Source organism: Myxine glutinosa, chromosome 4 (genome assembly GCF_964187855.1).
Source record: "Myxine glutinosa chromosome 4, kmMyxGlut1.1, whole genome shotgun sequence".
Lineage (NCBI taxonomy): Eukaryota > Metazoa > Chordata > Myxini > Myxiniformes > Myxinidae > Myxine > Myxine glutinosa.
In genome coordinates this window covers 29376991-29521169 of record NC_136264.1, presented here as the reverse complement: position 1 = coordinate 29521169, position 144179 = coordinate 29376991, and positions in this window count along the sequence as shown.

The window sequence follows — 144179 nt, the reverse complement described above, 5'->3', positions numbered from 1 at the left end:
GTTGAAAAACCACTTTTCGCACTTGTGTTAGTGTTGAAAAACCAATTTTCGCACTTTTGTTAGTGTTGAAAAACCACTTTTCGCACTTGTGTTGGTGCAGGAAACCACTTTTGCACTTGCATTAGTGTGGAAAAAACACTTTTCGCACTTGTGTTAGTGTTGAAAAACCACTTTTCGCACTTGTGTTAGTGTTGAAAAACCACTTTTCGCACTTGTGTTGGTGCAGGAAACCACTTTTGTACTTGTATTAGTGGGGAAAAAACACTTCTTGCACTTGTGATAGTGTTGAAAAACCACTTTTCGCACTTGTGTTAGTGTTGAAAAACCAATTTTCGCACTTGTGTTAGTGTTGAAAAACCACTTTTCGCACTTGTGTTGGTGCAGGAAACCACTTTTGCACTTGCATTAGTGTGGAAAAAACACTTTTTGCACTTGTGATAGTGTTGAAAAACCACTTTTCGCACTTGTGTTAGTGTTGAAAAACCACTTTTCGCACTTGTGTTAGTGTTGAAAAACCACTTTTCGCACTTGTGTTAGTGTTGAAAAACCACTTTTCGCACTTGTGTTGGTGCAGGAAACCACCTTGCACTTGTATTAGTGTGGAAAAAACACTTTTTGCACTTGTGATAGTGTTGAAAAACCACTTTTCGCACTTGTGTTAGTGTTGAAAAACCACTTTTCGCACTGGTGTTATTGTTGAAAAACCACTTTTCGCTCTTGTGTTGGTGCAGGAAACCACTTTTGCACTTGTATTAGTGTGGAAAAAACACTTTTCGCACTTGTGTTAGTGTTGAAAAACCACTTTTCGCACTTGTGTTAGTGTTGAAAAACCACTTTTCGCACTTGTGTTAGTGTTGAAAAACCAATTTTCGCACTTGTGTTAGTGTTGAAAAACCACTTTTCGCACTTGTGTTGGTGCAGGAAACCACTTTTGCACTTGTATTAGTGTGGAAAAAACACTTTTCGCACTTGTGTTAGTGTTGAAAAAACACTTTTTGCACTTGTGATAGTGTTGAAAAACCACTTTTCGCACTTGTGTTAGTGTTGAAAAACCAATTTTCGCACTTGTGTTAGTGTTGAAAAACCACTTTTCGCACTTGTGTTGGTGCAGGAAACCACTTTTGCACTTGTATTAGTGTGGAAAAAACACTTTTTGCTCTTGTGATAGTATTGAAAAACCACTTTTCGCACTTGTGTTAGTGTTGAAAAACCACTTTTCGCACTTGTGTTAGTGTTGAAAAACCACTTTTCGCACTTGTGTTAGTGTTGAAAAACCACTTTTTGCACTTGTGTTGGTGCAGGAAACCACTTTGCACTTGTATTAGTGTGGAAAAAACACTTTTTGCACTTGTGATAGTGTTGAAAAACCACTTTTCGCACTTGTGTTAGTGTTGAAAAACCACTTTTCGCACTTGTGTTAGTGTTGAAAAACCACTTTTCGCACTTGTGTTAGTGTTGAAAAACCACTTTTCGCACTTGTGTTAGTGTTGAAAAACCACTTTTCGCACTTGTGTTGGTGCAGGAAACCACTTTGCACTTGTATTAGTGTGGAAAAAACACTTTTTGCACTTGTGATAGTGTTGAAAAACCACTTTTCGCACTTGTGTTAGTGTTGAAAAACCACTTTTCGCTCTTGTGTTAGTGTTGAAAAACCACTTTTCGCTCTTGTGTTAGTGTTGAAAAACCACTTTTCGCACTTGTGTTAGTGTTGAAAAACCACTTTTCGCACTTGTGTTAGTGTTGAAAAACCACTTTTCGCACTTGTGTTAGTGTTGAAAAACCACTTTTCGCACTTGTGTTGGTGCAGGAAACCACTTTTGCACTTGCATTAGTGTGGAAAAACCACTTTTCGCACTTGTGTTAGTGTTGAAAAACCACTTTTCGCACTTGTGTTAGTGTTGAAAAACCACTTTTCACACTTGTGTTGGTGCAGGAAACCACTTTTGTACTTGTATTAGTGGGGAAAAAACACTTTTTGCACTTGTGATAGTGTTGAAAAACCACTTTTCGCACTTGTGTTAGTGTTGAAAAACCACTTTTCGCACTTGTGTTAGTGTTGAAAAACCACTTTTCGCACTTGTGTTAGTGTTGAAAAACCACTTTTCGCACTTGTGTTGGTGCAGGAAACCACTTTGCACTTGTATTAGTGTGGAAAAAACACTTTTTGCACTTGTGATAGTGTTGAAAAACCACTTTTCGCACTTGTGTTAGTGTTGAAAAACCACTTTTCGCACTGGTGTTATTGTTGAAAAACCACTTTTCACACTTGTGTTGGTGCAGGAAACCACTTTTGCACTTGTATTAGTGTGGAAAAACCACTTTTCGCACTTGTGTTAGTGTTGAAAAACCACTTTTCGCACTTGTGTTGGTGCAGGAAACCACTTTTGCACTTGCATTAGTGTGGAAAAACCACTTTTCGCACTTGTGTTAGTGTTGAAAAACCACTTTTCGCACTTGTGTTAGTGTTGAAAAACCACTTTTCACACTTGTGTTGGTGCAGGAAACCACTTTTGTACTTGTATTAGTGGGGAAAAAACACTTTTTGCACTTGTGATAGTGTTGAAAAACCACTTTTCGCACTTGTGATAGTGTTGAAAAACCACTTTTCGCACTTGTGTTAGTGTTGAAAAACCACTTTTCGCACTTGTGTTAGTGTTGAAAAACCACTTTTCGCACTTGTGTTAGTGTTGAAAAACCACTTTTCGCACTTGTGTTGGTGCAGGAAACCACTTTGCACTTGTATTAGTGTGGAAAAAACACTTTTTGCACTTGTGATAGTGTTGAAAAACCACTTTTCGCACTTGTGTTAGTGTTGAAAAACCACTTTTCGCACTGGTGTTATTGTTGAAAAACCACTTTTCGCACTTGTGTTGGTGCAGGAAACCACTTTTGCACTTGTATTAGTGTGGAAAAACCACTTTTCGCACTTGTGTTAGTGTTGAAAAACCACTTTTCGCACTTGTGTTGGTGCAGGAAACCACTTTTGCACTTGTATTAGTGTGGAAAAACCACTTTTCGCACTAGTGTTATTTTTGAAAAACCACTTTTCGCACTTGTGTTGGTGCAGGCATCCACTTTTGCACTTGTATTAGTGTGGAAAAAACACTTTTTGCACTTGTGATAGTGTTGAAAAACCACTTTTCGCACTTGTGTTGGTGCAGGAAACCACTTTTGCACTTGTATTAATGTGGAAAAAACACTTTTTGCACTTGCGATAGTGTTGAAAAACCACTTTTCGCACTTGTGTTAGTGTTGAAAAACCACTTTTTGCACTTGTGTTAGTGTTGAAAAACCAATTTTCGCACTTGTGTTGGTGCAGGAAACCACTTTTGCACTTGTATTAGTGTGGAAAAAACACTTTTTGCACTTGTGATAGTGTTGAAAAACCACTTTTCGCACTTGTGTTAGTGTTGAAAAACCACTTTTCACACTTGTGTTAGTGTTGAAAAACCACTTTTCGCACTTGTGTTAGTGTTGAAAAACTACTTTTCGCACTTGTGTTAGTGTTGAAAAACCACTTTTCGTACTTGTGTTGGTGCAGGAAACCACTTTGCACTTGTATTAGTGTGGAAAACCACTTTTCGCACTTGTGTTAGTGTTGAAAAACCACTTTTCGCACTTGTGTTAGTGTCGAAAAACCACTTTTCGCGCTTGTGTTGGTGCAGGAAACCACTTTTGCACTTGTATTAATGTGGAAAAAACACTTTTTGCACTTGTGATAGTGTTGAAAAACCACTTTTCGCACTTGTGTTAGTGTTGAAAAACCACTTTTCGCACTAGTGTTATTGTTGAAAAACCACTTTCCGCACTTGTGTTGGTGCAGGAAACCACTTTTGCACTTGTATTAGTGTGGAAAAAACACTTTTTGCACTTGTGATAGTGTTGAAAAACCACTTTTCGCACTTGTGTTAGTGTTGAAAAACCACTTTTCGCACTTGTGTTAGTGTTGAAAAACCACTTTTCGCTCTTGTGTTGGTGCAGGAAACCACTTTTGCACTTGTACTAGTGTGGAAAAAATACTTTTTGCACTTGTGATAGTGTTGAAAAACCACTTTTCGCACTTGTGTTAGTGTTGAAAAACCACTTTTCGCACTTGTGTTGGTGTTGAAAAACCACTTTTCGCACTTGTGTTAGTGTTGAAAAACCACTTTTCGCACTTGTGTTGGTGCAGGAAACCACTTTTGCACTAGTATTAGTGTTGAAAAACCACTTTTCGCACTTGTGTTAGTGTTGAAAAACCACTTTTTGCACTTGTGTTGGTGCAGGAAACCACTTTTGCACTTGTATTAGTGTGGAAAAAACACTTTTTGCACTTGTGATAGTGTTGAAAAACCACTTTTCGCACTTGTGTTAGTGTTGAAAAACCACTTTTCGCACTTGTTTTGGTGCAGGAAACCACTTTTGCACTTGTATTAGTGTGGAAAAAACACTTTTTGCACTTGTTATAGTGTTGAAAAACCACTTTTCGCACTTGTGTTAGTGTTGAAAAACCAATTTTCGCACTTTTGTTAGTGTTGAAAAACCACTTTTCGCACTTGTGTTGGTGCAGGAAACCACTTTTGCACTTGCATTAGTGTGGAAAAAACACTTTTCGCACTTGTGTTAGTGTTGAAAAACCACTTTTCGCACTTGTGTTAGTGTTGAAAAACCACTTTTCGCACTTGTGTTGGTGCAGGAAACCACTTTTGTACTTGTATTAGTGGGGAAAAAACACTTCTTGCACTTGTGATAGTGTTGAAAAACCACTTTTCGCACTTGTGTTAGTGTTGAAAAACCAATTTTCGCACTTGTGTTAGTGTTGAAAAACCACTTTTCGCACTTGTGTTGGTGCAGGAAACCACTTTTGCACTTGCATTAGTGTGGAAAAAACACTTTTTGCACTTGTGATAGCGTTGAAAAACCACTTTTCGCACTTGTGTTAGTGTTGAAAAACCACTTTTCGCACTTGTGTTAGTGTTGAAAAACCACTTTTCGCACTTGTGTTAGTGTTGAAAAACCACTTTTCGCACTTGTGTTGGTGCAGGAAACCACCTTGCACTTGTATTAGTGTGGAAAAAACACTTTTTGCACTTGTGATAGTGTTGAAAAACCACTTTTCGCACTTGTGTTAGTGTTGAAAAACCACTTTTCGCACTGGTGTTATTGTTGAAAAACCACTTTTCGCTCTTGTGTTGGTGCAGGAAACCACTTTTGCACTTGTATTAGTGTGGAAAAAACACTTTTCGCACTTGTGTTAGTGTTGAAAAACCACTTTTCGCACTTGTGTTAGTGTTGAAAAACCACTTTTCGCACTTGTGTTGGTGCAGGAAACCACTTTTGCACTTGTATTAGTGTGGAAAAACCACTTTTCGCACTTGTGTTAGTGTTGAAAAACCACTTTTCGCACTTGTGTTGGTGCAGGAAACCACTTTTGCACTTGTATTAGTGTGGAAAAACCACTTTTCGCACTAGTGTTATTTTTGAAAAACCACTTTTCGCACTTGTGTTGGTGCAGGAAACCACTTTTGCACTTGTATTAATGTGGAAAAAACACTTTTTGCACTTGCGATAGTGTTGAAAAACCACTTTTCGCACTTGTGTTAGTGTTGAAAAACCACTTTTTGCACTTGTGTTAGTGTTGAAAAACCACTTTTCGCACTTGTGTTGGTGCAGGAAACCACTTTTGCACATGTATTAGTGTGGAAAAAACACTTTTTGCACTTGTGATAGTGTTGAAAAACCACTTTTCGCACTTGTGTTAGTGTTGAAAAAGCACTTTTCGCACTTGTGTTAGTGTTGAAAAACCACTTTTCGCACTTGTGTTAGTGTTGAAAAACCACTTTTCGCACTTGTGTTAGTGTTGAAAAACCACTTTTCGTACTTGTGTTGGTGCAGGAAACCACTTTGCACTTGTATTAGTGTGGAAAACCACTTTTCACACTTGTGTTAGTGTTGAAAAACCACTTTTCGCACTTGTGTTAGTGTTGAAAAACCACTTTTCACGCTTGTGTTGGTGCAGGAAACCACTTTTGCACTTGTATTAATGTGGAAAAAACACTTTTTGCACTTGTGATAGTGTTGAAAAACCACTTTTCGCACTTGTGTTAGTGTTGAAAAACCACTTTTCGCACTAGTGTTATTGTTGAAAAACCACTTTCCGCACTTGTGTTGGTGCAGGAAACCACTTTTGCACTTGTATTAGTGTGGAAAAAACACTTTTTGCACTTGTGATAGTGTTGAAAAACCACTTTTCGCACTTGTGTTAGTGTTGAAAAACCACTTTTCGCACTTGTGTTAGTGTTGAAAAACCACTTTTCGCTCTTGTGTTGGTGCAGGAAACCACTTTTGCACTTGTACTAGTGTGGAAAAAATACTTTTTGCACTTGTGATAGTGTTGAAAAACAACTTTTCGCACTTGTGTTAGTGTTGAAAAACCACTTTTCGCACTTGTGTTAGTGTTGAAAAACCACTTTTCGCACTTGTGTTAGTGTTGAAAAACCACTTTTCGCACTTGTGTTGGTGCAGGAAACCACTTTTGCACTAGTATTAGTGTTGAAAAACCACTTTTCGCACTTGTGTTAGTGTTGAAAAACCACTTTTTGCACTTGTGTTGGTGCAGGAAACCACTTTTGCACTTGTATTAGTGTGGAAAAAACACTTTTTGCACTTGTGATAGTGTTGAAAAACCACTTTTCGCACTTGTGTTAGTGTTGAAAAACCACTTTTCGCACTTGTTTTGGTGCAGGAAACCACTTTTGCACTTGTATTAGTGTGGAAAAAACACTTTTTGCACTTGTTATAGTGTTGAAAAACCACTTTTCGCACTTGTGTTAGTGTTGAAAAACCAATTTTCGCACTTTTGTTAGTGTTGAAAAACCACTTTTCGCACTTGTGTTGGTGTCGGAAACCACTTTTGCACTTGTATTAGTGTGCAAAAAACACTTTTTGCACTTGTGATAGTGTTGAAAAACCACTTTTCGCACTTGTGTTAGTGTTGAAAAACCACTTTTTGCACTTGTGTTAGTGTTGAAAAACCACTTTTCGCACTTGTGTTGGTGCAGGAAACCACTTTTGCACTTGTATTAGTGTGGAAAAAACACTTTTTACACTTGAGATAGTGTTGAAAAACCACTTTTAGCACTTGTGTTAGTGTGGAAAAACCACTTTTCGCACTTGTGTTAGTGTTGAAAAACCACTTTTCGCACTTGTGTTGGTGCAGGAAACCACTTTTGCACTTGTATTAGTGTGGAAAAAACACTTTTTGAACTTGTGATAGTGTTGAAAAACCACTTTTCACACTTGTGTTAGTGTTGAAAAACCACTTTTCGCACTTGTGTTAGTGTTGAAAAACCACTTTTCGCACTTGTGTTGGTGCAACAAACCACTTTTGCACTTGTATTAGTGTGGAAAAAACACTTTTTGCACTTGTGATAGTGTTGAAAAACCACTTTTCGCACTTGTGTTAGTGTTGAAAGACCACTTTTCGCACTTGTGGTAGTGTTGAAAAACCACTTTTCACACTTGTGTTGGTGCAGGAAACCACTTTTGCACTTGTATTAGTGTGGAAAAAACACTTTTTGCACTTGTGATAGTGTTGAAAAACCACTTTTCACACTTGTGTTAGTGTTGAAAAACCACTTTTCGCACTTGTGTTAGTGTTGAAAAACCACTTTTCGCACTTGTGTTGGTGCAGGAAACCACTTTTGCACTTGTATTAGTGTGGATAAAACACTTTTTGCACTTGTGATAGTGTTGAAAAACCACTTTTCGCACTTGTGTTAGTGTTGAAAAACCACTTTTCGCACTTGTGTTAGTGTTGAAAAACCACTTTTCGCACTTGTGTTAGTGTTGAAAAACCACTTTTCGTACTTGTGTTGGTTCAGGAAACCACTTTGCACTTGTATTAGTGTGGAAAACCACTTTTCGCACTTGTGTTAGTGTTGAAAAACCACTTTTCGCACTTGTGTTAGTGTTGAAAAACCACTTTTCGCGCTTGTGTTGGTGCAGGAAACCACTTTTCGCACTTGTGTTAGTGTGGAAAAAACACTTTTTGCACTTGTGATAGTGTTGAAAAACCACTTTTCGCACTTGTGTTAGTGTTGAAAAACCACTTTTCGCACTAGTGTTATTGTTGAAAAACCACTTTCCGCACTTGTGTTGGTGCAGGAAACCACTTTTGCACTTGTATTAGTGTGAAAAAAACACTTTTTGCACTTGTGATAGTGTTGAAAAACCACTTTTCGCACTTGTGTTAGTGTTGAAAAACCACAGTAGTGTAATAATGTTGCTTCTGGGACACCTCCGTTTAACATGGGAAATCCCTATCTAATGTCATTTACCCCCTTGTCTTTTTCAAAAATCATAAACACCTCTATTTCTCCCACCCTCATCTTTATGAACCTTTTGTCTGTAGTACCTATCCTTAATGTTGTTCATTAGACCACTCAAACACTACAAATATTTGTTTTCTCTTATAGACCTATCATCCTTCTTCTACATATCATCTGGCAGATTAATCTTTGACCCACTCAAACATTGACCCATTCACTTCCATATTAATTCTTTCCCTCCCTCATTGCCCCTAAAGACCTCTATTTCTCTCACCCTGTTCTTTACGAACCTTCTAACCTTTTGACATGTTATCCTTATTCATTAGACCACTTAAACACCTGTGATCCTTCTGACCTTATGAACCTTTTAACCTTTTACTCTTAATATCATCTGGTGAATATAACCCACTCAAACAACGACCCTACAAATATTTGTTTATGTGTGGGAAATAATTTAATTCTCCTACAACTCTCCTCACCGTCTAATACATTAACAAAAAATATGTTTGAGTTTGGTTCTTTATTAAGATATTTTAACTGAGCTAAGATAAAATGGTAAACCTCCCTCAATGTTCTTATTTGAGCGCCTCCAGTGCCACACACTTTTTGGTAGGCTCTGCCCACCTTTTGTTAAGCTCCGTCCACTTTTTGGAAAAAACCCGCCCACTTTTTGGTAAGCCACGCCCACCTTTTACTAAGCCCCGCCCACTTTTTGTTAAGCCACGCCCACTTTTTGCTATGTCCCGCCCCCTTTTGCTAAGCTCCGCCCACTTTTGCTAAGTCCCACCCACTTTATAAACTCTTCAGCATTGTATCATTTCCAGGTAAAACATTACATCATTTTCAGGGAATTTCCATCACATCATTTCCAGTTAAGACACGCCCAGGGAATTTCCACAGGAAATGACACACACCCAGCCCTTCTTATAAAAGGCACCGACCACACAGGCTTTTTCAAACACGCTTTCTGCTTCACTTGAGAATGGACTCCTATGCCGAAATGGAATGGGATAACTTTGCTATTCCTTGGAGTCCTACTACCTGTGTAGAACTCAACCTTCAGATTGATGAACTGGACTCGAACCTCTTATCAATGGAGGTAAGTTTGTTTATTTATTTATTTATTTATTTAATTTTTTTTTTTTTTTTTTTTTTTTAGATGAGACTCATGTAAGAGTTAACAAAGTTTATTTTAATATTCATAGAGCTTGATTTATACAAATAAAAATATTGTATTAAATTAATACATTGTTATTTTCTTTCACAGGAAATTGTATCTGAGATACGAAATGAAAATTCTGCTTTTAACACAACTTGGGATGAAGTTATTTTTTTGTTTGAAGACATTTTGAACAACCAAGACCCCCAGAACGAGTTCTACCTTGATGACCCAGCCAAAGAGTTATACCTTGGAGATCCACAAAATCCTGAAAAAGAGTTTTACCATGATGATACTTGTTGTGAGTTATCAAAACAAAACCCACTGAACAAGTTCTACCTTGATGAGCCAGAATACAAGTCATACATTGGAGACCCACAAATTTCTGAAAATTGGGAAAGGGGAGTTCTCCCTGATGGTCCGCAGTTATACTATGTGAGACACATCATAGAAACCCTAAAAAATTGTGAAATGGGAATTCTCCCTGATGGTCCGCAGTTATACTATGTGAGACACATCATAGAAACCCTAAAAAATTGGGCAAGGAGAGTTCTCCCTGATGGTCCGCAGTTATACTATGTGAGACACATCATAGAAACCCTAAAAAATTGGGAAACGGGAATTCTCCCTGATGGTCCGCAGTTATACTATGTGAGACACATCATAGAAACCCTAAAAAATTGGGCAAGGAGAGTTCTCCCTGATGGTCCGCAGTTATACTATGTGAGACACATCATAGAAACCCTAAAAAATTGGGAAAGGGAAGTTTTCCCTGATGGTCCGCAGTTATACTATGTGAGACTTATCACGGAAACCCCAAATATTTCTGAAAATTGTGGTTCTACCTTGGGGACTTGGAAAGATGGTTATATTTTTGGAGACTCGGAATGGGGGTTTTGTTTTGATGACTCGGAATGTGATACCTATCTTGGAGGCTCAACAGGAATGTGGTTATACCTTGGGAACTTGGAAAGTTGGTTTTGTTTTGGAGACTCTACCTGTGGGGTCCATCTTGGAGACTCTTTGGATTCTAAAGCAATGAACAATGTTCTTTGTTTAATGACGCTTGATTTAAGCAATATCAAGAAAGTTCGAGGAAGAAAATGCTGGAAAATTCTTTCTTCCCATTTCTACTTCTTCAAACTTGAAAGCCTTGAAAGACAGAATTGGAAGAAGAGGAAAAAAAATAAAAATGAAATACATATTTTTAAAAAAGAAGAAAAAAAAGATTATGTTAGGGTTTGGGTGGGATTTTGAATGTGAGGGTTAGGGATGGGGTTGGGTTAGGGATGGGGTTGGGTTAGGGTTGGGATTTTGAATGTGAGGGTTAGGGTTGGGGTTGGGTTAGGGATGGGGTTGGGTTCGGGTTGGGATTTTGAATGTGAGGGTTGGGGTTGGGTTAGGGATGGGATTGGGTTAGGGTTGGGATTTTGAATGTGAGGGTTAGGGATGGGTTGGGGTTGGGTTAGGGATGGGGTTGGGTTAGGGTTGGGATTTTGAATGTGAGGGTTAGGGATGGGGTTGGGTTAGGGATGGGGTTGGGTTAGGGATGGGGTTGGGTTAGGGATGGGGTTGGGTTAGGGATTGGGTTGGGTTAGGGATGGGGTTGGGTTAGGAATGGGTTGGGTTAGGGATGGGGTTGGGTTAGGGATGGGTTTGGGTTAGGGATGGGTTTGGGTTAGGGATGGGTTTGGGTTAGGGATGGGGTTGGGTTAGGGTTTGTATATTATTATGACTCACTCACACATACACAAAAGTTAAGCCCCAACTGGAAAGTTGAGGGATTCTGTGTTTGGGGTTCACAGATTTAAAAACGTATCCCCATTATACACACACAAAAGTTAAGCCCCAACTGAAAAGTTGTGGGATTCTGTGTTTGGGGTTCACAGATTTAAAAACGTATCCCCATTATACACACACAAAAGTTAAGCCCCAACTAAAAAGTTGTGGGATTCTGTGTTTGGGGTTCACAGATTTAAAAACGTATCCCCATTATACACACACAAAAGTTAAGCCCCAACTAAAAAGTTGTGGGATTCTGTGTTTGGGGTTTACAGATTTAAAAACGTATCCCCATTATACACACACAAAAGTTAAGCCCCAACTGAAAAGTTGTGGGATTCTGTGTTTGGGGTTCACAGATTTAAAAATGTATCCCCATTATGCACACACAAAAGTTAAGCCCCAACTAAAAAGTTGTGTGATTCTGTGTTTGGGGTTCACAGATTTAAAAACGTATCCCCATTACATTTTATTTATTTATTTATTATTTTCAAGGGTATTATCTGCTTACTTGTGTTTTTTGTAATTCTTGCGAGTAAAATGAACCCAAGATTTCTTCTCCATTTAAATCATATAATTTGTAGGTCCAAGGGACTGTATCCATTACATCAATGATTTTAAATAATTCACGAGTCCATTTTTGTGTATAACCTTTCTCAAAATGACTTTTCCATTTGTATATTCTTACAATATCACCAACTTTAAACTTGGGCTTTCTCAAATTAATCTCCTTTTCATATTCTAATTTTGTAAATGTTTCTGATGGTTTTGATTTTGTTGATGAATGAACTGTATTATTGTAATTATCTACAATATCCTGAATTAAATACACCCATTTTTGAGAACCGAGTTGTGTGAATTTTTTATATAATTTCTCTTTTAAAGTACGATTAAAACGCTCAATAACAACTGCCTTTCCTTCATTAAAGGTGCTGTATAATTTAATACCCTTCCCCTTAAGAAATTTCATGAATATTTTGTTATAGAACTCTGTTCCCTCATCAGTCCATAACTTCTTTGGTTTCCTTTTATCCCGATCAAATATTAGCTTAAAGGCTAACATTAAAGTATCACCCCTTTTATTTTTTAAAGGGACAACCCAGGCAAATCTACTCCTCAAATCAATAACGGTTAAAGCATACCTGTATCCCCTGTCATTATTCAATTCAATTAAATCAGCGGACCATATGTGGTCGGTGTATTTAGAATAAACCTTCCTTCTTTTAAACTTTGTGATTATAGGTTTGTGTAATTCTTCAGCCAAAAGCTCCTCAGTCTTGATGACATCATTAGAGCCTAATAGTTTTTTGAGGAATAACCAAGACCAAGTTTCAATTTAGCATTTATCAAATTTCTCACAATAAACCTATCAACTTTCTCTCTCAACGTTGGATTTTGTATCAAAGACAAATTATACAACATTTCGCTGTCGGCTTTATGTTTTTCAGTCAACGTAGTGGTTTTCCCATAAGCAATATCATGCTTCATACACACTTCGTCAACCCTATTTGTAGGTTTAGACCAAGGTTTAGGATTGTCAGCCTCATCTAATCTTTTATCCAAGTTTGTTCCTGGACCACAGAAAGAATACCCTGGAAGGTGTAATTCCCCTGGAATTCCAGTTGTTGTAAATTTACTTCCTGACAGAAACTTTTGTATGTCTCCTCCTCTTTTAGGAGAGATGAATTGGCACTTTTTAGAGCCACATACTTGACATATTCCTTTTTGATAAACTCTATTATTTTTAGCTTTAACATAAGAGATATTTTTAGATTTAGTTTTCTTTTTACATTTGAGACAATAACTCATATTTATTTATCAGAAAAATTCCGACAGAGTATCAAAACCTTTTTGGTTTTCAACATATACATTTCAATCTTTATTTTTAAAACATAAAGAATCCTAAGGAATGCCTTCACTCTCTCCTCCATTTATTTACAAATAAAAACTAACTAAAGTCAATGACACCAACATCATCAATCACATAATCTTTTCCTTCTTCTTCTTCTTCTTCTTCACCACTTTCTCGTTTAAATCTCCTCCCTGAAATTGAAGACATTGACGTTGTTATTTTTGAAACCATTATCTTCATAAGAGTTGTTAATTCTTTAATTTCCTCTTCGGTGCATTGAGATTGATTTATTTGCTGTAATACACTCAATCTTTTACGAATCTCACTGATTTCCATCTTTTTATATTTTTCCTCCCTCTCTCTTTGCTCCCTTTCCTCCCTCTCCTCCTTCTCCTTTTTCTCCCTCTCCTCCTTCTTCTTTTTCTCTCTTTCCTCCTTCTCCCTTTTCTCTCCTTCCTCCTTCTCCTTTTTCTCCCTCTCCTCCTCCTTTTTCTCCCTCTCCTCCTTCTCCTCCCTCTCCCTTTCCTCCTTCTCCTTTTTCTCTCTTTCCTCCTTCTCTTCTTCAACTCCTTCCTCATCCCTTGCTACCCTTGAGTTTGAACCCCAAAGAATATTATACATATACTCATCTGGATTTTGAGATATTCTTGTATCTATAATTATTTTTCTCATAATAGGATACCAATAAGATTTGTTGACGATTTCTAAAAGAGTTTTATATTTCATAACTTTGAGAAGTTCATTTTTATTTAATATTTTAAACAAGTCTCTATTTGTGGGTTTAACAATATCAGTATAAGGCCAGTTTTTAATGACAAAATTCCCATGTATATGCTCCAAATCATAAGGTATGTAATACCGAGCACCCTTTTCTTGTAGGTATCCTTGAATACAAAAATTATAATTCTCTTGTAGTCTTCTTCCTGCCATTTATGTATCAGAAATATATGTGAGATTAATATTATGACAGGTAATACCACCCCATCTTCCCACTACCAAATCGGTTTGTATTCCTCGGCTTTCTATCCTTATCTCATTACCTTCCTTCTTTGTCATGCGAACCATCGCTATACTATCATATATTTTTCTTTTCTTAAAATCACGTATTTGTTGTTTACTAATTGTACTTCCACATAAATCCTTATCCTCACCACGTGGATAATATTCTTCTTTACGAGACTGATTTAAATCATGTAGGTCTTCTATGTTTATTGAAAAAGACCAATTATACCCTAAATCAGGCATATCATACCCCCATTTATTAATTCGCATATTAACTAAATGTCCTTCTTTATAAAATTCAATTGTAAGCAGGTAGTTAAATTCAATGAGGAAAGGTGTATGGTCAGTATAACCAGGTGTTGTGGTTGTAAATTTTACTTGTTTCACAAAACGTGCTGTTTTCTTTAAAAATATATATTGTGATAAATCACTTAATCTAATTAAGTCATTCGCATCTGTAGGGTTTGGATAATTGATTAATTTATAAGTATTCTTCATATTAATATTTTTACTTACACTATATTTTTGTCGTTCAGCCTGTGCCTTTGTATAATAATTTGATAAATCAATATCCTGAGAGGATTTTCCAAAGATAGAACCATCTTTTCCAACATAAGTCATTTATATTAGATTAAAAATGATATCATAAAAATTTTCATTATTGTTGAGTTGAAATAATACATATAAACATAATTGACCACAACATTTAGAATTAATTTCTTGAACTTGAAATGTTTGATAAACACCATTCTGTAAGAATTGTATTACTTCAACAGGTGGTGGCATACCATAACTATCAAAATAATATTTATCCTGACTATTATGAATACAAACCCAATGAGAACCATTCTGTGTGTCTAAATTCATAATAATATTCTTTGTATTCTTATTTATATGTATTAATTCATCTCTCATACAAATAACCACATTATCAATTTTTAGTGTTTTACAATACTTAGCTAGTTCTATATTTGACGTTGTATTCTTTCCAAATTGTTTAAACCATTTATCCATTTATTTATGAGAAAGATACAATCCATTACCCCGTTTAGTTAGTTTAACACCCGCTTGAGCGATAGAGGAAAGCATATCTCCAACCAACAATCTAGCTTTATCAGGTAGACTTTCAAGTTTTTGAGCAAAATCTACAATTACACCACTTCCACTAATTTGTTTCTCCAACTCCTTGTTATGTCTTTCCAATTCTTTTTGAGCTTTTAGTTGTGCCTTCCTTTCGTTAGCAGTTTTTACCGCTGCTGAAATACCACCAGTCAATGCTCCCGCCGCACTTAAACCAGCAAATAAAGGAATTAGAAACGGGAGAAATCCTCCTCTTGACTCGTCTATTGAATATTTCTTTAACATAGGTTTCGTCATTTTAATTTTAAGTGATCCAACATCATTTAGTGTTTTTACTTGTGTGTGTGTGAGTAAAACATCAATTCTTACAGCTCCTTTTCTTTGAATTGTATTAACATTAATAATACAAGGCTTTTGATTTTGAATACAAGATGTTAATTTATTAAGATTGATTTGATTAACATATACCCCAACCATTTATTTATGAGAAAAAACCTATGTGATATTAATCATAACACCATTATCTGTATTAATCTGTAATTCTGTTTCCTCCAAAAGCAAACAATATGCATTAACCTCTTCACTCTCCCCTCTTTCAATGTATAGAGAAGTATCCACTCGATTAGACTTTATAGTTTCCTTTTGAGAACTCAGGTCAATTGCGTAGATTGTATAAAGTTTTTGAAACGCAACCATATCCAAAATAGGATCATTATTACCATTACTTTCACACACCTTTTGGTAGGACTTGTAGGCTTCCGCATAATCATTTTTTTCCCAATCAATTTCCAATCTATCTCGCGGATAAAATGTGCCATCAAGAGAAACCCGAAGTTGTTTCACCTTAGCATTATCACTCAGCGCATTATTCTTATTAGTACCGTCCTCTCCATCTGGTTTTTTAAAAATGAGCCAGAGGTATCGTGGCTTTCCTTGAAGAACACCCAAATTCCAAGTGTAGGTAGTGTGTTCCAGTTTAACGTGTTGACATCTTCTTTTAAGGTATGATACATTTAGCGGTTTCTTTGAGTTAAGTCTTCTATTTAACATCTCTTCCGTTTTAAGATTAGGAGTATATTCACTGATATACCAACACAAATCATTAATAACAAATTTATTGTTGTCTCCAAAAGCATTTTCATCCCCAAAAAGCAACCTATTTACATTATCATTCCTTTGTAGTTGAAATCTAATTTTAAGACCATACAAAACTTTATCATAATCGCAAAATCCAAATATACCTTTAAGAGGTACTGCTACGGTAAAACTATTCACTGCTTTTGTTTCATCATTATACATTGACTTCCTTTGACTATAACCAGGGTCTGCGTTTGTACCCGTTGACATATCAGGAATAAAACCTTCAACAGCTCCCTTACCCATTCTATCACTAAACGAATATAGTGTAAATTTCATCATTTCAGATGTAGCAGAGACATAATCAACCGCTTCAACCTCTTGTGTTCCAATATACAGGCGGACACTGTCAAACATTTTCCAGAAGAAATCATTTACGAGTGTAGCATTAGTATTATTCGCAGCCTTAGTGAATTTAAATTTACACAGCAAGAAACTATCAGCTATATTCAAGTAAGTTTGTTGATTATTTATTTCAAAACTTTTTGTTCCGTTTGAATTCCAGTCTGTTCCTGTTATAGCATTTACCTTAAAATAGTCTTCCTTTTTAGTGGAGTTTGAAATGATAATCGTATCATCCAAATCATAGATACTATCAATCGCTTCCATACTTGTATTTATATAGCATTAAAATTGTTGAAACCCTGACCCAAGTATTTTAATGATTTTTTGTCGTTCTTGTGAAGATAGTTGAGTTTTACCTTTTTTTATTTCTTTGATTGCTTGTAATTTATGAGACTCCTTTTGAGCATCTTTTATACTCTTTATAGCACCCGCAACGGAGCCCACGGCAGAAGCAGTTGAATCAATTAGGTCTTTATGTTTAAGGATGGTTGAACCAATACCCATTAGAGTATCAATTATCCCATCTCCTTTATTTCGAAATTGATGACCTACACCTCGTTGTCTCTTAGGTTTATAGTATCCTCTACCCACATACCTTGTATAGTCTGGTGAAAGGAACATGCCCTCCCCTGTAATTATTTTATATTTTCCCAACTCGTGTTTTCTCACAATAACCATTATTTATTTATTGAAAAACTTCACGTAGGTGAATTCTGATGGATATAATTTCATCATTAAAGGATATCATACGATTATCTTGGTCGGTTATCCTAAAACTTACTCTGTATATGGTTTTTCCTGACACAGGTAAATAGACAAGATTTTTTGGTTCCATATTAAATTTATAACCAATCGGGGTTGAGTATGCACTGAATGAAAATATTGTATTTGTTCTTATTCCATCGTTATAAGCACCATCAATCAAATCACAATGAATTAATACTGAATTTATACCGGAGGATATTTGGATAACATTATCACTGTAAAACGTCCCGTTATTTTCAATCTTTTTTGAAGAGAAACCCAATAGCTCTCTAAACGAATTTTCAATCGTGAAATCAACTTTATAATTATTTTTAAGTTTAATAGTTGATTTTGAAGTGTGATTTTGAATATCTATTACAATATTTTTTGGTTCATCACCTTTTTCTTTCATAAGGCGAGAGACTTCTGAAGATATTTGAGAAATCTCGTAAGCTCCAGGTGAAACGGTTATAGTTTTATATCCACTTCCTGGATTATAACTAAACTTGTTGTTTTTCTCTGTGATATTAAAAAGGGTATTGTAAGTTTCCATTGACAACAAAGATGCCTCATATGAGGTAAGGGGGTCAAGTTGTAGTGGGTAAGGGAATGAAGCTGTGTAATCGCTCGTTGTGAAATTAAAACTAAGAATTGTGCTTCTCATCTTATTTAATATCTAATAAAATATCTTTGTATTGACATTTATTAATTATTTTCATGTTCATCAACTGATCTAAAATGGCTGAGGATTCATTAAAACAATTGTTGTTTCCAGCCTTCTTACTACCTAACAACAATAATAGCCTATTAACTAATTGTGATGGGTCATTTGGAAGAAAACTAACACCCGAACCAAGCTTACTTAAAGCATCAATAATATGTTTCTCCTTCTCATTCTTCTTACTTTTACCAGCAACAGAAACTCCATAATCAAGTGCATTTAGCAACTCAATATATACCCTATCTTCCTCTCTTTCCATATCAAGTGGTTCCTCAAAATATTTTGAACCGCTGAATCCGGGGTTTGTTAGAAGAAACATTAATCTTGGAGTTAATTTAACATTTGGTTGAGTAGAACTCAAGAACATCAATTCATCATTAAATATCAATACCTTTTCTTCCACAAGATGAAACACTGCTGGTTCTTCTGTTGGAATGAGACCTGCTCTGGTTTTTGAACCCGCCGAATATTCATTGTTTTGAAGAGCTTCCACAACATAATTAGGGGGTTGATTTACCTCCTCAAGTTTCCGAAATAATCCCTCGTCATCATATTCTAATTCACCTAGTTCTTGTTTTGTTATCTGACTAAAATCTTTGAGCATTTGAAGTTTTTTCGGAGTAAATTCTACCGTGGGAACTGTAGGTGAGTGTTGAGTTTTCAAAAGTGGTTTAAAGAATTTCTCTTGTTTTCTTTCAAAGGCTTCTTCACCAGTTAGTTTCTGTCTCCGTTTCTTCTTTATCTCTTCCTGTTGTTTAACAACTTTTGAAACTAATTGTTGATGTTCCTTAAACTTTCTTTCTCTTTCTTCGGTATTCATTTTCTGTATTTATTTATTGAAAAATATCATTTAGTATCTCATCTTGTTTCACAACAATATATTTATATTTTCCAATCGTGTGTTTCATATAATTTTCAAATTCTTTTTTACTACATAACGTAGAGCAATTATCTCTCCAAAAATTATTTACATCTATTGAATTTAACTTAAATAAAATAAAAGTATTGGCATTGTTTCTTATTGAGCGTCGAGGGAGTTGAAAATATGATTGACTAAGATATATACAATTACAAGAAGAATGTCTCCCTCTTGTATAGTAGCTATCCATTACTGTTTGGTTTCTCTCATTAACACAATCATCAAAGATGACGAGGTTCTTTTTTGATTTATCTAAATCTTGAGGTGAAGGTATATCATCCGTATTATCACTGAGAATACAAGTTATGGGTTTCGATTTTGATTTCTGTGTATCACAAAATAATTGTATTATATCTTCAATATTATAATCATTCAGTTTGTTTTGAAGTTTAAATAAACCGATAATGTCTTCCTTTTTAAGACCTGCATTAAAACCCTGTGAGAGTAGTTGATACTCGGGTTGAAAACTTGACTTTGTAAAAATTATTAAATTATCATAATCTAAAAAATTAGGACCAAGGAGCATCTTTAAAAGTAAACAGGTTTTCCCACATCCGCTTGAACCAACTATTAGACATCTCAATGAATTTGGAATGTTTTTATGGTTATTAAATTTTATCTTATTTTCCCAAACGGGTAAAAAATCATTCATTTATATATTTGGAAAACAAGTCATCCAACTTTTTTTGAGCTATTTTAGAAACTCTATATTTTATCCTGAGTTCGGGTTTAATTTCAAAATAATTCATTATTTTATTTATGTAGTATCTTGTATTAACATTTCCATTAAAATTATTTTGAATAATAAATATCATTAAACCCTTATACATTTCCTCAATACAAAGAGTCTCTTTCCTTGTAAGAAATGGTGTATTATCACCATAATGCTTAACATTCATCTCTCTTATTAATCTTGTAAAGTAATTCATTTTTGGTTCTAATTTAAAAGAGTTATATGTTTTTTTATATTTCTTATTATCATTAATTAGAATATAATCACAGAATAAACATTGTTTATATGAATCCTCATCATTAAGCCCCACTCTATCACAAGCCGGACAATTCTCTAATTTATCATATGGAGAGTCTGGAAATTCTAAATATCCTTCAGAACTTATCATATTTATGTGGTAAATTTTTACTTAAACTAAACGCAAGTTTATTCATTAATAAATACAATGTTTCAAAGCACAAAAGACAAATTTCAATCAATCTCTACTTCGGTGGAAGATATAGAAAAATATGTCAAAGATGTTAAATTGAACAAAGATAAATATGGAAATTTTTGGGTAAAACCAGTTATGGAAAATAACATGAGCCCCTCTATTTCATTTAAAGGAAGAGCTCTAACTATACCTGGAAAGACATCCATTAAAGTAAATCTAACAAAAGTTTCTCCTCTACTCCTGGCAATTTATTCAAAGCTTGAAAAAGTGATTGACCACGATACTTTGAAAAAGAATGATAAGACCATTAATAATTCTAGAGGAGACATTTGTATTTTCTTTAATAATCCAAAGGGTGTAGATCTAAGTAAAATGAATGATGTTAATATTTCTGGTGAAATGTCATTTCGTTCTATGATAGTTAGAGATTATTTAAAGATAACTTTTGATATAAAAATTGTAGAGATTGAATCTGTTAATGAAAGAAAGTATATAGATATTGATGGGAATATTTTTCTTGCTAATTAAATATGAGTCAATACAGCAGTGAAGATTTTACTATTTCATTGAACTCGGACGATAGTGATGATAGTATTTCATTGAACTTGGACGATGGTGATGATAGTATTTCATTGAACACAGATGATAGTTATGATACTAATAGTTTGTGCTCAAATGATAGTTATGAGAGTAGCTTTATTGATGACTCTGAGTATGATTCTGAGTATTCATGTGATAGTTATGACTTAGATGATTCTGAGTGAAAAAGTGTTTTAGTTTAAGCACAGCGATATATATAAAACGGAGCTGTAAAGCTCAAAAGTGTTTTATTTTAAGCACAGTGATATATATAAAACACCACGTTTTCTCACGCTATAAATATGGTTTATTGTGATACTTGCGAGAAGGAAGTAAAATATTATAAACAACATATTCTCACCGCAAAACATACATACAACATTTTAAACAAACTTTCCCCTCTTCCACCTGAAACAAAACACTGTTCTACATGTAATAAAAATATCCTCAAGAAAGGCTTCAAAATACATCTTAAAACAAATCTACATTTATCAAATTTTATCACAACTAAAAACTCTGATGGAGCATTCAAAGGACATATTAAAATAAGAGTCTTTAACTTCAAACCTCCTGAACCAGAGTCTATAGTTGATGCTGTAGAAATAGTTAAACCTGCTGTTCAAACGTTGATTGAAAAAACACTAAAGGAAATGAAACCACTTAAATTTTATATGGGAGTAAAATTAGAAATGACAAAGGATGAAGGAGTTATAGATGCACCATACATGAGAACTGAGCCACACTTTATATCTTCATATCAAGATTTTAAAACATCAGGAGTCTATGATGAACTTATTAAACAAGAGCAAGATGTGGATAATTCAATCGTAGGAAGTGGATTCAATATAGGAAAAATTATTTACATAGACATTCATATTCTTAAATCAGATCCTCTAAAAGCTTCTTCTTACATTGATTTACCCAGTGTTATCAAAAATAGAAAAGCAGTTATCAATATCAAAAATAAAGACAATAAATGTTTTCTCTGGTCTATTTTAGCACACTTACATCCTCCACATTTTCATGATGAAAGAGTATCTCATTATAAAAAATATGAGAATACATTAAATACGAAAGATCTAAAGTTTCCGATGACTTTAAATGATATTCCTAAATTTGAAAAGATGAATAATTTATCAGTTAATGTTTATGGTCCAACAGAAACAAACAACATTCAGGTTTTAAAGCTTTCTGACAATTGTAAACAAACTCATATTAATCTTCTATATTTTAATTCAGACGAAAATTCACATTATACATACATCAAAGATATTGCTAAATTAATAAAACCACAAGTCTGTAAGAGAACAAATAAAATATATATTTGTTTGCGTTGTCTTAACTTCTTCAATTCACAAGAAAGATTAGATAAACATTCAAATTATTGTGGCGAACATAAATCAACGGTAATCAATATGCCTAAAGAAGGCTCAAAGATCACATTCAAAGATGAAAATAAAAAGATCAAACATCCATTTGTTATATATGCTGATTTTGAAAGTATTTTAGAAAAAATTGATACTGCTTCTCAAGATCCAAAAGAATCATACACAAATAAATATCAAAAACATACTCCTTGTGGTTTTTGTTATTATATCAAATCATCCGTTGGTGATAAATATAACAAGTTAGAGATGTATAGAGGCTCAAATACCCCAGAGGAGTTTGTGAAACGACTAGAAAAAGACTGTGTTCGATTAACCAAGATAATGAGAGAAACCAATAAACCAATGTCCTTAACAAGTAAAGAAAAAAGGGAATTTATAAAAAACAATGTCTGTCATATTTGTGAGGAGAAAATTGGTAAAGGTCTAAAGGTTAGAGACCATTGTCATCTCACTGGTAAATATAGAGGTCCGGCTCATCAAAGTTGTAATATTAATTATCAACTCCCCTCTTTCATTCCTGTCTTTCTTCATAACAACGCTCATTATGATACACATCTATTTATCAAGGAACTCTCAAAGACTTCTGGAAGTATCTCAGCAATTCCAAACACGGATCAGAAATACATTTCATTCACAAAAACAATTCACACATCTCCTATTACTCATATCAGATTTCTTGATACATTTAAATTCATGGCAAGTCCATTGGTTAACTTGGTTCAAAATCTAAAAGAGTTTCCATGTCTTTCAGAGTATTTTTTAGATAAAGATTTTCTAACACAAAAGGGAATTTACCCCTATGACTATATGGACTCATTTGAGAGATTCAATGAAACACAACTTCCTTCAAAAGAAAATTTCTATAACAAATTAAATAATAGTCATATATCTGATAAAGATTATGTACACGCACAAAATGTTTGGGAAAAATATAACATCAAGAATCTTGGCGAGTATCACGATTTGTATCTCAAAACTGATGTGCTTTTATTGGCCGATGTATTTGAAGCCTTTAGATCTGTTTGTCGCACTGGATATGGATTGGATCCTGCTCACTACTACACAGCACCTGGATTGGCCTGGAGTGCGATGTTGAAAATGACAAAACAAGATTTGGATTTGATAATCGATGTTGATATGCTTTTGATGATTGAAAAGGCAAAAAGAGGTGGAATTTCACAAGTCTGCTCGAGTAGATACGCAAAAGCAAATAACAAATATCTTCCAAATTATGATCCAACGAAAGAGAGTTCTTACTTGATGTACTATGACGCGAACAACCTGTATGGCTGGGCAATGTCTCAGGCTCTTCCTTATGGAAAACTTAGATGGGTAAAGGAAAAAGACTACAAAAACGTTCTACAAGATGTATGTATCTCTACACAAAAAGAATTGGATGAAGAAAAAGTTGGTTATTATTTTGAAATTGATTTAAAATATCCAGAGGAACTCCATAACCTACACAAAGATCTCCCATTTGCTTGTGAGAAAGAAAGTCCAAAGAAAGAATGGTTGAGTGATTATCAACGATCGTTTGATATAGGTGAATCAACAGAAAAATTACTTACTACATTATATAACAAGAAAAATTATGTTCTACACCAAAGAAATTTGCGACAATATTTATCAAAAGGTCTAAGAGTAGAGAAGATCCATAGGGTTCTAAAGTTCAATCAAAGTCATTGGTTAAAGGGGTACATTGATTTTAATACACAAAGAAGAACAGAGTCAAAAACAGATTTTGAGAAAGACTTTTATAAATTAATGAATAATGCGGTCTTTGGTAAGACTATGGAGAATGTGAGGAAAAGACAAAATATCAGACTATCAACATCTTGGGAACAAGCATCAAAATTAATTAATAGACCGAGTTTTACTCGAGCTGAGGTCTTTACTGAGAACTTTTGTGCGATCCATTTGATTAAAGAGAGTATTGAAATGAACAAACCTATTTATATTGGAACAACAATTCTTGATTTATCAAAGTCATTAATGTATGATTACTTTTATAATAACTTGAGGAAGAAATATCAAAATGATGTTAATCTACTTTATATGGATACAGATAGTTTTATTTTGAAAATTAATACCAACGATGTTTATTCAGACATGAAAAGAGACATTAATATCTATGACACGAGTAATTACAGTCCAGAGAGTGAGTTGTTCTCTTCTAAAAATAAAAAGGTGATTGGAAAGTTCAAGGATGAATTAGGAGGAAATGTTATGAGTGAATTTGTGGGATTGAGGTCAAAGGCTTATGCTTATAAATACATTGTGAATAACGTTGAAAAGACTGATAAGAAGTTAAAAGGTGTAAAGAAAAATGTTATTAAAGAAACAATAAACTTTAAGGATTATTATAACTGTTTAACAACAAAGAAAGAAGAGTTTAGAAAGATTAATGGAATAAGAAGTTATAAACATCAATTATATTCAGAAGAGATAAATAAGAAAGCATTGGGGGCTTTTGATGATAAGAGGTTTATTTTAGAAAATGGAATTGATAGTCTCCCTTATGGTTATATAAGTATATAAGTGATAAGATTTATATAAGTGATAAGATATATATAAGTGATAAGATATACATAAGTGATAAGATATATATAAGTGATAAGATATATATAAGTGATAAGTTAAAAAGGGGGGGGGGGGGGGGGGGGTTGGGGATTTTAACGGGCTACCGCCGCCTTTTTTACTATTATATAAATGATAGAACCAAGTATCAACCAGACTAAAGAGTGGAGGTGTAATCAACCTTGGTATATAAATGGAAAACATAATGAATGTGAAAAATATCAAATAGGTATAATTGAAAAGGCAACTGGTAAAAAAGTTCACAAAACAAATAAGAGAATTAATTTAAATACCGGTGAATTGGGTAAAAAAGATGGAAATATTTTTGAGTGGACGGAAAACTTTGATGGTTGTCAGGAAAATATATACTTTAATTTAAAAATGGTATGTGGCACTGGAGGCGCTCAAATAAGAACATTGAGGGAGGTTTACCATTTTATCTTAGCTCAGTTAAAATATCTTAATAAAGAACCAAACTCAAACATATTTTTTGTTAATGTATTAGACGGTGAGGAGAGTTGTAGGAGAATTAAATTATTTCCCACACATAAACAAATATTTGTAGGGTCGTTGTTTGAGTGGGTTATATTCACCAGATGATATTAAGAGTAAAAGGTTAAAAGGTTCATAAGGTCAGAAGGATCACAGGTGTTTAAGTGGTCTAATGAATAAGGATAACATGTCAAAAGGTTAGAAGGTTCGTAAAGAACAGGGTGAGAGAAATAGAGGTCTTTAGGGGCAATGAGGGAGGGAAAGAATTAATATGGAAGTGAATGGGTCAATGTTTGAGTGGGTCAAAGATTAATCTGCCAGATGATATGTAGAAGAAGGATGATAGGTCTATAAGAGAAAACAAATATTTGTAGTGTTTGAGTGGTCTAATGAACAACATTAAGGATAGGTACTACAGACAAAAGGTTCATAAAGATGAGGGTGGGAGAAATAGAGGTGTTTATGATTTTTGAAAAAGACAAGGGGGTAAATGACATTAGATAGGGATTTCCCATGTTAAACGGAGGTGTCCCAGAAGCAACATTATTACACTACTAACCACTTTTCGCACTTGTGTTAGTGTTGAAAAACCACTTTTCGCTCTTGTGTTGGTGCAGGAAACCACTTTTGCACTTGTACTAGTGTGGAAAAAATACTTTTTGCACTTGTGATAGTGTTGAAAAACCACTTTTCGCACTTGTGTTAGTGTTGAAAAACCACTTTTCGCACTTGTGATGGTGCAGGAAACCACTTTTGCACTTGTATTAGTGTGGAAAAACCACTTTTCGCACTTATGTTAGTGTTGAAAAACCACTTTTCGCACTTGTGTTAGTGTTGAAAAACCACTTTTCGCACTTGTGTTGGTGCAGGAAACCACTTTTGCACTTGTATTAGTGTGGAAAAAACACTTTTTGCACTTGTGATAGTGTTGAAAAACCACTTTTCGCACTTGTGTTAGTGTTGAAAAACCAATTTTCGCACTTGTGTTAGTGTTGAAAAACCACTTTTCGCACTTGTGTTGGTGCAGGAAACCACTTTTGCACTTGTATTAGTGTGGAAAAAACACTTTTTGCTCTTGTGATAGTATTGAAAAACCACTTTTCGCACTTGTGTTAGTGTTGAAAAACCACTTTTCGCACTTGTGTTAGTGTTGAAAAACCACTTTTCGCACTTGTGTTAGTGTTGAAAAACCACTTTTTGTACTTGTGTTGGTGCAGGAAACCACTTTGCACTTGTATTAGTGTGGAAAAAATACTTTTTGCACTTGTGATAGTGTTGAAAAACCACTTTTCGCGCTTGTGTTAGTGTTGAAAAACCACTTTTCGCACTTGTGTTAGTGTTGAAAAACCACTTTTCGCACTTGTGTTAGTGTTGAAAAACCACTTTTTGCACTTGTGTTAGTGTTGAAAAACCACTTTTCGCACTTGTGTTGGTGCAGGAAACCACTTTGCACTTGTATTAGTGTGGAAAAAACACTTTTTGCACTTGTGATAGTGTTGAAAAACCACTTTTCGCACTTGTGTTAGTGTTGAAAAACCACTTTTCGCTCTTGTGTTAGTGTTGAAAAACCACTTTTTGCACTTGTGTTAGTGTTGAAAAACCACTTTTCGCACTTGTGTTAGTGTTGAAAAACCACTTTTTGCACTTGTGTTAGTGTTGAAAAACCGCTTTTCGCACTTGTGTTGGTGCAGGAAACCACTTTTGCACTTGCATTAGTGTGGAAAAACCACTTTTCGCACTTGTGTTAGTGTTGAAAAACCACTTTTCGCACTTGTGTTAGTGTTGAAAAACCACTTTTCGCACTTGTGTTGGTGCAGGAAACCACTTTTGTACTTGTATTAGTGTGGAAAAAACACTTTTTGCACTTGTGATAGTGTTGAAAAACCACTTTTCGCACTTGTGTTAGTGTTGAAAAACCAATTTTCGCACTTGTGTTAGTGTTGAAAAACCACTTTTCGCACTTGTGTTGGTGCAGGAAACCACTTTTGCACTTGCATTAGTGTGGAAAAAACACTTTTTGCACTTGTGATAGTGTTGAAAAACCACTTTTCGCACTTGTGTTAGTGTTGAAAAACCACTTTTCGCACTTGTGTTAGTGTTGAAAAACCACTTTTCGCACTTGTGTTAGTGTTGAAAAACCACTTTTCGCACTTGTGTTATTGTTGAAAAACCACTTTTCGCACTTGTGTTAGTGTTGAAAAACCACTTTTCGCACTGGTGTTATTGTTGAAAAACCACTTTTCGCTCTTGTGTTGGTGCAGGAAACCACTTTTGCACTTGTATTAGTGTGGAAAAAACACTTTTCACACTTGTGTTAGTGTTGAAAAACCACTTTTCGCACTTGTGTTAGTGTTGAAAAACCACTTTTCGCACTTGTGTTGGTGCAGGAAACCACTTTTGCACTTGTATTAGTGTGGAAAAACCACTTTTCGCACTTGTGTTAGTGTTGAAAAACCTCTTTTCGCACTTGTGTTGGTGCAGGAAACCACTTTTGCACTTGTATTAGTGTGGAAAAACCACTTTTCGCACTAGTGTTATTTTTGAAAAACCACTTTTCGCACTTGTGTTGGTGCAGGCATCCACATTTGCACTTGTATTAGTGTGGAAAAAACACTTTTTGCACTTGTGATAGTGTTGAAAAACCACTTTTCGCACTTGTGTTGGTGCAGGAAACCACTTTTGCACTTGTATTAATGTGGAAAAAACACTTTTTGCACTTGCGATAGTGTTGAAAAACCACTTTTCGCACTTGTGTTAGTGTTGAAAAACCACTTTTTGCACTTGTGTTAGTGTTGAAAAACCACTTTTCGCACTTGTGTTGGTGCAGGAAACCACTTTTGCACTTGTATTAGTGTGGAAAAAACACTTTTCACACTTGTGTTAGTGTTGAAAAACCACTTTTCGCACTTGTGTTAGTGTTGAAAAACCACTTTTCACACTTGTGTTGGTGCAGGAATCCACTTTTTCACTTGTATTAGTGTGGAAAAACACTTTTTGCACTTGTGATAGTGTTGAAAAACCACTTTTCGCACTTGTGTTAGTGTTGAAAAACCACTTTTCGCACTTGTGTTGGTGCAGGAAACCACTTTTGCACTTGTATTAGTGTGGAAAAAACACTTTATGCACTTGTGATATTGTTGAAAAACCACTTTTCGCACTTGTGTTAGTGTTGAAAAACCACTTTTCGCACTTGTGTTGGTGCAGGAAACCACTTTTGCACTTGTATTAGTGTGGAAAAAACACTTTTTGCACTTGTGATATTGTTGAAAAACCACTTTTCGCACTTGTGTTAGTGTTGAAAAACCACTTTTCCCACTTGTGTTGGTGCAGGAAACCACTTTTGCACTTGTATTAGGGTGGAAAAAACACTTTTTGCACTTGTGATAGTGTTGAAAAACCACTTTTCGCACTTGTGTTAGTGTTGAAAAATCACTTTTCGCACTTGTGTTGGTGCAGGAAACCACTTTTGCACTTGTATTAGTGTGGAAAAACCTCTTTTTGCACTTGTGTTAGTGTTGAAAAACCACTTTTCGCACTTGTGTTAGTGTTGAAAAACCACTTTTCACACTTGTGTTGGTGCAGGAAACCACTTTTGCACTTGTATTAGTGTGGAAAAAACACTTTTTGCACCTGTGATAGTGTTGAAAAACCACTTTTCGCACTTGTGTTAGTGTTGAAAAACCACTTTTCGCACTAGTGTTATTGTTGAAAAACCACTTTTCGCACTTGTGTTGGTGCAGGAAACCACTTTTGCACTTGTATTAGTGTGGAAAAACACTTTTTGCACTTGTGATAGTGTTGAAAAACCACTTTTCGCACTTGTGTTAGTGTTGAAAAACCACTTTTCGCACTTGTGTTAGTGTTGAAAAACCACTTTTCGCTCTTGTGTTGGTGCAGGAAACCACTTTTGCACTTGTATTAGTGTGAAAAAAATACTTTTTGCACTTGTGATAGTGTTGAAAAACCACTTTTCGCACTTGTGTTAGTGTTGAAAAACCACTTTTCGCACTTGTGATGGTGCAGGAAACCACTTTTGCACTTGTATTAGTGTGGAAAAAACACTTTTCACACTTGTGTTAGTGTTGAAAAACCACTTTTTGCACTTGTGTTAGTGTTGAAAAACCACTTTTCGCACCTGTGTTGGTGCAGGAAACCACTTTTGCACTTGTATTAGTGTGGAAAACCACTTTTTGCACTTGTGTTAGTGTTGAAAAACCACTTTTCGCACTTGTGTTGGTGCAGGAAACCACTTTTGCACTTGTATTAGTGTGGAAAAAACACTTTTTGCACTTGTGATAGTGTTGAAAAACCACTTTTCGCACTTGTGTTAGTGTTGAAAAACCACTTTTCGCACTTGTGTTAGTGTTGAAAAACCACTTTTCGCACTTGTGATGGTGCAGGAAACCACTTTTGCACTTGTATTAGTGTGGAAAAAACACTTTTCACACTTGTGTTAGTGTTGAAAAACCACTTTTCGCACTTGTGTTAGTGTTGAAAAAACACTTTTCGGACTTGTGTTGGTGCAGGAAACCACTTTTGCACTTGTATTAGTGTGGAAAAAACACTTTTTGCACTTGTGATAGTGTTGAAAAACCACTTTTCGCACTTGTGTTAGTGTTGAAAAACCACTTTTCGCACTTGTGTTAGTGTTGAAAAACCACTTTTCGCACTTGTGTTAGTGTTGAAAAACCACTTTTCGCACTTGTGTTAGTGTTGAAAAACCACTTTTCGCACTTGTGTTAGTGTTGAAAAACCACTTTTCGCACTTGTGTTGGTGCAGGAAACCACTTTTGCACTTGTATTAATGTGGAAAAAACACTTTTTGCACTTGTGATAGTGTTGAAAAACCACTTTTCGCACTTGTATTAGTGTGGAAAAACCACTTTTCGCACTTGTGTTAGTGTTGAAAAACCACTTTTCGCACTTGTGTTGGTGCAGGAAACCACTTTTGCACTTGTATTAGTGTGGAAAAACCACTTTTCGCACTAGTGTTATTTTTGAAAAACCACTTTTCGCACTTGTGTTGGTGCAGGCATCCACTTTTGCACTTGTATTAGTGTGGAAAAAACACTTTTTGCACTTGTGATAGTGTTGAAAAACCACTTTTCGCACTTGTGTTGGTGCAGGAAACCACTTTTGCACTTGTATTAATGTGGAAAAAACACTTTTTGCACTTGCGATAGTGTTGAAAAACCACTTTTCGCACTTGTGTTAGTGTTGAAAAACCACTTTTTGCACTTGTGTTAGTGTTGAAAAACCACTTTTCGCACTTGTGTTGGTGCAGGAAACCACTTTTGCACTTGTATTAGTGTGGAAAAAACACTTTTCACACTTGTGTTAGTGTTGAAAAACCACTTTTCGCACTTGTGTTAGTGTTGAAAAACCACTTTTCACACTTGTGTTGGTGCAGGAATCCACTTTTGCATTTGTATTAGTGTGGAAAAAACACTTTTTGCACTTGTGATAGTGTTGAAAAACCACTTTTCGCACTTGTGTTAGTGTTGAAAAACCACTTTTCGCACTTGTGTTGGTGCAGGAAACCACTTTTGCACTTGTATTAGTGTGGAAAAAACACTTTTTGCACTTGTGATATTGTTGAAAAACCACTTTTCGCACTTGTGTTAGTGTTGAAAAACCACTTTTCCCACTTGTGTTGGTGCAGGAAACCACTTTTGCACTTGTATTAGGGTGGAAAAAACACTTTTTGCACTTGTGATAGTGTTGAAAAACCACTTTTCGCACTTGTGTTAGTGTTGAAAAATCACTTTTCGCACTTGTGTTGGTGCAGGAAACCACTTTTGCACTTGTATTAGTGTGGAAAAACCTCTTTTCGCACTTGTGTTAGTGTTGAAAAACCACTTTTCGCACTTGTGTTAGTGTTGAAAAACCACTTCTCACACTTGTGTTGGTGCAGGAAACCACTTTTGCACTTGTATTAGTGTGGAAAAAACACTTTTTGCACCTGTGATAGTGTTGAAAAACCACTTTTCGCACTTGTGTTAGTGTTGAAAAACCACTTTTCGCACTAGTGTTATTGTTGAAAAACCACTTTTCGCACTTGTGTTGGTGCAGGAAACCACTTTTGCACTTGTATTAGTGTGGAAAAAACACTTTTTGCACTTGTGATAGTGTTGAAAAACCACTTTTCGCACTTGTGTTAGTGTTGAAAAACCACTTTTCGCACTTGTGTTAGTGTTGAAAAACCACTTTTCGCCCTTGTGTTGGTGCAGGAAACCACTTTTGCACTTGTATTAGTGTGGAAAAAATACTTTTTGCACTTGTGATAGTGTTGAAAAACCACTTTTCGCACTTGTGTTAGTGTTGAAAAACCACTTTTCGCACTTGTGATGGTGCAGGAAACCACTTTTGCACTTGTATTAGTGTGGAAAAAACACTTTTCACACTTGTGTTAGTGTTGAAAAACCACTTTTTGCACTTGTGTTAGTGTTGAAAAACCACTTTTCGCACTTGTGTTGGTGCAGGAAACCACTTTTGCACTTGTATTAGTGTGGAAAACCACTTTTTGCACTTGTGTTAGTGTTGAAAAACCACTTTTCACACTTGTGTTGGTGCAGGAAACCACTTTTGCACTTGTATTAGTGTGGAAAAAACACTTTTTGCACTTGTGATAGTGTTGAAAAACCACTTTTCGCACTTGTGTTAGTGTTGAAAAACCACTTTTCGCACTTGTGTTAGTGTTGAAAAACCACTTTTCGCACTTGTGATGGTGCAGGAAACCACTTTTGCACTTGTATTAGTGTGGAAAAAACACTTTTCACACTTGTGTTAGTGTTGAAAAACCACTTTTCGCACTTGTGTTAGTGTTGAAAAACCACTTTTCGCACTTGTGTTGGTGCAGGAAACCACTTTTGCACTTGTATTAGTGTGGAAAAACCACTTTTCACACTTGTGTTAGTGTTGAAAAACCACTTTTCGCACTTGTGTTAGTGTTGAAAAAACACTTTTCGGACTTGTGTTGGTGCAGGAAACCACTTTTGCACTTGTATTAGTGTGGAAAAAACACTTTTTGCACTTGTGATAGTGTTGGAAAACCACTTTTCGCACTTGTGTTAGTGTTGAAAAACCACTTTTCGCACTTGTGTTAGTGTTGAAAAACCACTTTTCGCACTTGTGTTGGTGCAGGAAACCACTTTTGCACTTGTATTAGTGTGGAAAAAACACTTTTCACACTTGTGTTAGTGTTGAAAGACCACTTTTCGCACTTGTGTTAGTGTTGAAAAACCACTTTTCGCACTTGTGTTAGTGTTGAAAAACCACTTTTCGCACTTGTGTTGGTGCAGGAAGCCACTTTTGCACTTGTATTAGTGTGGAAAAAACACTTTTTGCACTTGTAATAGTGTTGAAAAACCACTTTTCGCACTTGTGTTAGTGTTGAAAAACCACTTTTCGCACTTGTGTTGGTGCAGGAAACCACTTTTGCACTTGTATTAGTGTGGAAAAAACACTTTTTGCACTTGTGATATTGTTGAAAAACCACTTTTCGCACTTGTGTTACTGTTGAAAAACCACTTTTCCCACTTGTGTTGGTGCAGGAAACCACTTTTGCACTTGTATTAGGGTGGAAAAAACACTTTTTGCACTTGTGATATTGTTGAAAAACCACTTTTCGCACTTGTGTTAGTGTTGAAAAATCACTTTTCGCACTTGTGTTAGTGTTGAAAAACCACTTTTCGCTCTTGTGTTGGTGCAGGAAACCACTTTTGCACTTGTATTAGTGTGGAAAAAATACTTTTTGCACTTGTGATAGTGTTGAAAAACCACTTTTCGGACTTGTGTTAGTGTTGAAAAACCACTTTTCGCACTAGTGTTATTGTTGAAAAACCACTTTTCGCACTTGTGTTGGTGCAGGAAACCACTTTTGCACTTGTATTAGTGTGGAAAAAACACTTTTTGCACTTGTGATAGTGTTGAAAAACCACTTTTCGCACTTGTGTTAGTGTTGAAAAACCACTTTTCGCACTTGTGTTAGTGTTGAAAAACCACTTTTCGCTCTTGTGTTGGTGCAGGAAACCACTTTTGCACTTGTATTAGTGTGGAAAAAATACTTTTTGCACTTGTGATAGTGTTGAAAAACCACTTTTCGCACTTGTGTTAGTGTTGAAAAACCACTTTTCGCACTTGTGATGGTGCAGGAAACCACTTTTGCACTTGTATTAGTGTGGAAAAAACACTTTTCACACTTGTGTTAGTGTTGAAAAACCACTTTTTGCACTTGTGTTAGTGTTGAAAAACCACTTTTCGCACCTGTGTTGGTGCAGGAAACCACTTTTGCACTTGTATTAGTGTGGAAAACCACTTTTTGCACTTGTGTTAGTGTTGAAAAACCACTTTTCGCACTTGTGTTGGTGCAGGAAACCACTTTTGCACTTGTATTAGTGTGGAAAAAACACTTTTTGCACTTGTGATAGTGTTGAAAAACCACTTTTCGCACTTGTGTTAGTGTTGAAAAACCACTTTTCGCACTTGTGTTAGTGTTGAAAAACCACTTTTCGCACTTGTGATGGTGCAGGAAACCACTTTTGCACTTGTATTAGTGTGGAAAAAACACTTTTCACACTTGTGTTAGTGTTGAAAAACCACTTTTCGCACTTGTGTTAGTGTTGAAAAAACACTTTTCGGACTTGTGTTGGTGCAGGAAACCACTTTTGCACTTGTATTAGTGTGGAAAAAACACTTTTTGCACTTGTGATAGTGTTGAAAAACCACTTTTCGCACTTGTGTTAGTGTTGAAAAACCACTTTTCGCACTTGTGTTAGTGTTGAAAAACCACTTTTCGCACTTGTGTTAGTGTTGAAAAACCACTTTTCGCACTTGTGTTAGTGTTGAAAAACCACTTTTCGCACTTGTGTCAGTGTTGAAAAAACACTTTTCGCACTTGTGTTGGTGCAGGAAACCACTTTTGCACTTGTATTAATGTGGAAAAAACACTTTTTGCACTTGTGATAGTGTTGAAAAACCACTTTTCGCACTTGTATTAGTGTGGAAAAACCACTTTTCGCACTTGTGTTAGTGTTGAAAAACCACTTTTCGCACTTGTGTTGGTGCAGGAAACCACTTTTGCACTTGTATTAGTGTGGAAAAACCACTTTTCGCACTAGTGTTATTTTTGAAAAACCACTTTTCGCACTTGTGTTGGTGCAGGCATCCACTTTTGCACTTGTATTAGTGTGGAAAAAACACTTTTTGCACTTGTGATAGTGTTGAAAAACCACTTTTCGCACTTGTGTTGGTGCAGGAAACCACTTTTGCACTTGTATTAATGTGGAAAAAACACTTTTTGCACTTGCGATAGTGTTGAAAAACCACTTTTCGCACTTGTGTTAGTGTTGAAAAACCACTTTTTGCACTTGTGTTAGTGTTGAAAAACCACTTTTCGCACTTGTGTTGGTGCAGGAAACCACTTTTGCACTTGTATTAGTGTGGAAAAAACACTTTTCACACTTGTGTTAGTGTTGAAAAACCACTTTTCGCACTTGTGTTAGTGTTGAAAAACCACTTTTCACACTTGTGTTGGTGCAGGAATCCACTTTTGCACTTGTATTAGTGTGGAAAAAACACTTTTTGCACTTGTGATAGTGTTGAAAAACCACTTTTCGCACTTGTGTTAGTGTTGAAAAACCACTTTTCGCACTTGTGTTGGTGCAGGAAACCACTTTTGCACTTGTATTAGTGTGGAAAAAACACTTTTTGCACTTGTGATATTGTTGAAAAACCACTTTTCGCACTTGTGTTAGTGTTGAAAAACCACTTTTCCCACTTGTGTTGGTGCAGGAAACCACTTTTGCACTTGTATTAGGGTGGAAAAAACACTTTTTGCACTTGTGATAGTGTTGAAAAACCACTTTTCGCACTTGTGTTAGTGTTGAAAAATCACTTTTCGCACTTGTGTTGGTGCAGGAAACCACTTTTGCACTTGTATTAGTGTGGAAAAACCTCTTTTCGCACTTGTGTTAGTGTTGAAAAACCACTTTTCGCACTTGTGTTAGTGTTGAAAAACCACTTCTCACACTTGTGTTGGTGCAGGAAACCACTTTTGCACTTGTATTAGTGTGGAAAAAACACTTTTTGCACCTGTGATAGTGTTGAAAAACCACTTTTCGCACTTGTGTTAGTGTTGAAAAACCACTTTTCGCACTAGTGTTATTGTTGAAAAACCACTTTTCGCACTTGTGTTGGTGCAGGAAACCACTTTTGCACTTGTATTAGTGTGGAAAAAACACTTTTTGCACTTGTGATAGTGTTGAAAAACCACTTTTCGCACTTGTGTTAGTGTTGAAAAACCACTTTTTGCACTTGTGTTAGTGTTGAAAAACCACTTTTCGCCCTTGTGTTGGTGCAGGAAACCACTTTTGCACTTGTATTAGTGTGGAAAAAATACTTTTTGCACTTGTGATAGTGTTGAAAAACCACTTTTCGCACTTGTGTTAGTGTTGAAAAACCACTTTTCGCACTTGTGATGGTGCAGGAAACCACTTTTGCACTTGTATTAGTGTGGAAAAAACACTTTTCACACTTGTGTTAGTGTTGAAAAACCACTTTTTGCACTTGTGTTAGTGTTGAAAAACCACTTTTCGCACTTGTGTTGGTGCAGGAAACCACTTTTGCACTTGTATTAGTGTGGAAAACCACTTTTTGCACTTGTGTTAGTGTTGAAAAACCACTTTTCACACTTGTGTTGGTGCAGGAAACCACTTTTGCACTTGTATTAGTGTGGAAAAAACACTTTTTGCACTTGTGATAGTGTTGAAAAACCACTTTTCGCACTTGTGTTAGTGTTGAAAAACCACTTTTCGCACTTGTGTTAGTGTTGAAAAACCACTTTTCGCACTTGTGATGGTGCAGGAAACCACTTTTGCACTTGTATTAGTGTGGAAAAAACACTTTTCACACTTGTGTTAGTGTTGAAAAACCACTTTTCGCACTTGTGTTAGTGTTGAAAAACCACTTTTCGCACTTGTGTTGGTGCAGGAAACCACTTTTGCACTTGTATTAGTGTGGAAAAACCACTTTTCACACTTGTGTTAGTGTTGAAAAACCACTTTTCGCACTTGTGTTAGTGTTGAAAAAACACTTTTCGGACTTGTGTTGGTGCAGGAAACCACTTTTGCACTTGTATTAGTGTGGAAAAAACACTTTTTGCACTTGTGATAGTGTTGAAAAACCACTTTTCGCACTTGTGTTAGTGTTGAAAAACCACTTTTCGCACTTGTGTTAGTGTTGAAAAACTACTTTTCGCACTTGTGTTGGTGCAGGAAACCACTTTTGCACTTGTATTAGTGTGGAAAAAACACTTTTCACACTTGTGTTAGTGTTGAAAGACCACTTTTCGCACTTGTGTTAGTGTTGAAAAACCACTTTTCGCACTTGTGTTAGTGTTGAAAAACCACTTTTCGCACTTGTGTTGGTGCAGGAAGCCACTTTTGCACTTGTATTAGTGTGGAAAAAACACTTTTTGCACTTGTAATAGTGTTGAAAAACCACTTTTCGCACTTGTGTTAGTGTTGAAAAACCACTTTTCGCACTTGTGTTGGTGCAGGAAACCACTTTTGCACTTGTATTAGTGTGGAAAAAACACTTTTTGCACTTGTGATATTGTTGAAAAACCACTTTTCGCACTTGTGTTACTGTTGAAAAACCACTTTTCCCACTTGTGTTGGTGCAGGAAACCACTTTTGCACTTGTATTAGGGTGGAAAAAACACTTTTTGCACTTGTGATATTGTTGAAAAACCACTTTTCGCACTTGTGTTAGTGTTGAAAAATCACTTTTCGCACTTGTGTTAGTGTTGAAAAACCACTTTTCACACTTGTGTTGGTGCAGGAAACCACTTTTGCACTTGTATTAGTGTGGAAAAAATACTTTTTGCACTTGTGATAGTGTTGAAAAACCACTTTTCGGACTTGTGTTAGTGTTGAAAAACCACTTTTCGCACTAGTGTTATTGTTGAAAAACCACTTTTCGCACTTGTGTTGGTGCAGGAAACCACTTTTGCACTTGTATTAGTGTGGAAAAAACACTTTTTGCACTTGTGATAGTGTTGAAAAACCACTTTTCGCACTTGTGTTAGTGTTGAAAAACCACTTTTCGCACTTGTGTTAGTGTTGAAAAACCACTTTTCGCTCTTGTGTTGGTGCAGGAAACCACTTTTGCACTTGTATTAGTGTGGAAAAAATACTTTTTGCACTTGTGATAGTGTTGAAAAACCACTTTTCGCACTTGTGTTAGTGTTGAAAAACCACTTTTCGCACTTGTGATGGTGCAGGAAACCACTTTTGCACTTGTATTAGTGTGGAAAAAACACTTTTCACACTTGTGTTAGTGTTGAAAAACCACTTTTTGCACTTGTGTTAGTGTTGAAAAACCACTTCTCGCACCTGTGTTGGTGCAGGAAACCACTTTTGCACTTGTATTAGTGTGGAAAACCACTTTTTGCACTTGTGTTAGTGTTGAAAAACCACTTTTCGCACTTGTGTTGGTGCAGGAAACCACTTTTGCACTTGTATTAGTGTGGAAAAAACACTTTTTGCACTTGTGATAGTGTTGAAAAACCACTTTTCGCACTTGTGTTAGTGTTGAAAAACCACTTTTCGCACTTGTGTTAGTGTTGAAAAAACACTTTTCGGACTTGTGTTGGTGCAGGAAACCACTTTTGCACTTGTATTAGTGTGGAAAAACACTTTTTGCACTTGTGATAGTGTTGAAAAACCACTTTTCGCACTTGTGTTAGTGTTGAAAAACCACTTTTCGCACTTGTGTTAGTGTTGAAAAACCACTTTTCGCACTTGTGTTAGTGTTGAAAAACCACTTTTCGCACTTGTGTTAGTGTTGAAAAACCACTTTTCACACTTGTGTTAGTGTTGAAAAACCACTTTTCGCACTTGTGTTGGTGCAGGAAACCACTTTTGCACTTGTATTAATGTGGAAAAAACACTTTTTGCACTTGTGATAGTGTTGAAAAACCACTTTTCGCACTTGTATTAGTGTGGAAAAACCACTTTTCGCACTTGTGTTAGTGTTGAAAAACCACTTTTCGCACTTGTGTTGGTGCAGGAAACCACTTTTGCACTTGTATTAGTGTGGAAAACCACTTTTCGCACTAGTGTTATTTTTGAAAAACCACTTTTCGCACTTGTGTTGGTGTTGAAAAACCACTTTTCGCACTTGTGTTGGTGCAGGAAACCACTTTTGCACTTGTATTAGTGTGGAAAAACCACTTTTTGCACTTGTGATAGTGTTGAAAAACCACTTTTCGCACTTGTGTTAGTGTTGAAAAACCACTTTTCGCACTTGTGTTGGTGCAGGAAACCACTTTTGCACTTGTATTAGTGTGGAAAAAACACTTTTTGCACTTGTGATATTGTTGAAAAACCACTTTTCGCACTTGTGTTACTGTTGAAAAACCACTTTTCCCACTTGTGTTGGTGCAGGAAACCACTTTTGCACTTGAATTAGGGTGGAAAAAACACTTTTTGCACTTGTGATATTGTTGAAAAACCACTTTTCGCACTTGTGTTAGTGTTGAAAAACCACTTTTCGCACTTGTGTTAGTGTTGAAAAACCACTTTTCGCACTTGTGTTAGTGTTGAAAAACCACTTTTCAGACTTGTGTTAGTGTTGAAAAACCACTTTTCGCACTAGTGTTATTGTTGAAAAACCACTTTTCGCACTTGTGTTGGTGCAGGAAACCACTTTTGCACTTGTATTAGTGTGGAAAAAACACTTTTTGCACTTGTGATAGTGTTGAAAAACCACTTTTCGCACTTGTGTTAGTGTTGAAAAACCACTTTTCGCACTTGTGTTAGTGTTGAAAAACCACTTTTCGCTCTTGTGTTGGTGCAGGAAACCACTTTTGCACTTGTATTAGTGTGGAAAAAATACTTTTTGCACTTGTGATAGTGTTGAAAAACCACTTTTCGCACTTGTGTTAGTGTGGAAAAAACGCTTTTCACACTTGTGTTAGTGTTGAAAAACCACTTTTTGCACTTGTGTTAGTGTTGAAAAACCACTTTTCGCACCTGTGTTGGTGCAGGAAACCACTTTTGCACTTGTATTAGTGTGGAAAACCACTTTTTGCACTTGTGTTAGTGTTGAAAAACCACTTTTCGCACTTGTGTTAGTGCAGGAAACCACTTTTGCACTTGTATTAGTGTGGAAAAAACACTTTTTGCACTTGTGATAGTGTTGAAAAACCACTTTTCGCACTTGTGTTAGTGTTGAAAAACCACTTTTCGCACTTGTGTTAGTGTTGAAAAACCACTTTTCGCTCTTGTGTTGGTGCAGGAAACCACTTTTGCACTTGTATTAGTGTGGAAAAAATACTTTTTGCACTTGTGATAGTGTTGAAAAACCACTTTTCGCACTTGTATTAGTGTGGAAAAAACGCTTTTCACACTTGTGTTAGTGTTGAAAAACCACTTTTTGCACTTGTGTTAGTGTTGAAAAACCACTTTTCGCACCTGTGTTGGTGCAGGAAACCACTTTTGCACTTGTATTAGTGTGGAAAACCACTTTTTGCACTTGTGTTAGTGTTGAAAAACCACTTTTCGCACTTGTGTTAGTGCAGGAAACCACTTTTGCACTTGTATTAGTGTGGAAAAAACACTTTTTGCACTTGTGATAGTGTTGAAAAACCACTTTTCGCACTTGTGTTAGTGTTGAAAAACCACTTTTCGCACTTGTGTTAGTGTTGAAAAAACACTTTTCGGACTTGTGTTGGTGCAGGAAACCACTTTTGCACTTGTATTAGTGTGGAAAAACACTTTTTGCACTTGTGATAGTGTTGAAAAACCACTTTTCGCACTTGTGTTAGTGTTGAAAAACCACTTTTCGCACTTGTGTTAGTGTTGAAAAACCACTTTTCGCACTTGTGTTAGTGTTGAAAAACCACTTTTCGCACTTGTGTTAGTGTTGAAAAACCACTTTTCGCACTTGTGTTAGTGTTGAAAAACCACTTTTCGCACTTGTGTTGGTGCAGGAAACCACTTTTGCACTTGTATTAATGTGGAAAAAACACTTTTTGCACTTGTGATAGTGTTGAAAAACCACTTTTCGCACTTGTATTAGTGTGGAAAAACCACTTTTCGCACTTGTGTTAGTGTTGAAAAACCACTTTTCGCACTTGTGTTGGTGCAGGAAACCACTTTTGCACTTGTATTAGTGTGGAAAAACCACTTTTCGCACTAGTGTTATTTTTGAAAAACCACTTTTCGCACTTGTGTTGGTGCAGGCATCCACTTTTGCACTTGTATTAGTGTGGAAAAAACACTTTTTGCACTTGTGATAGTGTTGAAAAACCACTTTTCGCACTTGTGTTGGTGCAGGAAACCACTTTTGCACTTGTATTAATGTGGAAAAAACACTTTTTGCACTTGCGATAGTGTTGAAAAACCACTTTTCGCACTTGTGTTAGTGTTGAAAAACCACTTTTTGCACTTGTGTTAGTGTTGAAAAACCACTTTTCGCACTTGTGTTGGTGCAGGAAACCACTTTTGCACTTGTATTATTGTGGAAAAAACACTTTTCACACTTGTGTTAGTGTTGAAAAACCACTTTTCGCACTTGTGTTAGTGTTGAAAAACCACTTTTCACACTTGTGTTGGTGCAGGAATCCACTTTTGCACTTGTATTAGTGTGGAAAAAACACTTTTTGCACTTGTGATAGTGTTGAAAAACCACTTTTCGCACTTGTGTTAGTGTTGAAAAACCACTTTTCGCACTTGTGTTGGTGCAGGAAACCACTTTTGCACTTGTATTAGTGTGGAAAAAACACTTTTTGCACTTGTGATATTGTTGAAAAACCACTTTTCGCACTTGTGTTAGTGTTGAAAAACCACTTTTCCCACTTGTGTTGGTGCAGGAAACCACTTTTGCACTTGTATTAGGGTGGAAAAAACACTTTTTGCACTTGTGATAGTGTTGAAAAACCACTTTTCGCACTTGTGTTAGTGTTGAAAAATCACTTTTCGCACTTGTGTTGGTGCAGGAAACCACTTTTGCACTTGTATTAGTGTGGAAAAACCTCTTTTCGCACTTGTGTTAGTGTTGAAAAACCACTTTTCGCACTTGTGTTAGTGTTGAAAAACCACTTTTCACACTTGTGTTGGTGCAGGAAACCACTTTTGCACTTGTATTAGTGTGGAAAAAACACTTTTTGCACCTGTGATAGTGTTGAAAAACCACTTTTCGCACTTGTGTTAGTGTTGAAAAACCACTTTTCGCACTAGTGTTATTGTTGAAAAACCACTTTTCGCACTTGTGTTGGTGCAGGAAACCACTTTTGCACTTGTATTAGTGTGGAAAAAACACTTTTTGCACTTGTGATAGTGTTGAAAAACCACTTTTCGCACTTGTGTTAGTGTTGAAAAACCACTTTTCGCACTTGTGTTAGTGTTGAAAAACCACTTTTCGCTCTTGTGTTGGTGCAGGAAACCACTTTTGCACTTGTATTAGTGTGGAAAAAATACTTTTTGCACTTGTGATAGTGTTGAAAAACCACTTTTCGCACTTGTGTTGGTGTTGAAAAACCACTTTTTGCACTTGTGATGGTCCAGGAAACCACTTTTGCACTTGTATTAGTGTGGAAAAAACACTTTTCACACTTGTGTTAGTGTTGAAAAACCACTTTTTGCACTTGTGTTAGTGTTGAAAAACCACTTTTCGCACTTGTGTTGGTGCAGGAAACCACTTTTGCACTTGTATTAGTGTGGAAAACCACTTTTTGCACTTGTGTTAGTGTTGAAAAACCACTTTTCGCACTTGTGTTGGTGCAGGAAACCACTTTTGCACTTGTATTAGTGTGGAAAAAACACTTTTTGCACTTGTGATAGTGTTGAAAAACCACTTTTCGCACTTGTGTTAGTGTTGAAAAACCACTTTTCGCACTTGTGTTAGTGTTGAAAAACCACTTTTCGCACTTGTGATGGTGCAGGAAACCACTTTTGCACTTGTATTAGTGTGGAAAAAACACTTTTCACACTTGTGTTAGTGTTGAAAAACCACTTTTCGCACTTGTGTTAGTGTTGAAAAACCACTTTTCGCACTTGTGTTGGTGCAGGAAACCACTTTTGCACTTGTATTAGTGTGGAAAAACCACTTTTCACACTTGTGTTAGTGTTGAAAAACCACTTTTCGCACTTGTGTTAGTGTTGAAAAAACACTTTTCGGACTTGTGTTGGTGCAGGAAACCACTTTTGCACTTGTATTAGTGTGGAAAAAACACTTTTTGCACTTGTGATAGTGTTGAAAAACCACTTTTCGCACTTGTGTTAGTGTTGAAAAACCACTTTTCGCACTTGTGTTAGTGTTGAAAAACCACTTTTCGCACTTGTGTTAGTGTTGAAAAACCACTTTTCGCACTTGTGTTAGTGTTGAAAAACCACTTTTCGCACTTGTGTTGGTGCAGGAAACCACTTTTGCACTTGTATTAGTGTGGAAAAAACACTTTTCACACTTGTGTTAGTGTTGAAAGACCACTTTTCGCACTTGTGTTAGTGTTGAAAAACCACTTTTCGCACTTGTGTTAGTGTTGAAAAACCACTTTTCGCACTTGTGTTGGTGCAGGAAGCCACTTTTGCACTTGTATTAGTGTGGAAAAAACACTTTTTGCACTTGTAATAGTGTTGAAAAACCACTTTTCGCACTTGTGTTAGTGTTGAAAAACCACTTTTCGCACTTGTGTTGGTGCAGGAAACCACTTTTGCACTTGTATTAGTGTGGAAAAAACACTTTTTGCACTTGTGATAGTGTTGAAAAACCACTTTTCGCACTTGTGTTAGTGTTGAAAAACCACTTTTCGCACTTGTGTTGGTGCAGGAAACCACTTTTGCACTTGTATTAGTGTGGAAAAAACACTTTTTGCACTTGTGATATTGTTGAAAAACCACTTTTCGCACGTGTGTTACTGTTGAAAAACCACTTTTCCCACTTGTGTTGGTGCAGGAAACCACTTTTGCACTTGTATTAGGGTGGAAAAAACACTTTTTGCACTTGTGATATTGTTGAAAAACCACTTTTCGCACTTGTGTTAGTGTTGAAAAATCACTTTTCGCACTTGTGTTGGTGCAGGAAACCACTTTTGCACTTGTATTAGTGTGGAAAAACCACTTTTCGCACTTGTGTTAGTGTTGAAAAACCACTTTTCGCACTTGTGTTAGTGTTGAAAAACCACTTTTCGCACTTGTGTTGGTGCAGGAAACCACTTTTGCACTTGTATTAGTGTGGAAAAAACACTTTTTGCACTTGTGATAGTGTTGAAAAACCACTTTTCGCACTTGTGTTAGTGTTGAAAAATCACTTTTCGCACTTGTGTTGGTGCAGGAAACCACTTTTGCACTTGTATTAGTGTGGAAAAACCACATTTCGCACTTGTGTTAGTGTTGAAAAACCACTTTTCGCACTTGTGTTAGTGTTGAAAAACCACTTTTCACACTTGTGTTGGTGCAGGAAACCACTTTTGCACTTGTATTAGTGTGGAAAAAACACTTTTTGCACTTGTGATAGTGTTGAAAAACCACTTTTCGCGCTTGTGTTAGTGTTGAAAAACCACTTTTCGCACTTGTGATGGTGCAGGAAACCACTTTTGCACTTGTATTAGTGTGGAAAAAACACTTTTCGCACTTGTGTTAGTGTTGAAAAACCACTTTTCGCACTTGTGTTAGTGTTGAAAAACCACTTTTCGCACTTGTGTTGGTGCAGCAAACCACTTTTGCACTTGTATTAGTGTGGAAAAAATAGTTTTTGCACTTGTGATAGTGTTGAAAAACCACTTTTCGCACTTGTGTTAGTGTTGAAAAACCACTTTTCGCACTTGTGATGGTGCAGAAAACCACTTTTGCACTTGTATTAGTGTGGAAAAAACACTTTTCACACTTGTGTTAGTGTTGAAAAACCACTTTTCGCACTTGTGTTAGTGTTGAAAAACCACTTTTCGCACTTGTGTTGGTGCAGGAAACCACTTTTGCACTTGTATTAGTGTGGAAAAACCACTTTTTGCACTTGTGTTAGTGTTGAAAAACCACTTTTCGCACTTGTGTTGGTGCAGGAAACCACTTTTGCACTTGTATTAGTGTGGAAAAAACACTTTTTGCACTTGTGATAGTGTTGAAAAACCACTTTTCGCACTTGTGTTAGTGTTGAAAAACCACTTTTCGCACTTGTGTTAGTGTTGAAAAACCACTTTTCGCACTTGTGTTAGTGTTGAAAAACCACTTTTCGCACTTGTGTTAGTGTTGAAAAACCACTTTTCGCACTTGTGTTGGTGCAGGAAACCACTTTTGCACTTGTATTAATGTGGAAAATACACTTTTTGCACTTGTGATAGTGTTGAAAAACCACTTTTCGCACTTGTGTTAGTGTTGAAAAACCACTTTTTGCACTTGTGTTAGTGTTGAAAAACCACTTTTCACACTTGTGTTGGTGCAGGAAACCACTTTTGCACTTGTATTAGTGTGGAAAAACCACTTTTCGCACTTGTGTTAGTGTTGAAAAACCACTTTTCGCACTTGTGTTAGTGTTGAAAAACCACTTTTCGCACTTGTGTTAGTTTTGAAAAATCACTTTTCGCACTTGTGTTAGTGTTGAAAAACCCCTTTTCACACTTGTGTTGGTGCAGGAAACCACTTTTGCACTTGTATTAGTGTGGAAAAACACTTTTTGCACTTGTGATAGTGTTGAAAAACCACTTTTCGCACTTGTGTTAGTGTTGAAAAACCACTTTTCGCACTTGTGTTAGTGTTGAAAAACCACTTTTCGCACTTGTGTTGGTGCAGGAAACCACTTTTGCACTTGTACTAGTGTGGAAAAAATACTTTTTGCACTTGTGATAGTGTTGAAAAACAACTTTTCGCACTTGTGTTAGTGTTGAAAAACCACTTTTCGCACTTGTGTTAGTGTTGAAAAACCACTTTTCGCACTTGTGTTAGTGTTGAAAAACCACTTTTCGCACTTGTGTTGGTGCAGGAAACCACTTTTGCACTAGTATTAGTGTTGAAAAACCACTTTTCGCACTTGTGTTAGTGTTGAAAAACCACTTTTTGCACTTGTGTTGGTGCAGGAAACCACTTTTGCACTTGTATTAGTGTGGAAAAAACACTTTTTGCACTTGTGATAGTGTTGAAAAACCACTTTTCGCACTTGTGTTAGTGTTGAAAAACCACTTTTCGCACTTGTTTTGGTGCAGGAAACCACTTTTGCACTTGTATTAGTGTGGAAAAAACACTTTTTGCACTTGTTATAGTGTTGAAAAACCACTTTTCGCACTTGTGTTAGTGTTGAAAAACCAATTTTCGCACTTTTGTTAGTGTTGAAAAACCACTTTTCGCACTTGTGTTGGTGCAGGAAACCACTTTTGCACTTGTATTAGTGTGGAAAAAACACTTTTTGCACTTGTGATAGTGTTGAAAAACCACTTTTCGCACTTGTGTTAGTGTTGAAAAATCACTTTTCGCACTTGTGTTGGTGCAGGAAACCACTTTTGCACTTGTATTAGTGTGGAAAAACCACATTTCGCACTTGGGTTAGTGTTGAAAAACCACTTTTCGCACTTGTGTTAGTGTTGAAAAACCACTTTTCACACTTGTGTTGGTGCAGGAAACCACTTTTGCACTTGTATTAGTGTGGAAAAAACACTTTTTGCACTTGTGATAGTGTTGAAAAACCACTTTTCGCGCTTGTGTTAGTGTTGAAAAACCACTTTTCGCACTTGTGATGGTGCAGGAAACCACTTTTGCACTTGTATTAGTGTGGAAAAAACACTTTTCGCACTTGTGTTAGTGTTGAAAAACCACTTTTCGCACTTGTGTTAGTGTTGAAAAACCACTTTTCGCACTTGTGTTGGTGCAGCAAACCACTTTTGCACTTGTATTAGTGTGGAAAAAATAGTTTTTGCACTTGTGATAGTGTTGAAAAACCACTTTTCGCACTTGTGTTAGTGTTGAAAAACCACTTTTCGCACTTGTGATGGTGCAGAAAACCACTTTTGCACTTGTATTAGTGTGGAAAAAACACTTTTCACACTTGTGTTAGTGTTGAAAAACCACTTTTCGCACTTGTGTTAGTGTTGAAAAACCACTTTTCGCACTTGTGTTGGTGCAGGAAACCACTTTTGCACTTGTATTAGTGTGGAAAAACCACTTTTTGCACTTGTGTTAGTGTTGAAAAACCACTTTTCGCACTTGTGTTGGTGCAGGAAACCACTTTTGCACTTGTATTAGTGTGGAAAAAACACTTTTTGCACTTGTGATAGTGTTGAAAAACCACTTTTCGCACTTGTGTTAGTGTTGAAAAACCACTTTTCGCACTTGTGTTAGTGTTGAAAAACCACTTTTCGCACTTGTGTTAGTGTTGAAAAACCACTTTTCGCACTTGTGTTAGTGTTGAAAAACCACTTTTCGCACTTGTGTTGGTGCAGGAAACCACTTTTGCACTTGTATTAATGTGGAAAATACACTTTTTGCACTTGTGATAGTGTTGAAAAACCACTTTTCGCACTTGTGTTAGTGTTGAAAAACCACTTTTTGCACTTGTGTTAGTGTTGAAAAACCACTTTTCACACTTGTGTTGGTGCAGGAAACCACTTTTGCACTTGTATTAGTGTGGAAAAACCACTTTTCGCACTTGTGTTAGTGTTGAAAAACCACTTTTCGCACTTGTGTTAGTGTTGAAAAACCACTTTTCGCACTTGTGTTAGTTTTGAAAAATCACTTTTCGCACTTGTGTTAGTGTTGAAAAACCCCTTTTCACACTTGTGTTGGTGCAGGAAACCACTTTTGCACTTGTATTAGTGTGGAAAAACACTTTTTGCACTTGTGATAGTGTTGAAAAACCACTTTTCGCACTTGTGTTAGTGTTGAAAAACCACTTTTCGCACTTGTGTTAGTGTTGAAAAACCACTTTTCGCTCTTGTGTTGGTGCAGGAAACCACTTTTGCACTTGTACTAGTGTGGAAAAAATACTTTTTGCACTTGTGATAGTGTTGAAAAACAACTTTTCGCACTTGTGTTAGTGTTGAAAAACCACTTTTCGCACTTGTGTTAGTGTTGAAAAACCACTTTTCGCACTTGTGTTAGTGTTGAAAAACCACTTTTCGCACTTGTGTTGGTGCAGGAAACCACTTTTGCACTAGTATTAGTGTTGAAAAACCACTTTTCGCACTTGTGTTAGTGTTGAAAAACCACTTTTTGCACTTGTGTTGGTGCAGGAAACCACTTTTGCACTTGTATTAGTGTGGAAAAAACACTTTTTGCACTTGTGATAGTGTTGAAAAACCACTTTTCGCACTTGTGTTAGTGTTGAAAAACCACTTTTCGCACTTGTTTTGGTGCAGGAAACCACTTTTGCACTTGTATTAGTGTGGAAAAAACACTTTTTGCACTTGTTGTAGTGTTGAAAAACCACTTTTCGCACTTGTGTTAGTGTTGAAAAACCAATTTTCGCACTTTTGTTAGTGTTGAAAAACCACTTTTCGCACTTGTGTTGGTGCAGGAAACCACTTTTGCACTTGTATTAGTGTGGAAAAAACACTTTTTACACTTGAGATAGTGTTGAAAAACCACTTTTCGCACTTGTGTTAGTGTGGAAAAACCACTTTTCGCACTTGTGTTAGTGTTGAAAAACCACTTTTCGCACTTGTGTTGGTGCAGGAAACCACTTTTGCACTTGTATTAGTGTGGAAAAAACACTTTTTGAACTTGTGATAGTGTTGAAAAACCACTTTTCACACTTGTGTTAGTGTTGAAAAACCACTTTTCGCACTTGTGTTAGTGTTGAAAAACCACTTTTCGCACTTGTGTTGGTGCAGGAAACCACTTTTGCACTTGTATTAGTGTGGAAAAAACACTTTTTGCACTTGTGATAGTGTTGAAAAACCACTTTTCGCACTTGTGTTAGTGTTGAAAAACCACTTTTCGCACTTGTGTTGGTGCAGGAAACCACTTTTGCACTTGTATTAGTGTGGATAAAACACTTTTTGCACTTGTGATAGTGTTGAAAAACCACTTTTCGCACTTGTGTTAGTGTTGAAAAACCACTTTTCGCACTTGTGTTAGTGTTGAAAAACCACTTTTCGCACTTGTGTTAGTGTTGAAAAACCACTTTTCGTACTTGTGTTGGTTCAGGAAACCACTTTGCACTTGTATTAGTGTGGAAAACCACTTTTCGCACTTGTGTTAGTGTTGAAAAACCACTTTTCGCACTTGTGTTAGTGTTGAAAAACCACTTTTCGCGCTTGTGTTGGTGCAGGAAACCACTTTTGCACTTGTATTAGTGTGGAAAAAACACTTTTTGCACTTGTGATAGTGTTGAAAAACCACTTTTCGCACTTGTGTTAGTGTTGAAAAACCACTTTTCGCACTAGTGTTATTGTTGAAAAACCACTTTCCGCACTTGTGTTGGTGCAGGAAACCACTTTTGCACTTGTATTAGTGTGGAAAAAACACTTTTTGCACTTGTGATAGTGTTGAAAAACCACTTTTCGCACTTGTGGTAGTGTTGAAAAACCACTTTTCGCACTTGTGTTAGTGTTGAAAAACCACTTTTCGCTCTTGTGTTGGTGCAGGAAACCACTTTTGCACTTGTACTAGTGTGGAAAAAATACTTTTTGCACTTGTGATAGTGTTGAAAAACCACTTTTCGCACTTGTGTTAGTGTTGAAAAACCACTTTTCGTACTTGTGATGGTGCAGGAAACCACTTTTGCACTTGTATTAGTGTGGAAAAAACACTTTTCGCACTTGTGTTAGTGTTGAAAAACCACTTTTCGCACTTGTGTTAGTGTTGAAAAACCACTTTTCGCACTTGTGTTGGTGCAGGAAACCACTTTTGCACTTGTATTAGTGTGGAAAAACCACTTTTCGCACTTATGTTAGTGTTGAAAAACCACCTTTCGCACTTGTGTTAGTGTTGAAAAACCACTTTTCGCACTTGTGTTGGTGCAGGAAACCACTTTTGCACTTGTATTAGTGTGGAAAAAACACTTTTTGCACTTGTGATAGTGTTGAAAAACCACTTTTCGCACTTGTGTTAGTGTTGAAAAACCAATTTTCGCACTTGTTTTAGTGTTGAAAAACCACTTTTCGCACTTGTGTTGGTGCAGGAAACCACTTTTGCACTTGTATTAGTGTGGAAAAAACACTTTTTGCTCTTGTGATAGTATTGAAAAACCACTTTTCGCACTTGTGTTAGTGTTGAAAAACCACTTTTCGCACTTGTGTTAGTGTTGAAAAACCACTTTTCGCACTTGTGTTAGTGTTGAAAAACCACTTTTTGCACTTGTGTTGGTGCAGGAAACCACTTTGCACTTGTATTAGTGTGGAAAAAACACTTTTTGCACTTGTGATAGTGTTGAAAAACCACTTTTCGCGCTTGTGTTAGTGTTGAAAAACCACTTTTCGCACTTGTGTTAGTGTTGAAAAACCACTTTTCGCACTTGTGTTAGTGTTGAAAAACCACTTTTTGCACTTGTGTTAGTGTTGAAAAACCACTTTTCGCACTTGTGTTGGTGCAGGAAACCACTTTGCACTTGTATTAGTGTGGAAAAAACACTTTTTGCACTTGTGATAGTGTTGAAAAACCACTTTTCGCACTTGTGTTAGTGTTGAAAAACCACTTTTCGCTCTTGTGTTAGTGTTGAAAAACCACTTTTTGCACCTGTGTTAGTGTTGAAAAACCACTTTTCGCACTTGTGTTAGTGTTGAAAAACCACTTTTCGCACTTGTGTTAGTGTTGAAAAACCGCTTTTCGCACTTGTGTTGGTGCAGGAAACCACTTTTGCACTTGCATTAGTGTGGAAAAACCACTTTTCGCACTTGTGTTAGTGTTGAAAAACCACTTTTCGCACTTGTGTTAGTGTTGAAAAACCACTTTTCGCACTTGTGTTGGTGCAGGAAACCACTTTTGTACTTGTATTAGTGTGGAAAAAACACTTTTTGCACTTGTGATAGTGTTGAAAAACCACTTTTCGCACTTGTGTTAGTGTTGAAAAACCAATTTTCGCACTTGTGTTAGTGTTGAAAAACCACTTTTCGCACTTGTGTTGGTGCAGGAAACCACTTTTGCACTTGCATTAGTGTGGAAAAAACACTTTTTGCACTTGTGATAGTGTTGAAAAACCACTTTTCGCACTTGTGTTAGTGTTGAAAAACCACTTTTCGCACTTGTGTTAGTGTTGAAAAACCACTTTTCGCACTTGTGTTAGTGTTGAAAAACCACTTTTCGCACTTGTGTTATTGTTGAAAAACCACTTTTCGCACTTGTGTTAGTGTTGAAAAACCACTTTTCGCACTGGTGTTATTGTTGAAAAACCACTTTTCGCTCTTGTGTTGGTGCAGGAAACCACTTTTGCACTTGTATTAGTGTGGAAAAAACACTTTTCGCACTTGTGTTAGTGTTGAAAAACCACTTTTCGCACTTGTGTTAGTGTTGAAAAACCACTTTTCGCACTTGTGTTGGTGCAGGAAACCACTTTTGCACTTGTATTAGTGTGGAAAAACCACTTTTCGCACTTGTGTTAGTGTTGAAAAACCTCTTTTCGCACTTGTGTTGGTGCAGGAAACCACTTTTGCACTTGTATTAGTGTGGAAAAACCACTTTTCGCACTAGTGTTATTTTTGAAAAACCACTTTTCGCACTTGTGTTGGTGCAGGCATCCACTTTTGCACTTGTATTAGTGTGGAAAAAACACTTTTTGCACTTGTGATAGTGTTGAAAAACCACTTTTCGCACTTGTGTTGGTGCAGGAAACCACTTTTGCACTTGTATTAATGTGGAAAAAACACTTTTTGCACTTGCGATAGTGTTGAAAAACCACTTTTCGCACTTGTGTTAGTGTTGAAAAACCACTTTTTGCACTTGTGTTAGTGTTGAAAAACCACTTTTCGCACTTGTGTTGGTGCAGGAAACCACTTTTGCACTTGTATTAGTGTGGAAAAAACACTTTTCACACTTGTGTTAGTGTTGAAAAACCACTTTTCGCACTTGTGTTAGTGTTGAAAAACCACTTTTCACACTTGTGTTGGTGCAGGAATCCACTTTTTCACTTGTATTAGTGTGGAAAAAACACTTTTTGCACTTGTGATAGTGTTGAAAAACCACTTTTCGCACTTGTGTTAGTGTTGAAAAACCACTTTTCGCACTTGTGTTGGTGCAGGAAACCACTTTTGCACTTGTATTAGTGTGGAAAAAACACTTTTTGCACTTGTGATATTGTTGAAAAACCACTTTTCGCACTTGTGTTAGTGTTGAAAAACCACTTTTCGCACTTGTGTTGGTGCAGGAAACCACTTTTGCACTTGTATTAGTGTGGCAAAAACACTTTTTGCACTTGTGATATTGTTGAAAAACCACTTTTCGCACTTGTGTTAGTGTTGAAAAACCACTTTTCCCACTTGTGTTGGTGCAGGAAACCACTTTTGCACTTGTATTAGGGTGGAAAAAACACTTTTTGCACTTGTGATAGTGTTGAAAAACCACTTTTCGCACTTGTGTTAGTGTTGAAAAATCACTTTTCGCACTTGTGTTGGTGCAGGAAACCACTTTTGCACTTGTATTAGTGTGGAAAAACCTCTTTTCGCACTTGTGTTAGTGTTGAAAAACCACTTTTTGCACTTGTGTTAGTGTTGAAAAACCACTTTTCGCACCTGTGTTGGTGCAGGAAACCACTTTTGCACTTGTATTAGTGTGGAAAACCACTTTTTGCACTTGTGTTAGTGTTGAAAAACCACTTTTCGCACTTGTGTTGGTGCAGGAAACCACTTTTGCACTTGTATTAGTGTGGAAAAAACACTTTTTGCACTTGTGATAGTGTTGAAAAACCACTTTTCGCACTTGTGTTAGTGTTGAAAAACCACTTTTCGCACTTGTGTTAGTGTTGAAAAACCACTTTTCGCACTTGTGATGGTGCAGGAAACCACTTTTGCACTTGTATTAGTGTGGAAAAAACACTTTTCACACTTGTGTTAGTGTTGAAAAACCACTTTTCGCACTTGTGTTAGTGTTGAAAAAACACTTTTCGGACTTGTGTTGGTGCAGGAAACCACTTTTGCACTTGTATTAGTGTGGAAAAAACACTTTTTGCACTTGTGATAGTGTTGAAAAACCACTTTTCGCACTTGTGTTAGTGTTGAAAAACCACTTTTCGCACTTGTGTTAGTGTTGAAAAACCACTTTTCGCACTTGTGTTAGTGTTGAAAAACCACTTTTCGCACTTGTGTTAGTGTTGAAAAACCACTTTTCGCACTTGTGTTAGTGTTGAAAAACCACTTTTCGCACTTGTGTTGGTGCAGGAAACCACTTTTGCACTTGTATTAATGTGGAAAAAACACTTTTTGCACTTGTGATAGTGTTGAAAAACCACTTTTCGCACTTGTATTAGTGTGGAAAAACCACTTTTCGCACTTGTGTTAGTGTTGAAAAACCACTTTTCGCACTTGTGTTGGTGCAGGAAACCACTTTTGCACTTGTATTAGTGTGGAAAAACCACTTTTCGCACTAGTGTTATTTTTGAAAAACCACTTTTCGCACTTGTGTTGGTGCAGGCAACCACTTTTGCACTTGTATTAGTGTGGAAAAAACACTTTTTGCACTTGTGATAGTGTTGAAAAACCACTTTTCGCACTTGTGTTGGTGCAGGAAACCACTTTTGCACTTGTATTAATGTGGAAAAAACACTTTTTGCACTTGCGATAGTGTTGAAAAACCACTTTTCGCACTTGTGTTAGTGTTGAAAAACCACTTTTTGCACTTGTGTTGGTGCAGGAAACCACTTTTGCACTTGTATTAGTGTGGAAAAAACACTTTTTGCACCTGTGATAGTGTTGAAAAACCACTTTTCGCACTTGTGTTAGTGTTGAAAAACCACTTTTCGCACTAGTGTTATTGTTGAAAAACCACTTTTCGCACTTGTGTTGGTGCAGGAAACCACTTTTGCACTTGTATTAGTGTGGAAAAAACACTTTTTGCACTTGTGATAGTGTTGAAAAACCACTTTTCGCACTTGTGTTAGTGTTGAAAAACCACTTTTCGCACTTGTGTTAGTGTTGAAAAACCACTTTTCGCTCTTGTGTTGGTGCAGGAAACCACTTTTGCACTTGTATTAGTGTGGAAAAAATACTTTTTGCACTTGTGATAGTGTTGAAAAACCACTTTTCGCACTTGTGTTAGTGTTGAAAAACCACTTTTCGCACTTGTGTTGGTGCAGGAAACCACTTTTGCACTTGTATTAGTGTGGAAAAAACACTTTTTGCACTTGTGATATTGTTGAAAAACCACTTTTCGCACTTGTGTTAGTGTTGAAAAACCACTTTTCCCACTTGTGTTGGTGCAGGAAACCACTTTTGCACTTGTATTAGGGTGGAAAAAACACTTTTTGCACTTGTGATAGTGTTGAAAAACCACTTTTCGCACTTGTGTTAGTGTTGAAAAATCACTTTTCGCACTTGTGTTGGTGCAGGAAACCACTTTTGCACTTGTATTAGTGTGGAAAAACCTCTTTTCGCACTTGTGTTAGTGTTGAAAAACCACTTTTCGCACTTGTGTTAGTGTTGAAAAACCACTTTTCACACTTGTGTTGGTGCAGGAAACCACTTTTGCACTTGTATTAGTGTGGAAAAAACACTTTTTGCACCTGTGATAGTGTTGAAAAACCACTTTTCGCACTTGTGTTAGTGTTGAAAAACCACTTTTCGCACTAGTGTTATTGTTGAAAAACCACTTTTCGCACTTGTGTTGGTGCAGGAAACCACTTTTGCACTTGTATTAGTGTGGAAAAAACACTTTTTGCACTTGTGATAGTGTTGAAAAACCACTTTTCGCACTTGTGTTAGTGTTGAAAAACCACTTTTCGCACTTGTGTTAGTGTTGAAAAACCACTTTTCGCTCTTGTGTTGGTGCAGGAAACCACTTTTGCACTTGTATTAGTGTGGAAAAAATACTTTTTGCACTTGTGATAGTGTTGAAAAACCACTTTTCGCACTTGTGTTAGTGTTGAAAAACCACTTTTCGCACTTGTGATGGTGCAGGAAACCACTTTTGCACTTGTATTAGTGTGGAAAAAACACTTTTCACACTTGTGTTAGTGTTGAAAAACCACTTTTTGCACTTGTGTTAGTGTTGAAAAACCACTTTTCGCACTTGTGTTGGTGCAGGAAACCACTTTTGCACTTGTATTAGTGTGGAAAACCACTTTTTGCACTTGTGTTAGTGTTGAAAAACCACTTTTCACACTTGTGTTGGTGCAGGAAACCACTTTTGCACTTGTATTAGTGTGGAAAAAACACTTTTTGCACTTGTGATAGTGTTGAAAAACCACTTTTCGCACTTGTGTTAGTGTTGAAAAACCACTTTTCGCACTTGTGTTAGTGTTGAAAAACCACTTTTCGCACTTGTGATGGTGCAGGAAACCACTTTTGCACTTGTATTAGTGTGGAAAAAACACTTTTCACACTTGTGTTAGTGTTGAAAAACCACTTTTCGCACTTGTGTTAGTGTTGAAAAACCACTTTTCGCACTTGTGTTGGTGCAGGAAACCACTTTTGCACTTGTATTAGTGTGGAAAAAGCACTTTTCACACTTGTGTTAGTGTTGAAAAACCACTTTTCGCACTTGTGTTAGTGTTGAAAAAACACTTTTCGGACTTGTGTTGGTGCAGGAAACCACTTTTGCACTTGTATTAGTGTGGAAAAAACACTTTTTGCACTTGTGATAGTGTTGAAAAACCACTTTTCGCACTTGTGTTAGTGTTGAAAAACCACTTTTCGCACTTGTGTTAGTGTTGAAAAACCACTTTTCGCACTTGTGTTGGTGCAGGAAACCACTTTTGCACTTGTATTAGTGTGGAAAAAACACTTTTCACACTTGTGTTAGTGTTGAAAGACCACTTTTCGCACTTGTGTTAGTGTTGAAAAACCACTTTTCGCACTTGTGTTAGTGTTGAAAAACCACTTTTCGCACTTGTGTTGGTGCAGGAAGCCACTTTTGCACTTGTATTAGTGTGGAAAAAACACTTTTTGCACTTGTAATAGTGTTGAAAAACCACTTTTCGCACTTGTGTTAGTGTTGAAAAACCACTTTTCGCACTTGTGTTGGTGCAGAAACCACTTTTGCACTTGTATTAGTGTGGAAAAAACACTTTTTGCACTTGTGATAGTGTTGAAAAACCACTTTTCGCACTTGTGTTAGTGTTGAAAAACCACTTTTCGCACTTGTGTTGGTGCAGGAAACCACTTTTGCACTTGTATTAGTGTGGAAAAAACACTTTTTGCACTTGTGATATTGTTGAAAAACCACTTTTCGCACTTGTGTTACTGTTGAAAAACCACTTTTCCCACTTGTGTTGGTGCAGGAAACCACTTTTGCACTTGTATTAGGGTGGAAAAAACACTTTTTGCACTTGTGATATTGTTGAAAAACCACTTTTCGCACTTGTGTTAGTGTTGAAAAATCACTTTTCGCACTTGTGTTGGTGCAGGAAACCACTTTTGCACTTGTATTAGTGTGGAAAAACCACTTTTCGCACTTGTGTTAGTGTTGAAAAACCACTTTTCGCACTTGTGTTCGTGTTGAAAAATCACTTTTCGCACTTGTGTTGGTGCAGGAAACCACTTTTGCACTTGTATTAGTGTGGAAAAACCACTTTTTGCACTTGTGATAGTGTTGAAAAACCACTTTTCGCACTTGTGTTAGTGTTGAAAAATCACTTTTCGCACTTGTGTTGGTGCAGGAAACCACTTTTGCACTTGTATTAGTGTGGAAAAACCTCTTTTCGCACTTGTGTTAGTGTTGAAAAACCACTTTTCGCACTTGTGTTAGTGTTGAAAAACCACTTTTCACACTTGTGTTGGTGCAGGAAACCACTTTTGCACTTGTATTAGTGTGGAAAAAACACTTTTTGCACCTGTGATAGTGTTGAAAAACCACTTTTCGCACTTGTGTTAGTGTTGATTCGCACTAGTGTTATTGTTGAAAAACCACTTTTCGCACTTGTGTTGGTGCAGGAAACCACTTTTGCACTTGTATTAGTGTGGAAAAACACTTTTTGCACTTGTGATAGTGTTGAAAAACCACTTTTCGCACTTGTGTTAGTGTTGAAAAACCACTTTTCGCACTTGTGTTAGTGTTGAAAAACCACTTTTCGCTCTTATGTTGGTGCAGGAAACCACTTTTGCACTTGTATTAGTGTGAAAAAAATACTTTTTGCACTTGTGATAGTGTTGAAAAACCACTTTTCGCACTTGTGTTAGTGTTGAAAAACCACTTTTCGCACTTGTGATGGTGCAGGAAACCACTTTTGCACTTGTATTAGTGTGGAAAAAACACTTTTCACACTTGTGTTAGTGTTGAAAAACCACTTTTTGCACTTGTGTTAGTGTTGAAAAACCACTTTTCGCACCTGTGTTGGTGCAGGAAACCACTTTTGCACTTGTATTAGTGTGGAAAACCACTTTTTGCACTTGTGTTAGTGTTGAAAAACCACTTTTCGCACTTGTGTTGGTGCAGGAAACCACTTTTGCACTTGTATTAGTGTGGAAAAAACACTTTTTGCACTTGTGATAGTGTTGAAAAACCACTTTTCGCACTTGTGTTAGTGTTGAAAAACCACTTTTCGCACTTGTGTTAGTGTTGAAAAACCACTTTTCGCACTTGTGATGGTGCAGGAAACCACTTTTGCACTTGTATTAGTGTGGAAAAAACACTTTTCACACTTGTGTTAGTGTTGAAAAACCACTTTTCGCACTTGTGTTAGTGTTGAAAAAACACTTTTCGGACTTGTGTTGGTGCAGGAAACCACTTTTGCACTTGTATTAGTGTGGAAAAAACACTTTTTGCACTTGTGATAGTGTTGAAAAACCACTTTTCGCACTTGTGTTAGTGTTGAAAAACCACTTTTCGCACTTGTGTTAGTGTTGAAAAACCACTTTTCGCACTTGTGTTAGTGTTGAAAAACCACTTTTCGCACTTGTGTTAGTGTTGAAAAACCACTTTTTGCACTTGTGTTAGTGTTGAAAAACCACTTTTCGCACTTGTGTTGGTGCAGGAAACCACTTTTGCACTTGTATTAATGTGGAAAAAACACTTTTTGCACTTGTGATAGTGTTGAAAAACCACTTTTCGCACTTGTATTAGTGTGGAAAAACCACTTTTCGCACTTGTGTTAGTGTTGAAAAACCACTTTTCGCACTTGTGTTGGTGCAGGAAACCACTTTTGCACTTGTATTAGTGTGGAAAAACCACTTTTCGCACTAGTGTTATTTTTGAAAAACCACTTTTCGCACTTGTGTTGGTGCAGGCATCCACTTTTGCACTTGTATTAGTGTGGAAAAAACACTTTTTGCACTTGTGATAGTGTTGAAAAACCACTTTTCGCACTTGTGTTGGTGCAGGAAACCACTTTTGCACTTGTATTAATGTGGAAAAAACACTTTTTGCACTTGCGATAGTGTTGAAAAACCACTTTTCGCACTTGTGTTAGTGTTGAAAAACCACTTTTTGCACTTGTGTTAGTGTTGAAAAACCACTTTTCGCACTTGTGTTGGTGCAGGAAACCACTTTTGCACTTGTATTAGTGTGGAAAAAACACTTTTCACACTTGTGTTAGTGTTGAAAAACCACTTTTCGCACTTGTGTTAGTGTTGAAAAACCACTTTTCACACTTGTGTTGGTGCAGGAATCCACTTTTGCACTTGTATTAGTGTGGAAAAAACACTTTTTGCACTTGTGATAGTGTTGAAAAACCACTTTTCGCACTTGTGTTAGTGTTGAAAAACCACTTTTCGCACTTGTGTTGGTGCAGGAAACCACTTTTGCACTTGTATTAGTGTGGAAAAAACACTTTTTGCACTTGTGATATTGTTGAAAAACCACTTTTCGCACTTGTGTTAGTGTTGAAAAACCACTTTTCCCACTTGTGTTGGTGCAGGAAACCACTTTTGCACATGTATTAGGGTGGAAAAAACACTTTTTGCACTTGTGATAGTGTTGAAAAACCACTTTTCGCACTTGTGTTAGTGTTGAAAAATCACTTTTCGCACTTGTGTTGGTGCAGGAAACCACTTTTGCACTTGTATTAGTGTGGAAAAACCTCTTTTCGCACTTGTGTTAGTGTTGAAAAACCACTTTTCGCACTTGTGTTAGTGTTGAAAAACCACTTTTCACACTTGTGTTGGTGCAGGAAACCACTTTTGCACTTGTATTAGTGTGGAAAAAACACTTTTTGCACCTGTGATAGTGTTGAAAAACCACTTTTCGCACTTGTGTTAGTGTTGAAAAACCACTTTTCGCACTAGTGTTATTGTTGAAAAACCACTTTTCGCACTTGTGTTGGTGCAGGAAACCACTTTTGCACTTGTATTAGTGTGGAAAAAACACTTTTTGCACTTGTGATAGTGTTGAAAAACCACTTTTCGCACTTGTGTTAGTGTTGAAAAACCACTTTTCGCACTTGTGTTAGTGTTGAAAAACCACTTTTCGCTCTTGTGTTGGTGCAGGAAACCACTTTTGCACTTGTATTAGTGTGGAAAAAATACTTTTTGCACTTGTGATAGTGTTGAAAAACCACTTTTCGCACTTGTGTTAGTGTTGAAAAACCACTTTTCGCACTTGTGATGGTGCAGGAAACCACTTTTGCACTTGTATTAGTGTGGAAAAAACACTTTTCACACTTGTGTTAGTGTTGAAAAACCACTTTTTGCACTTGTGTTAGTGTTGAAAAACCACTTTTCGCACTTGTGTTGGTGCAGGAAACCACTTTTGCACTTGTATTAGTGTGGAAAACCACTTTTTGCACTTGTGTTAGTGTTGAAAAACCACTTTTCACACTTGTGTTGGTGCAGGAAACCACTTTTGCACTTGTATTAGTGTGGAAAAAACACTTTTTGCACTTGTGATAGTGTTGAAAAACCACTTTTCGCACTTGTGTTAGTGTTGAAAAACCACTTTTCGCACTTGTGTTAGTGTTGAAAAACCACTTTTCGCACTTGTGATGGTGCAGGAAACCACTTTTGCACTTGTATTAGTGTGGAAAAAACACTTTTCACACTTGTGTTAGTGTTGAAAAACCACTTTTCGCACTTGTGTTAGTGTTGAAAAACCACTTTTCGCACTTGTGTTGGTGCAGGAAACCACTTTTGCACTTGTATTAGTGTGGAAAAACCACTTTTCACACTTGTGTTAGTGTTGAAAAACCACTTTTCGCACTTGTGTTAGTGTTGAAAAAACACTTTTCGGACTTGTGTTGGTGCAGGAAACCACTTTTGCACTTGTATTAGTGTGGAAAAAACACTTTTTGCACTTGTGATAGTGTTGAAAAACCACTTTTCGCACTTGTGTTAGTGTTGAAAAACCACTTTTCGCACTTGTGTTAGTGTTGAAAAACCACTTTTCGCACTTGTGTTGGTGCAGGAAACCACTTTTGCACTTGTATTAGTGTGGAAAAAACACTTTTCACACTTGTGTTAGTGTTGAAAGACCACTTTTCGCACTTGTGTTAGTGTTGAAAAAGCACTTTTCGCACTTGTGTTAGTGTTGAAAAACCACTTTTCGCACTTGTGTTGGTGCAGGAAGCCACTTTTGCACTTGTATTAGTGTGGAAAAAACACTTTTTGCACTTGTAATAGTGTTGAAAAACCACTTTTCGCACTTGTGTTAGTGTTGAAAAACCACTTTTCGCACTTGTGTTGGTGCAGGAAACCACTTTTGCACTTGTATTAGTGTGGAAAAAACACTTTTTGCACTTGTGATAGTGTTGAAAAACCACTTTTCGCACTTGTGTTAGTGTTGAAAAACCACTTTTCGCACTTGTGTTGGTGCAGGAAACCACTTTTGCACTTGTATTAGTGTGGAAAAAACACTTTTTGCACTTGTGATATTGTTGAAAAACCACTTTTCGCACTTGTGTTACTGTTGAAAAACCACTTTTCCCACTTGTGTTGGTGCAGGAAACCACTTTTGCACTTGTATTAGGGTGGAAAAAACACTTTTTGCACTTGTGATATTGTTGAAAAACCACTTTTCGCACTTGTGTTAGTGTTGAAAAATCACTTTTCGCACTTGTGTTGGTGCAGGAAACCACTTTTGCACTTGTATTAGTGTGGAAAAACCACTTTTCGCACTTGTGTTAGTGTTGAAAAACCACTTTTCGCACTTGTGTTCGTGTTGAAAAATCACTTTTCGCACTTGTGTTGGTGCAGGAAACCACTTTTGCACTTGTATTAGTGTGGAAAAACCACTTTTTGCACTTGTGATAGTGTTGAAAAACCACTTTTCGCACTTGTGTTAGTGTTGAAAAATCACTTTTCGCACTTGTGTTGGTGCAGGAAACCACTTTTGCACTTGTATTAGTGTGGAAAAACCTCTTTTCGCACTTGTGTTAGTGTTGAAAAACCACTTTTCGCACTTGTGTTAGTGTTGAAAAACCACTTTTCACACTTGTGTTGGTGCAGGAAACCACTTTTGCACTTGTATTAGTGTGGAAAAAACACTTTTTGCACCTGTGATAGTGTTGAAAAACCACTTTTCGGACTTGTGTTAGTGTTGAAAAACCACTTTTCGCACTAGTGTTATTGTTGAAAAACCACTTTTCGCACTTGTGTTGGTGCAGGAAACCACTTTTGCACTTGTATTAGTGTGGAAAAAACACTTTTTGCACTTGTGTTAGTGTTGAAAAACCACTTTTCGCACTTGTGTTAGTGTTGAAAAACCACTTTTCGCTCTTGTGTTGGTGCAGGAAACCACTTTTGCACTTGTATTAGTGTGGAAAAAATACTTTTTGCACTTGTGATAGTGTTGAAAAACCACTTTTCGCACTTGTGTTAGTGTTGAAAAACCACTTTTCGCACTTGTGATGGTGCAGGAAACCACTTTTGCACTTGTATTAGTGTGGAAAAAACACTTTTCACACTTGTGTTAGTGTTGAAAAACCACTTTTTGCACTTGTGTTAGTGTTGAAAAACCACTTTTCGCACCTGTGTTGGTGCAGGAAACCACTTTTGCACTTGTATTAGTGTGGAAAACCACTTTTTGCACTTGTGTTAGTGTTGAAAAACCACTTTTCGCACTTGTGTTGGTGCAGGAAACCACTTTTGCACTTGTATTAGTGTGGAAAAAACACTTTTTGCACTTGTGATAGTGTTGAAAAATCACTTTTCGCACTTGTGTTAGTGTTGAAAAACCACTTTTCGCACTTGTGTTAGTGTTAAAAAACACTTTTCGGACTTGTGTTGGTGCAGGAAACCACTTTTGCACTTGTATTAGTGTGGAAAAACACTTTTTGCACTTGTGATAGTGTTGAAAAACCACTTTTCGCACTTGTGTTAGTGTTGAAAAACCACTTTTCGCACTTGTGTTAGTGTTGAAAAACCACTTTTCGCACTTGTGTTAGTGTTGAAAAACCACTTTTCGCACTTGTGTTAGTGTTGAAAAACCACTTTTCGCACTTGTGTTAGTGTTGAAAAACCACTTTTCGCACTTGTGTTGGTGCAGGAAACCACTTTTGCACTTGTATTAATGTGGAAAAAACACTTTTTGCACTTGTGATAGTGTTGAAAAACCACTTTTCGCACTTGTATTAGTGTGGAAAAACCACTTTTCGCACTTGTGTTAGTGTTGAAAAACCACTTTTCGCACTTGTGTTGGTGCAGGAAACCACTTTTGCACTTGTATTAGTGTGGAAAAACCACTTTTCGCACTAGTGTTATTTTTGAAAAACCACTTTTCGCACTTGTGTTGGTGTTGAAAAACCACTTTTCGCACTTGTGTTGGTGCAGGAAACCACTTTTGCACTTGTATTAGTGTGGAAAAAACACTTTTTGCACTTGTATTAGTGTTGAAAAACCACTTTTCGCACTTGTGTTAGTGTTGAAAAACCACTTTTCGCACTTGTGTTGGTGCAGGAAACCACTTTTGCACTTGTATTAGTGTGGAAAAAACACTTTTTGCACTTGTGATATTGTTGAAAAACCACTTTTCGCACTTGTGTTAGTGTTGAAAAACCACTTTTCGCACTTGTGTTGGTGCAGGAAACCACTTTTGCACTTGTATTAGTGTGGGAAAACCACTTTTCGCACTTGTGTTAGTGTTAAAAAAGCACTTTTCGCACTTGTGTTAGTGTTGAAAAACCACTTTTCGCACTTGTGTTGGTGCAGGAAACCACTTTTGCACTTGTATTAGTGTGGAAAAACCACTTTTTGCACTTGTGATAGTGTTGAAAAACCACTTTTCGCACTTGTGTTAGTGTTGAAAAACCACTTTTCCCACTTGTGTTGGTGCAGGAAACCACTTTTGCACTTGTATTAGTGTGGAAAAAACACTTTTTGCACCTGTATTAGTGTGGAAAAACCACTTTTCGCACTTGTGTTAGTGTTGAAAAACCACTTTTTGCACTTGTGTTAGTGTTGAAAAACCACTTTTCGCACATGTGTTGGTGCAGGAAACCACTTTTGCACTTGTATTAATGTGGAAAAAACACTTTTTGCACTTGTGATAGTGTTGAAAAACCACTTTTCGCACTTGTGTTAGTGTTGAAAAACCACTTTTCCCACTTGTGATGGTGCAGGAAACCACTTTTGCACTTGTATTAGGGTGGAAAAAACACTTTTTGCACTTGTGATAGTGTTGAAAAACCACTTTTCGCACTTGGGTTAGTGTTGAAAAATCACTTTTCGCACTTGTGTTGGTGCAGGAAACCACTTTTGCACTTGTATTAGTGTGGAAAAACCACATTTCGCACTTGTGTTAGTGTTGAAAAACCACTTTTCGCACTTGTGTTAGTGTTGAAAAACCACTTTTCACACTTGTGTTGGTGCAGGAAACCACTTTTGCACTTGTATTAGTGTGGAAAAAACACTTTTTTGCACTTGTATTAGTGTTGAAAAACCACTTTTCGCACTTGTGTTAGTGTTGAAAAACCACTTTTTGCACTAGTGTTATTGTTGAAAAACCACTTTTCGCACTTGTGTTGGTGCAGGAAGCCACTTTTGCACTTGTATTAGTGTGGAAAAACACTTTTTGCACTTGTGTTAGTGTTGAAAAACCACTTTTCGCACTTGTGTTAGTTTTGAAAAATCACTTTTCGCACTTGTGTTAGTGTTGAAAAACCACTTTTCACACTTGTGTTGGTGCAGGAAACCACTTTTGCACTTGTATTAGTGTGGAAAAAACACTTTTTGCACTTGTGATAGTGTTGAAAAACCACTTTTCGCACTTGTGTTAGTGTTGAAAAACCACTTTTCGCACTAGTGTTATTGTTGTAAAACCACTTTTCGCACTTGTGTTGGTGCAGAAAACCACTTTTGCACTTGTATTAGTGTGGAAAAAACACTTTTTGCACTTGTGATAGTGTTGAAAAACCACTTTTCGCACTTGTGTTAGTGTTGAAAAACCACTTTTCGCACTTGTGTTGGTGCAGGAAACCACTTTTGCACTTGTATTAGTGTGGAAAAAACACTTTTTGCACTTGTGATAGTGTTGAAAAACCACTTTTCGCACTTGTGATGGTGCAGGAAACCACTTTTGCACTTGTATTAGTGTGGAAAAAACACTTTTCGCACTTGTGTTAGTGTTGAAAAACCACTTTTCGCACTTGTGTTGGTGCAGCAAACCACTTTTGCACTTGTATTAGTGTGGAAAAAATACTTTTTGCACTTGTGATAGTGTTGAAAAACCACTTTTCGCACTTGTGTTAGTGTTGAAAAACCACTTTTCGCACTTGTGATGGTGCAGGAAACCACTTTTGCACTTGTATTAGTGTGGAAAAAACACTTTTCACACTTGTGTTAGTGTTGAAAAACCACTTTTCGCACTTGTGTTAGTGTTGAAAAACCACTTTTCGCACTTGTGTTGGTGCAGGAAACCACTTTTGCACTTGTATTAGTGTGGAAAAACCACTTTTCGCACTTGTGTTGGTGCAGGAAACCACTTTTGCACTTGTATTAGTGTGGAAAAAACACTTTTTGCACTTGTGATAGTGTTGAAAAACCACTTTTCGCACTTGTGTTAGTGTTGAAAAACCACTTTTCGCACTTGTGTTAGTGTTGAAAAACCACTTTTCGCACTTGTGTTAGTGTTGAAAAACCACTTTTCGCACTTGTGTTAGTGTTGAAAAACCACTTTTCGCACTTGTGTTGGTGCAGGAAACCACTTTTGCACTTGTATTAATGTGGAAAAAACACTTTTTGCACTTGTGATAGTGTTGAAAAACCACTTTTCGCACTTGTGTTAGTGTTGAAAAACCACTTTTTGCACTTGTGTTAGTGTTGAAAAACCACTTTTCGCACTTGTGTTGGTGCAGGAAACCACATTTGCACTTGTATTAGTGTGGAAAAACCACTTTTTGCACTTGTGTTAGTGTTGAAAAACCACTTTTCGCACTTGTGTTAGTGTTGAAAAACCACTTTTCGCACTTGTGTTGGTGCAGGAAACCACTTTTGCACTTGTATTAGTGTGGAAAAAACACTTTTTGCACTTGTGATAGTGTTGAAAAACCACTTTTCGCACTTGTGTTAGTGTTGAAAAACCACTTTTGCACTTGTGTTGGTGCAGGAAACCACTTTTGCACTTGTATTAGTGTGGAAAAAACACTTTTTGCACTTGTGATAGTGTTGAAAAACCACTTTTCGCACTTGTGTTAGTGTTGAAAAACCACTTTTCGCACTTGTGTTAGTGTTGAAAAACCACTTTTCGCACTTGTGTTAGTGTTGAAAAACCACTTTTCGCACTTGTGTTAGTGTTGAAAAACCACTTTTCGCACTTGTGTTGGTGCAGGAAACCACTTTTGCACTTGTATTAATGTGGAAAAAACACTTTTTGCACTTGTGATAGTGTTGAAAAACCACTTTTCGCACTTGGGTTAGTGTTGAAAAATCACTTTTCGCACTTGTGTTGGTGCAGGAAACCACTTTTGCACTTGTATTAGTGTGGAAAAACCACATTTCGCACTTGTGTTAGTGTTGAAAAACCACTTTTCGCACTTGTGTTAGTGTTGAAAAACCACTTTTCACACTTGTGTTGGTGCAGGAAACCACTTTTGCACTTGTATTAGTGTGGAAAAAACACTTTTTGCACTTGTATTAGTGTTGAAAAACCACTTTTCGCACTTGTGTTAGTGTTGAAAAACCACTTTTTGCACTAGTGTTATTGTTGAAAAACCACTTTTCGCACTTGTGTTGGTGCAGGAAGCCACTTTTGCACTTGTATTAGTGTGGAAAAACACTTTTTGCACTTGTGTTAGTGTTGAAAAACCACTTTTCGCACTTGTGTTAGTTTTGAAAAATCACTTTTCGCACTTGTGTTAGTGTTGAAAAACCACTTTTCACACTTGTGTTGGTGCAGGAAACCACTTTTGCACTTGTATTAGTGTGGAAAAAACACTTTTTGCACTTGTGATAGTGTTGAAAAACCACTTTTCGCACTTGTGTTAGTGTTGAAAAACCACTTTTCGCACTAGTGTTATTGTTGTAAAACCACTTTTCGCACTTGTGTTGGTGCAGAAAACCACTTTTGCACTTGTATTAGTGTGGAAAAAACACTTTTTGCACTTGTGATAGTGTTGAAAAACCACTTTTCGCACTTGTGTTAGTGTTGAAAAACCACTTTTCGCACTTGTGTTGGTGCAGGAAACCACTTTTGCACTTGTATTAGTGTGGAAAAAACACTTTTTGCACTTGTGATAGTGTTGAAAAACCACTTTTCGCACTTGTGATGGTGCAGGAAACCACTTTTGCACTTGTATTAGTGTGGAAAAAACACTTTTCGCACTTGTGTTAGTGTTGAAAAACCACTTTTCGCACTTGTGTTGGTGCAGCAAACCACTTTTGCACTTGTATTAGTGTGGAAAAAATACTTTTTGCACTTGTGATAGTGTTGAAAAACCACTTTTCGCACTTGTGTTAGTGTTGAAAAACCACTTTTCGCACTTGTGATGGTGCAGGAAACCACTTTTGCACTTGTATTAGTGTGGAAAAAACACTTTTCACACTTGTGTTAGTGTTGAAAAACCACTTTTCGCACTTGTGTTAGTGTTGAAAAACCACTTTTCGCACTTGTGTTGGTGCAGGAAACCACTTTTGCACTTGTATTAGTGTGGAAAAACCACTTTTCGCACTTGTGTTGGTGCAGGAAACCACTTTTGCACTTGTATTAGTGTGGAAAAAACACTTTTTGCACTTGTGATAGTGTTGAAAAACCACTTTTCGCACTTGTGTTAGTGTTGAAAAACCACTTTTCGCACTTGTGTTAGTGTTGAAAAACCACTTTTCGCACTTGTGTTAGTGTTGAAAAACCACTTTTCGCACTTGTGTTAGTGTTGAAAAACCACTTTTCGCACTTGTGTTGGTGCAGGAAACCACTTTTGCACTTGTATTAATGTGGAAAAAACACTTTTTGCACTTGTGATAGTGTTGAAAAACCACTTTTCGCACTTGTGTTAGTGTTGAAAAACCACTTTTTGCACTTGTGTTAGTGTTGAAAAACCACTTTTCGCACTTGTGTTGGTGCAGGAAACCACATTTGCACTTGTATTAGTGTGGAAAAACCACTTTTTGCACTTGTGTTAGTGTTGAAAAACCACTTTTCGCACTTGTGTTAGTGTTGAAAAACCACTTTTCGCACTTGTGTTGGTGCAGGAAACCACTTTTGCACTTGTATTAGTGTGGAAAAAACACTTTTTGCACTTGTGTTAGTGTTGAAAAACCACTTTTCACACTTGTGTTGGTGCAGGAAACCACTTTTGCACTTGTATTAGTGTGGAAAAACCACTTTTCGCACTTGTGTTAGTGTTGAAAAACCACTTTTCACACTTGTGTTGGTGCAGGAAACCACTTTTGCACTTGTATTAGTGTGGAAAAAACACTTTTTGCACTTGTATTAGTGTTGAAAAACCACTTTTCGCACTTGTGTTAGTGTTGAAAAACCACTTTTTGCACTAGTGTTATTGTTGAAAAACCACTTTTCGCACTTGTGTTGGTGCAGGAAGCCACTTTTGCACTTGTATTAGTGTGGAAAAACACTTTTTGCACTTGTGTTAGTGTTGAAAAACCACTTTTCGCACTTGTGTTAGTTTTGAAAAATCACTTTTCGCACTTGTGTTAGTGTTGAAAAACCACTTTTCACACTTGTGTTGGTGCAGGAAACCACTTTTGCACTTGTATTAGTGTGGAAAAAACACTTTTTGCACTTGTGATAGTGTTGAAAAACCACTTTTCGCACTTGTGTTAGTGTTGAAAAACCACTTTTCGCACTAGTGTTATTGTTGTAAAACCACTTTTCGCACTTGTGTTGGTGCAGAAAACCACTTTTGCACTTGTATTAGTGTGGAAAAAACACTTTTTGCACTTGTGATAGTGTTGAAAAACCACTTTTCGCACTTGTGTTAGTGTTGAAAAACCACTTTTCGCACTTGTGTTAGTGTTGAAAAACCACTTTTCGCACTTGTGTTGGTGCAGGAAACCACTTTTGCACTTGTATTAGTGTGGAAAAAACACTTTTTGCACTTGTGATAGTGTTGAAAAACCACTTTTCGCACTTGTGATGGTGCAGGAAACCACTTTTGCACTTGTATTAGTGTGGAAAAAACACTTTTCGCACTTGTGTTAGTGTTGAAAAACCACTTTTCGCACTTGTGTTGCTGCAGCAAACCACTTTTTCACTTGTATTAGTGTGGAAAAAATACTTTTTGCACTTGTGATAGTGTTGAAAAACCACTTTTCGCACTTGTGTTAGTGTTGAAAAACCACTTTTCGCACTTGTGATGGTGCAGGAAACCACTTTTGCACTTGTATTAGTGTGGAAAAAACACTTTTCACACTTGTGTTAGTGTTGAAAAACCACTTTTCGCACTTGTGTTAGTGTTGAAAAACCACTTTTCGCACTTGTGTTGGTGCAGGAAACCACTTTTGCACTTGTATTAGTGTGGAAAAACCACTTTTCGCACTTGTGTTGGTGCAGGAAACCACTTTTGCACTTGTATTAGTGTGGAAAAAACACTTTTTGCACTTGTGATAGTGTTGAAAAACCACTTTTCGCACTTGTGTTAGTGTTGAAAAACCACTTTTCGCACTTGTGTTAGTGTTGAAAAACCACTTTTCGCACTTGTGTTAGTGTTGAAAAACCACTTTTCGCACTTGTGTTAGTGTTGAAAAACCACTTTTCGCACTTGTGTTGGTGCAGGAAACCACTTTTGCACTTGTATTAATGTGGAAAAAACACTTTTTGCACTTGTGATAGTGTTGAAAAACCACTTTTCGCACTTGGGTTAGTGTTGAAAAATCACTTTTCGCACTTGTGTTGGTGCAGGAAACCACTTTTGCACTTGTATTAGTGTGGAAAAACCACATTTCGCACTTGTGTTAGTGTTGAAAAACCACTTTTCGCACTTGTGTTAGTGTTGAAAAACCACTTTTCACACTTGTGTTGGTGCAGGAAACCACTTTTGCACTTGTATTAGTGTGGAAAAAACACTTTTTGCACTTGTATTAGTGTTGAAAAACCACTTTTCGCACTTGTGTTAGTGTTGAAAAACCACTTTTTGCACTAGTGTTATTGTTGAAAAACCACTTTTCGCACTTGTGTTGGTGCAGGAAGCCACTTTTGCACTTGTATTAGTGTGGAAAAACACTTTTTGCACTTGTGTTAGTGTTGAAAAACCACTTTTCGCACTTGTGTTAGTTTTGAAAAATCACTTTTCGCACTTGTGTTAGTGTTGAAAAACCACTTTTCACACTTGTGTTGGTGCAGGAAACCACTTTTGCACTTGTATTAGTGTGGAAAAAACACTTTTTGCACTTGTGATAGTGTTGAAAAACCACTTTTCGCACTTGTGTTAGTGTTGAAAAACCACTTTTCGCACTAGTGTTATTGTTGTAAAACCACTTTTCGCACTTGTGTTGGTGCAGAAAACCACTTTTGCACTTGTATTAGTGTGGAAAAAACACTTTTTGCACTTGTGATAGTGTTGAAAAACCACTTTTCGCACTTGTGTTAGTGTTGAAAAACCACTTTTCGCACTTGTGTTGGTGCAGGAAACCACTTTTGCACTTGTATTAGTGTGGAAAAAACACTTTTTGCACTTGTGATAGTGTTGAAAAACCACTTTTCGCACTTGTGATGGTGCAGGAAACCACTTTTGCACTTGTATTAGTGTGGAAAAAACACTTTTCGCACTTGTGTTAGTGTTGAAAAACCACTTTTCGCACTTGTGTTGGTGCAGCAAACCACTTTTGCACTTGTATTAGTGTGGAAAAAATACTTTTTGCACTTGTGATAGTGTTGAAAAACCACTTTTCGCACTTGTGTTAGTGTTGAAAAACCACTTTTCGCACTTGTGATGGTGCAGGAAACCACTTTTGCACTTGTATTAGTGTGGAAAAAACACTTTTCACACTTGTGTTAGTGTTGAAAAACCACTTTTCGCACTTGTGTTAGTGTTGAAAAACCACTTTTCGCACTTGTGTTGGTGCAGGAAACCACTTTTGCACTTGTATTAGTGTGGAAAAACCACTTTTCGCACTTGTGTTGGTGCAGGAAACCACTTTTGCACTTGTATTAGTGTGGAAAAAACACTTTTTGCACTTGTGATAGTGTTGAAAAACCACTTTTCGCACTTGTGTTAGTGTTGAAAAACCACTTTTCGCACTTGTGTTAGTGTTGAAAAACCACTTTTCGCACTTGTGTTAGTGTTGAAAAACCACTTTTCGCACTTGTGTTAGTGTTGAAAAACCACTTTTCGCACTTGTGTTGGTTCAGGAAACCACTTTTGCACTTGTATTAATGTGGAAAAAACACTTTTTGCACTTGTGATAGTGTTGAAAAACCACTTTTCGCACTTGTGTTAGTGTTGAAAAACCACTTTTTGCACTTGTGTTAGTGTTGAAAAACCACTTTTCGCACTTGTGTTGGTGCAGGAAACCACATTTGCACTTGTATTAGTGTGGAAAAACCACTTTTTGCACTTGTGTTAGTGTTGAAAAACCACTTTTCGCACTTGTGTTAGTGTTGAAAAACCACTTTTCGCACTTGTGTTGGTGCAGGAAACCACTTTTGCACTTGTATTAGTGTGGAAAAAACACTTTTTGCACTTGTGATAGTGTTGAAAAACCACTTTTCGCACTTGTGTTAGTGTTGAAAAACCACTTTTCGCACTTGTGTTGGTGCAGGAAACCACTTTTGCACTTGTATTAGTGTGGGAAAAACCACTTTTCGCACTTGTGTTAGTGTTGAAAAACCACTTTTTGCACTTGTGTTAGTGTTGAAAAACCACTTTTCGCACATGTGTTGGTGCAGGAAACCACTTTTGCACTTGTATTAATGTGGAAAAAACACTTTTTGCACTTGTGATAGTGTTGAAAAACCACTTTTCGCACTTGTGTTAGTGTTGAAAAACCACTTTTCCCACTTGTGTTGGCGCAGGAAACCACTTTTGCACTTGTATTAGGGTGGAAAAAACACTTTTTGCACTTGTGATAGTGTTGAAAAACCACTTTTCGCACTTGGGTTAGTGTTGAAAAATCACTTTTCGCACTTGTGTTGGTGCAGGAAACCACTTTTGCACTTGTATTAGTGTGGAAAAACCACATTTCGCACTTGTGTTAGTGTTGAAAAACCACTTTTCGCACTTGTGTTAGTGTTGAAAAACCACTTTTCACACTTGTGTTGGTGCAGGAAACCACTTTTGCACTTGTATTAGTGTGGAAAAAACACTTTTTGCACTTGTATTAGTGTTGAAAAACCACTTTTCGCACTTGTGTTAGTGTTGAAAAACCACTTTTTGCACTAGTGTTATTGTTGAAAAACCACTTTTCGCACTTGTGTTGGTGCAGGAAGCCACTTTTGCACTTGTATTAGTGTGGAAAAACACTTTTTGCACTTGTGTTAGTGTTGAAAAACCACTTTTCGCACTTGTGTTAGTTTTGAAAAATCACTTTTCGCACTTGTGTTAGTGTTGAAAAACCACTTTTCACACTTGTGTTGGTGCAGGAAACCACTTTTGCACTTGTATTAGTGTGGAAAAAACACTTTTTGCACTTGTGATAGTGTTGAAAAACCACTTTTCGCACTTGTGTTAGTGTTGAAAAACCACTTTTCGCACTAGTGTTATTGTTGTAAAACCACTTTTCGCACTTGTGTTGGTGCAGAAAACCACTTTTGCACTTGTATTAGTGTGGAAAAAACACTTTTTGCACTTGTGATAGTGTTGAAAAACCACTTTTCGCACTTGTGTTAGTGTTGAAAAACCACTTTTCGCACTTGTGTTGGTGCAGGAAACCACTTTTGCACTTGTATTAGTGTGGAAAAAACACTTTTTGCACTTGTGATAGTGTTGAAAAACCACTTTTCGCACTTGTGATGGTGCAGGAAACCACTTTTGCACTTGTATTAGTGTGGAAAAAACACTTTTCGCACTTGTGTTAGTGTTGAAAAACCACTTTTCGCACTTGTGTTGGTGCAGCAAACCACTTTTGCACTTGTATTAGTGTGGAAAAAATACTTTTTGCACTTGTGATAGTGTTGAAAAACCACTTTTCGCACTTGTGTTAGTGTTGAAAAACCACTTTTCGCACTTGTGATGGTGCAGGAAACCACTTTTGCACTTGTATTAGTGTGGAAAAAACACTTTTCACACTTGTGTTAGTGTTGAAAAACCACTTTTCGCACTTGTGTTAGTGTTGAAAAACCACTTTTCGCACTTGTGTTGGTGCAGGAAACCACTTTTGCACTTGTATTAGTGTGGAAAAACCACTTTTCGCACTTGTGTTGGTGCAGGAAACCACTTTTGCACTTGTATTAGTGTGGAAAAAACACTTTTTGCACTTGTGATAGTGTTGAAAAACCACTTTTCGCACTTGTGTTAGTGTTGAAAAACCACTTTTCGCACTTGTGTTAGTGTTGAAAAACCACTTTTCGCACTTGTGTTAGTGTTGAAAAACCACTTTTCGCACTTGTGTTAGTGTTGAAAAACCACTTTTCGCACTTGTGTTGGTGCAGGAAACCACTTTTGCACTTGTATTAATGTGGAAAAAACACTTTTTGCACTTGTGATAGTGTTGAAAAACCACTTTTCGCACTTATGTTAGTGTTGAAAAACCACTTTTTGCACTTGTGTTAGTGTTGAAAAACCACTTTTCGCACTTGTGTTGGTGCAGGAAACCACATTTGCACTTGTATTAGTGTGGAAAAAACACTTTTCACACTTGTGGTAGTGTTGAAAAACCACTTTTCGCACTTGTGTTAGTGTTGAAAAACCACTTTTCACACTTGTGTTGGTGCAGGAATCCACTTTTGCACTTGTATTAGTTTGGAAAAAACACTTTTTGCACTTGTGATAGTGTTGAAAAACCACTTTTCGCACTTGTGTTAGTGTTGAAAAACCACTTTTCGCACTTGTGTTGGTGCAGGAAACCACTTTTGCACTTGTATTAGTGTGGAAAAAACACTTTTTGCACTTGTGATAGTGTTGAAAAACCACTTTTCGCACTTGTGTTAGTGTTGAAAAACCACTTTTTGCACTTGTGTTGGTGCAGGAAACCACTTTTGCACTTGTATTAGTGTGGAAAAAACACTTTTTGCACTTGTGATATTGTTGAAAAACCACTTTTCGCACTTGTGTTAGTGTTGAAAAAACACTTTTCCCACTTGTGTTGGTGCAGGAAACCACTTTTGCACTTGTATTAGGGTGGAAAAAACACTTTTTGCACTTGTGATAGTGTTGAAAAACCACTTTTCGCACTTGTGTTAGTGTTGAAAAATCACTTTTCGCACTTGTGTTGGTGCAGGAAACCACTTTTGCACTTGTATTAGTGTGGAAAAACCACTTTTCGCACTTGTGTTAGTGTTGAAAAACCACTTTTCGCACTTGTGTTAGTGTTGAAAAACCACTTTTCACACTTGTGTTGGTGCAGGAAACCACTTTTGCACTTGTATTAGTGTGTGTTGAAAAACCACTTTTCCCACTGGTGTTATTGTTGAAAAACCACTTTTCGCACCTGTGTTGGTGCAGGAAACCACTTTTGCACTTGTATTAGTGTGGAAAAAACACTTTTTGCACTTGTGATAGTGTTGAAAAACCACTTTTCGCACTTGTTTTAGTGTTGAAAAACCACTTTTCGCACTTGTGTTAGTGTTGAAAAACCACTTTTCGCACTTGTGTTGGTGCAGGAAACCACTTTTGCACTTGTATTAGTGTGGAAAAAACACTTTTTGCTCTTGTGATAGTGTTGAAAACCCACTTTTTGCACTTGTGTTAGTGTTGAAAAACCACTTTTCGCACTTGTGATGGTGCAGGAAACCACTTTTGCACTTGTATTAGTGTGGAAAAAACACTTTTTGCACTTGTGTTAGTGTTGAAAAACCACTTTTCGCACTTGTGTTAGTGTTGAAAAACCACTTTTCGCACTTGTGTTGGTGCAGGAAACCACTTTTGCACTTGTATTAGTGTGGAAAAAACACTTTTTGCACTTGTGATAATGTTGAAAAACCACTTTTCGCACTTGTGTTAGTGTTGAAAAACCACTTTTCGCACTTGTGTTGGTGCAGGAAACCACTTTTGCACTTGTATTAGTGTGGGAAAACCACTTTTCGCACTTGTGTTAGTGTTAAAAAAGCACTTTTCGCACTTGTGTTAGTGTTGAAAAACCACTTTTCGCACTTGTGTTGGTGCAGGAAACCACTTTTGCACTTGTATTAGTGTGGAAAAAACACTTTTTGCACTTGTGATAGTGTTGAAAAACCACTTTTCGCACTTGTGTTAGTGTTGAAAAACCACTTTTCGCACTTGTGTTAGTGTTGAAAAACCACTTTTCGCACTTGTGTTAGTGTTGAAAAACCACTTTTCGCACTTGTGTTAGTGTTGAAAAACCACTTTTCGCACTTGTGTTGGTGCAGGAAACCACTTTTGCACTTGTATTAATGTGGAAAAAACACTTTTTGCACTTGTGATAGTGTTGAAAAACCACTTTTCGCACTTGTGTTAGTGTTGAAAAACCACTTTTTGCACTTGTGTTATTGTTGAAAAACCACTTTTCGCACTTGTGTTGGTGCAGGAAGCCACTTTTGCACTTGTATTAGTGTGGAAAAACACTTTTTGCACTTGTGTTAGTGTTGAAAAACCACTTTTCGCACTTGTGTTAGTTTTGAAAAATCACTTTTCGCACTTGTGTTAGTGTTGAAAAACCACTTTTCACACTTGTGTTGGTGCAGGAAACCACTTTTGCACTTGTATTAGTGTGGAAAAAACACTTTTTGCACTTGTGATAGTGTTGAAAAACCACTTTTCGCACTTGTGTTAGTGTTGAAAAACCACTTTTCGCACTAGTGTTATTGTTGTAAAACCACTTTTCGCACTTGTGTTGGTGCAGAAAACCACTTTTGCACTTGTATTAGTGTGGAAAAAACACTTTTTGCACTTGTGATAGTGTTGAAAAACCACTTTTCGCACTTGTGTTAGTGTTGAAAAACCACTTTTCGCACTTGTGTTGGTGCAGGAAACCACTTTTGCACTTGTATTAGTGTGGAAAAAACACTTTTTGCACTTGTGATAGTGTTGAAAAACCACTTTTCGCACTTGTGATGGTGCAGGAAACCACTTTTGCACTTGTATTAGTGTGGAAAAAACACTTTTCGCACTTGTGTTAGTGTTGAAAAACCACTTTTCGCACTTGTGTTGGTGCAGCAAACCACTTTTGCACTTGTATTAGTGTGGAAAAAATACTTTTTGCACTTGTGATAGTGTTGAAAAACCACTTTTCGCACTTGTGTTAGTGTTGAAAAACCACTTTTCGCACTTGTGATGGTGCAGGAAACCACTTTTGCACTTGTATTAGTGTGGAAAAAACACTTTTCACACTTGTGTTAGTGTTGAAAAACCACTTTTCGCACTTGTGTTAGTGTTGAAAAACCACTTTTCGCACTTGTGTTGGTGCAGGAAACCACTTTTGCACTTGTATTAGTGTGGAAAAACCACTTTTCGCACTTGTGTTGGTGCAGGAAACCACTTTTGCACTTGTATTAGTGTGGAAAAAACACTTTTTGCACTTGTGATAGTGTTGAAAAACCACTTTTCGCACTTGTGTTAGTGTTGAAAAACCACTTTTCGCACTTGTGTTAGTGTTGAAAAACCACTTTTCGCACTTGTGTTAGTGTTGAAAAACCACTTTTCGCACTTGTGTTAGTGTTGAAAAACCACTTTTCGCACTTGTGTTGGTGCAGGAAACCACTTTTGCACTTGTATTAATGTGGAAAAAACACTTTTTGCACTTGTGATAGTGTTGAAAAACCACTTTTCGCACTTGTGTTAGTGTTGAAAAACCACTTTTTGCACTTGTGTTAGTGTTGAAAAACCACTTTTCGCACTTGTGTTGGTGCAGGAAACCACATTTGCACTTGTATTAGTGTGGAAAAAACACTTTTCACACTTGTGGTAGTGTTGAAAAACCACTTTTCGCACTTGTGTTAGTGTTGAAAAACCACTTTTCACACTTGTGTTGGTGCAGGAATCCACTTTTGCACTTGTATTAGTTTGGAAAAACACTTTTTGCACTTGTGATAGTGTTGAAAAACCACTTTTCGCACTTGTGTTAGTGTTGAAAAACCACTTTTCGCACTTGTGTTGGTGCAGGAAACCACTTTTGCACTTGTATTAGTGTGGAAAAAACACTTTTTGCACTTGTGATAGTGTTGAAAACCACTTTTCGCACTTGTGTTAGTGTTGAAAAACCACTTTTTGCACTTGTGTTGGTGCAGGAAACCACTTTTGCACTTGTATTAGTGTGGAAAAAACACTTTTTGCACTTGTGATATTGTTGAAAAACCACTTTTCGCACTTGTGTTAGTGTTGAAAAAACACTTTTCCCACTTGTGTTGGTGCAGGAAACCACTTTTGCACTTGTATTAGGGTGGAAAAAACACTTTTTGCACTTGTGATAGTGTTGAAAAACCACTTTTCGCACTTGTGTTAGTGTTGAAAAATCACTTTTCGCACTTGTGTTGGTGCAGGAAACCACTTTTGCACTTGTATTAGTGTGGAAAAACCACTTTTCGCACTTGTGTTAGTGTTGAAAAACCACTTTTCGCACTTGTGTTAGTGTTGAAAAACCACTTTTCACACTTGTGTTGGTGCAGGAAACCACTTTTGCACTTGTATTAGTGTGGAAAAAACACTTTTTGCACCTGTGATAGTGTTGAAAAACCACTTTTCGCACTTGTGTTAGTGTTGAAAAACCACTTTTCGCACTAGTGTTATTGTTGAAAAACCACTTTTAGCACTTGTGTTGGTGCAGGAAACCACTTTTGCACTTGTATTAGTGTGGAAAAAACACTTTTTGTACTTGTGATAGTGTTGAAAAACCACTTTTCGCACTTGTGTTAGTGTTGAAAAACCACTTTTCGCACTTGTGATGGTGCAGGAAACCACTTTTGCACTTGTATTAGTGTGGAAAAAACACTTTTCGCACTTGTGTTAGTGTTGAAAAACCACTTTTCGCACTTGTGTTAGTGTTGAAAAACCACTTTTCGCACTTGTGTTGGTGCAGGAAACCACTTTTGCACTTGTATTAGCGTGGAAAAAACCACTTTTCGCACTTGTGTTAGTGTTGAAAAACCACTTTTCGCACTTGTGTTAGTGTTGAAAAACCACTTTTCGCACTTGTGTTGGTGCAGGAAACCACTTTTGCACTTGTATTAGTGTGGAAAAAACACATTTTTGCACTTGTGATAGTGTTGAAAAACCACTTTTCGCACTTGTGTTAGTGTTGAAAAACCACTTTTCGCACTTGTGTTAGTGTTGAAAAACCACTTTTCCCACTGGTGTTATTGTTGAAAAACCACTTTTCGCACCTGTGTTGGTGCAGGAAACCACTTTTGCACTTGTATTAGTGTGGAAAAAACACTTTTTGCACTTGTGATAGTGTTGAAAAACCACTTTTCGCACTTGTTTTAGTGTTGAAAAACCACTTTTCGCACTTGTGTTAGTGTTGAAAATCCACTTTTCGCACTTGTGTTGGTGCAGGAAACCACTTTTGCACTTGTATTAGTGTGGAAAAAACACTTTTTGCTCTTGTGATAGTGTTGAAAACCCACTTTTTGCACTTGTGTTAGTGTTGAAAAACCACTTTTCGCACTTGTGATGGTGCAGGAAACCACTTTTGCACTTGTATTAGTGTGGAAAAAACACTTTTTGCACTTGTGTTAGTGTTGAAAAACCACTTTTCGCACTTGTGTTGGTGCAGGAAACCACTTTTGCACTTGTATTAGTGTGGAAAAAACACTTTTTGCACTTGTGATAATGTTGAAAAACCACTTTTCGCACTTGTGTTAGTGTTGAAAAACCACTTTTCGCACTTGTGTTGGTGTAGGAAACCACTTTTGCACTTGTATTAGTGTGGGAAAACCACTTTTCGCACTTGTGTTAGTGTTAAAAAAGCACTTTTCGCACTTGTGTTAGTGTTGAAAAACCACTTTTCGCACTTGTGTTGGTGCAGGAAACCACTTTTGCACTTGTATTAGTGTGGAAAAAACACTTTTTGCACTTGTGATAGTGTTGAAAAACCACTTTTCGCACTTGTGTTAGTGTTGAAAAACCACTTTTCGCACTTGTGTTAGTGTTGAAAAACCACTTTTCGCACTTGTGTTAGTGTTGAAAAACCACTTTTCGCACTTGTGTTAGTGTTGAAAAACCACTTTTCGCACTTGTGTTGGTGCAGGAAACCACTTTTGCACTTGTATTAATGTGGAAAAAACACTTTTTGCACTTGTGATAGTGTTGAAAAACCACTTTTCGCACTTGTGTTAGTGTTGAAAAACCACTTTTTGCACTTGTGTTAGTGTTGAAAAACCACTTTTCGCACTTGTGTTGGTGCAGGAAACCACATTTGCACTTGTATTAGTGTGGAAAAAACACTTTTCACACTTGTGGTAGTGTTGAAAAACCACTTTTCGCACTTGTGTTAGTGTTGAAAAACCACTTTTCACACTTGTGTTGGTGCAGGAATCCACTTTTGCACTTGTATTAGTTTGGAAAAAACACTTTTTGCACTTGTGATAGTGTTGAAAAACCACTTTTCGCACTTGTGTTAGTGTTGAAAAACCACTTTTTGCACTTGTGTTGGTGCAGGAAACCACTTTTGCACTTGTATTAGTGTGGAAAAAACACTTTTTGCACTTGTGATAGTGTTGAAAAACCACTTTTCGCACTTGTGTTAGTGTTGAAAAACCACTTTTTGCACTTGTGTTGGTGCAGGAAACCACTTTTGCACTTGTATTAGTGTGGAAAAAACACTTTTTGCACTTGTGATATTGTTGAAAAACCACTTTTCGCACTTGTGTTAGTGTTGAAAAAACACTTTTCCCACTTGTGTTGGTGCAGGAAACCACTTTTGCACTTGTATTAGGGTGGAAAAAACACTTTTTGCACTTGTGATAGTGTTGAAAAACCACTTTTCGCACTTGTGTTAGTGTTGAAAAATCACTTTTCGCACTTGTGTTGGTGCAGGAAACCACTTTTGCACTTGTATTAGTGTGGAAAAACCACTTTTCGCACTTGTGTTAGTGTTGAAAAACCACTTTTCGCACTTGTGTTAGTGTTGAAAAACCACTTTTCACACTTGTGTTGGTGCAGGAAACCACTTTTGCACTTGTATTAGTGTGGAAAAAACACTTTTTGCACCTGTGATAGTGTTGAAAAACCACTTTTCGCACTTGTGTTAGTGTTGAAAAACCACTTTTCGCACTAGTGTTATTGTTGAAAAACCACTTTTAGCACTTGTGTTGGTGCAGGAAACCACTTTTGCACTTGTATTAGTGTGGAAAAAACACTTTTTGCACTTGTGATAGTGTTGAAAAACCACTTTTCGCACTTGTGTTAGTGTTGAAAAACCACTTTTCGCACTTGTGATGGTGCAGGAAACCACTTTTGCACTTGTATTAGTGTGGAAAAAACACTTTTCGCACTTGTGTTAGTGTTGAAAAACCACTTTTCGCACTTGTGTTAGTGTTGAAAAACCACTTTTCGCACTTGTGTTGGTGCAGGAAACCACTTTTGCACTTGTATTAGCGTGGAAAAAACCACTTTTCGCACTTGTGTTAGTGTTGAAAAACCACTTTTCGCACTTGTGTTAGTGTTGAAAAACCACTTTTCGCACTTGTGTTGGTGCAGGAAACCACTTTTGCACTTGTATTAGTGTGGAAAAAACACATTTTTGCACTTGTGATAGTGTTGAAAAACCACTTTTCGCACTTGTGTTAGTGTTGAAAAACCACTTTTCGCACTTGTGTTAGTGTTGAAAAACCACTTTTCCCACTGGTGTTATTGTTGAAAAACCACTTTTCGCACCTGTGTTGGTGCAGGAAACCACTTTTGCACTTGTATTAGTGTGGAAAAAACACTTTTTGCACTTGTGATAGTGTTGAAAAACCACTTTTCGCACTTGTTTTAGTGTTGAAAAACCACTTTTCGCACTTGTGTTAGTGTTGAAAAACCACTTTTCGCACTTGTGTTGGTGCAGGAAACCACTTTTGCACTTGTATTAGTGTGGAAAAAACACTTTTTGCTCTTGTGATAGTGTTGAAAACCCACTTTTTGCACTTGTGTTAGTGTTGAAAAACCACTTTTCGCACTTGTGATGGTGCAGGAAACCACTTTTGCACTTGTATTAGTGTGGAAAAAACACTTTTTGCACTTGTGTTAGTGTTGAAAAACCACTTTTCGCACTTGTGTTAGTGTTGAAAAACCACTTTTCGCACTTGTGTTGGTGCAGGAAACCACTTTTGCACTTGTATTAGTGTGGAAAAAACACTTTTTGCACTTGTGATAATGTTGAAAAACCACTTTTCGCACTTGTGTTAGTGTTGAAAAACCACTTTTCGCACTTGTGTTGGTGCAGGAAACCACTTTTGCACTTGTATTAGTGTGGGAAAACCACTTTTCGCACTTGTGTTAGTGTTAAAAAAGCACTTTTCGCACTTGTGTTAGTGTTGAAAAACCACTTTTCGCACTTGTGTTGGTGCAGGAAACCACTTTTGCACTTGTATTAGTGTGGAAAAAACACTTTTTGCACTTGTGATAGTGTTGAAAAACCACTTTTCGCACTTGTGTTAGTGTTGAAAAACCACTTTTCCCACTTGTGTTGGTGCAGGAAACCACTTTTGCACTTGTATTAGGGTGGAAAAAACACTTTTTGCACTTGTGATAGTGTTGAAAAACCACTTTTCGCACTTGTGTTAGTGTTGAAAAACCACTTTTCGCACTTGTGTTGGTGCAGGAAACCACTTTTGCACTTGTATTAGTGTGGCAAAAGCACTTTTTGCACTTGTGTTAGTGTTGAAAAACCACTTTTCGCACTTGTGTTGGTGCAGGAAACCACTTTTGCACTTGTATTAGTGTGGAAAAAACACTTTTTGCACTTGTGATAGTGTTGAAAAACCACTTTTCGCACTTGTGTTAGTGTTGAAAAACCACTTTTTGCACTTGTGTTAGTGTTGAAAAACCACTTTTCGCACTTGTGTTGGTGCAGGAAACCACTTTTGCACTTGTATTAGTGTGGAAAAAACACTTTTTGCTCTTGTGATAGTGGTGAAAACCCACTTTTCGCACTTGTGTTAGTGTTGAAAAACCACTTTTCGCACTTGTGATGGTGCAGGAAACCACTTTTGCACTTGTATTAGTGTGGAAAAAACACTTTTTGCACTTGTGTTAGTGTTGAAAAACCACTTTTCGCACTTGTGTTAGTGTTGAAAAACCACTTTTCGCACTTGTGTTGGTGCAGGAAACCACTTTTGCACTTGTATTAGTGTGGAAAAAACACTTTTTGCACTTGTGATAGTGTTGAAAAACCACTTTTCGCACTTGTGTTAGTGTTGAAAAACCACTTTTCGCACTTGTGTTGGTGCAGGAAACCACTTTTGCACTTGCATTAGTGTGGAAAAACCACTTTTCGCACTTGTGTTAGTGTTGAAAAACCACTTTTCGCACTTGTGTTAGTGTTGAAAAACCACTTTTCGCACTTGTGTTGGTGCAGGAAACCACTTTTGCACTTGTATTAGTGTGGAAAAAACACTTTTTGCACTTGTGATAGTGTTGAAAAACCACTTTTCGCACTTGTGTTAGTGTTGAAAAACCACTTTTCCCACTTGTGTTGGTGCAGGAAACCACTTTTGCACTTGTATTAGGGTGGAAAAAACACTTTTTGCACTTGTGATAGTGTTGAAAAACCACTTTTCGCACTTGTGTTAGTGTTGAAAAACCACTTTTCGCACTAGTGTTATTGTTGAAAAACCACTTTTCGCACTTGTGTTGGTGCAGGAAACCACTTTTGCACTTGTATTAGTGTGGAAAAAACACTTTTTGCACTTGTGATAGTGTTGAAAAACCACTTTTCGCACTTGTGTTAGTGTTGAAAAACCACTTTTCCTACTTGTGTTGGTGCAGGAAACCACTTTTGCACTTGTATTAGGGTGGAAAAAACACTTTTTGCACTTGTGATAGTGTTGAAAAACCACTTTTCGCACTTGTGTTAGTGTTGAAAAACCACTTTTCGCACTAGTGTTATTGTTGAAAAACCACTTTTCGCACTTGTGTTGGTGCAGGAAACCACTTTTGCACTTGTATTAGTGTGGAAAAAACACTTTTTGCACTTGTGATAGTGTTGAAAAACCACTTTTCGCACTTGTGTTAGTGTTGAAAAACCACTTTTCGCACTTGTGTTGGTGCAGGAAACCACTTTTGCACCTGTATTAGTGTGGAAAAACCACTTTTCGCACTTGTGTTAGTGTTGAAAAACCACTTTTCGCACTTGTGTTAGTGTTGAAAAACCACTTTTCGCACTTGTGTTGGTGTAGGAAACCCCTTTTGCACTTGTATTAGTGTGGAAAAAACACTTTTTGCATTTGTGATAGTGTTGAAAAACCACTTTTCGCACTTGTGTTAGTGTTGAAAAGCCACTTTTCGCACTTGTGTTAGTGTTGAAAAACCACTTTTCGCACTTGTGTTAGTGTTGAAAAACCACTTTTCGCACTTGTGTTGGTGCAGGAAACCACTTTTGCACATGTATTAATGTGGAAAAAACACTTTTTTTGCACTTGTGATAGTGTTGAAAAACCACTTTTCGCACTTGTGTTAGTGTTGAAAAACAACTTTTTGCACTTGTGTTAGTGTTGAAAAACCACTTTTCACACTTGTGTTGGTGCAGGAAACCACTTTTGCACTTGTATTAGTGTGGAAAAACCACTTTTCGCACTTGTGTTAGTGTTGAAAAACCACTTTTCGCACTTGTGTTAGTGTTGAAAAACCACTTTTTGCACTTGTGTTAGTGTTGAAAAACCACTTTTCGCACTTGTGCTAGTGTTGAAAAACCACTTTTCGCACTTGTGATGGTGCAGGAAACCATTTTTGCACTTGTATTAGTGTGGAAAAAACACTTTTTGCTCTTGTGATAGTGATGAAAAACCACTTTTCGCACTTGTGTTAGTGTTGAAAAACCACTTTTCGCACTTGTGTTGGTGCAGGAAACCACTTTTGCACTTGTATTAGTGTGGAAAAAACACTTTTTGCACTTGTGTTAGTGTTGAAAAACCACTTTTCGCACTTGTGTTAGTGTTGAAAAACCACTTTTCGCACTTGTGTTGGTGCAGGAAACCACTTTTGCACTTGTATTAGTGTGGAAAAAACACTTTTTGCACTTGTGATAGTGTTGAAAAACCACTTTTCGCACTTGTGTTAGTGTTGAAAAACCACTTTTCGCACTTGTCTTGGTGCAGGAAACCACTTTTGCACTTGTATTAGTGTGGAAAAAACACTTTTTGCACTTGTGATAGTGTTGAAAAACCACTTTTCGCACTTGTGTTAGTGTTGAAAAACCACTTTTCGCACTTGTGTTAGTGTTGAAAAACCACTTTTCGCACTTGTGTTGGTGCAGGAAACCACTTTTGCACTTGTATTAGTGTGGAAAAAACACTTTTTGCACTTGTGATAGTGTTGAAAAACCACTTTTCGCACTTGTGTTAGTGTTGAAAAACCACTTTTGCACTTGTGTTGGTGCAGGAAACCACTTTTGCACTTGTATTAGGGTGGAAAAAACACTTTTTGCACTTGTGATAGTGTTGAAAAACCACTTTTCGCACTTGTGTTAGTGTTGAAAAACCACTTTTCGCACTAGTGTTATTGTTGAAAAACCACTTTTCGCACTTGTGTTGGTGCAGGAAACCACTTTTGCACTTGTATTAGTGTGGAAAAAACACTTTTTGCACTTGTGATAGTGTTGAAAAACCACTTTTCGCACTTGTGTTAGTGTTGAAAAACCACTTTTCCTACTTGTGTTGGTGCAGGAAACCACTTTTGCACTTGTATTAGGGTGGAAAAAACACTTTTTGCACTTGTGGTAGTGTTGAAAAACCTCTTTTCGCACTTGTGTTAGTGTTGAAAAACCACTTTTCGCACTAGTGTATTGTTGAAAAACCACTTTTCGCACTTGTGTTGGTGCAGGAAACCACTTTTGCACTTGTATTAGTGTGGAAAAACCACTTTTTGCACTTGTGATAGTGTTGAAAAACCACTTTTCGCACTTGTGTTAGTGTTGAAAAACCACTTTTCGCACTTGTGTTAGTGTTGAAAAACCACTTTTCGCACTTGTGTTGGTGCAGGAAACCACTTTTGCACATGTATTAATGTGGAAAAAACACTTTTTGCACTTGTGATAGTGTTGAAAAACCACTTTTCGCACTTGTGTTAGTGTTGAAAAACAACTTTTTGCACTTGTGTTAGTGTTGAAAAACCACTTTTCACACTTGTGTTGGTGCAGGAAACCACTTTTGCACTTGTATTAGTGTGGAAAAACGACTTTTCGCACTTGTGTTAGTGTTGAAAAACCACTTTTTGCACTTGTGTTAGTGTTGAAAAACCACTTTTTGCACTTGTGTTAGTGTTGAAAAACCACTTTTCGCACTTGTGCTCGTGTTGAAAAACCGCTTTTCGCACTTGTGATGGTGCAGGAAACCATTTTTGCACTTGTATTAGTGTGGAAAAAACACTTTTTGCACTTGTGATAGTGATGAAAAACCACTTTTCGCACTTGTGTTAGTGTTGAAAAACCACTTTTTGCACTTGTGTTGGTGCAGGAAACCACTTTTGCACTTGTATTAGTGTGGAAAAACCACTTTTCGCACTTGTGTTAGTGTTGAAAAACCACTTTTCGCACTTGTGTTAGTGTTGAAAAACCACTTTTCGCACTTGTGTTGGTGCAGGAAACCACTTTTGCACTTGTATTAGTGTGGAAAAAACACTTTTTGCACTTGTGATAGTGTTGAAAAACCACTTTTCGCACTTGTGTTAGTGTTGAAAAACCACTTTTCGCACTTGTGTTAGTGTTGAAAAACCACTTTTCGCACTTGTCTTGGTGCAGGAAACCACTTTTGCACTTGTATTAGTGTGGAAAAAACACTTTTTGCACTTGTGATAGTGTTGAAAAAGCACTTTTCGCACTTGTGTTAGTGTTGAAAAACCACTTTTCACACTTGTGTTAGTGTTGAAAAACCACTTTTCGCACTTGTGTTGGTGCAGGAAACCACTTTTGCACTTGTATTAGTGTGGAAAAAACACTTTTTGCACTTGTGTTAGTGTTGAAAAACCACTTTTCGCACTTGTGATTGTGCAGGAAACCACTTTTGCACTTGTATTAGTGTGGAAAAAACACTTTTTGCACTTGTGTTAGTGTTGAAAAACCACTTTCCGCACTTGTGTTAGTGTTGAAAAACCACTTTTCGCACTTGTGTTAGTTTTGAAAAACCACTTTTCGCACTTGTGTTAGTGTTGAAAAACCACTTTTCACACTTGTGTTGGTGCAGGAAACCACTTTTGCACTTGCATTAGTGTGGAAAAAACACTTTTTGCACTTGTGATAGTGTTGAAAAACCACTTTTCGCACTTGTGTTAGTGTTGAAAAACCACTTTTCGCACTAGTGTTATTGTTGAAAAACCACTTTTCGCACTTGTGTTGGTGCAGGAAACCACTTCTGCACTTGTATTCGTGAGGAAAAAACACTTTTTGCACTTGTGATAGTGTTGAAAAACCACTTTTCGCACTTGTGATAGTGTTAAAAACCACTTTTTGCACTTGTGTTAGTGTTGAAAAACCACTTTTCGCACTTGTGATGGTGCAGGAAACCACTTTTGCACTTGTATTAGTGTGGAAAAACACTTTTCACACTTGTGTTAGTGTTGAAAAACCACTTTTCGCACTTGTGTTAGTGTTGAAAAACCACTTTTCGCACTTGTGTTGGTGCAGGAAACCACTTTTGCACTTGTATTAGTGTGGAAAATCCACTTTTCGCACTTGTGTTAGTGTTGAAAAACCACTTTTCGCACTTGTGTTAGTGTTGAAAAACCACTTTTCGCACTTGTGTTGGTGCAGGAAACCACTTTTGCACTTGTATTAGTGTGGAAAAAACACTTTTTGCACTTGTGATAGTGTTGAAAAACCACTTTTCGCACTTGTGTTAGTGTTGAAAAACCACTTTTCGCACTTGTGTTAGTGTTGAAAAACCACTTTTCGCACTTGTGTTAGTGTTGAAAAACCACTTTTTGCACTTGTGTTAGTGTTGAAAAACCACTTTTCGCACTTGTGTTGGTGCAGGAAACCACTTTTGCACTTGTATTAGTGTGGAAAAAACACTTTTCACACTTGTGTTAGTGTTGAAAAACCACTTTTCGCACTTGTGTTAGTGTTGAAAACCCACTTTTCGCACTTGTGTTGGTCCAGGAAATTCACTTTTGCACTTGTATTAGTGTGGAAAAAACACTTTTTGCACTTGTGATAGTGTTGAAAAACCACTTTTCGCACTTGTGTTAGTGTTGAAAAACCACTTTTCGCACTTGTGTTGGTGCAGGAAACCACTTTTGCACTTGTATTAGTGTGGAAAAAACACTTTTTGCACTTGTGATAGTGTTGAAAAACCACTTTTCGCACTTGTGTTAGTGTTGAAAAACCACTTTTCGCACTTGTGTTGGTGCAGGAAACCACTTTTGCACTTGTATTAGTGTGGAAAAAACACTTTTTGCACTTGTGATATTGTTGAAAAACCACTTTTCGCACTTGTGTTAGTGTTGAAAAACCACTTTTCCCACTTGTGTTGGTGCAGGAAACCACTTTTGCACTTGTATTAGGGTGGAAAAAACACTTTGTGCACTTGTGATAGTGTTGAAAAACCACTTTTCGCACTTGTGTTAGTGTTGAAAAATCACTTTTCGCACTTGTGTTGGTGCAGGAAACCACTTTTGCACTTGTATTAGTGTGGAAAAACCACTTTTCGCACTTGTGTTAGTGTTGAAAAACCACTTTTCGCACTTGTGTTAGTGTTGAAAAACCACTTTTCGCACTTGTGTTGGTGCAGGAAACCACTTTTGCACTTGTATTAGTGTGGAAAAAACACTTTTTGCACTTGTGATAGTGTTGAAAAACCACTTTTCGCACTTGTGTTAGTGTTGAAAAACCACTTTTCGCACTTGTGTTGGTGCAGGAAACCACTTTTGCACTTGCATTAGTGTGGAAAAACCACTTTTCGCACTTGTGTTAGTGTTGAAAAACCACTTTTCGCACTTGTGTTAGTGTTGAAAAACCACTTTTCGCACATGTGTTGGTGCAGGAAACCACTTTTTCACTTGTATTAGTGTGGAAAAAACACTTTTTGCACTTGTGATAATGTTGAAAAACCACTTTTCGCACTTGTGTTAGTGTTGAAAAACCACTTTTCCCACTTGTGTTGGTGCAGGAAACCACTTTTGCACTTGTCTTAGGGTGGAAAAAACACTTTTTGCACTTGTGATAGTGTTGAAAAACCACTTTTCGCACTTGTGTTAGTGTTGAAAAATCACTTTTCGCACTTGTGTTGGTGCAGGAAACCACTTTTGCACTTGTATTAGTGTGGAAAAACCACATTTCGCTCTTGTGTTAGTGTTGAAAAACCACTTTTCGCACTTGTGTTAGTGTTGAAAAACCACTTTTCACACTTGTGTTGGTGCAGGAAACCACTTTTGCACATGTATTAGTGTGGAAAAAACACTTTTTGCACTTGTGATAGTGTTGAAAAACCACTTTTCGCACTTGTGTTAGTGTTGAAAAACCACTTTTCGCACTTGTGTTAGTGTTGAAAAACCACTTTTCGCACTTGTGTTGGTGTTGAAAAACCACTTTTCACACTTGTGTTGGTGCAGGAAACCACTTTTGCACTTGTATTAGTGTGGAAAAACCACTTTTCGCACTTGTGTTATTGTTGAAAAACCACTTTTCGCACTTGTGTTAGTGTTGAAAAACCACTTTTCGCACATGTGTTGGTGCAGGAAACCACTTTTGCACTTGTATTAGTGTGGAAAAAACACTTTTTGCACTTGTGATAGTGTTGAAAAACCACTTTTCGCACTTGTGTTAGTGTTGAAAAACCACTTTTCCCACTTGTGTTGGTGCAGGAAACCACTTTTGCACTTGTATTAGGGTGGAAAAAACACTTTGTGCACTTGTGATAGTGTTGAAAAACCACTTTTCGCACTTGTGTTAGTGTTGAAAAATCACTTTTCGCACTTGTGTTGGTGCAGGAAACCACTTTTGCACTTGTATTAGTGTGGAAAAACCACTTTTCGCACTTGTGTTAGTGTTGAAAAACCACTTTTCGCACTTGTGTTAGTGTTGAAAAACCACTTTTCGCACTTGTGTTGGTGCAGGAAACCACTTTTGCACTTGTATTAGTGTGGAAAAAACACTTTTTGCACTTGTGATAGTGTTGAAAAACCACTTTTCGCACTTGTGTTAGTGTTGAAAAACCACTTTTCGCACTTGTGTTGGTGCAGGAAACCACTTTTGCACTTGCATTAGTGTGGAAAAACCACTTTTCGCACTTGTGTTAGTGTTGAAAAACCACTTTTCGCACTTGTGTTAGTGTTGAAAAACCACTTTTCGCACATGTGTTGGTGCAGGAAACCACTTTTTCACTTGTATTAGTGTGGAAAAAACACTTTTTGCACTTGTGATAATGTTGAAAAACCACTTTTCGCACTTGTGTTAGTGTTGAAAAACCACTTTTCCCACTTGTGTTGGTGCAGGAAACCACTTTTGCACTTGTCTTAGGGTGGAAAAAACACTTTTTGCACTTGTGATAGTGTTGAAAAACCACTTTTCGCACTTGTGTTAGTGTTGAAAAATCACTTTTCGCACTTGTGTTGGTGCAGGAAACCACTTTTGCACTTGTATTAGTGTGGAAAAACCACATTTCGCTCTTGTGTTAGTGTTGAAAAACCACTTTTCGCACTTGTGTTAGTGTTGAAAAACCACTTTTCACACTTGTGTTGGTGCAGGAAACCACTTTTGCACATGTATTAGTGTGGAAAAAACACTTTTTGCACTTGTGATAGTGTTGAAAAACCACTTTTCGCACTTGTGTTAGTGTTGAAAAACCACTTTTCGCACTTGTGTTAGTGTTGAAAAACCACTTTTCGCACTTGTGTTGGTGTTGAAAAACCACTTTTCACACTTGTGTTGGTGCAGGAAACCACTTTTGCACTTGTATTAGTGTGGAAAAACCACTTTTCGCACTTGTGTTATTGTTGAAAAACCACTTTTCGCACTTGTGTTAGTGTTGAAAAACCACTTTTCGCACATGTGTTGGTGCAGGAAACCACTTTTGCACTTGTATTAGTGTGGAAAAAACACTTTTTGCACTTGTGATAGTGTTGAAAAACCACTTTTCGCACTTGTGTTAGTGTTGAAAAACCACTTTTCCCACTTGTGTTGGTGCAGGAAACCACTTTTGCACTTGTATTAGGGTGGAAAAACACTTTTTGCACTTGTGATAGTGTTGAAAAACCACTTTTCGCACTTGTGTTAGTGTTGAAAAATCACTTTTCGCACTTGTGTTGGTGCAGGAAACCACTTTTGCACTTGTATTAGTGTGGAAAAACCACATTTCGCACTTGTGTTAGTGTTGAAAAACCACTTTTTGCACTTGTGTTAGTGTTGAAAAACCACTTTTCACACTTGTGTTGGTGCAGGAAACCACTTTTGCACTTGTATTAGTGTGGAAAAAACACTTTTTGCACTTGTGATAGTGTTGAAAAACCACTTTTCGCACTTGTGTTAGTGTTGAAAAACCACTTTTCGCACTAGTGTTATTGTTGAAAAACCACTTTTCGCACTTGTGTTGGTGCAGGAAACCACTTTTGCACTTGTATTAGTGTGGAAAAAACACTTTTTGCACTTGTGATAGTGTTGAAAAACCACTTTTCACACTTGTGTTAGTGTTGAAAAACCACTTTTCCCACTTGTGTTGGTGCAGGAAACCACTTTTGCACTTGTATTAGGGTGGAAAAAACACTTTTTGCACTTGCGATAGTGTTGAAAAACCACTTTTCGCACTTGTGTTAGTGTTGAAAAATCACTTTTCACACTTGTGTTGGTGCAGGAAACCACTTTTGCACTTGTATTAGTGTGGAAAAACCACATTTCGCACTTGTGTTAGTGTTGAAAAACCACTTTTTGCACTTGTGTTAGTGTTGAAAAACCACTTTTCACACTTGTGTTGGTGCAGGAAACCACTTTTGCACTTGTATTAGTGTGGAAAAAACACTTTTCGCACTTGTGTTAGTGTTGAAAAACCACTTTTCGCACGAGTGTTATTGTTGAAAAACCACTTTTTGCACTTGTGTTGGTGCAGGAAACCACTTTTGCACTTGTATTAGTGTGGAAAAAACACTTTTTGCACTTGTGATAGTGTTGAAAAACCACTTTTCGCACTTGTGTTAGTGTTGAAAAACCACTTTTCGCACTTGTGTTGGTGCAGGAAACCACTTTTGCACGTGTATTAGTGTGGAAAAAACACTTTTTGCACTTGTGATAGTGTTGAAAAACCACTTTTTGCACTTGTGTTAGTGTTGAAAAACCACTTTTCGCACTTGTGATGGTGCAGGAAACCACTTTTGCACTTGTATTAGTGTGGAAAAAACACTTTTCGCACTTGTGTTAGTGTTGAAAAACCACTTTTCGCACTTGTGTTAGTGTTGAAAAACCACTTTTCGCACTTGTGTTGGTGCAGCAAACCACTTTTGCACTTGTATTAGTGTGGAAAAAATACTTTTTGCACTTGTGATAGTGTTGAAAAACCACTTTTCGCACTTGCGTTAGTGTTGAAAAACCACTTTTTGCACTTGTGATGGTGCAGGAAACCACTTTTGCACTTGTATTAGTGTGGAAAAACCACTTTTCACACTTGTGTTAGTGTTGAAAAACCACTTTTCACACTTGTGTTGGTGCAGGAAACCACTTTTGCACTTGTATTAGTGTGGAAAAAATACTTTTTGCACCTGTGATAGTGTTGAAAAACCACTTTTCGCACTTGTGTTAGTGTTGAAAAACCACTTTTCGCACTAGTGTTTTTTTGTTTTTTTGTTTTTTTTGTTTGTTTGTATACAAGATCGAGGCTCGTGAAAGAGCGAACATTAATCACACAGAAAGACAAACCGACACATAAAACATATAACATCGGGAGCGGTAGACAAGATGGGGAGAGAGGGGGAAGGACACAAACACAACATTTGAGAGCAGGGACCGAGAGACATGGATCGAGAGATCTTAGAGAGGGCGAGGGCTTTGGGGGGGGGGGGGGCATGGGAAGGGGGCGGTGGGAGAGGTATAAAACATATGGACACTGCCAGGACTTCCAGGAAAGAAGTTGGAATTTCAAACAAGGTGGATCTGGGGTGAATTAGCGGGGGTAGAAAAGATCAAGGTTTTGGATGGGGGAAGATAAGAGATGGTGGTGAACAGCTGTTTTAAAGACCTGGAGGGAGGAGTGGGATTGAAGGGAGTGAGGGAGTTTGTTCCAGAGGCGGGAGAAAAGAGGAATGAAAGAGTGAAGGTGAGCAGAGAGCCGAGATTTCGGCAGTTTAACCATCAGAGGGTTGCTGGCAGATCTTGTGCGACCTGTAGGAATATTTGGGGGACAGAGCACAGAGAGAGCTGGGGGTGCAAGGCCGGAGAGGAGTCGGTAGAAGACAGAAAGACCACCTACCTGCCTGCGGTGAGTGAGTGAAAGGCCCTCAGAGATAGCTTCATCGCGGGAGATTCCAATAATTCTGAAAGCTTTGGTTTCAACAGCGTGAAGCCGAGCTAGGTGTGAGGCAGGAGCACCGGCCCATAGGGGAGAACAGTAATCCATTGAGCTGCGGATGAAAGCCTTGTATATGGTGAGGAGCTCAGGTGTGCCGAGGAAGGACTTCGCACGACGGAGGATGCCCAGTCGGCGACTGGCTTTGGAGGCCAGCTTGGAAATGTGGTTTTCCCAAGAAAGATCATGGCAGATAGTGAGACCCAAAATCTTGAGCGACAGAACTTCTTGGAGAGCATTGTTGAGAAAGTAGATGGGAGGGTTGTCCAGTCGATCTTTTCGGAGAGACATAGTAAGAGTGTGAGATTTGTCAGGATTGAAAGACATGTTCCACTTGTTTGACCAGTCTGTGATTTTGTCCAGGTCTTCAGAGAGTGAGGAGGCAGCAGACTGCCGATCTGAGGGAAGAGGAATGGAGCGGCAGAGAGTGGAGTCATCAGCAAAGAGATAGAGAGGATTTTCGAGAGAGTCAGAGAGATCATTGATGAAGACCAGAAAAAGCACGGGGCCCAGAACACTGCCTTGGGGAACTCCAGCCTGAACAGGAAGAGGAGATGAGAGAAACCCATTCAGGGCCACACGTTGACGACGACTAGAGAGGAAGTCCGCCAGCCATGCTTGGAGATTTCCATGGATACCAAAGGAGGAGAGTTTGGTGAGCAGAGCGGGGTGCCAGACCGTGTCGAAGGCACGTGATATGTCGAGGGAGACAGCTCTAATTTCCTGTTTGGCATTGAGGACCTCCATCCATTGTTGAGACAGCAGAAGCAGCATGTCCAGAGTAGAGTGACCTGGTCTGAAACCAAATTGATGATCAGAGATCAAGCCATTGGAGAAGAGGAAAGATTTCATATCCGAAGCAATGATGGATTCCATGACTTTGCTGATAATTGGGAGAAGGCTGATTGGTCTGTAGTTGCTAGGATCTGTTTTTGCACCTTTTTTGTGCAAAGCGGTGATGTTGGCTGATTTCCAAGCAGGTGGCAGTTGACCTTGAGCAAAAGAGAGGGTGAAGAGAACAGAGAGAGGGTGAGATAGAGCAGCAGAGCAGGATTTTAGGACCCGTGGGCTGATGCCGTCGGGTCCAGTTGCAGAATCAGAGTCGAGGGTTGACAGAAACTTTTCCACCTTGTCAGGAGGAAAGGACACGGAGTCCAGGAGCAGCAGGGTACGACTGGGTATGGTGGGTACAGAGAGGGATGGGTTTGGGACACAAGATTTAGAGGCAAACACAGAGTTGAGGCATTCAGCTTTTTCACGTGCGGAGTCAGCTGTGTAGCCGTTTGAGGTAAGGGAGGGGATGGAGGGGGAACAAACACCAGAAACGGATTTGACCAGACGCCACCAGGATTTGGAAGAGGGAGACAGATAAGAGAGTTCGGTCTTGAGAACGGAGAGATATTGTTTCCTGGCTCTCCTGAGGGTGGACACACACTTGTTTCGGGCTTTGTGAAAGGAAATGAGATTTCCTTCCGTTGGATTTGCTTTCCAGGAGACGAAGGCAAGTTGTTTCTGGGCAACAGCCTCACCACAACATTCCGTGTACCATGGACGGGAGGAAGGGTTTGACAACTGAAGACGAGATGGGATAAATCTGTGCATGAGAGAGAGCAATTTACTTTGGAAGAATTCCCAGGATGAGTTGATGTCAGAGGTGGTAGAGATGGGAGACCAGTCCAGATGATTGATGGCTGCTTGAAGACCGTGCCAGTTGGCCTGAGTGAAATGCCAGACTCGTCGACGCTGAGCAGGCTCCCTGAGGATGGTCAGAGAGATGTCCACTTTAACAAGGACATGATCAGATGATCCGATCAGAGCAGAAGAAGAGCAGCAGACATTTTCAGGGAAGTTAGTCATAACCAAGTCCAGAAGAGAAGATGTTCCGTTGACTGAGATCCGGGTCGGGAAATTGACAGATTGTGTCAGTCCCAGTGAGTCGCAGAAGTCCTTTGCTGAAGAGCCATGGCTGGTGAGAGAGGTACCCACACCCAGCCAACTGGCATGGTGACAATTGAAATCACCACATATGAGGAAGAGCGAGTTGGGATGAGTAGATAGAAGTTGGTCCATATCATCAGACAGCGAGATGTAGATGGAGTCATCACTGTTTGGTGGACGGTACAACACACATATGAACAAGAGGTGGGAGCGAAGGGGAAGCCATAGCCAGAGGTATTCCTGGGGGTGAGGTGGAGAGAGTGCAGTGCAGGGCGAGTGAGGAAGAGAGTTTTTGATAAAGATAGCAACCCCGCCTCCAGGACGAGGCTCAGGTCTATCATACCGGAGGAGGGAGTAGCCCGGGAGAGATACTATGGAATCAGAGACATCATAAAGGAGGAAAGTTTCTGTTAAGCAGATCACGTCTGGTTTGACAGAAGCAACCTGTATGGAGAGATCAGTTAAGTTTGAACGAAGGCCCCGGATGTTTGAGCTCCATACCGTTAATGAAGAGGAAGGGGGAGCATCAGATACAGAACAGGGGGGAGGAGGGGTAGGGTAAGATGTGGAAGAGGTGGAAGAGATAGGGAGAGCTGTTGAAGGTGTGTCAGAGATTTCAGAATAGCTCGGAGAAAGGGAAGGATGGGGCGGACAAAAGGTTTGATGGTGATTGGGTGAGCCACAATGAGGTGTTATTTGAGGAGGGGGAAGAGCGAGGCAGAAGGTTGGGGGAGATGGAGGTGAGAGTTTGAAGGGGGAAGAAGCGGGGAGGACGCTTTGAGGAGGGGGAGTGAGAGGGGGGAAATTGAGAAGCAATGAGGGTGGGGAGATTTGAAGGGGAGGGGTGAGGGGGGAGTTTGGGAGGGAAGGGACAAGGGGAGGGATTTGAAAGGGATGGGATATGGGGGAGATTTGGAGGGGGAGGGGTGAGGCAGGAGTCTAGGAGGGGAGGGGCGAGGGGGCGTCTTGGCGGGGAGGGGTGAGGGGGTAGTTTAGGAGGGAGGGGGCAAGGGGGGAGATTTGAAAGGGATGGGTGATGGGGAAGATTTGGAGGGGAGGGGTGATGGGGAAGATTTGGAGGGGAGGGGTTATGGGGAAGATTTGGAGGGGAGGGGTGAGATTGGATTTTTGAAAGTGTACGATTTATGGGAAACGAACATTTATTGCAAAATGAGTTTCTTGTGACCTTCGAGTTAAAAATACGTTTAAGGACGCTGGATGGAGGATGGAGTGCAGGAGAGTTTAGGGAATGTAGAAAAAAGGCACTATAGGAGATGGATATTTTTTTTGGGATGAATTGATTTGGTGAGCAAGTCGAAAGCAGCCTTTTAAAGAAGAAGAAGAAAAAGGTGTTATAAAATATGACGGAATACATAACTTGAGGGGAAAGTGTAAACATTGAAGGTTAATGAGTGAAAACTATCTGGGGAAATGGGGGAGAAACACGTGGTCGAAGAACGAACGAACGAATAAGAATGAATAAACAAATGAGAACAGAGAAGGAATTGTTGAAATTATTGTTGAAAAACCACTTTTCGCACTTGTGTTGGTGCAGGAAACCACTTTTGCACTTGTATTAGTGTGGAAAAAACACTTTTTGCACTTGTGATAGTGTTGAAAAACCACTTTTCGCACTTGTGTTAGTGTTGAAAAACCACTTTTCGCACTTGTGTTAGTGTTGAAAAACCACTTTTTGCACTTGTGTTGGTGCAGGAAACCACTTTTTGCACTTGTATTAGTGTGGAAAAAATACTTTTTGCACTTGTGATAGTGTTGAAAAACCACTTTTCGCACTTGTGTTAGTGTTGAAAAACCACTTTTCGCACTTGTGATGGTGCAGGAAACCACTTTTGCACTTGTATTAGTGTGGAAAAAACACTTTTCGCACTTGTGTTAGTGTTTAAAAACCACTTTTTGCACTTGTGTTAGTGTTGAAAAACCACTTTTCGCACTTGTGTTGGTGCAGGAAACCACTTTTGCACTTGTATTAGTGTGGAAAAACCACTTTTCGCACTTATGTTAGTGTTGAAAAACCACTTTTCGCACTTGTGTTAGTGTTGAAAAACCACTTTTCGCACTTGTGTTGGTGCAGGAAACCACTTTTGCACTTGTATTAGTGTGGAAAAAACACTTTTTGCACTTGTGTTAGTGTTGAAAACCCACTTTTCGCACTTGTGTTAGTGTTGAAAAACCACTTTTCGCACTTGTGTTGGTGCAGGAAACCACTTTTGCACTTGTATTAGTGTGGAAAAAACACTTTTTGCACTTGTGATAGTGTTGAAAAACCACTTTTCGCACTTGTGTTAATGTTGAAAAACCACTTTTCGCATTTGTGTTGGTGCAGTAAACCACTTTTGCACTTGTATTAGTGTGGAAAAACCACTTTTCGCACTTGTGTTAGTGTTGAAAAACCACTTTTCGCACTTGTGTTAGTGTTGAAAAACCACTTTTCGCACATGTGTTGGTGCAGGAAACCACTTTTGCACTTGTATTAGTGTGGAAAAACCACTTTTTGCACTTGTGATAGTGTTGAAAAACCACTTTTCGCACTTGTGTTAGTGTTGAAAAACCACTTTTCCCACTTGTGTTGGTGCAGGAAACCACTTTTGCACTTGTATTAGGGTGGAAAAAACACTTTTTGCACTTGTGATAGTGTTGAAAAACCACTTTTCGCACTTGTGTTAGTGTTGAAAAACCACTTTTCGCACTTGTGTTGGTGCAGGAAACCACTTTTGCACCTGTATTAGTGTGGAAAAACCACTTTTCGCACTTGTGTTAGTGTTGAAAAACCACTTTTCGCACTTGTGTTAGTGTTGAAAAACCACTTTTCGCACTTGTGTTGGTGTAGGAAACCCCTTTTGCACTTGTATTAGTGTGGAAAAAACACTTTTTGCATTTGTGATAGTGTTGAAAAACCACTTTTCGCACTTGTGTTAGTGTTGAAAAGCCACTTTTCGCACTTGTGTTAGTGTTGAAAAACCACTTTTCGCACTTGTGTTAGTGTTGAAAAACCACTTTTCGCACTTGTGTTGGTGCAGGAAACCACTTTTGCACATGTATTAATGTGGAAAAAACACTTTTTGCACTTGTGATAGTGTTGAAAAACCACTTTTCGCACTTGTGTTAGTGTTGAAAAACAACTTTTTGCACTTGTGTTAGTGTTGAAAAACCACTTTTCACACTTGTGTTGGTGCAGGAAACCACTTTTGCACTTGTATTAGTGTGGAAAAACCACTTTTCGCACTTGTGTTAGTGTTGAAAAACCACTTTTCGCACTTGTGTTAGTGTTGAAAAACCACTTTTTGCACTTGTGTTAGTGTTGAAAAACCACTTTTCGCACTTGTGCTAGTGTTGAAAAACCACTTTTCGCACTTGTGATGGTGCAGGAAACCATTTTTGCACTTGTATTAGTGTGGAAAAAACACTTTTTGCACTTGTGATAGTGATGAAAAACCACTTTTCGCACTTGTGTTAGTGTTGAAAAACCACTTTTTGCACTTGTGTTGGTGCAGGAAACCACTTTTGCACTTGTATTAGTGTGGAAAAACCACTTTTCGCACTTGTGTTAGTGTTGAAAAACCACTTTTCGCACTTGTGTTAGTGTTGAAAAACCACTTTTCGCACTTGTGTTGGTGCAGGAAACCACTTTTGCACTTGTATTAGTGTGGAAAAACCACTTTTCGCACTTGTCTTGGTGCAGGAAACCACTTTTGCACTTGTATTAGTGTGGAAAAAACACTTTTTGCACTTGTGATAGTGTTGAAAAACCACTTTTCGCACTTGTGTTAGTGTTGAAAAACCACTTTTTGCACTTGTGTTAGTGTTGAAAAACCACTTTTCGCACTTGTGTTGGTGCAGGAAACCACTTTTGCACTTGTATTAGTGTGGAAAAAACACTTTTTGCACTTGTGTTAGTGTTGAAAAACCACTTTTCGCACTTGTGTTGGTGCAGGAAACCACTTTTGCACTTGTATTAGTGTGGAAAAACCACTTTTCGCACTTGTGTTAGTGTTGAAAAACCACTCTTCGCACTTGTGTTAGTGTTGAAAAACCACTTTTCGCACTTGTGTTAGTGTTGAAAAACCACTTTTCCCACTTGTGTTGGTGCAGGAAACCACTTTTGCAGTTGTATTAGGGTGGAAAAAACACTTTTTGCACTTGTGATAGTGTTGAAAAACCACTTTTCGCACTTGTGTTAGTGTTGAAAAACCACTTTTCGCACTTGTGTTGGTGCAGGAAACCACTTTTGCACTTGTATTAGTGTGGAAAAAACACTTTTTGCACTTGTGTTAGTGTTGAAAAACCACTTTTCGCACTTGTGTTGGTGCAGGAAACCACTTTTGCACTTGTATTAGTGTGGAAAAAACACTTTTTGCACTTGTGATAGTGTTGAAAAACCACTTTTCGCACTTGTGTTAGTGTTGAAAAACCACTTTTTGCACTTGTGTTAGTGTTGAAAAACCACTTTTCGCACTTGTGTTGGTGCAGGAAACCACTTTTGCACTTGTATTAGTGTGGAAAAAACACTTTTTGCTCTTGTGATAGTGGTGAAAACCCACTTTTCGCACTTGTGTTAGTGTTGAAAAACCACTTTTCGCACTTGTGATGGTGCAGGAAACCACTTTTGCACTTGTATTAGTGTGGAAAAAACACTTTTTGCACTTGTGTTAGTGTTGAAAAACCACTTTTCGCACTTGTGTTAGTGTTGAAAAACCACTTTTCGCACTTGTGTTGGTGCAGGAAACCACTTTTGCACTTGTATTAGTGTGGAAAAAACACTTTTTGCACTTGTGATAGTGTTGAAAAACCACTTTTCGCACTTGTGTTAGTGTTGAAAAACCACTTTTCGCACTTGTGTTGGTGCAGGAAACCACTTTTGCACTTGCATTAGTGTGGAAAAACCACTTTTCGCACTTGTGTTAGTGTTGAAAAACCACTTTTTGCACTTGTGTTAGTGTTGAAAAACCACTTTTCGCACTTGTGTTGGTGCAGGAAACCACTTTTGCACTTGTATTAGTGTGGAAAAAACACTTTTTGCACTTGTGATAGTGTTGAAAAACCACTTTTCGCACTTGTGTTAGTGTTGAAAAACCACTTTTCCCACTTGTGTTGGTGCAGGAAACCACTTTTGCACTTGTATTAGGGTGGAAAAAACACTTTTTGCACTTGTGATAGTGTTGAAAAACCACTTTTCGCACTTGTGTTAGTGTTGAAAAACCACTTTTCGCACTCGTGTTATTGTTGAAAAACCACTTTTCGCACTTGTGTTGGTGCAGGAAACCACTTTTGCACTTGTATTAGTGTGGAAAAAACACTTTTTGCACTTGTGATAGTGTTGAAAAACCACTTTTCGCACTTGTGTTAGTGTTGAAAAACCACTTTTCCTACTTGTGTTGGTGCAGGAAACCACTTTTGCACTTGTATTAGGGTGGAAAAAACACTTTTTGCACTTGTGATAGTGTTGAAAAACCTCTTTTCGCACTTGTGTTAGTGTTGAAAAACCACTTTTCGCACTAGTGTTATTGTTGAAAAACCACTTTTCGCACTTGTGTTGGTGCAGGAAACCACTTTTGCACTTGTATTAGTGTGGAAAAAACACTTTTTGCACTTGTGATAGTGTTGAAAAACCACTTTTCGCACTTGTGTTAGTGTTGAAAAAACACTTTTCGCACTTGTGTTGGTGCAGGAAACCACTTTTGCACCTGTATTAGTGTGGAAAAACCACTTTTCGCACTTGTGTTAGTGTTGAAAAACCACTTTTCGCACTTGTGTTAGTGTTGAAAAACCACTTTTCGCACTTGTGTTGGTGCAGGAAACCCCTTTTGCACTTGTATTAGTGTGGAAAAAACACTTTTTGCATTTGTGATAGTGTTGAAAAACCACTTTTCGCACTTGTGTTAGTGTTGAAAAACCACTTTTCGCACTTGTGTTAGTGTTGAAAAGCCACTTTTCGCACTTGTGTTAGTGTTGAAAAACCACTTTTCGCACTTGTGTTAGTGTTGAAAAACCACTTTTCGCACTTGTGTTGGTGCAGGAAACCACTTTTGCACATGTATTAATGTGGAAAAAACACTTTTTGCACTTGTGATAGTGTTGAAAAACCACTTTTCGCACTTGTGTTAGTGTTGAAAAACAACTTTTTGCACTTGTGTTAGTGTTGAAAAACCACTTTTCACAATTGTGTTGGTGCAGGAAACCACTTTTGCACTTGTATTAGTGTGGAAAAACCACTTTTCGCACTTGTGTTAGTGTTGAAAAACCACTTTTCGCACTTGTGTTAGTGTTGAAAAACCACTTTTTGCACTTGTGTTAGTGTTGAAAAACCACTTTTCGCACTTGTGCTAGTGTTGAAAAACCACTTTTCGCACTTGTGATGGTGCAGGAAACCATTTTTGCACTTGTATTAGTGTGGAAAAAACACTTTTCGCACTTGTGTTAGTGTTGAAAAACCACTTTTCGCACTTGTGTTAGTGTTGAAAAACCACTTTTTGCACTTGTGTTAGTGTTGAAAAACCACTTTTCGCACTTGTGCTAGTGTTGAAAAACCACTTTTCGCACTTGTGATGGTGCAGGAAACCATTTTTGCACTTGTATTAGTGTGGAAAAAACACTTTTTGCACTTGTGATAGTGATGAAAAACCACTTTTCGCACTTGTGTTAGTGTTGAAAAACCACTTTTCGCACTTGTGTTGGTGCAGGAAACCACTTTTGCACTTGTATTAGTGTGGAAAAACCACTTTTCGCACTTGTCTTGGTGCAGGAAACCACTTTTGCACTTGTATTAGTGTGGAAAAAACACTTTTTGCACTTGTGATAGTGTTGAAAAACCACTTTTCGCACTTGTGTTAGTGTTGAAAAACCACTTTTCGCACTTGTGTTAGTGTTGAAAAACCACTTTTCGCACTTGTGTTGGTGCAGGAAACCACTTTTGCACTTGTATTAGTGTGGAAAAAACACTTTTTGCACTTGTGTTAGTGTTGAAAAACCACTTTTCGCACTTGTGTTGGTGCAGGAAACCACTTTTGCACTTGTATTAGTGTGGAAAAACCACTTTTCGCACTTGTGTTAGTGTTGAAAAACCACTCTTCGCACTTGTGTTAGTGTTGAAAAACCACTTTTCGCACTTGTGTTAGTGTTGAAAAACCACTTTTCCCACTTGTGTTGGTGCAGGAAACCACTTTTGCACTTGTATTAGGGTGGAAAAAACACTTTTTGCACTTGTGATAGTGTTGAAAAACCACTTTTCGCACTTGTGTTAGTGTTGAAAAACCACTTTTCGCACTTGTGTTGGTGCAGGAAACCACTTTTGCACTTGTATTAGTGTGGAAAAAACACTTTTTGCACTTGTGTTAGTGTTGAAAAACCACTTTTCGCACTTGTGTTGGTGCAGGAAACCACTTTTGCACTTGTATTAGTGTGGAAAAAACACTTTTTGCACTTGTGATAGTGTTGAAAAACCACTTTTTGCACTTGTGTTAGTGTTGAAAAACCACTTTTTGCACTTGTGTTAGTGTTGAAAAACCACTTTTCGCACTTGTGTTGGTGCAGGAAACCACTTTTGCACTTGTATTAGTGTGGAAAAAACACTTTTTGCTCTTGTGATAGTGGTGAAAACCCACTTTTCGCACTTGTGTTAGTGTTGAAAAACCACTTTTCGCACTTGTGATGGTGCAGGAAACCACTTTTGCACTTGTATTAGTGTGGAAAAAACACTTTTTGCACTTGTGTTAGTGTTGAAAAACCACTTTTCGCACTTGTGTTAGTGTTGAAAAACCACTTTTCGCACTTGTGTTGGTGCAGGAAACCACTTTTGCACTTGTATTAGTGTGGAAAAAACACTTTTTGCACTTGTGATAGTGTTGAAAAACCACTTTTCGCACTTGTGTTAGTGTTGAAAAACCACTTTTCCCACTTGTGTTGGTGCAGAAACCACTTTTGCACTTGTATTAGGGTGGAAAAAACACTTTTTGCACTTGTGATAGTGTTGAAAAACCACTTTTCGCACTTGTGTTAGTGTTGAAAAACCACTTTTCGCACTAGTGTTATTGTTGAAAAACCACTTTTCGCACTTGTGTTGGTGCAGGAAACCACTTTTGCACTTGTATTAGTGTGGAAAAAACACTTTTTGCACTTGTGATAGTGTTGAAAAACCACTTTTCGCACTTGTGTTAGTGTTGAAAAACCACTTTTCCTACTTGTGTTGGTGCAGGAAACCACTTTTGCACTTGTATTAGGGTGGAAAAAACACTTTTTGCACTTGTGATAGTGTTGAAAAACCTCTTTTCGCACTTGTGTTAGTGTTGAAAAACCACTTTTCGCACTAGTGTTATTGTTGAAAAACCACTTTTCGCACTTGTGTTGGTGCAGGAAACCACTTTTGCACTTGTATTAGTGTGGAAAAAACACTTTTTGCACTTGTGATAGTGTTGAAAAACCACTTTTCGCACTTGTGTTAGTGTTGAAAAACCACTTTTCGCACTTGTGTTGGTGCAGGAAACCACTTTTGCACCTGTATTAGTGTGGAAAAACCACTTTTCGCACTTGTGTTAGTGTTGAAAAACCACTTTTCGCACTTGTGTTAGTGTTGAAAAACCACTTTTCGCACTTGTGTTGGTGCAGGAAACCCCTTTTGCACTTGTATTAGTGTGGAAAAAACACTTTTTGCATTTGTGATAGTGTTGAAAAACCACTTTTCGCACTTGTGTTAGTGTTGAAAAACCACTTTTCGCACTTGTGTTAGTGTTGAAAAGCCACTTTTCGCACTTGTGTTAGTGTTGAAAAACCACTTTTCGCACTTGTGTTAGTGTTGAAAAACCACTTTTCGCACTTGTGTTGGTGCAGGAAACCACTTTTGCACATGTATTAATGTGGAAAAAACACTTTTTGCACTTATGATAGTGTTGAAAAACCACTTTTCGCACTTGTGTTAGTGTTGAAAAACAACTTTTTGCACTTGTGTTAGTGTTGAAAAACCACTTTTCACACTTGTGTTGGTGCAGGAAACCACTTTTGCACTTGTATTAGTGTGGAAAAACCACTTTTCGCACTTGTGTTAGTGTTGAAAAACCACTTTTCGCACTTGTGTTAGTGTTGAAAAACCACTTTTTGCACTTGTGTTAGTGTTGAAAAACCACTTTTCGCACTTGTGCTAGTGTTGAAAAACCACTTTTCGCACTTGTGATGGTGCAGGAAACCATTTTTGCACTTGTATTAGTGTGGAAAAAACACCTTTTGCACTTGTGATAGTGATGAAAAACCACTTTTCACACTTGTGTTAGTGTTGAAAAACCACTTTTTGCACTTGTGTTGGTGCAGGAAACCACTTTTGCACTTGTATTAGTGTGGAAAAACCACTTTTCGCACTTGTGTTAGTGTTGAAAAACCACTTTTCGCACTTGTGTTAGTGTTGAAAAACCACTTTTCGCACTTGTGTTGGTGCAGGAAACCACTTTTGCACTTGTATTAGTGTGGAAAAAACACTTTTTGCACTTGTGATAGTGTTGAAAAACCACTTTTCGCACTTGTGTTAGTGTTGAAAAACCATTTTTCGCACTTGTGTTAGTGTTGAAAAACCACTTTTCGCACTTGTCTTGGTGCAGGAAACCACTTTTGCACTTGTATTAGTGTGGAAAAAACACTTTTTGCACTTGTGATAGTGTTGAAAAACGACTTTTCGCACTTGTGTTAGTGTTGAAAAACCACTTTTCGCACTTGTGTTAGTGTTGAAAAACCACTTTTCGCACTTGTGTTGGTGCAGGAAACCACTTTTGCACTTGTATTAGTGTGGAAAAAACACTTTTTGCACTTGTGTTAGTGTTGAAAAACCACTTTTCGCACTTGTGATGGTGCAGGAAACCACTTTTGCACTTGTATTAGTGTGGAAAAAACACTTTTTGCACTTGTGTTAGTGTTGAAAAACCACTTTCTGCACTTGTGTTAGTGTTGAAAAACCACTTTTCGCACTTGTGTTAGTTTTGAAAAACCACTTTTCGCACTTGTGTTAGTGTTGAAAAACCACTTTTCACACTTGTGTTGGTGCAGGAAACCACTTTTGCACTTGCATTAGTGTGGAAAAAACACTTTTTGCACTTGTGATAGTGTTGAAAAACCACTTTTCGCACTTGTGTTAGTGTTGAAAAACCACTTTTCGCACTAGTGTTATTGTTGAAAAACCACTTTTCGCACTTGTGTTGGTGCAGGAAACCACTTCTGCACTTGTATTAGTGAGGAAAAAACACTTTTTGCACTTGTGATAGTGTTGAAAAACCACTTTTCGCACTTGTGATAGTGTTAAAAAACCACTTTTTGCACTTGTGTTAGTGTTGAAAAACCACTTTTCGCACTTGTGATGGTGCAGGAAACCACTTTTGCACTTGTATTAGTGTGGAAAAAACACTTTTCACACTTGTGTTAGTGTTGAAAAACCACTTTTCGCACTTGTGTTAGTGTTGAAAAACCACTTTTCGCACTTGTGTTGGTGCAGGAAACCACTTTTGCACTTGTATTAGTGTGGAAAATCCACTTTTCGCACTTGTGTTAGTGTTGAAAAACCACTTTTCGCACTTGTGTTAGTGTTGAAAAACCACTTTTCGCACTTGTGTTGGTGCAGGAAACCACTTTTGCACTTGTATTAGTGTGGAAAAAACACTTTTTGCACTTGTGATAGTGTTGAAAAACCACTTTTCGCACTTGTGTTAGTGTTGAAAAACCACTTTTCGCACTTGTGTTAGTGTTGAAAAACCACTTTTCGCACTTGTGTTAGTGTTGAAAAACCACTTTTTGCACTTGTGTTAGTGTTGAAAAACCACTTTTCGCACTTGTGTTGGTGCAGGAAACCACTTTTGCACTTGTATTAATGTGGAAAAAACACTTTTTGCACTTGTGATAGTGTTGAAAAACCACTTTTCGCACTTTTGTTAGTGTTGAAAAACCACTTTTTGCACTTGTGTTAAGTGTTGAAAAAACACTTTTCGCACTTGTGTTGGTGCAGGAAACCACTTTTGCACTTGTATTAGTGTGGAAAAAACACTTTTCACACTTGTGTTAGTGTTGAAAAACCACTTTTCGCACTTGTGTTAGTGTTGAAAAACCACTTTTCGCACTTGTGTTGGTCCAGGAAATTCACTTTTGCACTTGTATTAGTGTGGAAAAAACACTTTTTGCACTTGTGATAGTGTTGAAAAACCACTTTTCGCACTTGTGTTAGTGTTGAAAAACCACTTTTCGCACTTGTGTTGGTGCAGGAAACCACTTTTGCACTTGTATTAGTGTGGAAAAAACACTTTTTGCACTTGTGACAGTGTTGAAAAACCACTTTTCGCACTTGTGTTAGTGTTGAAAAACCACTTTTCGCACTTGTGTTGGTGCAGGAAACCACTTTTGCACTTGTATTAGTGTGGAAAAACACTTTTTGCACTTGTGATATTGTTGAAAAACCACTTTTCGCACTTGTGTTAGTGTTGAAAAACCACTTTTCCCACTTGTGTTGGTGCAGGAAACCACTTTTGCACTTGTATTAGTGTGGAAAAACCACTTTTCGCACTTGTGTTAGTGTTGAAAAACCACTTTTCGCACTTGTGTTAGTGTTGAAAAACCACTTTTCGCACTTGTGTTAGTGTTGAAAAACCACTTTTCGCACTTGTGTTAGTGTTGAAAAACCACTTTTCGCACTTGTGATAGTGTTGAAAAATCACTTTTCGCACTTGTGTTGGTGCAGGAAACCACTTTTGCACTTGTATTAGTGTGGAAAAACCACTTTTCGCACTTGTGTTAGTGTTGAAAAATCACTTTTCGCACTTGTGTTGGTGCAGGAAACCACTTTTGCACTTGTATTAGTGTGGAAAAACCACTTTTCGCACTTGTGTTAGTGTTGAAAAACCACTTTTCGCACTTGTGTTGGTGCAGGAAACCACTTTTGCACTTGTATTAGTGTGGAAAAACCACTTTTCGCACTTGTGTTAGTGTTGAAAAACCACTTTTCGCACTTGTGTTAGTGTTGAAAAACCACTTTTCGCACTTGTGTTGGTGCAGGAAACCACTTTTGCACTTGTATTAGTGTGGAAAAAACACTTTTTGCACTTGTGATAGTGTTGAAAAACCACTTTTCGCACTTGTGTTAGTGTTGAAAAACCACTTTTCGCACTTGTGTTGGTGCAGGAAACCACTTTTGCACTTGTATTAGTGTGGAAAAACCACTTTTCGCACTTGTGTTAGTGTTGAAAAACCACTTTTCGCACATGTGTTGGTGCAGGAAACCACTTTTGCACTTGTATTAGTGTGGAAAAAACACTTTTTGCACTTGTGATAATGTTGAAAAACCACTTTTCGCACTTGTGTTAGTGTTGAAAAACCACTTTTCCCACCTGTGTTGGTGCAGGAAACCACTTTTGCACTTGTCTTAGGGTGGAAAAAACACTTTTTGCACTTGTGATAGTGTTGAAAAACCACTTTTCGCACTTGTGTTAGTGTTGAAAAATCACTTTTCGCACTTGTGTTGGTGCAGGAAACCACTTTTGCACTTGTATTAGTGTGGAAAAACCACATTTCGCACTTGTGTTAGTGTTGAAAAACCACTTTTCGCACTTGTGTTAGTGTTGAAAAACCACTTTTCACACTTGTGTTGGTGCAGGAAACCACTTTTGCACATGTATTAGTGTGGAAAAAACACTTTTTGCACTTGTGATAGTGTTGAAAAACCACTTTTCGCACTTGTGTTAGTGTTGAAAAACCACTTTTCGCACTAGTGTTATTGTTGAAAAACCACTTTTCGCACTTGTGTTGGTGCAGGAAACCACTTTTGCACTTGTATTAGTGTGGAAAAAACACTTTTTGCACTTGTGATAGTGTTGAAAAACCACTTTTCGCACTTGTGTTAGTGTTGAAAAACCACTTTTCGCACTTGTGTTGGTTCAGGAAACCACTTTTGCACTTGTATTAGTGTGGAAAAAACACTTTTTGCACTTGTGATAGTGTTGAAAAACCACTTTTCGCACTTGTGTTAGTGTTGAAAAACCACTTTTCGCACTTGTGTTGGTGCAGGAAACCACTTTTGCACTTGTATTAGTGTGGAAAAAACACTTTTTGCACTTGTGATAGTGTTGAAAACCCACTTTTCGCACTTGTGTTAGTGTTGAAAAACCACTTTTCGCACTTGTGTTGGTGCAGGAATCCACTTTTGCACTTGTATTAGTGTGGAAAAAACACTTTTTGCACTTGTGATAGTGTTGAAAAACCACTTTTCGCACTTGTGTTAGTGTTGAAAAACCACTTTTCGCACTTGTGTTGGTGCAGGAAACCACTTTTGCACTTGTATTAGTGTGGAAAAACCACTTTTCGCACTTGTGTTATTGTTGAAAAACCACTTTTCGCACTTGTGTTAGTGTTGAAAAACCACTTTTCGCACATGTGTTGGTGCAGGAAACCACTTTTGCACTTGTATTAGTGTGGAAAAAACACTTTTTGCACTTGTGATAGTGTTGAAAAACCACTTTTCGCACTTGTGTTAGTGTTGAAAAACCACTTTTCCCACTTGTGTTGGTGCAGGAAACCACTTTTGCACTTGTATTAGGGTGGAAAAACACTTTTTGCACTTGTGATAGTGTTGAAAAACCACTTTTCTCACTTGTGTTAGTGTTGAAAAATCACTTTTCGCACTTGTGTTGGTGCAGGAAACCACTTTTGCACTTGTATTCGTGTGGAAAAACCACATTTCGCACTTGTGTTAGTGTTGAAAAACCACTTTTTGCACTTGTGTTAGTGTTGAAAAACCACTTTTCACACTTGTGTTGGTGCAGGAAACCACTTTTGCACTTGTATTAGTGTGGAAAAAACACTTTTTGCACTTGTGATAGTGTTGAAAAACCACTTTTCGCACTTGTGTTAGTGTTGAAAAACCACTTTTCGCACTAGTGTTATTGTTGAAAAACCACTTTTCGCACTTGTGTTGGTGCAGGAAACCACTTTTGCACTTGTATTAGTGTGGAAAAAACACTTTTTGCACTTGTGATAGTGTTGAAAAACCACTTTTCACACTTGTGTTAGTGTTGAAAAACCACTTTTCCCACTTGTGTTGGTGCAGGAAACCACTTTTGCACTTGTATTAGGGTGGAAAAAACACTTTTTGCACTTGCGATAGTGTTGAAAAACCACTTTTCGCACTTGTGTTAGTGTTGAAAAATCACTTTTCACACTTGTGTTGGTGCAGGAAACCACTTTTGCACTTGTATTAGTGTGGAAAAACCACATTTCGCACTTGTGTTAGTGTTGAAAAACCACTTTTTGCACTTGTGTTAGTGTTGAAAAACCACTTTTCACACTTGTGTTGGTGCAGGAAACCACTTTTGCACTTGTATTAGTGTGGAAAAAACACTTTTTGCACTTGTGATAGTGTTGAAAAACCACTTTTCGCACTTGTGTTAGTGTTGAAAAACCACTTTTCGCACGAGTGTTATTGTTGAAAAACCACTTTTCGCACTTGTGTTGGTGCAGGAAACCACTTTTGCACTTGTATAAGTGTGGAAAAAACACTTTTTGCACTTGTGATAGTGTTGAAAAACCACTTTTCGCACTTGTGTTAGTGTTGAAAAACCACTTTTCGCACTTGTGTTGGTGCAGGAAACCACTTTTGCACGTGTATTAGTGTGGAAAAAACACTTTTTGCACTTGTGATAGTGTTGAAAAACCACTTTTCGCACTTGTGTTGGTCCAGGAAATTCACTTTTGCACTTGTATTAGTGTGGAAAAAACACTTTTTGCACTTGTGATAGTGTTGAAAAACCACTTTTCGCACTTGTGTTAGTGTTGAAAAACCACTTTTCGCACTTGTGTTGGTGCAGGAAACCACTTTTGCACTTGTATTAGTGTGGAAAAAACACTTTTTGCACTTGTGACAGTGTTGAAAAACCACTTTTCGCACTTGTGTTAGTGTTGAAAAACCACTTTTCGCACTTGTGTTGGTGCAGGAAACCACTTTTGCACTTGTATTAGTGTGGAAAAACACTTTTTGCACTTGTGATATTGTTGAAAAACCACTTTTCGCACTTGTGTTAGTGTTGAAAAACCACTTTTCCCACTTGTGTTGGTGCAGGAAACCACTTTTGCACTTGTATTAGTGTGGAAAAACCACTTTTCGCACTTGTGTTAGTGTTGAAAAACCACTTTTCGCACTTGTGTTAGTGTTGAAAAACCACTTTTCGCACTTGTGTTAGTGTTGAAAAACCACTTTTCGCACTTGTGTTAGTGTTGAAAAACCACTTTTCGCACTTGTGATAGTGTTGAAAAATCACTTTTCGCACTTGTGTTGGTGCAGGAAACCACTTTTGCACTTGTATTAGTGTGGAAAAACCACTTTTCGCACTTGTGTTAGTGTTGAAAAATCACTTTTCGCACTTGTGTTGGTGCAGGAAACCACTTTTGCACTTGTATTAGTGTGGAAAAACCACTTTTCGCACTTGTGTTAGTGTTGAAAAACCACTTTTCGCACTTGTGTTGGTGCAGGAAACCACTTTTGCACTTGTATTAGTGTGGAAAAACCACTTTTCGCACTTGTGTTAGTGTTGAAAAACCACTTTTCGCACTTGTGTTAGTGTTGAAAAACCACTTTTCGCACTTGTGTTGGTGCAGGAAACCACTTTTGCACTTGTATTAGTGTGGAAAAAACACTTTTTGCACTTGTGATAGTGTTGAAAAACCACTTTTCGCACTTGTGTTAGTGTTGAAAAACCACTTTTCGCACTTGTGTTGGTGCAGGAAACCACTTTTGCACTTGTATTAGTGTGGAAAAACCACTTTTCGCACTTGTGTTAGTGTTGAAAAACCACTTTTCGCACATGTGTTGGTGCAGGAAACCACTTTTGCACTTGTATTAGTGTGGAAAAAACACTTTTTGCACTTGTGATAATGTTGAAAAACCACTTTTCGCACTTGTGTTAGTGTTGAAAAACCACTTTTCCCACCTGTGTTGGTGCAGGAAACCACTTTTGCACTTGTCTTAGGGTGGAAAAAACACTTTTTGCACTTGTGATAGTGTTGAAAAACCACTTTTCGCACTTGTGTTAGTGTTGAAAAATCACTTTTCGCACTTGTGTTGGTGCAGGAAACCACTTTTGCACTTGTATTAGTGTGGAAAAACCACATTTCGCACTTGTGTTAGTGTTGAAAAACCACTTTTCGCACTTGTGTTAGTGTTGAAAAACCACTTTTCACACTTGTGTTGGTGCAGGAAACCACTTTTGCACATGTATTAGTGTGGAAAAAACACTTTTTGCACTTGTGATAGTGTTGAAAAACCACTTTTCGCACTTGTGTTAGTGTTGAAAAACCACTTTTCGCACTAGTGTTATTGTTGAAAAACCACTTTTCGCACTTGTGTTGGTGCAGGAAACCACTTTTGCACTTGTATTAGTGTGGAAAAAACACTTTTTGCACTTGTGATAGTGTTGAAAAACCACTTTTCGCACTTGTGTTAGTGTTGAAAAACCACTTTTCGCACTTGTGTTGGTTCAGGAAACCACTTTTGCACTTGTATTAGTGTGGAAAAAACACTTTTTGCACTTGTGATAGTGTTGAAAAACCACTTTTCGCACTTGTGTTAGTGTTGAAAAACCACTTTTCGCACTTGTGTTGGTGCAGGAAACCACTTTTGCACTTGTATTAGTGTGGAAAAAACACTTTTTGCACTTGTGATAGTGTTGAAAACCCACTTTTCGCACTTGTGTTAGTGTTGAAAAACCACTTTTCGCACTTGTGTTGGTGCAGTAATCCACTTTTGCACTTGTATTAGTGTGGAAAAAACACTTTTTGCACTTGTGATAGTGTTGAAAAACCACTTTTCGCACTTGTGTTAGTGTTGAAAAACCACTTTTCGCACTTGTGTTGGTGCAGGAAACCACTTTTGCACTTGTATTAGTGTGGAAAAACCACTTTTCGCACTTGTGTTATTGTTGAAAAACCACTTTTCGCACTTGTGTTAGTGTTGAAAAACCACTTTTCGCACATGTGTTGGTGCAGGAAACCACTTTTGCACTTGTATTAGTGTGGAAAAAACACTTTTTGCACTTGTGATAGTGTTGAAAAACCACTTTTCGCACTTGTGTTAGTGTTGAAAAACCACTTTTCCCACTTGTGTTGGTGCAGGAAACCACTTTTGCACTTGTATTAGGGTGGAAAAACACTTTTTGCACTTGTGATAGTGTTGAAAAACCACTTTTCTCACTTGTGTTAGTGTTGAAAAATCACTTTTCGCACTTGTGTTGGTGCAGGAAACCACTTTTGCACTTGTATTCGTGTGGAAAAACCACATTTCGCACTTGTGTTAGTGTTGAAAAACCACTTTTTGCACTTGTGTTAGTGTTGAAAAACCACTTTTCACACTTGTGTTGGTGCAGGAAACCACTTTTGCACTTGTATTAGTGTGGAAAAAACACTTTTTGCACTTGTGATAGTGTTGAAAAACCACTTTTCGCACTTGTGTTAGTGTTGAAAAACCACTTTTCGCACTAGTGTTATTGTTGAAAAACCACTTTTCGCACTTGTGTTGGTGCAGGAAACCACTTTTGCACTTGTATTAGTGTGGAAAAAACACTTTTTGCACTTGTGATAGTGTTGAAAAACCACTTTTCACACTTGTGTTAGTGTTGAAAAACCACTTTTCCCACTTGTGTTGGTGCAGGAAACCACTTTTGCACTTGTATTAGGGTGGAAAAAACACTTTTTGCACTTGCGATAGTGTTGAAAAACCACTTTTCGCACTTGTGTTAGTGTTGAAAAATCACTTTTCACACTTGTCTTGGTGCAGGAAACCACTTTTGCACTTGTATTAGTGTGGAAAAACCACATTTCGCACTTGTGTTAGTGTTGAAAAACCACTTTTTGCACTTGTGTTAGTGTTGAAAAACCACTTTTCACACTTGTGTTGGTGCAGGAAACCACTTTTGCACTTGTATTAGTGTGGAAAAAACACTTTTTGCACTTGTGATAGTGTTGAAAAACCACTTTTCGCACTTGTGTTAGTGTTGAAAAACCACTTTTCGCACGAGTGTTATTGTTGAAAAACCACTTTTCGCACTTGTGTTGGTGCAGGAAACCACTTTTGCACTTGTATAAGTGTGGAAAAAACACTTTTTGCACTTGTGATAGTGTTGAAAAACCACTTTTCGCACTTGTGTTAGTGTTGAAAAACCACTTTTCGCACTTGTGTTGGTGCAGGAAACCACTTTTGCACGTGTATTAGTGTGGAAAAAACACTTTTTGCACTTGTGATAGTGTTGAAAAACCACTTTTTGCACTTGTGTTAGTGTTGAAAAACCACTTTTCGCACTTGTGATGGTGCAGGAAACCACTTTTGCACTTGTATTAGTGTGGAAAAAACACTTTTCGCACTTGTGTTAGTGTTGAAAAACCACTTTTCGCACTTGTGTTAGTGTTGAAAAACCACTTTTCACACTTGTGTTGGTGCAGGAAACCACTTTTGCACTTGTATTAGTGTGGAAAAAACACTTTTTGCACCTGTGATAGTGTTGAAAAACCACTTTTCGCACTTGTGTTAGTGTTGAAAAACCACTTTTCGCACTAGTGTTTTTTTTTTTTGTTTTTTTTGTTTGTTTGTATACAAGATCGAGGCTCGTGAAAGAGCGAACATTAATCACACAGAAAGACAAACCGACACATAAAACATATAACATCGGGAGCGGTAGACAAGATGGGGAGAGAGGGGGAAGGACACAAACACAACATTTGAGAGCAGGGACCGAGAGACATGGAGACATCGAGAGATCTTAGAGAGGGCGAGGGCTTTGGGGGGGGGGGGGGCATGGGAAGGGGGCGGTGGGAGAGGTATAAAACATATGGACACTGCCAGGACTTCCAGGAAAGAAGTTGGAATTTCAAACAAGGTGGATCTGGGGTGAATTAGCGGGGGTAGAAAAGATCAAGGTTTTGGATGGGGGAAGATAAGAGATGGTGGTGAACAGCTGTTTTAAAGACCTGGAGGGAGGAGTGGGATTGAAGGGAGTGAGGGAGTTTGTTCCAGGGGTGGGAGAAAAGAGGAATGAAAGAGTGAAGGTGAGCAGAGAGCCGAGATTTCGGCAGTTTAACCATCAGAGGGTTGCTGGCAGATCTTGTGCGACCTGTAGGAATATTTGGGGGACAGAGCACAGAGAGAGCTGGGGGTGCAAGGCCGGAGAGGAGTCGGTAGAAGACAGAAAGACCACCTACCTGCCTGCGGTGAGTGAGTGAAAGGCCCTCAGAGATAGCTTCATCGCGGGAGATTCCAATAATTCTGAAAGCTTTGGTTTCAACAGCGTGAAGCCGAGCTAGGTGTGAGGCAGGAGCACCGGCCCATAGGGGAGAACAGTAATCCATTGAGCTGCGGATGAAAGCCTTGTATATGGTGAGGAGCTCAGGTGTGCCGAGGAAGGACTTCGCACGACGGAGGATGCCCAGTCGGCGACTGGCTTTGGAGGCCAGCTTGGAAATGTGGTTTTCCCAAGAAAGATCATGGCAGATAGTGAGACCCAAAATCTTGAGCGACAGAACTTCTTGGAGAGCATTGTTGAGAAAGTAGATGGGAGGGTTGTCCAGTCGATCTTTTCGGAGAGACATAGTAAGAGTGTGAGATTTGTCAGGATTGAAAGACATGTTCCACTTGTTTGACCAGTCTGTGATTTTGTCCAGGTCTTCAGAGAGTGAGGAGGCAGCAGACTGCCGATCTGAGGGAAGAGGAATGGAGCGGCAGAGAGTGGAGTCATCAGCAAAGAGATAGAGAGGATTTTCGAGAGAGTCAGAGAGATCATTGATGAAGACCAGAAAAAGCACGGGGCCCAGAACACTGCCTTGGGGAACTCCAGCCTGAACAGGAAGAGGAGATGAGAGAAACCCATTCAGGGCCACACGTTGACGACGACTAGAGAGGAAGTCCGCCAGCCATGCTTGGAGATTTCCATGGATACCAAAGGAGGAGAGTTTGGTGAGCAGAGCGGGGTGCCAGACCGTGTCGAAGGCACGTGATATGTCGAGGGAGACAGCTCTAATTTCCTGTTTGGCATTGAGGACCTCCATCCATTGTTGAGACAGCAGAAGCAGCATGTCCAGAGTAGAGTGACCTGGTCTGAAACCAAATTGATGATCAGAGATCAAGCCATTGGAGAAGAGGAAAGATTTCATATCCGAAGCAATGATGGATTCCATGACTTTGCTGATAATTGGGAGAAGGCTGATTGGTCTGTAGTTGCTAGGATCTGTTTTTGCACCTTTTTTGTGCAAAGCGGTGATGTTGGCTGATTTCCAAGCAGATGGCAGTTGACCTTGAGCAAAAGAGAGGGTGAAGAGAACAGAGAGAGGGTGAGATAGAGCAGCAGAGCAGGATTTTAGGACCCATGGGCTGATGCCGTCGGGTCCAGTTGCAGAATCAGAGTCGAGGGTTGACAGAAACTTTTCCACCTTGTCAGGAGGAAAGGACACGGAGTCCAGGAGCAGAAGGGTACGACTGGGTATGGTGGGTACAGAGAGGGATGGGTTTGGGACACAAGATTTAGAGGCAAACACAGAGTTGAGGCATTCAGCTTTTTCACGTGCGGAGTCAGCTGTGTAGCCGTTTGAGGTAAGGGAGGGGATGGAGGGGGAACAAACACCAGAAACGGATTTGACCAGACGCCACCAGGATTTGGAAAAGGGAGACAGATAAGAGAGTTCGGTCTTGAGAACGGAGAGATATTGTTTCCTGGCTCTCCTGAGGGTGGACACACACTTGTTTCGGGCTTTGTGAAAGGAAATGAGATTTCCTTCCGTTGGATTTGCTTTCCAGGAGACGAAGGCAAGTTGTTTCTGGGCAACAGCCTCACCACAAGATTCCGTGTACCATGGACGGGAGGAAGGGTATGACAACTGAAGACGAGATGGGATAAATCTGTGCATGAGAGAGAGCAATTTACTTTGGAAGAATTCCCAGGATGAGTTGATGTCAGAGGTGGTAGAGATGGGAGACCAGTCCAGATGATTGATGGCTGCTTGAAGACCGTGCCAGTTGGCCTGATTGAAATGCCAGACTCGTCGACGCTGAGCAGGCTCCCTGAGGATGGTCAGAGAGATGTCCACTTTAACAAGGACATGATCAGATGATCCGATCAGAGCAGAAGAAGAGCAGCAGACATTTTCAGGGAAGTTAGTCATAACCAAGTCCAGAAGAGAAGATGTTCCGTTGACTGAGATCCGGGTCGGGAAATTGACAGATTGTGTCAGTCCCAGTGAGTCGCAGAAGTCCTTTGCTGAAGAGCCATGGCTGGTGAGAGAGGTACCCACACCCAGCCAACTGGCATGGTGACAATTGAAATCACCACATATGAGGAAGAGAGAGTTGGGATGAGTAGATAGAAGTTGGTCCATATCATCAGACAGCGAGATGTAGATGGAGTCATCACTGTTTGGTGGACGGTACAACACACATATGAACAAGAGGTGGGAGCGAAGGGGAAGCCGTAGCCAGAGGTATTCCTGGGGGTGAGGTGGAGAGAGTGCAGTGCAGGGCGAGTGAGGAAGAGAGTTTTTGATAAAGATAGCAACCCCGCCTCCAGGACGAAGCTCAGGTCTATCATACCGGAGGAGGGAGTAGCCCGGGAGAGATACTATGGAATCAGAGACATCATAAAGGAGGAAAGTTTCTGTTAAGCAGATCACGTCTGGTTTGACAGAAGCAACCTGTATGGAGAGATCAGTTAAGTTTGAACGAAGGCCCTGGATGTTTGAGCTCCATACCGTTAATGAAGAGGAAGGGGGAGCATCAGATACAGAACAGGGGGGGAGGAGGGGTAGGGTAAGATGTGGAAGAGGTGGAAGAGATAGGGAGAGCTGTTGAAGGTGTGTCAGAGATTTCAGAATAGCTCGGAGAAAGGGAAGGATGGGGCGGACAAAAGGTTTGATGGTGATTGGGTGAGCCACAATGAGGTGTTATTTGAGGAGGGGGAAGAGCGAGGCAGAAGGTTGGGGGAGATGGAGGTGAGAGTTTGAAGGGGGAAGAAGCGGGGAGGACGCTTTGAGGAGGGGGAGTGAGAGGGGGGAAATTGAGAAGCAATGAGGGTGGGGAGATTTGAAGGGGAGGGGTGAGGGGGGAGTTTGGGAGGGAAGGGACAAGGGGAGGGATTTGAAAGGGATGGGATATGGGGGAGATTTGGAGGGGAGGGGTGAGGCAGGAGTCTAGGAGGGGAGGGGCGAGGGGGCGTCTTGGCGGGGAGGGGTGAGGGGGTAGTTTAGGAGGGAGGGGGCAAGGGGGGAGATTTGAAAGGGATGGGTGATGGGGAAGATTTGGAGGGGAGGGGTGATGGGGAAGATTTGGAGGGGAGGGGTTATGGGGAAGATTTGGAGGGGAGGGGTGAGATTGGATTTTTGAAAGTGTACGATTTATGGGAAACGAACATTTATTGCAAAATGAGTTTCTTGTGACCTTCGAGTTAAAAATACGTTTAAGGACGCTGGATGGAGGATGGAGTGCAGGAGAGTTTAGGGAATGTAGGAAAAAGGCACTATAGGAGATGGATATTTTTTTTGGGATGAATTGATTTGGTGAGCAAGTCGAAAGCAGCCTTTTAAAGAAGAAGAAGAAAAAGGTGTTATAAAATATGACGGAATACATAACTTGAGGGGAAAGTGTAAACATTGAAGGTTAATGAGTGAAAACTATCTGGGGAAATGGGGGAGAAACACGTGGTCGAAGAACGAACGAACGAATAAGAATGAATAAACAAATGAGAACAGAGAAGGAATTGTTGAAATTATTGTTGAAAAACCACTTTTCGCACTTGTGTTGGTGCAGGAAACCACTTTTGCACTTGTATTAGTGTGGAAAAAACACTTTTTGCACTTGTGATAGTGTTGAAAAACCACTTTTCGCACTTGTGTTAGTGTTGAAAAACCACTTTTCGCACTTGTGTTAGTGTTGAAAAACCACTTTTTGCTCTTGTGTTGGTGCAGGAAACCACTTTTGCACTTGTATTAGTGTGGAAAAAATACTTTTTGCACTTGTGATAGTGTTGAAAAACCACTTTTCGCACTTGTGTTAGTGTTGAAAAACCACTTTTCGCACTTGTGATGGTGCAGGAAACCACTTTTGCACTTGTATTAGTGTGGAAAAAACACTTTTCGCACTTGTGTTAGTGTTGAAAAACCACTTTTCGCACTTGTGTTAGTGTTGAAAAACCACTTTTCACACTTGTGTTGGTGCAGGAAACCACTTTTGCACTTGTATTAGTGTGGAAAAAACATTTTTTGCACCTGTGATAGTGTTGAAAAACCACTTTTCGCACTTGTGTTAGTGTTGAAAAACCACTTTTCGCACTAGTGTTTTTTTTTTTTGTTTTTTTTGTTTGTTTGTATACAAGATCGAGGCTCGTGAAAGAGCGAACATTAATCACACAGAAAGACAAACCGACACATAAAACATATAACATCGGGAGCGGTAGACAAGATGGGGAGAGAGGGGGAAGGACACAAACACAACATTTGAGAGCAGGGACCGAGAGACATGGAGACATCGAGAGATCTTAGAGAGGGCGAGGGCTTTGGGGGGGGGGGGCATGGGAAGGGGGCGGTGGGAGAGGTATAAAACATATGGACACTGCCAGGACTTCCAGGAAAGAAGTTGGAATTTCAAACAAGGTGGATCTGGGGTGAATTAGCGGGGGTAGAAAAGATCAAGGTTTTGGATGGGGGAAGATAAGAGATGGTGGTGAACAGCTGTTTTAAAGACCTGGAGGGAGGAGTGGGATTGAAGGGAGTGAGGGAGTTTGTTCCAGAGGTGGGAGAAAAGAGGAATGAAAGAGTGAAGGTGAGCAGAGAGCCGAGATTTCGGCAGTTTAACCATCAGAGGGTTGCTGGCAGATCTTGTGCGACCTGTAGGAATATTTGGGGGACAGAGCACAGAGAGAGCTGGGGGTGCAAGGCCGGAGAGGAGTCGGTAGAAGACAGAAAGACCACCTACCTGCCTGCGGTGAGTGAGTGAAAGGCCCTCAGAGATAGCTTCATCGCGGGAGATTCCAATAATTCTGAAAGCTTTGGTTTCAACAGCGTGAAGCCGAGCTAGGTGTGAGGCAGGAGCACCGGCCCATAGGGGAGAACAGTAATCCATTGAGCTGCGGATGAAAGCCTTGTATATGGTGAGGAGCTCAGGTGTGCCGAGGAAGGACTTCGCACGACGGAGGATGCCCAGTCGGCGACTGGCTTTGGAGGCCAGCTTGGAAATGTGGTTTTCCCAAGAAAGATCATGGCAGATAGTGAGACCCAAAATCTTGAGCGACAGAACTTCTTGGAGAGCATTGTTGAGAAAGTAGATGGGAGGGTTGTCCAGTCGATCTTTTCGGAGAGACATAGTAAGAGTGTGAGATTTGTCAGGATTGAAAGACATGTTCCACTTGTTTGACCAGTCTGTGATTTTGTCCAGGTCTTCAGAGAGTGAGGAGGCAGCAGACTGCCGATCTGAGGGAAGAGGAATGGAGCGGCAGAGAGTGGAGTCATCAGCAAAGAGATAGAGAGGATTTTCGAGAGAGTCAGAGAGATCATTGATGAAGACCAGAAAAAGCACGGGGCCCAGAACACTGCCTTGGGGAACTCCAGCCTGAACAGGAAGAGGAGATGAGAGAAACCCATTCAGGGCCACACGTTGACGACGACTAGAGAGGAAGTCCGCCAGCCATGCTTGGAGATTTCCATGGATACCAAAGGAGGAGAGTTTGGTGAGCAGAGCGGGGTGCCAGACCGTGTCGAAGGCACGTGATATGTCGAGGGAGACAGCTCTAATTTCCTGTTTGGCATTGAGGACCTCCATCCATTGTTGAGACAGCAGAAGCAGCATGTCCAGAGTAGAGTGACCTGGTCTGAAACCAAATTGATGATCAGAGATCAAGCCATTGGAGAAGAGGAAAGATTTCATATCCGAAGCAATGATGGATTCCATGACTTTGCTGATAATTGGGAGAAGGCTGATTGGTCTGTAGTTGCTAGGATCTGTTTTTGCACCTTTTTTGTGCAAAGCGGTGATGTTGGCTGATTTCCAAGCAGATGGCAGTTGACCTTGAGCAAAAGAGAGGGTGAAGAGAACAGAGAGAGGGTGAGATAGAGCAGCAGAGCAGGATTTTAGGACCCGTGGGCTGATGCCGTCGGGTCCAGTTGCAGAATCAGAGTCGAGGGTTGACAGAAACTTTTCCACCTTGTCAGGAGGAAAGGACACGGAGTCCAGGAGCAGAAGGGTACGACTGGGTATGGTGGGTACAGAGAGGGATGGGTTTGGGACACAAGATTTAGAGGCAAACACAGAGTTGAGGCATTCAGCTTTTTCACGTGCGGAGTCAGCTGTGTAGCCGTTTGAGGTAAGGGAGGGGATGGAGGGGGAACAAACACCAGAAACGGATTTGACCAGACGCCACCAGGATTTGGAAAAGGGAGACAGATAAGAGAGTTCGGTCTTGAGAACGGAGAGATATTGTTTCCTGGCTCTCCTGAGGGTGGACACACACTTGTTTCGGGCTTTGTGAAAGGAAATGAGATTTCCTTCCGTTGGATTTGCTTTCCAGGAGACGAAGGCAAGTTGTTTCTGGGCAACAGCCTCACCACAAGATTCCGTGTACCATGGACGGGAGGAAGGGTATGACAACTGAAGACGAGATGGGATAAATCTGTGCATGAGAGAGAGCAATTTACTTTGGAAGAATTCCCAGGATGAGTTGATGTCAGAGGTGGTAGAGATGGGAGACCAGTCCAGATGATTGATGGCTGCTTGAAGACCGTGCCAGTTGGCCTGATTGAAATGCCAGACTCGTCGACGCTGAGCAGGCTCCCTGAGGATGGTCAGAGAGATGTCCACTTTAACAAGGACATGATCAGATGATCCGATCAGAGCAGAAGAAGAGCAGCAGACATTTTCAGGGAAGTTAGTCATAACCAAGTCCAGAAGAGAAGATGTTCCGTTGACTGAGATCCGGGTCGGGAAATTGACAGATTGTGTCAGTCCCAGTGAGTCGCAGAAGTCCTTTGCTGAAGAGCCATGGCTGGTGAGAGAGGTACCCACACCCAGCCAACTGGCATGGTGACAATTGAAATCACCACATATGAGGAAGAGAGAGTTGGGATGAGTAGATAGAAGTTGGTCCATATCATCAGACAGCGAGATGTAGATGGAGTCATCACTGTTTGGTGGACGGTACAACACACATATGAACAAGAGGTGGGAGCGAAGGGGAAGCCGTAGCCAGAGGTATTCCTGGGGGTGAGGTGGAGAGAGTGCAGTGCAGGGCGAGTGAGGAAGAGAGTTTTTGATAAAGATAGCAACCCCGCCTCCAGGACGAAGCTCAGGTCTATCATACCGGAGGAGGGAGTAGCCCGGGAGAGATACTATGGAATCAGAGACATCATAAAGGAGGAAAGTTTCTGTTAAGCAGATCACGTCTGGTTTGACAGAAGCAACCTGTATGGAGAGATCAGTTAAGTTTGAACGAAGGCCCTGGATGTTTGAGCTCCATACCGTTAATGAAGAGGAAGGGGGAGCATCAGATACAGAACAGGGGGGGAGGAGGGGTAGGGTAAGATGTGGAAGAGGTGGAAGAGATAGGGAGAGCTGTTGAAGGTGTGTCAGAGATTTCAGAATAGCTCGGAGAAAGGGAAGGATGGGGCGGACAAAAGGTTTGATGGTGATTGGGTGAGCCACAATGAGGTGTTATTTGAGGAGGGGGAAGAGCGAGGCAGAAGGTTGGGGGAGATGGAGGTGAGAGTTTGAAGGGGGAAGAAGCGGGGAGGACGCTTTGAGGAGGGGGAGTGAGAGGGGGGAAATTGAGAAGCAATGAGGGTGGGGAGATTTGAAGGGGAGGGGTGAGGGGGGAGTTTGGGAGGGAAGGGACAAGGGGAGGGATTTGAAAGGGATGGGATATGGGGGAGATTTGGAGGGGAGGGGTGAGGCAGGAGTCTAGGAGGGGAGGGGCGAGGGGGCGTCTTGGCGGGGAGGGGTGAGGGGGTAGTTTAGGAGGGAGGGGGCAAGGGGGGAGATTTGAAAGGGATGGGTGATGGGGAAGATTTGGAGGGGAGGGGTGATGGGGAAGATTTGGAGGGGAGGGGTTATGGGGAAGATTTGGAGGGGAGGGGTGAGATTGGATTTTTGAAAGTGTACGATTTATGGGAAACGAACATTTATTGCAAAATGAGTTTCTTGTGACCTTCGAGTTAAAAATACGTTTAAGGACGCTGGATGGAGGATGGAGTGCAGGAGAGTTTAGGGAATGTAGAAAAAAGGCACTATAGGAGATGGATATTTTTTTTGGGATGAATTGATTTGGTGAGCAAGTCGAAAGCAGCCTTTTAAAGAAGAAGAAGAAAAAGGTGTTATAAAATATGACGGAATACATAACTTGAGGGGAAAGTGTAAACATTGAAGGTTAATGAGTGAAAACTATCTGGGGAAATGGGGGAGAAACACGTGGTCGAAGAACGAACGAACGAATAAGAATGAATAAACAAATGAGAACAGAGAAGGAATTGTTGAAATTATTGTTGAAAAACCACTTTTCGCACTTGTGTTGGTGCAGGAAACCACTTTTGCACTTGTATTAGTGTGGAAAAAACACTTTTTGCACTTGTGATAGTGTTGAAAAACCACTTTTCGCACTTGTGTTAGTGTTGAAAAACCACTTTTCGCACTTGTGTTAGTGTTGAAAAACCACTTTTTGCTCTTGTGTTGGTGCAGGAAACCACTTTTGCACTTGTATTAGTGTGGAAAAAATACTTTTTGCACTTGTGATAGTGTTGAAAAACCACTTTTCGCACTTGTGTTAGTGTTGAAAAACCACTTTTCGCACTTGTGATGGTGCAGGAAACCACTTTTGCACTTGTATTAGTGTGGAAAAAACACTTTTCGCACTTGTATTAGTGTTTAAAAACCACTTTTTGCACTTGTGTTAGTGTTGAAAAACCACTTTTCGCACTTGTGTTGGTGCAGGAAACCACTTTTGCACTTGTATTAGTGTGGAAAAACCACTTTTCGCACTTATGTTAGTGTTGAAAAACCACTTTTCGCATTTGTGTTAGTGTTGAAAAACCACTTTTCGCACTTGTGTTGGTGCAGGAAACCACTTTTGCACTTGTATTAGTGTGGAAAAAACACTTTTTGCACTTGTGTTAGTGTTGAAAACCCACTTTTCACACTTGTGTTAGTGTTGAAAAACCACTTTTCGCACTTGTGTTGGTGCAGGAAACCACTTTTGCACTTGTATTAGTGTGGAAAAAACACTTTTTGCACTTGTGATAGTGTTGAAAAACCACGTTTCGCACTTGTGTTAATGTTGAAAAACCACTTTTCGCATTTGTGTTGGTGCAGTAAACCACTTTTGCACTTGTATTAGTGTGGAAAAACCACTTTTCGCACTTGTGTTAGTGTTGAAAAACCACTTTTCGCACTTGTGTTAGTGTTGAAAAACCACTTTTCGCACATGTGTTGGTGCAGGAAACTACTTTTGCACTTGTATTAGTGTGGAAAAACCACTTTTTGCACTTGTGATAGTGTTGAAAAACCACTTTTCGCACTTGTGTTAGTGTTGAAAAACCACTTTTCCCACTTGTGTTGGTGCAGGAAACCACTTTTGCACTTGTATTAGGGTGGAAAAAACACTTTTTGCACTTGTGATAGTGTTGAAAAACCACTTTTCGCACTTGTGTTAGTGTTGAAAAATCACTTTTCGCACTTGTGTTGGTGCAGGAAACCACTTTTGCACTTGTATTAGTGTGGAAAAACCACATTTTGCACTTGTGTTAGTGTTGAAAAACCACTTTTTGCACTTGTGTTAGTGTTGAAAAACCACTTTTCACACTTGTGTTGGTGCAGGAAACCACTTTTGCACTTGTATTAGTGTGGAAAAAACACTTTTTGCACTTGTGATAGTGTTGAAAAACCACTTTTCGCACTTGTGTTAGTGTTGAAAAACCACTTTTCGCACAAGTGTTATTGTTGAAAAACCACTTTTCGCACTTGTGTTGGTGCAGGAAACCACTTTTGCACTTGTATTAGTGTGGAAAAAACACTTTTTGCACTTGTGATAGTGTTGAAAAACCACTTTTCGCACTTGTGTTAGTGTTGAAAAACCACTTTTCGCACTTGTGATGGTGCAGGAAACCACTTTTGCACTTGTATTAGTGTGGAAAAAACACTTTTCGCACTTGTGTTAGTGTTGAAAAACCACTTTTCGCACTTGTGTTAGTGTTGAAAAACCACTTTTCGCACTTGTGTTGGTGCAGCAAACCACTTTTGCACTTGTATTAGTGTGGAAAAAATACTTTTTGCACTTGTGATAGTGTTGAAAAACCACTTTTTGCACTTGTGTTAGTGTTGAAAATCCACTTTTCGCACTTGTGTTGGTGCAGGAAACCACTTTTGCACTTGTATTAGTGTGGAAAAACCACTTTTCGCACTTGTGTTGGTGCAGGAAACCACTTTTGCACTTGTATTAGTGTGGAAAAAACACTTTTTGCACTTGTGATAGTGTTGAAAAACCACTTTTCGCACTTGTGTTAGTGTTGAAAAACCACTTTTCGCACTTGTGTTAGTGTTGAAAAACCACTTTTCGCACTTGTGTTAGTGTTGAAAAACCACTTTTCGCACTTGTGTTAGTGTTGAAAAACCACTTTTCGCACTTGTGTTGGTGCAGGAAACCACTTTTGCACTTGTATTAATGTGGAAAAAACACTTTTTGCACTTGTGATAGTGTTGAAAAACCACTTTTCGCACTTGTGTTAGTGTTGAAAAACCACTTTTTGCACTTGTGTTAGTGTTCAAAAACCACTTTTCACACTTGTGATGGTGCAGGAAACCCCTTTTGCACTTGTATTAGTGTGAAAAAAACACTTTTTGCACTTGTGTTAGTGTTGAAAAACCACTTTTCGCACTTGTGTTAGTGTTGAAAAACCACTTTTCGCACTAGTGTTGGTGCAGCAAACCACTTTTGCACTTGTATTAGTGTGGAAAAAATACTTTTTGCACTTGTGATAGTGTTGAAAAACCACTTTTCGCACTTGTGTTAGTGTTGAAAAACCACTTTTCGCACTTGTGATGGTGCAGGAAACCACTTTTGCACTTGTATTAGTGTGGAAAAAACAGTTTTCACACTTGTGTTAGTGTTGAAAAACCACTTTTCGTACTTGTGTTAGTGTTGAAAAACCACTTTTCGCACTTGTGTTGGTGCAGGAAACCACTTTTGCACTTGTATTAGTGTGGAAAAACCACTTTTCACACTTGTGTTAGTGTTGAAAAACCACCTTTCGCACTTGTGTTGGTGCAGGAAACCACTTTTGCACTTGTATTAGTGTGGAAAAAACACTTTTTGCACTTGTGACAGTGTTGAAAAACCACTTTTCGCACTTGTGTTAGTGTTGAAAAACCACTTTTCGCACTTGTGTTAGTGTTGAAAAACCACTTTTCGCACTTGTGTTAGTGTTGAAAAACCACTTTTTGCACTTGTGTTAGTGTTGAAAAACCACTTTTCGCACTTGTGTTGGTGCAGGAAACCACTTTTGCACTTGTATTAATGTGGAAAAAACACTTTTTGCACTTGTGATAGTGTTGAAAAACCACTTTTCGCACTTGTGTTAGTGTTGAAAAACCACTTTTTGCACTTGTGTTAGTGTTGAAAAACCATTTTTTGCACTTGTGTTGGTGCAGGAAACCACTTTTGCACTTGTATTAGTGTGGAAAAAACACTTTTCACACTTGTGTTAGTGTTGAAAAACCACTTTTCGCACTTGTGTTAGTGTTGAAAAACCACTTTTCGCACTTGTGTTGGTGCAGGAATCCAATTTTGCACTTGTATTATTGTGGAAAAAACACTTTTTGCACTTGTGATAGTGTTGAAAAACCACTTTTCGCACTTGTGTTATTGTTGAAAAACCACTTTTCGCACTTGTGTTGGTGCAGGAAACCACTTTTGCACTTGTATTAGTGTGGAAAAAACACTTTTTGCACTTGTGATAGTGTTGAAAAACCACTTTTCGCACTTGTGTTAGTGTTGAAAAACCACTTTTCGCACTTGTGTTGGTGCAGGAAACCACTTTTGCACTTGTATTAGTGTGGAAAAAACACTTTTTGCACTTGTGATATTGTTGAAAAACCACTTTTCGCACTTGTGTTACTGTTGAAAAACCACTTTTCCCACTTGTGTTGGTGCAGGAAACCACTTTTGCACTTGTATTAGCGTGGAAAAAACACTTTTTGCACTTGTGATAGTGTTGAAAAACCACTTTTCGCACTTGTGTTAGTGTTGAAAAATCACTTTTCGCACTTGTGTTGGTGCAGGAAACCACTTTTGCACTTGTATTAGTGTGGCAAAACCACTTTTCGCACTTGTGTTAGTGTTGAAAAACCACTTTTCGCACTTGTGTTAGTGTTGAAAAACGACTTTTCGCACTTGTGTTGGTGCAGGAAACCACTTTTGCACTTGTATTAGTGTGGAAAAAACACTTTTTGCACTTGTGATAGTGTTGAAAAACCACTTTTCGCATTTGTGTTAGTGTTGAAAAACCACTTTTCGCACTTGTGTTGGTGCAGGAAACCACTTTTGCACTTGTATTAGTGTGGAAAAACCACTTTTCGCGCTTGTGTTAGTGTTGAAAAACCACTTTTCGCACTTGTGTTAGTGTTGAAAAACCACTTTTCGCACATGTGTTGGTGCAGGAAACCACTTTTGCACTTGTATTAGTGTGGAAAAAACACTTTTTGCACTTGTGATAGTGTTGAAAAACCACTTTTCGCACTTGTGTTAGTGTTGAAAAACCACTTTTCGCACTTGTGTTGGTGCAGGAAACCACTTTTGCACTTGTATTAGTGTGGAAAAAACACTTTTTGCACTTGTGATAGTGTTGAAAAACCACTTTTCGCACTTGTGTTAGTGTTGAAAAACCACTTTTCGCACTTGTGTTAGTGTTGAAAAACCACTTTTTGCTCTTGTGTTGGTGCAGGAAACCACTTTTGCACTTGTATTAGTGTGGAAAAAATACTTTTTGCACTTGTGATAGTGTTGAAAAACCACTTTTCGCACTTGTGTTAGTGTTGAAAAACCACTTTTCGCACTTGTGATGGTGCAGGAAACCACTTTTGCACTTGTATTAGTGTGGAAAAAACACTTTTCGCACTTGTGTTAGTGTTTAAAAACCACTTTTTGCACTTGTGTTAGTGTTGAAAAACCACTTTTCGCACTTGTGTTGGTGCAGGAAACCACTTTTGCACTTGTATTAGTGTGGAAAAACCACTTTTCGCACTTATGTTAGTGTTGAAAAACCACTTTTCGAACTTGTGTTAGTGTTGAAAAACCACTTTTCGCACTTGTGTTGGTGCAGGAAACCACTTTTGCACTTGTAATAGTGTGGAAAAAACACTTTTTGCACTTGTGATAGTGTTGAAAAACCACTTTTTGCACTTGTGTTAATGTTGAAAAACCACTTTTCGCATTTGTGTTGGTGCAGTAAACCACTTTTGCACTTGTATTAGTGTGGAAAAACCACTTTTCGCACTTGTGTTAGTGTTGAAAAACCACTTTTCGCACTTGTGTTAGTGTTGAAAAACCACTTTTCGCACATGTGTTCATGCAGGAAACCACTTTTGCACTTGTATTAGTGTGGAAAAACCACTTTTTGCACTTGTGATAGTGTTGAAAAACCACTTTTCGCACTTGTGTTAGTGTTGAAAAACCACTTTTCCCACTTGTGTTGGTGCAGGAAACCACTTTTGCACTTGTATTAGGGTGGAAAAAACACTTTTTGCACTTGTGATAGTGTTGAAAAACCACTTTTCGCACTTGTGTTAGTGTTGAAAAATCACTTTTCGCACTTGTGTTGGTGCAGGAAACCACTTTTGCACTTGTATTAGTGTGGAAAAACCACATTTTGCACTTGTGTTAGTGTTGAAAAACCACATTTTGCACTTGTGTTAGTGTTGAAAAACCACTTTTCACACTTGTGTTGGTGCAGGAAACCACTTTTGCACTTGCATTAGTGTGGAAAAAACACTTTTTGCACTTGTGATAGTGTTGAAAAACCACTTTTCGCACTTGTGTTAGTGTTGAAAAACCACTTTTCGCACTAGTGTTATTGTTGAAAAACCACTTTTCGCACTTGTGTTGGTGCAGGAAACCACTTTTGCACTTGTATTAGTGTGGAAAAAACACTTTTTGCACTTGTGATAGTGTTGAAAAACCACTTTTCGCACTTGTGTTAGTGTTGAAAAACCACTTTTCGCACTTGTGATGGTGCAGGAAACCACTTTTGCACTTGTATTAGTGTGGAAAAAACACTTTTCGCACTTGTGTTAGTGTTGAAAAACCACTTTTCGCACTTGTGTTAGTGTTGAAAAACCACTTTTCGCACTTGTGTTGGTGCAGCAAACCACTTTTGCACTTGTATTAGTGTGGAAAAAATACTTTTTGCACTTGTGATAGTGTTGAAAAACCACTTTTCGCACTTGTGTTAGTGTTGAAAAACCACTTTTCGCACTTGTGTTGGTGCAGGAAACCACTTTTGCACTTGTATTAGTGTGGAAAAACCACTTTTCGCACTTGTGTTAGTGTTGAAAAACCACTTTTCGCACTTGTGTTGGTGCAGGAAACCACTTTTGCACTTGTATTAGTGTGGAAAAAACACTTTTTGCACTTGTGATAGTGTTGAAAAACCACTTTTCGCACTTGTGTTAGTGTTGAAAAACCACTTTTCGCACTTGTGTTAGTGTTGAAAAACCACTTTTCGCACTTGTGTTAGTGTTGAAAAACCACTTTTCGCACTTGTGTTAGTGTTGAAAAACCACTTTTCGCACTTGTGTTGGTGCAGGAAACCACTTTTGCACTTGTATTAATGTGGAAAAAACACTTTTCGCACTTGTGTTAGTGTTGAAAAACCACTTTTTGCACTTGTGTTAGTGTTCAAAAACCACTTTTCACACTTGTGATGGTGCAGGAAACCACTTTTGCACTTGTATTAGTGTGAAAAAAACACTTTTTGCACTTGTGTTAGTGTTGAAAAACCACTTTTCGCACTTGTGTTAGTGTTGAAAAACCACTTTTCGCACTAGTGTTGGTGCAGCAAACCACTTTTGCACTTGTATTAGTGTGGAAAAAATACTTTTTGCACTTGTGATAGTGTTGAAAAACCACTTTTCGCACTTGTGTTAGTGTTGAAAAACCACTTTTCGCACTTGTGATGGTGCAGGAAACCACTTTTGCACTTGTATTAGTGTGGAAAAACCACTTTTCACACTTGTGTTAGTGTTGAAAAACCACCTTTCGCACTTGTGTTAGTGTTGAAAAAACACTTTTTGCACTTGTGTTGGTGCAGGAAACCACTTTTGCACTTGTATTAGTGTGGAAAAAACACTTTTTGCACTTGTGATAGTGTTGAAAAACCACTTTTCGCACTTGTGTTAGTGTTGAAAAACCACTTTTCGCACTTGTGTTAGTGTTGAAAAACCACTTTTCGCACTTGTGTTAGTGTTGAAAAACCACTTTTCGCACTTGTGTTGGTGCAGGAAACCACTTTTGCACTTGTATTAATGTGGAAAAAACACTTTTTGTACTTGTGATAGTGTTGAAAAACCACTTTTCGCACTTGTGTTAGTGTTGAAAAACCACTTTTTGCACTTGTGTTAGTGTTGAAAAACCATTTTTTGCACTTGTGTTGGTGCAGGAAACCACTTTTGCACTTGTATTAGTGTGGAAAAAACACTTTTCACACTTGTGTTAGTGTTGAAAAACCACTTTTCGCACTTGTGTTAGTGTTGAAAAACCACTTTTCGCACTTGTGTTGGTGCAGGAATCCAATTTTGCACTTGTATTATTGTGGAAAAAACACTTTTTGCACTTGTGATAGTGTTGAAAAACCACTTTTCGCACTTGTGTTAGTGTTGAAAAACCACTTTTCGCACTTGTGTTGGTGCAGGAAACCACTTTTGCACTTGTATTAGTGTGGAAAAAACACTTTTTGCACTTGTGATAGTGTTGAAAAACCACTTTTCGCACTTGTGTTAGTGTTGAAAAACCACTTTTCGCACTTGTGTTGGTGCAGGAAACCACTTTTGCACTTGTATTAGTGTGGAAAAAACACTTTTTGCACTTGTGATATTGTTGAAAAACCACTTTTCGCACTTGTGTTACTGTTGAAAAACCACTTTTCCCACTTGTGTTGGTGCAGGAAACCACTTTTGCACTTGTATTAGCGTGGAAAAAACACTTTTTGCACTTGTGATATTGTTGAAAAACCACTTTTCGCACTTGTGTTACTGTTGAAAAACCACTTTTCCCACTTGTGTTGGTGCAGGAAACCACTTTTGCACTTGTATTAGCGTGGAAAAAACACTTTTTGCACTTGTGATAGTGTTGAAAAACCACTTTTCGCACTTGTGTTAGTGTTGAAAAATCACTTTTCGCACTTGTGTTGGTGCAGGAAACCACTTTTGCACTTGTATTAGTGTGGAAAAAACACTTTTTGCACTTGTGATAGTGTTGAAAAACCACTTTTCGCACTTGTGTTAGTGTTGAAAAACCACTTTTCGCACTAGTGTTGGTGCAGCAAACCACTTTTGCACTTGTATTAGTGTGGAAAAAATACTTTTTGCACTTGTGATAGTGTTGAAAAACCACTTTTCGCACTTGTGTTAGTGTTGAAAAACCACTTTTCGCACTTGTGATGGTGCAGGAAACCACTTTTGCACTTGTATTAGTGTGGAAAAAACAGTTTTCACACTTGTGTTAGTGTTGAAAAACCACTTTTCGTACTTGTGTTAGTGTTGAAAAACCACTTTTCGCACTTGTGTTGGTGCAGGAAACCACTTTTGCACTTGTATTAGTGTGGAAAAACCACTTTTCACACTTGTGTTAGTGTTGAAAAACCACCTTTCGCACTTGTGTTGGTGCAGGAAACCACTTTTGCACTTGTATTAGTGTGGAAAAAACACTTTTTGCACTTGTGATAGTGTTGAAAAACCACTTTTCGCACTTGTGTTAGTGTTGAAAAACCACTTTTCGCACTTGTGTTAGTGTTGAAAAACCACTTTTCGCACTTGTGTTAGTGTTGAAAAACCACTTTTCGCACTTGTGTTAGTGTTGAAAAACCACTTTTCGCACTTGTGTTGGTGCAGGAAACCACTTTTGCACTTGTATTAATGTGGAAAAAACACTTTTTGCACTTGTGATAGTGTTGAAAAACCACTTTTTGCACTTGTGTTAGTGTTGAAAAACCATTTTTTGCACTTGTGTTGGTGCAGGAAACCACTTTTGCACTTGTATTAGTGTGGAAAAAACACTTTTCACACTTGTGTTAGTGTTGAAAAACCACTTTTCGCACTTGTGTTAGTGTTGAAAAACCACTTTTCGCACTTGTGTTGGTGCAGGAATCCAATTTTGCACTTGTATTATTGTGGAAAAAACACTTTTTGCACTTGTGATAGTGTTGAAAAACCACTTTTCGCACTTGTGTTATTGTTGAAAAACCACTTTTCGCACTTGTGTTGGTGCAGGAAACCACTTTTGCACTTGTATTAGTGTGGAAAAAACACTTTTTGCACTTGTGATAGTGTTGAAAAACCACTTTTCGCACTTGTGTTAGTGTTGAAAAACCACTTTTCGCACTTGTGTTGGTGCAGGAAACCACTTTTGCACTTGTATTAGTGTGGAAAAAACACTTTTTGCACTTGTGATATTGTTGAAAAACCACTTTTCGCACTTGTGTTACTGTTGAAAAACCACTTTTCCCACTTGTGTTGGTGCAGGAAACCACTTTTGCACTTGTATTAGCGTGGAAAAAACACTTTTTGCACTTGTGATAGTGTTGAAAAACCACTTTTCGCACTTGTGTTAGTGTTGAAAAATCACTTTTCGCACTTGTGTTGGTGCAGGAAACCACTTTTGCACTTGTATTAGTGTGGCAAAACCACTTTTCGCACTTGTGTTAGTGTTGAAAAACCACTTTTCGCACTTGTGTTAGTGTTGAAAAACGACTTTTCGCACTTGTGTTGGTGCAGGAAACCACTTTTGCACTTGTATTAGTGTGGAAAAAACACTTTTTGCACTTGTGATAGTGTTGAAAAACCACTTTTCGCATTTGTGTTAGTGTTGAAAAACCACTTTTCGCACTTGTGTTGGTGCAGGAAACCACTTTTGCACTTGTATTAGTGTGGAAAAACCACTTTTCGCGCTTGTGTTAGTGTTGAAAAACCACTTTTCGCACTTGTGTTAGTGTTGAAAAACCACTTTTTGCACATGTGTTGGTGCAGGAAACCACTTTTGCACTTGTATTAGTGTGGAAAAAACACTTTTTGCACTTGTGATAGTGTTGAAAAACCACTTTTCGCACTTGTGTTAGTGTTGAAAAACCACTTTTCGCACTTGTGTTGGTGCAGGAAACCACTTTTGCACTTGTATTAGTGTGGAAAAAACACTTTTTGCACTTGTGATAGTGTTGAAAAACCACGTTTCGCACTTGTGTTAATGTTGAAAAACCACTTTTCGCATTTGTGTTGGTGCAGTAAACCACTTTTGCACTTGTATTAGTGTGGAAAAACCACTTTTCGCACTTGTGTTAGTGTTGAAAAACCACTTTTCGCACTTGTGTTAGTGTTGAAAAACCACTTTTCCGCACATGTGTTGGTGCAGGAAACTACTTTTGCACTTGTATTAGTGTGGAAAAACCACTTTTTGCACTTGTGATAGTGTTGAAAAACCACTTTTCCCACTTGTGTTGGTGCAGGAAACCACTTTTGCACTTGTATTAGGGTGGAAAAAACACTTTTTGCACTTGTGATAGTGTTGAAAAACCACTTTTCGCACTTGTGTTAGTGTTGAAAAATCACTTTTCGCACTTGTGTTGGTGCAGGAAACCACTTTTGCACTTGTATTAGTGTGGAAAAACCACATTTTGCACTTGTGTTAGTGTTGAAAAACCACTTTTTGCACTTGTGTTAGTGTTGAAAAACCACTTTTCACACTTGTGTTGGTGCAGGAAACCACTTTTGCACTTGTATTAGTGTGGAAAAAACACTTTTTGCACTTGTGATAGTGTTGAAAAACCACTTTTCGCACTTGTGTTAGTGTTGAAAAACCACTTTTCGCACAAGTGTTATTGTTGAAAAACCACTTTTCGCACTTGTGTTGGTGCAGGAAACCACTTTTGCACTTGTATTAGTGTGGAAAAAACACTTTTTGCACTTGTGATAGTGTTGAAAAACCACTTTTCGCACTTGTGTTAGTGTTGAAAAACCACTTTTCGCACTTGTGATGGTGCAGGAAACCACTTTTGCACTTGTATTAGTGTGGAAAAAACACTTTTCGCACTTGTGTTAGTGTTGAAAAACCACTTTTCGCACTTGTGTTAGTGTTGAAAAACCACTTTTCGCACTTGTGTTGGTGCAGCAAACCACTTTTGCACTTGTATTAGTGTGGAAAAAATACTTTTTGCACTTGTGATAGTGTTGAAAAACCACTTTTTGCACTTGTGTTAGTGTTGAAAATCCACTTTTCGCACTTGTGTTGGTGCAGGAAACCACTTTTGCACTTGTATTAGTGTGGAAAAACCACTTTTCGCACTTGTGTTGGTGCAGGAAACCACTTTTGCACTTGTATTAGTGTGGAAAAAACACTTTTTGCACTTGTGATAGTGTTGAAAAACCACTTTTCGCACTTGTGTTAGTGTTGAAAAACCACTTTTCGCACTTGTGTTAGTGTTGAAAAACCACTTTTCGCACTTGTGTTAGTGTTGAAAAACCACTTTTCGCACTTGTGTTAGTGTTGAAAAACCACTTTTCGCACTTGTGTTGGTGCAGGAAACCACTTTTGCACTTGTATTAATGTGGAAAAAACACTTTTTGCACTTGTGATAGTGTTGAAAAACCACTTTTCGCACTTGTGTTAGTGTTGAAAAACCACTTTTTGCACTTGTGTTAGTGTTCAAAAACCACTTTTCACACTTGTGATGGTGCAGGAAACCCCTTTTGCACTTGTATTAGTGTGAAAAAAACACTTTTTGCACTTGTGTTAGTGTTGAAAAACCACTTTTCGCACTTGTGTTAGTGTTGAAAAACCACTTTTCGCACTAGTGTTGGTGCAGCAAACCACTTTTGCACTTGTATTAGTGTGGAAAAAATACTTTTTGCACTTGTGATAGTGTTGAAAAACCACTTTTCGCACTTGTGTTAGTGTTGAAAAACCACTTTTCGCACTTGTGATGGTGCAGGAAACCACTTTTGCACTTGTATTAGTGTGGAAAAAACAGTTTTCACACTTGTGTTAGTGTTGAAAAACCACTTTTCGTACTTGTGTTAGTGTTGAAAAACCACTTTTCGCACTTGTGTTGGTGCAGGAAACCACTTTTGCACTTGTATTAGTGTGGAAAAACCACTTTTCACACTTGTGTTAGTGTTGAAAAACCACCTTTCGCACTTGTGTTGGTGCAGGAAACCACTTTTGCACTTGTATTAGTGTGGAAAAAACACTTTTTGCACTTGTGATAGTGTTGAAAAACCACTTTTCGCACTTGTGTTAGTGTTGAAAAACCACTTTTCGCACTTGTGTTAGTGTTGAAAAACCACTTTTCGCACTTGTGTTAGTGTTGAAAAACCACTTTTCGCACTTGTGTTAGTGTTGAAAAACCACTTTTCGCACTTGTGTTGGTGCAGGAAACCACTTTTGCACTTGTATTAATGTGGAAAAAACACTTTTTGCACTTGTGATAGTGTTGAAAAACCACTTTTCGCACTTGTGTTAGTGTTGAAAAACCACTTTTTGCACTTGTGTTAGTGTTGAAAAACCATTTTTTGCACTTGTGTTGGTGCAGGAAACCACTTTTGCACTTGTATTAGTGTGGAAAAAACACTTTTCACACTTGTGTTAGTGTTGAAAAACCACTTTTCGCACTTGTGTTAGTGTTGAAAAACCACTTTTCGCACTTGTGTTGGTGCAGGAATCCAATTTTGCACTTGTATTATTGTGGAAAAAACACTTTTTGCACTTGTGATAGTGTTGAAAAACCACTTTTCGCACTTGTGTTATTGTTGAAAAACCACTTTTCGCACTTGTGTTGGTGCAGGAAACCACTTTTGCACTTGTATTAGTGTGGAAAAAACACTTTTTGCACTTGTGATAGTGTTGAAAAACCACTTTTCGCACTTGTGTTAGTGTTGAAAAACCACTTTTCGCACTTGTGTTGGTGCAGGAAACCACTTTTGCACTTGTATTAGTGTGGAAAAAACACTTTTTGCACTTGTGATATTGTTGAAAAACCACTTTTCGCACTTGTGTTACTGTTGAAAAACCACTTTTCCCACTTGTGTTGGTGCAGGAAACCACTTTTGCACTTGTATTAGCGTGGAAAAAACACTTTTTGCACTTGTGATAGTGTTGAAAAACCACTTTTCGCACTTGTGTTAGTGTTGAAAAATCACTTTTCGCACTTGTGTTGGTGCAGGAAACCACTTTTGCACTTGTATTAGTGTGGCAAAACCACTTTTCGCACTTGTGTTAGTGTTGAAAAACCACTTTTCGCACTTGTGTTAGTGTTGAAAAACGACTTTTCGCACTTGTGTTGGTGCAGGAAACCACTTTTGCACTTGTATTAGTGTGGAAAAAACACTTTTTGCACTTGTGATAGTGTTGAAAAACCACTTTTCGCATTTGTGTTAGTGTTGAAAAACCACTTTTCGCACTTGTGTTGGTGCAGGAAACCACTTTTGCACTTGTATTAGTGTGGAAAAACCACTTTTCGCGCTTGTGTTAGTGTTGAAAAACCACTTTTCGCACTTGTGTTAGTGTTGAAAAACCACTTTTCGCACATGTGTTGGTGCAGGAAACCACTTTTGCACTTGTATTAGTGTGGAAAAAACACTTTTTGCACTTGTGATAGTGTTGAAAAACCACTTTTCGCACTTGTGTTAGTGTTGAAAAACCACTTTTCGCACTTGTGTTGGTGCAGGAAACCACTTTTGCACTTGTATTAGTGTGGAAAAAACACTTTTTGCACTTGTGATAGTGTTGAAAAACCACTTTTCGCACTTGTGTTAGTGTTGAAAAACCACTTTTCGCACTTGTGTTAGTGTTGAAAAACCACTTTTTGCCCTTGTGTTGGTGCAGGAAACCACTTTTGCACTTGTATTAGTGTGGAAAAAATACTTTTTGCACTTGTGATAGTGTTGAAAAACCACTTTTCGCACTTGTGTTAGTGTTGAAAAACCACTTTTCGCACTTGTGATGGTGCAGGAAACCACTTTTGCACTTGTATTAGTGTGGAAAAAACACTTTTCGCACTTGTGTTAGTGTTTAAAAACCACTTTTTGCACTTGTGTTAGTGTTGAAAAACCACTTTTCGCACTTGTGTTGGTGCAGGAAACCACTTTTGCACTTGTATTAGTGTGGAAAAACCACTTTTCGCACTTATGTTAGTGTTGAAAAACCACTTTTCGAACTTGTGTTAGTGTTGAAAAACCACTTTTCGCACTTGTGTTGGTGCAGGAAACCACTTTTGCACTTGTATTAGTGTGGAAAAAACACTTTTTGCACTTGTGTTAGTGTTGAAAACCCACTTTTCGCACTTGTGTTAGTGTTGAAAAACCACTTTTCGCACTTGTGTTGGTGCAGGAAACCACTTTTGCACTTGTAATAGTGTGGAAAAAACACTTTTTGCACTTGTGATAGTGTTGAAAAACCACTTTTTGCACTTGTGTTAATGTTGAAAAACCACTTTTCGCATTTGTGTTGGTGCAGTAAACCACTTTTGCACTTGTATTAGTGTGGAAAAACCACTTTTCGCACTTGTGTTAGTGTTGAAAAACCACTTTTCGCACTTGTGTTAGTGTTGAAAAACCACTTTTCGCACATGTGTTCATGCAGGAAACCACTTTTGCACTTGTATTAGTGTGGAAAAACCACTTTTTGCACTTGTGATAGTGTTGAAAAACCACTTTTCGCACTTGTGTTAGTGTTGAAAAACCACTTTTCCCACTTGTGTTGGTGCAGGAAACCACTTTTGCACTTGTATTAGGGTGGAAAAAACACTTTTTGCACTTGTGATAGTGTTGAAAAACCACTTTTCGCACTTGTGTTAGTGTTGAAAAATCACTTTTCGCACTTGTGTTGGTGCAGGAAACCACTTTTGCACTTGTATTAGTGTGGAAAAACCACATTTTGCACTTGTGTTAGTGTTGAAAAACCACATTTTGCACTTGTGTTAGTGTTGAAAAACCACTTTTCACACTTGTGTTGGTGCAGGAAACCACTTTTGCACTTGCATTAGTGTGGAAAAAACACTTTTTGCACTTGTGATAGTGTTGAAAAACCACTTTTCGCACTTGTGTTAGTGTTGAAAAACCACTTTTCGCACTAGTGTTATTGTTGAAAAACCACTTTTCGCACTTGTGTTGGTGCAGGAAACCACTTTTGCACTTGTATTAGTGTGGAAAAAACACTTTTTGCACTTGTGATAGTGTTGAAAAACCACTTTTCGCACTTGTGTTAGTGTTGAAAAACCACTTTTCGCACTTGTGATGGTGCAGGAAACCACTTTTGCACTTGTATTAGTGTGGAAAAAACACTTTTCGCACTTGTGTTAGTGTTGAAAAACCACTTTTCGCACTTGTGTTAGTGTTGAAAAACCACTTTTCGCACTTGTGTTGGTGCAGCAAACCACTTTTGCACTTGTATTAGTGTGGAAAAAATACTTTTTGCACTTGTGATAGTGTTGAAAAACCACTTTTCGCACTTGTGTTAGTGTTGAAAAACCACTTTTCGCACTTGTGTTGGTGCAGGAAACCACTTTTGCACTTGTATTAGTGTGGAAAAACCACTTTTCACACTTGTGTTAGTGTTGAAAAACCACTTTTCGCACTTGTGTTGGTGCAGGAAACCACTTTTGCACTTGTATTAGTGTGGAAAAAACACTTTTTGCACTTGTGATAGTGTTGAAAAACCACTTTTCGCACTTGTGTTAGTGTTGAAAAACCACTTTTCGCACTTGTGTTAGTGTTGAAAAACCACTTTTCGCACTTGTGTTAGTGTTGAAAAACCACTTTTCGCACTTGTGTTAGTGTTGAAAAACCACTTTTCGCACTTGTGTTGGTGCAGGAAACCACTTTTGCACTTGTATTAATGTGGAAAAAACACTTTTCGCACTTGTGTTAGTGTTGAAAAACCACTTTTTGCACTTGTGTTAGTGTTCAAAAACCACTTTTCACACTTGTGATGGTGCAGGAAACCACTTTTGCACTTGTATTAGTGTGAAAAAAACACTTTTTGCACTTGTGTTAGTGTTGAAAAACCACTTTTCGCACTTGTGTTAGTGTTGAAAAACCACTTTTCGCACTAGTGTTGGTGCAGCAAACCACTTTTGCACTTGTATTAGTGTGGAAAAAATACTTTTTGCACTTGTGATAGTGTTGAAAAACCACTTTTCGCACTTGTGTTAGTGTTGAAAAACCACTTTTCGCACTTGTGATGGTGCAGGAAACCACTTTTGCACTTGTATTAGTGTGGAAAAACCACTTTTCACACTTGTGTTAGTGTTGAAAAACCACCTTTCGCACTTGTGTTAGTGTTGAAAAAACACTTTTTGCACTTGTGTTGGTGCAGGAAACCACTTTTGCACTTGTATTAGTGTGGAAAAAACACTTTTTGCACTTGTGATAGTGTTGAAAAACCACTTTTCGCACTTGTGTTAGTGTTGAAAAACCACTTTTCGCACTTGTGTTAGTGTTGAAAAACCACTTTTCGCACTTGTGTTAGTGTTGAAAAACCACTTTTCGCACTTGTGTTGGTGCAGGAAACCACTTTTGCACTTGTATTAATGTGGAAAAAACACTTTTTGTACTTGTGATAGTGTTGAAAAACCACTTTTCGCACTTGTGTTAGTGTTGAAAAACCACTTTTTGCACTTGTGTTAGTGTTGAAAAACCATTTTTTGCACTTGTGTTGGTGCAGGAAACCACTTTTGCACTTGTATTAGTGTGGAAAAAACACTTTTCACACTTGTGTTAGTGTTGAAAAACCACTTTTCGCACTTGTGTTAGTGTTGAAAAACCACTTTTCGCACTTGTGTTGGTGCAGGAATCCAATTTTGCACTTGTATTATTGTGGAAAAAACACTTTTTGCACTTGTGATAGTGTTGAAAAACCACTTTTCGCACTTGTGTTAGTGTTGAAAAACCACTTTTCGCACTTGTGTTGGTGCAGGAAACCACTTTTGCACTTGTATTAGTGTGGAAAAAACACTTTTTGCACTTGTGATAGTGTTGAAAAACCACTTTTCGCACTTGTGTTAGTGTTGAAAAACCACTTTTCGCACTTGTGTTGGTGCAGGAAACCACTTTTGCACTTGTATTAGTGTGGAAAAAACACTTTTTGCACTTGTGATATTGTTGAAAAACCACTTTTCGCACTTGTGTTACTGTTGAAAAACCACTTTTCCCACTTGTGTTGGTGCAGGAAACCACTTTTGCACTTGTATTAGCGTGGAAAAAACACTTTTTGCACTTGTGATATTGTTGAAAAACCACTTTTCGCACTTGTGTTACTGTTGAAAAACCACTTTTCCCACTTGTGTTGGTGCAGGAAACCACTTTTGCACTTGTATTAGCGTGGAAAAAACACTTTTTGCACTTGTGATAGTGTTGAAAAACCACTTTTCGCACTTGTGTTAGTGTTGAAAAATCACTTTTCGCACTTGTGTTGGTGCAGGAAACCACTTTTGCACTTGTATTAGTGTGGAAAAAACACTTTTTGCACTTGTGATAGTGTTGAAAAACCACTTTTCGCACTTGTGTTAGTGTTGAAAAACCACTTTTCGCACTAGTGTTGGTGCAGCAAACCACTTTTGCACTTGTATTAGTGTGGAAAAAATACTTTTTGCACTTGTGATAGTGTTGAAAAACCACTTTTCGCACTTGTGTTAGTGTTGAAAAACCACTTTTCGCACTTGTGATGGTGCAGGAAACCACTTTTGCACTTGTATTAGTGTGGAAAAAACAGTTTTCACACTTGTGTTAGTGTTGAAAAACCACTTTTCGTACTTGTGTTAGTGTTGAAAAACCACTTTTCGCACTTGTGTTGGTGCAGGAAACCACTTTTGCACTTGTATTAGTGTGGAAAAACCACTTTTCACACTTGTGTTAGTGTTGAAAAACCACCTTTCGCACTTGTGTTGGTGCAGGAAACCACTTTTGCACTTGTATTAGTGTGGAAAAAACACTTTTTGCACTTGTGATAGTGTTGAAAAACCACTTTTCGCACTTGTGTTAGTGTTGAAAAACCACTTTTCGCACTTGTGTTAGTGTTGAAAAACCACTTTTCGCACTTGTGTTAGTGTTGAAAAACCACTTTTCGCACTTGTGTTAGTGTTGAAAAACCACTTTTCGCACTTGTGTTGGTGCAGGAAACCACTTTTGCACTTGTATTAATGTGGAAAAAACACTTTTTGCACTTGTGATAGTGTTGAAAAACCACTTTTTGCACTTGTGTTAGTGTTGAAAAACCATTTTTTGCACTTGTGTTGGTGCAGGAAACCACTTTTGCACTTGTATTAGTGTGGAAAAAACACTTTTCACACTTGTGTTAGTGTTGAAAAACCACTTTTCGCACTTGTGTTAGTGTTGAAAAACCACTTTTCGCACTTGTGTTGGTGCAGGAATCCAATTTTGCACTTGTATTATTGTGGAAAAAACACTTTTTGCACTTGTGATAGTGTTGAAAAACCACTTTTCGCACTTGTGTTATTGTTGAAAAACCACTTTTCGCACTTGTGTTGGTGCAGGAAACCACTTTTGCACTTGTATTAGTGTGGAAAAAACACTTTTTGCACTTGTGATAGTGTTGAAAAACCACTTTTCGCACTTGTGTTAGTGTTGAAAAACCACTTTTCGCACTTGTGTTGGTGCAGGAAACCACTTTTGCACTTGTATTAGTGTGGAAAAAACACTTTTTGCACTTGTGATATTGTTGAAAAACCACTTTTCGCACTTGTGTTACTGTTGAAAAACCACTTTTCCCACTTGTGTTGGTGCAGGAAACCACTTTTGCACTTGTATTAGCGTGGAAAAAACACTTTTTGCACTTGTGATAGTGTTGAAAAACCACTTTTCGCACTTGTGTTAGTGTTGAAAAATCACTTTTCGCACTTGTGTTGGTGCAGGAAACCACTTTTGCACTTGTATTAGTGTGGCAAAACCACTTTTCGCACTTGTGTTAGTGTTGAAAAACCACTTTTCGCACTTGTGTTAGTGTTGAAAAACGACTTTTCGCACTTGTGTTGGTGCAGGAAACCACTTTTGCACTTGTATTAGTGTGGAAAAAACACTTTTTGCACTTGTGATAGTGTTGAAAAACCACTTTTCGCATTTGTGTTAGTGTTGAAAAACCACTTTTCGCACTTGTGTTGGTGCAGGAAACCACTTTTGCACTTGTATTAGTGTGGAAAAACCACTTTTCGCGCTTGTGTTAGTGTTGAAAAACCACTTTTCGCACTTGTGTTAGTGTTGAAAAACCACTTTTTGCACATGTGTTGGTGCAGGAAACCACTTTTGCACTTGTATTAGTGTGGAAAAAACACTTTTTGCACTTGTGATAGTGTTGAAAAACCACTTTTCGCACTTGTGTTAGTGTTGAAAAACCACTTTTCGCACTTGTGTTGGTGCAGGAAACCACTTTTGCACTTGTATTAGTGTGGAAAAAACACTTTTTGCACTTGTGATAGTGTTGAAAAACCACTTTTCGCACTTGTGTTAGTGTTGAAAAACCACTTTTCGCACTTGTGTTAGTGTTGAAAAACCACTTTTTGCTCTTGTGTTGGTGCAGGAAACCACTTTTGCACTTGTATTAGTGTGGAAAAAATACTTTTTGCACTTGTGATAGTGTTGAAAAACCACTTTTCGCACTTGTGTTAGTGTTGAAAAACCACTTTTCGCACTTGTGATGGTGCAGGAAACCACTTTTGCACTTGTATTAGTGTGGAAAAAACACTTTTCGCACTTGTGTTAGTGTTTAAAAACCACTTTTTGCACTTGTGTTAGTGTTGAAAAACCACTTTTCGCACTTGTGTTGGTGCAGGAAACCACTTTTGCACTTGTATTAGTGTGGAAAAACCACTTTTCGCACTTATGTTAGTGTTGAAAAACCACTTTTCGAACTTGTGTTAGTGTTGAAAAACCACTTTTCGCACTTGTGTTGGTGCAGGAAACCACTTTTGCACTTGTATTAGTGTGGAAAAAACACTTTTTGCACTTGTGTTAGTGTTGAAAACCCACTTTTCGCACTTGTGTTAGTGTTGAAAAACCACTTTTCGCACTTGTGTTGGTGCAGGAAACCACTTTTGCACTTGTAATAGTGTGGAAAAAACACTTTTTGCACTTGTGATAGTGTTGAAAAACCACTTTTTGCACTTGTGTTAATGTTGAAAAACCACTTTTCGCATTTGTGTTGGTGCAGTAAACCACTTTTGCACTTGTATTAGTGTGGAAAAACCACTTTTCGCACTTGTGTTAGTGTTGAAAAACCACTTTTCGCACTTGTGTTAGTGTTGAAAAACCACTTTTCGCACATGTGTTCATGCAGGAAACCACTTTTGCACTTGTATTAGTGTGGAAAAACCACTTTTTGCACTTGTGATAGTGTTGAAAAACCACTTTTCGCACTTGTGTTAGTGTTGAAAAACCACTTTTCCCACTTGTGTTGGTGCAGGAAACCACTTTTGCACTTGTATTAGGGTGGAAAAAACACTTTTTGCACTTGTGATAGTGTTGAAAAACCACTTTTCGCACTTGTGTTAGTGTTGAAAAATCACTTTTCGCACTTGTGTTGGTGCAGGAAACCACTTTTGCACTTGTATTAGTGTGGAAAAACCACATTTTGCACTTGTGTTAGTGTTGAAAAACCACTTTTTGCACTTGTGTTAGTGTTGAAAAACCACTTTTCACACTTGTGTTGGTGCAGGAAACCACTTTTGCACTTGTATTAGTGTGGAAAAAACACTTTTTGCACTTGTGATAGTGTTGAAAAACCACTTTTCGCACTTGTGTTAGTGTTGAAAAACCACTTTTCGCACTAGTGTTATTGTTGAAAAACCACTTTTCGCACTTGTGTTGGTGCAGGAAACCACTTTTGCACTTGTATTAGTGTGGAAAAAACACTTTTTGCACTTGTGATAGTGTTGAAAAACCACTTTTCGCACTTGTGTTAGTGTTGAAAAACCACTTTTCGCACTTGTGATGGTGCAGGAAACCACTTTTGCACTTGTATTAGTGTGGAAAAAACACTTTTCGCACTTGTGTTAGTGTTGAAAAACCACTTTTCGCACTTGTGTTAGTGTTGAAAAACCACTTTTCGCACTTGTGTTGGTGCAGCAAACCACTTTTGCACTTGTATTAGTGTGGAAAAAATACTTTTTGCACTTGTGATAGTGTTGAAAAACCACTTTTCGCACTTGTGTTGGTGCAGGAAACCACTTTTGCACTTGTATTAGTGTGGAAAAACCACTTTTCGCACTTGTGTTATTGTTGAAAAACCACTTTTCGCACTTGTGTTGGTGCAGGAAACCACTTTGCACTTGTATTAGTGTGGAAAAAACACTTTTTGCACTTGTGATAGTGTTGAAAAACCACTTTTCGCACTTGTGTTAGTGTTGAAAAACCACTTTTCGCACTTGTGTTAGTGTTGAAAAACCACTTTTCGCACTTGTGTTAGTGTTGAAAAACCACTTTTCGCACTTGTGTTAGTGTTGAAAAACCACTTTTCGCACTTGTGTTGGTGCAGGAAACCACTTTTGCACTTGTATTAATGTGGAAAAAACACTTTTCGCTCTTGTGTTAGTGTTGAAAAACCACTTTTTGCACTTGTGTTAGTGTTCAAAAACCACTTTTCACACTTGTGATGGTGCAGGAAACCACTTTTGCACTTGTATTAGTGTGAAAAAAACACTTTTTGCACTTGTGTTAGTGTTGAAAAACCACTTTTCGCACTTGTGTTAGTGTTGAAAAACCACTTTTCGCACTTGTGTTAGTGTTGAAAAACCACTTTTCGCACTTGTGTTGGTGCAGGAAACCACTTTTGCACTTGTATTAGTGTGGAAAAAACACTTTTTGCACTTGTGATATTGTTGAAAAACCACTTTTCGCACTTGTGTTACTGTTGAAAAACCACTTTTCCCACTTGTGTTGGTGCAGGAAACCACTTTTGCACTTGTATTAGCGTGGAAAAAACACTTTTTGCACTTGTGATAGTGTTGAAAAACCACTTTTCGCACTTGTGTTAGTGTTGAAAAATCACTTTTCGCACTTGTGTTGGTGCAGGAAACCACTTTTGCACTTGTATTAGTGTGGCAAAACCACTTTTCGCACTTGTGTTAGTGTTGAAAAACCACTTTTCGCACTTGTGTTAGTGTTGAAAAACGACTTTTCGCACTTGTGTTGGTGCAGGAAACCACTTTTGCACTTGTATTAGTGTGGAAAAAACACTTTTTGCACTTGTGATAGTGTTGAAAAACCACTTTTCGCATTTGTGTTAGTGTTGAAAAACCACTTTTCGCACTTGTGTTGGTGCAGGAAACCACTTTTGCACTTGTATTAGTGTGGAAAAACCACTTTTCGCGCTTGTGTTAGTGTTGAAAAACCACTTTTCGCACTTGTGTTAGTGTTGAAAAACCACTTTTCGCACATGTGTTGGTGCAGGAAACCACTTTTGCACTTGTATTAGTGTGGAAAAAACACTTTTTGCACTTGTGATAGTGTTGAAAAACCACTTTTCGCACTTGTGTTAGTGTTGAAAAACCACTTTTCGCACTTGTGTTGGTGCAGGAAACCACTTTTGCACTTGTATTAGTGTGGAAAAAACACTTTTTGCACTTGTGATAGTGTTGAAAAACCACTTTTCGCACTTGTGTTAGTGTTGAAAAACCACTTTTCGCACTTGTGTTAGTGTTGAAAAACCACTTTTTGCTCTTGTGTTGGTGCAGGAAACCACTTTTGCACTTGTATTAGTGTGGAAAAAATACTTTTTGCACTTGTGATAGTGTTGAAAAACTACTTTTCGCACTTGTGTTAGTGTTGAAAAACCACTTTTCGCACTTGTGATGGTGCAGGAAACCACTTTTGCACTTGTATTAGTGTGGAAAAAACACTTTTCGCACTTGTGTTAGTGTTTAAAAACCACTTTTTGCACTTGTGTTAGTGTTGAAAAACCACTTTTCGCACTTGTGTTGGTGCAGGAAACCACTTTTGCACTTGTATTAGTGTGGAAAAACCACTTTTCGCACTTATGTTAGTGTTGAAAAACCACTTTTCGAACTTGTGTTAGTGTTGAAAAACCACTTTTCGCACTTGTGTTGGTGCAGGAAACCACTTTTGCACTTGTATTAGTGTGGAAAAAACACTTTTTGCACTTGTGTTAGTGTTGAAAACCCACTTTTCGCACTTGTGTTAGTGTTGAAAAACCACTTTTCGCACTTGTGTTGGTGCAGGAAACCACTTTTGCACTTGTAATAGTGTGGAAAAAACACTTTTTGCACTTGTGATAGTGTTGAAAAACCACTTTTTGCACTTGTGTTAATGTTGAAAAACCACTTTTCGCATTTGTGTTGGTGCAGTAAACCACTTTTGCACTTGTATTAGTGTGGAAAAACCACTTTTCGCACTTGTGTTAGTGTTGAAAAACCACTTTTCGCACTTGTGTTAGTGTTGAAAAACCACTTTTCGCACATGTGTTCATGCAGGAAACCACTTTTGCACTTGTATTAGTGTGGAAAAACCACTTTTTGCACTTGTGATAGTGTTGAAAAACCACTTTTCGCACTTGTGTTAGTGTTGAAAAACCACTTTTCCCACTTGTGTTGGTGCAGGAAACCACTTTTGC